This window comes from Herpailurus yagouaroundi, unplaced genomic scaffold, assembly GCF_014898765.1.
Source record: "Herpailurus yagouaroundi ecotype Mexico unplaced genomic scaffold, PumYag 159, whole genome shotgun sequence".
NCBI classification, from domain to species: Eukaryota; Metazoa; Chordata; class Mammalia; order Carnivora; family Felidae; genus Herpailurus; species Herpailurus yagouaroundi.
The window spans coordinates 10456371-10593027 of NW_024412400.1; the positions used below are offsets into that span (position 1 = coordinate 10456371).

General features: G+C 43.4%; 2 protein-coding genes and 6 long non-coding RNA genes across 17 annotated transcripts in view; 4 read left to right on the forward strand and 4 right to left on the reverse strand.

The window, feature by feature from the left end:
* Positions 1-443, forward strand: part of LOC121033539 (uncharacterized) — a 16387-nt gene extending 15944 nt beyond the window's left edge. The window contains exon 3 of the long non-coding RNA XR_005791969.1: positions 89-443. This is a non-coding gene — a long non-coding RNA (uncharacterized LOC121033539). The remainder of the gene's footprint in view (positions 1-88) is intronic.
* POMGNT2 (protein O-linked mannose N-acetylglucosaminyltransferase 2 (beta 1,4-)) overlaps positions 1-38050 on the reverse strand; it is a 48305-nt gene extending 10255 nt beyond the window's left edge. For 2 of the 5 annotated variants that reach the window (XM_040479970.1, XM_040479968.1), the window contains exons 1-7: positions 37777-37994; positions 34299-34455; positions 31911-31990; positions 27459-27580; positions 13125-13553; positions 11142-11210; positions 8960-9033 (exon numbers count right to left, since the gene is read on the reverse strand). The gene's annotated coding sequence lies outside the window, so the exon portion shown is untranslated. Of the gene's footprint in view, positions 1-8959; positions 9034-11141; positions 11211-13124; positions 13554-22625; positions 22842-27458; positions 27581-31910; positions 31991-34298; positions 34456-37776 lie in introns of those variants that run through there. The other 3 variants (XM_040479971.1, XM_040479969.1, XR_005791965.1) reach the window with 3 other exon arrangements.
* On the forward strand, positions 18612-22630 carry LOC121033540 (uncharacterized). Its single transcript, XR_005791972.1, has 3 exons — positions 18612-19445; positions 21857-22043; positions 22314-22630. It is a non-coding gene; the product is annotated as an uncharacterized LOC121033540 (long non-coding RNA).
* A 6507-nt stretch (positions 38051-44557) lies between the features above and the next one.
* LOC121033543 (uncharacterized) lies at positions 44558-54815 on the reverse strand. 3 transcript variants are annotated; one of them, XR_005791978.1, is made up of 3 exons: positions 54707-54815; positions 51542-51628; positions 44558-44602 (listed from the first exon to the last, which is right to left on the reverse strand). It is a non-coding gene; the product is annotated as an uncharacterized LOC121033543 (long non-coding RNA). The 3 variants fall into 3 exon arrangements; XR_005791977.1 differs by lacking the exon at positions 44558-44602 and adding an exon at positions 49786-49895; XR_005791976.1 differs by lacking the exons at positions 44558-44602; positions 54707-54815 and adding exons at positions 49786-49895; positions 53950-54183.
* Positions 48165-52557, forward strand: LOC121033544 (uncharacterized). Its single transcript, XR_005791979.1, has 2 exons — positions 48165-48281; positions 52228-52557. It is a non-coding gene; the product is annotated as an uncharacterized LOC121033544 (long non-coding RNA).
* Positions 48468-49756, forward strand: LOC121033542 (uncharacterized). Its single transcript, XR_005791975.1, has 2 exons — positions 48468-49331; positions 49559-49756. It is a non-coding gene; the product is annotated as an uncharacterized LOC121033542 (long non-coding RNA).
* Positions 54816-59336: 4521 nt separating the features above from the next.
* Positions 59337-120705, reverse strand: LOC121033546 (uncharacterized). 4 transcript variants are annotated; one of them, XR_005791982.1, is made up of 8 exons: positions 119960-120705; positions 85858-85928; positions 83360-83526; positions 79122-79223; positions 76222-76283; positions 74380-74499; positions 63572-63658; positions 59337-60019 (listed from the first exon to the last, which is right to left on the reverse strand). It is a non-coding gene; the product is annotated as an uncharacterized LOC121033546 (long non-coding RNA). The 4 variants fall into 4 exon arrangements; XR_005791983.1 differs by lacking the exon at positions 119960-120705 and having other exon boundaries at positions 74380-74495; positions 85858-86309; XR_005791980.1 differs by lacking the exon at positions 119960-120705 and having other exon boundaries at positions 85858-86306.
* Positions 98805-99062, reverse strand: LOC121033545 (NADH dehydrogenase [ubiquinone] 1 beta subcomplex subunit 1-like). The gene has a single exon (XM_040479975.1). The coding sequence runs from the start codon at positions 99027-99029 to the stop codon at positions 98853-98855; it is 177 nt and encodes a 58-aa protein (XP_040335909.1). The 5' UTR covers positions 99030-99062; the 3' UTR covers positions 98805-98852.
* Positions 120706-136657: the final 15952 nt, after the last annotated feature.

The window sequence follows — 136657 nt, forward strand, 5'->3', positions numbered from 1 at the left end:
CAATCCCATTGGGCCTTCTTGGTCTGTAAGGAAGAAGGCAAAGTCACAGCTATCCTGAGAGCCCACAAACTTCATGTCCTTCATGCAGGTCTTCAAGGCTTTTGTGGAACAAAGGCAGAGAACTTCTGGTCCAGCCCCAGAGTGACGGAGAGGACACAAGCCGCTGCCTTCTTAGCTGGGTTTTGCCTGTGCTCCGGTCAGCCCTTTTAATCTCCAGGAGAGGATCTCTGCAAGCCCAGAACCCTACGGCCAAGAAATCTGCTTAAACGTCAATGTTTCCCTGTCTTTTCAAACTTAAGTACCCGCCGATAAAGAAGAGAAACTCTTTAATGCTCCATACTCAACTGTAAAGTCCAGTATCCCCTTCTTCCAAGAATCCCCTATTCGTAATGATTCTCTTTACAATGTCTACCCCCAAGATTGAAGGATTTCATCAACGTTTACCTCCTGAAGTTGGTATTTTATATCTGCATCTGCATATGTAGAATCATACTGCTGCATATACTTTTTCAAAAACATGTGCCCCCTCCTGGAAATTCCCTACCCAGCCCTACCAGCTAGGAACTACTTTGCTATTAGGCTGAATCACATTAAGTTGCTGGTACTTGACCAATTCTGACCAGCGTCCCTGGTTCTTCTGTGGGAACCAACTATCCTAACCACATGGACAGTGTCCATACCACTGGACGGACAGTTCCGAGGCTGCTCAGAAGAGAAAACCTGTGTCCTCACATGCCCATAGCAGGAGTTCTGACATCTCTCTAGGGGGTAAGAAGAGAAAAAAAGGACACAGAAAGAGCCAGGGGGAGGGAGAGTTAATTCATCCATCATGTCAGGAGAGGGAAAGAACTGAGAAGGAAGGGACAAAAAAGGGCTTAAGAAGGCAATGCAGAGGCCGATGAGCAGGGTGTCTCACTGGGGAGCTGGAGAGGTGGCCCTGAGGGCCTCAGCTCAGATCTGGGTGAGGGAACTGAAGAGGGACTCAGGCTGGCACAACAGGAGGGATGTGAGCAGAACAGCTGGGGGTGCGGGTGGGGTGGCAGGAGTGCACTCACACGCAGGCAGCTCCTAGTTCTGACCAGCGAGAGAGCCTGGGAGCAGTGACGGCACAGCTGGCACTCAGGTGGCACTCAGGTATTGATTCCTAGTATCATCCTCTACTAAGGAACCAGGGCTCTGTGAAAAATAACTGCGTCCAGGGCTGGGGCAGGGAAAGTACAAGATGAGCTTGGAATATCTCGTAGTGCCAGAATGTAAGGAAGTTCTCAAAAAATGATGAGGACATATCAAAAAGGCACAAGGAGGCCCCAGCAGCTAGATCTGGGACAATGTAACAAAAAGCAATAGGTATTGGGGCGCCTGGGTGGCTCAGTCGGTTAAGCGTCCAACTACGGCTCAGGTCATGATCTCTCAGTCTGTGAGTCCGAGCCCCGCATCGGGATCTGTGCTGACGGCTCAGAGCCTGGAGCCTGCTTCGGATTCTGTGTCGCCCTCTCTCTCTGCCCCTCCCCCACTCATGCTCTGTCTCTCTCTCTCTACATATATCAAAAATAAACATTTAAAAAAAATTTTTTTGAAGCAATAGGAATGGATTAGAGCCCATAGAACACAATAAGTATGCAAGAGTCAATACTGATACGAATACACAATTGAGTAAATAAATAAGGACAAAGGAACAGATCTTTCTTACAGTAGAATTCCAATTAGTCAATGCAGAAGCAGTGACGGAAACAGAAAATCACCATTTGGCCAACATCACAATAATAATGGTTCCAGGCAAGATCCACTGCCGGACTGCTAAAATTAGTTCATGGAAATATGACGAGAACTAGGATATTTGCATAGTCTCAAACTGTCTCCCTGTGAGATACATATCTATTACGAAGGCAAAAATAGAACTTTTACGGCACAGGAGCCTGGCAGACAGCCCCTGAAACAAGTAATCGACGTTACCATCACCAGTAATAACTTACTGACCTCATGTACCCCTTGACAATGATGCACTGAGGAGGGCACCTCACTTCTGTCATCTTCTTACCCAAACACACGACCTCGATCTATAGTTCTAAATAGGGAAATTTGGTCTAGCTCCACTGTTAGCTCTGAATATAGTATAGAGAAGTTAATAGAGAAAACATTAAACCCAAATTGAAGGACATTCTACAAAATACCTGACCAGGATTCGTCAAGAGGGAAGGTCACAAAAGACCAGGAATGACTGAGAAGCTGTCCCAGATTGAAGGAGACTAAGGAGACACGCCAATTTTTTAAATTGTTTTAAAATTATTATTTTTAAATTTAAATCCAAGTTAACATATCGTATAATGATGATTTCAGGAATAGAATTTAGTGACTCATCACTTACATATAACACCCAGTGCTCATCGACAGGACAATTAAACACAAGGTAGGATCTTGCACCAGAAAAAGGACATTAGTGGGAAAACTGGCAGAATTTGAATAAGGTCTGTAGTTTAGGTAATGGTGCTATGTTAATTTCCTGGTTTTGATCATTGCACTGTGGTTATGTAAGATTTAACATCAGAGGAAGCTGAGTGAAGCATTTTCTGTAACTTTTCTGTAAGTCTAAAATTACTTAAAAAGTCATAAAAAGTTAGAAAACTTAAGAAACAAGAGAACATTAGTGTTTATAGGTAAAATGACATGTATGTGGTTTGTTCTGAAATACTCCAGCAAAAAAAGCACGGAGGCAGATGGACCAAGACGGTAGCAAATTGATAATTGTGAAAGATGGTGATGACGGCCTTTCTGTGGTCCTCTTTTGTGTCTGACGTTTTCCGTAATAAAAAGTCAAAAAGTTAACAATAAAGAATCAAATAAATCCCTGCTGCAAATGACAGAATTCTAAGGAGTGGATAAGTAATAAGCGAATATTTAGAAAATGTAAGATAAACAGAGCCCTCCCTGGAGAGATGGGAGGCAGATGCACGGGGCAGGTGCTGATGCGGGTTTTGTTCTGATCACAGACGGGAACTTGTCCAACAGCAGCTAAGGCTGCAGTGGACACACCCCGGGAACGTCAGGGAGCAAGAGCTGCAGGGACACGAGGAAAGACCAACCTCTAACCTGCACGGGCACCTCTCTAGGTGGGTGTGTGCCACCTGCCCCTCTGCTAGGCCTCCCTGTGGCGAAACGCGAGCTTGGTAGCAGGCAGGTGGGGAGTGAGGTGGGGCCACAAGAGGAAGGAGGCCGGGGCTCTCCTCTGGACCAGTGTGAGCAGTAGCCAATCCCAAGGAGGCCCTAAGCTCAGAACTGGGATCAAGCTTATGGGAACTGGAAACATGGGGTTCAGGACGTGGTGAGGCAACCAGGCAGAGGCCAGCCTTTGAGCCTGGGGAGGAGAGAGGACTATGTCTAGGTAGATGTTAAGTGACCACCCCCTTCCCTGCCAGGCCAGAAGGATGCTGACAGAAGACAAGACAAATACAGACTGGACCACGGGGACCTTCAGGCTCGCAAGTTGCCTTCCAAGGAGGAAAATGGGAAGGAAGGTTTGCTGGGGATGGGCAGAGCATTTCGGTAGAAGTCGTGCGGTAGTTAAAGCACGGGGCCCAGAGGCCAGACTGCGTGGGTTTCTAACTTGACCATGTTCAGGCCAGGCAGCCTGCACCAACATCTGATGACAAGAGTTGCATAAATACCCCACTCCTGTGGAACTGTTGAATCACTATATTGTATACCTGAAACTAATACAACACGGTATGTTAACTATACTGGAATTAAAATACGAATGAAAGAAAAGAAAAGAAAAGAAAAGAGAAGAGAAGAGAAGAGAAGAGAAAAAGAAGAAAGAAAGAAAGAAAGAAAGAAAGAAAGAAAGAAAGAAAGAGAAAGAAAGAAAGAAAGAAAGAAAGAAAGAAAGAAAGAAAGAAAGAAAGAAAGAAAACCCCATCCTCCCCAGGTAGGAGAGTTCGGAGGCACTTTCTACACCGGCACTAGAGTTCCCTGACAGATTAGGCGGTTGCCCACACCATAATCGCCTGAGGCATGCCCCTTTTCCCTTCCCGGTCTCAGTTCTTCACGCCCTTATTCATGTTTATTGGGATGCAGTTCAAATAATCTACTTCTCCTTGAATCTTTGTCTCAGGATCCGCTTCTGGGGTAACATTAACTAACCCAGTTATTACTGTATTTTGCCACTGTGAAGACAGATGACAAGCCACCCTTGCATTTTCACCTGCTGTGAAGTAGCCAAAGTGCAGTAGGAAAAAACCAACAAGTACTTGGCCAGTCAACAGTTATTGTAAAGTATCTTTCAGTCTGTTTCCCACACTCCCTCTGTGTCCCCTTTCCCCGGATCCCCCAAATGCACTGCAGCGGCCCGCATAAGCCAGGAGAACTCAAGGATCGGGCAAAATGCTCAGAAGAGTTTTCAAAAGATAACAGTGGAGGCACAGACCACGTTAATCAGACCCCTAGCACTAAACAACATAAAAGAGGCCTTTCTCCAACACCATTTCAAAATGTTTCTGGATGAAAAAACTCCAGGAGGAAATTCAAAATGGTGGAGAATAACTGGGCCAAGTTTGCTTACCAGAAAACGGAGCCGGTGATGTCCCCTTTCTCCAGGCCAATTTTCAGTGCTCCTGGAGAGGGCACTAGTCTCAGTGACAATAAGGCAGTGGTAGGGAGACCGGGACGGTGAGGGAGAACTCAGGTCACCCTCCTTGGCACTGGGGACTAAGAAAGACACTCAGCCAAGCTGCTGCCTTCTGCGGGACTGCGGCTCGCCAGACGGGCTGACAGGGCGTACTGTGTCCAGTCGTGATGTCTGACCCACTGTTTAGTGCCACTCTGTGCGCCAAGAGCCTACTCAGAATGAGGGTGATCAGGGATGAGAACTCCTTCAGACTGAAGGCCTCCATGCCCGACTCTGTCACCTGGCTCTGCTGAAATGGGTGGAGGGGCCAGAATCCCAGCATCACAAGGTACTTGCAGTGACAGGACGCTCCCTCACACGCCGAAGAAGTCCATCCTCCTTTGTACTTACTCTCCTGAGACCTCACAGCTCAAAGACAGAGCTGGAATTCACCCCTCCTTCACCTGCTGTCTCTAATCCTCTCTCTCCGAGTGAACCCGCTTCTGAGCAGGGGGCAGCCTCCACCCTCGTCTGCAGTCAGATGTGGAAAGCACCACACGCCTATTGGTTCCCGCTGTCCCAGTGCCGTACGGCGTCCCTTACGTGCATGCACGACCCCACTGATTCTTTCCTTACCACCATGCGGCATGATGGTTCACTCTGTCCCCATTTTTTCTTTCCAGAAACAGTCTCAGTGGCCGGGCCACTGGTCAGGACCTGTCCACAGGTCAGGACTTGACCCCACACATTTCCACCTGGACTACCTCTCAGAGATGAGAGCTGCCCCAGAGGGGTCTTGTCATGAGGCTCCTTGGACAAGGAAGAGGAAAGACGGTAGCCCTCAGAGGCACAGGTCACCCAGGATGATATATTTTGTCTCCTCCTAGTGCCCCCTGAAAAATGTCCTGTCCATCTAGGATCTGTGGGTGGGTATGAAGGTCCGGTGATCTGTGAAGGGCCAGGGAAACCACCCCCGTCTGAGCAGAGCCTCCAATGGGATGGGATCTGGGGAGGCCGGAGGGTCTCTGACATGGGCCATTCCACACAGAGAATAAGAAAAGAAAAATAAACCCTTTTCCTGCTTGGGCAAGGCTAAGACAGATGTCCTAACAGAGGCCTCCAGCCTGGCCCTTGCTCCAAGCCTGCCTTGCCTTCAGGGGTTCCCAGAGCCTCTACGTACAACATCCCATTTGGTGCTCCCCTCAACCCTATGAAGTATCATTATTCCCAATTCTCTGGTGAGGAACCTGAGGTCAATGAGGTTCAACGACTTGCCCAAGGCCATGCAAGTGTGAAGTCTAGATATTAACCTAGCGTCCTCTGACTCTAAAGACTGTGCTCAAAACCATCAAGACACAGAAGACCTGGTTTTAATTGAAGTAGGGCAGGGGATGAAGAAGAAAAAGAAACACGGCATTCAAAGGACTCAAATCAGGGAGGGGCGAGCCCAATTAAAGGCCCACACATCCCACCCTGCTCAAAGGCCACACTCCAGCCTGGGCTGGCTGGGTGGGGCTGGTGGCTAAAGGACTCTGTCAGAGAGTACTCGCCCTCTCTGCTCTGCCTCCCTGGGATGCCGCTTCTCCCCTTGGGCAGCTTCCTCTCACGGTCATGACATGGCCACCACCCTCAAATGAAGCAACACGCTTCCCTGGTTTATATCCAGCTACAGACAGAAAGTTCTCCCTCCCCATGGAATAACTTGTCCACTCAGCCAGCTGATATGGTTAACTCCCACCCAGCCACCTCCTGGACCAATGACGGCTGAGGAGCTGAGAGCCCTCGGTGCTGCAGCAGGGAGGAGGCCAGGGGAGCGAATGCTGGTGGGTGGGTGACGAGATGTGTTGCAACTCTTAAAGGAGACAGGCTTCACAGGGCACCCAACGACCTTGGTCCTCGTTTGCTTGTTCTTCCTTTAGAAAGAGGAGAAAATACAACTTGGAAAAACCACCTCTCCCCACTACTCATCTCACCCACACCCTAAGTGAAGATAATGCGGCTTCTCCATCACTTCGGGACCACATGCCAGATGCCCTACAGTGCACTTCCTGTCCCAAAACACACTAACTACTGAGGATCTAACCTGCACTTAAAACCGATCCCCAGATTACTGCCAACCATCAAACATAAACCCACTCTGACCTCAAAACGTATGATCAAGTCCACGCAAAACAAAAATCCGCTGCCCGTGCAAAATGGGCACCACGTCTCTTTACTTTGCAGAATTTAAAAAGTAACCCAACTTTAGCAAATTTCTCTTTAAACCCATCTTCCTACAAGAGGAGATCTATAATATTTCCGCCCCAGATTCTCCAAGGCCTGTCTGCCGACTGAGGGGAAACAACTCTTCCACACGAGGCACGGAGTTGCCGGAAAAGGAGGGCCGAGTCCCTGCTGTTTTCCCCAGTGAAGTCCTGTCAGAGGCAGATTAAGAGCCGTCCTGGCTGGGGGAAAGAAGCCAAACAAAAGGACCGACCCGAACCTTGATTCTACTCCTCAAAAGAATGACCACGGTGGCACCTTCTCTGCTTGTGGGGCTGGAAGGCTGATTACAAACCTGTGTTCTTTGGAAATAAACTCATTCCATGGAAAACGCAGTCCTGATTGGACTCTTAAGGTGTTGCACCAACGGCTTGGATCAGGTTTTCAGCCTGCCTGCTCCGGGCATGAAGGCCTCAAGGAAGGGAGGGGTCTGTTAACTTGTATGGACCAGACCACACTAGTCTCAAGTTACCTGTCAATCACTTTGTCCCAGACAAAGCCTGTTCTGGTGCCGTGGACCCCAGAGGTGAGGGGCAGGAGCAGAAAGCAGGGAAGGATACACATGCTCACACAGCACAAGGCTTTGGGGCTTGCAGCACACGGAAAGAGCCCTCGCCCACAGCTTCCATCTTCCAGCAAGGAGGCAAGCTGGGGACACACCCCCGAAGGGAACGCCTCCTGAAAACATCTGCCCAGGCCTGGATCTCTGGCCCGTGGTGGAGAGCTGTGCCCTGGAGTCATTCCTGACAAAGGGTCTTAGAATGACCCTTCACTCTCTTAAAAATAGGCTTTAGGGGCACCTGGCTGGCTGTCAGTTAAGTGTCCGACTTCGGCTTAGGTCATGATCTCACAGTTCGTGGGTTTGAGCCCCGCGTCGAGCTCTGTGCTGATAACTCAGAGCCTGGAGCCTGCTTCGGATTCTGTGTCTTCCTCTCTCTCTGTCCCTTCTTCCCTCCCTCATTCTCTCTCTCAAAAATAAATAAACATTAAAAAAAATTTTTTTTTTTTTAAATTTGGGGGCACCCGGATGGCTCTGTTGGTTGAGTGTCTGACTCTTGATTTTGGCTCAGGTCATGATCTCACGGTTGTTATGACTGAGCCCCAAGTCAGGATTGGAGCCTGTTTAGGATTCTCTCTCTCTCTCTTCCTCTGTCCCTCCCCGGCTCTCATGCCTGTGCGCTCTCTCTCTCTCTCAAAAAAAAAAAAAAAAAAAAAAAAAAAGGCTTTGGTTAGATATAGACAGGCATGACTTATTCAATGACCAATATGGCACAGTCACCAACCAAGCAAAATGGACGCCCACCATGGCACCTCCCTGGTACAGGTGCCACAGCAAGCCCTTCTTAGCTTCTGGCTGACTCTACCTAAGTATCGGGAAGGTGGGTGGGAGATGACCTATGTTTATCTATATCAGTCCTTATGAATATCTATTCATGAACCTGAGCCCAAAGACTTAAGACGACATGAAGAGAATGGGAGAGTGAGGCTTTGCCTCAACCCAAAAGAGAGTAAAGAATGTGCAAGAGATACAAAAATGGAAAAAACAAAAACAAAAACACCTCTATCCCCAAGGTTCTCTCTGTGGCAGAGGGGACAAGAGGCTGTTAAAACCTGACGTGATGCAGCTGTCACAGAGGAAGGGAATGTGTGCTTTGGAACACTACTGGAGGGGGCACCTTCACTGCCCGGGGAGAGGAGGGACCATCACCACAGGATGCTGTCCTCCTGTCCCAGGAATGTCAGGGAAGCGTTCTGTACACACCACAGGCTTTCCCGGTTCAGTGGGACCGACCCAACTCCTCATGTGATCACCCCCTGGGTCATCCTGATAGCGGTCAACTAGCCTTGCTTAAAAATCCCTGCCGCTCACCAGTCTTGCCCAAAGGGCTCCCGAGAGGAAGAGCACCGTCAGGTGGGTAACAAAAGAATCTGCTTAGGAAGCTGGAAAACGCTGGCAGATCTCCCACATCACGTAAGTGCATCCAATCTGGGCTAAGTGCAGGCATCGGGACACACAAGACTGCAGTGGAGATTTAAATCCCCCTCCCTAGTGGTGGTGGCCATGAATTCTTCACAGGCCACACAGCTCATACTTACCTTCCTTTAGATCCTAGGTGTGAGCTGGTTTTATGATCTTGGCAGATTAACGCCTCAAGCCTCAACTTCCTCAACTGTAAAATGGGAATAATAACCTCCTTAGGGTGCTGGGAGAACTAAACAAGCTAATGCACATAAAGTACCTACATAGGCCTCAAAACACATTAGCTGTCAGAACTGTAATTCATTAGGGTTCCTCAAATTAACAATGAATGAAACACAGGTACTAAACCAGCCATACAACCCCAAACCACTCCTAAAGGGACTGAACCCCCAATGGCTTTGGTGACACATTCACAGTCCCTCCCAGGCTCCCCCCGTCTTCCTAATGACTTGTTTCCCTTCTCCTGTGAAGAGGGCCCCCGAGCAGCCAGGTCTCAGCATGAAATTAACAATTTCAACCATCACCACCTCCAACATCGTATGTCGGCAGCGTACTAGAAACTGCTGTACATTTCCTCATTTCATCCTCAAACCAACAATAAGGGGCTAGCATAGCACTATTAACATGTTCCCCATCTGCAGATCAGGACACAGAGGCTAGGAAAAGCTAAGTAAATGTGTCCCAAGCGCCTCAGCTTGTACGGAGTGAAGTCCATACAAGGAGGATTTGAACGTGGAGCCTGTCAACATGACGTATGTTAATAACAGCCCAGGTACCATCTGGCCCTCATCTTCTTGGCCTTCCAGGGCATGGATTTCCAGGGGATGCAACTGTCATCACACTTAACTCTTCTCTCCCTTTTCTACCTCGGGCACCAGATTTGGGGACCCAACTGGTATGGGGCACAAAGCACTTAGCGATTCAGCCAGGAAAAGTGCGACAGAGCACAGTGAGGAAGCAAGCGTCTGCGAGCCAAGGACAGGGGCCTCAGGAGAAACCAAGGCTGCCAACACCTCGCTCTTGGATTTCTAGCCTCCAGAAGCATGAGAAATAAATTTCTGTTGTTCATCACCCAGTCGGTGGCACTTCGTTATGGGGGCCCAAGCTGATACACATAGGTACCACCAGGCCACTTTCCCGACACGACTTCATCAGCTTGACCTTTAAACTGGGCATTAGGGGGGCGCCTGGGTGGCGCAGTCGGTTAAGCGTCCGACTTCAGCCAGGTCACGATCTCGCGGTCCGTGAGTTCGAGCCCCGCGTCAGGCCCTGGGCTGATGGCTCAGAGCCTGGAGCCTGTTTCTGATTCTGTGTCTCCCTCTCTCTCTGCCCCTCCCCTGTTCATGCTCTGTCTCTCTCTGTCCCAAAAATAAATAAACGTTGAAAAAAAAAAATTTTTAAAACGGCGGTTGTTCTCAGTCCAGAGCTCCTCTCCTCGCGACCCAGGGCTCTCGGGTGGCCCTCCTCCCCAAAGCAGAGATCAGGCCCAGAGAAGAGGTTGAGCTCTGGAACTCTTCCCAGCCCCTAAACAGGATCACTTCTTCTCCTCATCAAGCTCTCGAGGCCTCACCCTGACTGCACCCTTCCCCAGCCGTGTGGTCCGGGGATGAGAGCCACTAGGGGCCACGGGGCTGCCTCTTCCTCATCCCCCAGGCTCACCCAGTGGATGCCTCCTCCAGCCTCATCCAACATCACATGTGGAGAGAATGCACAAGCAGCCAGGCTGCGGGGCCCCACCACCTCTCCACGTGGTCGGAGAAGACCCCTGCTGTGACCCTGGAGGCTGCCCTGGGTCACAACGGGGCTTCAAGAACCGCAAGAACCACGGGCAGCAGAGCAGAAGTAAATGGCACTGGTTCTGGAGCTGAGATGCCAGAGTGAGCTCCTGTCCTGTCATTTAGCAGCTGCATGATGCTAGACCAATTCTTCCGTTTTTTTTTTTTAACAGACAAAAAGTTGTGCATAATTAACATATATCAGTTGATATTTAGAGATGGTATGTACTTGTGAAACCATCACCATAATCTATGCCATAAACCCATACATCACCTCCAAAAGTTTCCTCCCACCCTCTTGTGACAGACACACTTAATATAAGATCTACCTCCCTGGCTAATTTTAAAGTATATTGTTAACTATAGGCATTAAGCTGTACAGTAGAGCTCTAGGACTTGGTCATCTTGTATACCTGAAACTTGATACTCTTTGACTAATGCCTCCCCGTAACCCCTCATCCCAACCCCTGGCAACCATCATTCCACTCTCTGCTTCTGTGAGTCTATTGTAGATTCAACCTACATGTGGTATCATGTAGTATTTGTCCTTCTGCGTCTGCCTGGGCCAATTCTTAAGCCTTCGTGTCCTGGTCTGAAAAACAGACACAATTACACCTACTTCACAAAGTGGTTTTGCGAATTCAAAGAGACAACAGAGGCAAAACACAATGCCTGACAATTATTTTTATAGTATTATTATTATCGCAATAATGCTTTACCTCCCATTCAGTGGCTCTGACATATGCCTGAAACAGTGCTAAGTGCTTTAGAGGAACAATCTCATTTATTCCCTCCTACAAATATAAAATAGGTGCTATCGATTTCATCCCACGTTTGAAGAAGGATGCTCAGAGTTGTTAAGTGAACTGCCCAGTGGCACACAGCTATTAAGTGGTGGGGCTGGGATTCAAACCCAAGTCTAACTCCAAAGTCTATGATGACATTTGTTGCTTACGCCTTTCATGTTCATTATTTTATCCAATTTAAAAAACCCGTCAGGTGTTAGGCAGGTCCTGGGGGAGAGTATCCACTGACAACCAACCCGAGAGTGATGCGGACCCTTGGGGAATGGCGCATCTGGTAATTTAATTTTCCAGTTAGCTCAATATTCACTAGAAGCCTCTCTTCGTTGCTAAATATTTTCTAAAGCCAGGCCCAGAGCGAGAACTTACCAATCAGAAGGAAAGTTCAAAACCTGGTGTAGTTGCTCTAGCACTCTGACACATCGAGCCCACCAGGACGCTCACATGGCCACGGTGTCATGTGGGGGAACTCAGTAACCAGCACCCCATCCGCCCCTTGGCTGAGGATCTCCACTCTCTGCTTCTCCCCGCCCTCCTGAGGCCCAAGGCTCAGGAATTGATGTGCTGGCCATCCCTGGGGAAAATGGGACCTGTATTCTTTTCTGGCTCTGCCACTAACTGGGACTCCCGATTCCTCATCTGTAATGGGAAAGGATGAACTGGGTTCCAATCTCACCTCTACCATGTTTTATCTTAGCAACCACAAGTGCTAAGATTTGCTGCACATTCACTGTGTACCAATCCTGACTGAAGACTTGCACGGCATCATCTCATTTAACCTTCCCCAGCAACACTGTGATGAAGGTACTTTTATCTCCACTTTGCAGAGAAACAGAGGCTCAGAGAGGATAAATGACTTGCTCAAGGGCACACAGTTAGTAAATGAGAGCCAGGATTTGAATGCCCAGCGCATGTAACAGTAAACATTTGGTGAGTGAACATTTGGTGCTCCAAGCCTCTAAGTCCTATCAAACTCACACCATAACCTTTCCCATTCCAGGCCTTGCTTCCTCCAAGAGTAGGCTCTGAGAGTTGGTTGGCATAAAGTAAGCAGACCCTAGCCTCCCAATACCAAGTGCAGGGCTCTGGCCTAAGGACCCCTAGATCTCGGCAGGTTTTCATCAGTGCCCAGGAGACAGGGTCCTACACACATGGAATGGGTCAGAAATTCACTGGGTCCCTCCAGAAGCTACCCAGGTACTGTGAAGCAGGCCGTGGTGGGCTCTTATCACCAGGCACACAAAAGATACCCTACCAAGCTCCAAAGAGCCCGGGGATCAGCTGCAGGCCTGCCCAGGTACTGCCTTCCAAAGGAGCCCAGGAGGCCCAGGTCCCCTCCGCGCACCTCGCTGGCTCCCCGCCAACCGCGCCTCACCGTCGCGCAAGCAAAGGGGCGTGAGGACCCGCTGCCAGCGCCAGCTGCGAGCTAAGGGCTTCAACCGGCGCGCCTGGGGGCGACGCCCCGGCCCGGGCGGCGTCTGGACCCCAAGGGTCCATCGCCCCTCACCTCCGCCCCCATCGCGCGCCTCCTTCAGTGCGCATCACACTCACTACTCGGTTCTGCAAACTTCTCCGGGCTTCCCTTCACCCCAGGGCCCGACGCTCTCGTCGATCCCTCCCGAGGGAAGTCCGGGGCCGATCCCTCAACTCCAAGCCCAGCCGGATCGCGAAGCCCTCGCCAGCCCCCAGAGCGCGCGGCTCACCTGCAGCCCGCAGGCGGGGCTCCGTGGCGTTGAAGCGTCCCGGTGGGCCCTCCGCGTAGTCGGCTTTGGCTGAATCAGCCGCCGCTGCCGCCTCCTGACCCCGCCCCGAGCCCGGGACGACCAGGCATGGAGGGCAGGTCCCGCGGCACCCACCCCACCGCCGCCGCCGCCGCCGGGGCTCGCGGGTGCCGGCCTTGCGCCTGCTTGGCTGGCGAGCCCGGCGCGGCAGCCAGTGCACGTGCGCAGGCTCGCGAGCTCAGCTGCTCGGACCCTAGGCCAGAACCTCCCCTTGGTTAACGGAATTCTGGGAATTGTAGTTTGCCTCCGAGAACAGCCCAAGCCTTCAATCCGCGGAACCCTGGAAGTTGTAGTTTCTCCCCGGAGAGGCGCAGTTTTACTTCGTGTTAGATTTGTACGATTATGGAAGTCCTGGTAATAAATGTAAATGCAAGTTAAACCAACAATTAGATGTCACTTATAAAATGAAAGTAATCAAAACTTTCGCATATTTTAAAATATATCTATTACTACAAGTACAAATAAATACAAAAGCACTATTCCTCTGGGGCGCCACTCCAATTCCCCACGTCCATTCCTTTGGACCTTCCTCAAGGTCAAACATTCCCAACTCATGGCTGCTGCATCCGGCATTTACTGCCCACTCTCGAAATATACATACGCCCTATTTCTTGATTTATTAATTTTAGATCTCTTGGCTTTTTACTAGGATAGATGAGAATTTCATTCATTTAAATATGTGCACCAACGATGACACCTTCACTGAGTTATGAGACATTTCTTTTTTTCTTTCTCCACATTTTTATTTAAATTCCAGTTAGTTAACATACAGTGCAATATTAGTCTCAAGAGCAGAATTCAGTGATTCATCACCTGCATACAACACCCCGTGCTCATCACAAATGTACTTTTTGATACCCATCACCTATTTAACCCATTCCTCCATCCACCTCCCCCCTGGTAACTATCAGTTTGCTCTTTATAGTTAAGTCTGTTTCTTGGTTTGCCTCTCTTTCTCCCCCATGTTCAATTGTTTTGTTTCTTAAATTCCGCGTATGAATGACATCATATATTTGTCTTTCTCCAACTGACCTATTTCACTTAGCAGAATACTTTCTAATTCCATTCACATCACTGCAAATGGCACGATTTCATTTTTTGCTATGGCTGAGTAATATTCCATTGTGTATATATATCATATCTTCTTTATCCATTCATCAGTTGATGGACATTTGGGCTCTTTCCATAATTTTCCTATTGTTCAAAATGCTGCTATAAATAAACATCAGGGTGCATGTATGCCTTCGAATCAGTATTTTTGTATACTTTGGGTAAATACCTAATAGTGCATTTGCTGGATCCTGGTAGTTCTATTTTTTAACTTTTTGAGGAACCTCCACACTGTCTTCCAGAATAGCTGCACCAGTTTGCATTCCCACCAATAACGTAAGAGGGTTCCCCTTTCTCTGCATCCTCGCCAACATCTGTTGTTTCCTGTGTTGTTAATGTTAGCCATTCTGATAGGTATGAGGTGATATCTCAATGTGGTTTTGACTTGTATTTTGCTGAGGATGCGTGATGTTGAGCATCTTTTCATGTGTCTGTTAGCCATCTGGATGTCTTCTTTGGAAAAATGTCTATTCATGTCTCCTGCCCATTTTTTAACTGGATTATTTGTTTTTTGGATATTGCATTTTATAAGTTCTTTATATATTTTGGATACTAGCCCTTTATCAGATAAGTCATTTGAAAATATCTTTTCCCTTTGCATAGGTTGCCTTTTAGGTTTGTTGATTGTTTCCTTCACTGTGCAGAAGCTTTTTTTTATCTCGATGAAATTCCAATAATTTATTTTTGCTTTTGTTTCCCTTGCCTAAGAAGACATGTCTAGTAAGAAGTTGCTACGCCCAATGTCAAAGAGCTTACCATCTGTGTTCTCCTCTAGGATTTTGATGGTTTCCTATCTCACAGTTAGGCCTTTCATCCATTTTGAATTTATTTTTGTGTATGTTGTAAGAAAGCAGTCCAGTTTGCGGCACCTGGGTGGCTCAGTCGGTTGAACATCAGACTTCGGCTCAGGTCATGATCTTGCAGTTCCTGAGTTTGAGACCCTCCCTGGGCTCTGTGTGGACATCTCAGAGCCTGGAGCCTGCTTCAGATTCTGTCTCTCCCTTTCTCTCTGCCCCTCCCCCACTCACGCTCTGTGTCTCTCTTTCTCAAAAAAAATGAATAAACATTTAAAGAAAAATTTTTTTAATGAAAGTGGTCCAGTTTCATTCTTTTACATGTTGCGGTCCAGTTTTCCCAACACCATTTGTTGAAAAGACTGTCTTTTTACCATTGGCTATCCTTTCCTGCTTTGTCAAAGATTAATTCTTTTTACGTTTATTTCTTTATTTTAAGACAGAGAGAGAGAGCACGTGAATGGGAGAGGCAGAGAGAGAGGGAGAGAGAAAGAATCCCAAGCAGGCCCTGCACTGCCAGTGCAGAGCCTGATGCGGGGCTTGAACTCACGAACCGTAAGATCATGACCTGAGCCAAAACCAAGAGTCAGACACTTAACTGAGCCACCCAGGCACCCCAAAGATGAACTGACCATAGAGTTGTGGGTTCATTTCTGGGTTTTCTATTCTGTTCCATTGATCTATGTGTCTGTTTTTGTGTCAGTATCATACTGTCTTGATCACTACAGCTTTGCAATACAGCTTGAAGTCTGGAATTGTGATACTTCCAGCTCTGCTTTTCATTTTCAAGATTGCTTTGCCTATTTGGGGTCTTTTGTGGTTCCATACAAATTTTAGGGTTCTAGCTCTATGAAAAATGCAGGCAGTATTTTGATAGGGATTGCATTAACTGTGTAGATTGCTTTGGGTAGTATCGACATTTTAACAATATTTGTTCTTCTATTCCATGAGCGTGGAATGCTTTTCCATTTCTTTGCATCATCATCAATTTCTTTCATCAGTGATTTATAGTTTATGAGACAGCATTTCTATCAAACTGGTTAAACCCTGTCATTTATAATTATTTTAAGTGATAATGCTTAAGTGCTGACGCAGTAAAAGTTAATAGATTTATGCAGGGCAATTTGACACTAGAGTCAAAATCCTTTAAAAACATGCGGACTTTTGGGGCGCCTGGGTGGCGCAGTCGGTTAAGCGTCCGACTTCAGCCAGGTCACGATCTCGCGGTCCGGGAGTTCGAGCCCCGCGTCGGGCTCTGGGCTGATGGCTCAGAGCCTGGAGCCTGTTTCCGATTCTGTGTCTCCCTCTCTCTCTGCCCCTCCCCTGTTCATGCTCTGTCTCTCTCTCTGTCCCAGAAATAAATAAATGTTAAAAAAAAAAAATTAAAAAAAAAAAACAAACAAAAACATGCGGACTTTCAACCAAGAAATTCTCATGATTGTGGATGAGTACAAAAGCTAAAAACAGTGTTGTTTGTAATAGTAATAAACGGCTGGGCTGGCTATATTAATTTCAGATAAAGTAGCATCAAGAACAAGGAAAATTACTAGGAATAAAAAGGGATACTATGTAATGACAAAAGAATCAACTCACCAACAAGACATGATAACCCTAAATGTGAATGCACCTAGCAACAGATCCTTAGAGTAAATGAATCAAATACTGATGGAACTAAAAGTAGAAACAGACAAGTCTGCAATGATAGGTGGAGACCTCAGCATCCCTCTCTCAACAACTGACAGAATAAGACAGAAAGTCAGCAAGGATATAGAAAAAAGCTCAACCCCACCATAACCAGAAGGAAACTAATGGACGTTTACATAACACTCCACTAAACAACAACAAAACACACATTCTTTTTAAGCACCCACAGCATATATGTTAAAATAAACGGTATCCCAGGCCATAAATTTAAAAATTAGCAAAACACATAAACAAATATTTTACTGAAAACATATACATATAGCAAATAACCATATGAAAAGACGTTCAACATCACTAGCCATTAGGGAAGTGCAACTTAATGAGATATCACTACACTCCTATGAGAAGAACAGCTAAATTAAAACATAGTGGCAATACCATGGTGAGCATACAAAGAACTGGGTCTCAGTTCCACACTGCTGGTGGAAATAATTTGGTAGTTTCTCAAAAACTAAACATGCGCTTGCCATATGACTCAGTTGCACTCCTGGGCATTTATTCCAGAGAAATGAAAACTCGCGTCCACACAAACCCTTGTATCAACTGTTCGCAGATGTTTTGTTTGTAATACCCCAAAACTTGAAAGATAGATAAATGGTTAAACTCAATAGGTAAGTGGTTAAACAAGATAAATGAATGAATAGTGTATCCATATCATAGAATACTCTTCAGCAATAAAAAAGGAATGATACATTCAACAACTTGTGTGGATATCAAAGGCATTCTGAGAAATGAAAAAAGTCACAAAAGATTCTATGCTCTAATTCCAGTCATATAACATTCTTGAAATGACAAAACTATGGCGATGGAGAACAGATTAGCGACTATCAGGAGTTAGGGATGGGGTAGAGGGGAAAGTGGCCTATGACTGTACAGGGACAACAAGAGGAAGGTCTTTAAGAGGATAGAATAGTTCTGTATCTCTTTGTGGTGGTGGTTACGCGAACCTACATGTGTTAAAATGACACAGAACTGAAAAAAAAATTAAAAAAAAAAAAAGACAGAACTACGTACAACTTTATACCAATGTCAAATACCGGGTTTTGCTATTGTACTATAATCATACAAGATGTACCAGAAGGGGAAACTGGATGGAGACGTTCCATGGAAAGAAACTCTCTGTACTATCTTCGCAACTACTTGTGAATCTATAATTATTTCAAACTAAAAATGTTCAAAAGAAGAAACAAAAGCATGGAAATTGCTTAATTCCTCAGCCATACAGGATGGCTTAAATAAAGCCATGAACCACCTAAAAAGTCGTTAAAAGGATGTTGTAAAATAATATTTACTTAATGCTGTGAAAGATATTTCACACTGTATCATATTTAATGAAAAAAGTACCAAAGCATTCAATATAATCTCTTTTTTAAAAGAGTGTATTTGTGCATAGAAAAGATACCAGCACAGAGAATGGTAAGATTACAGGTGATTTTTATTTTCACCATAAGTATCGTCAGTATCCGTCACCATACAATGTTGTTACTATATTCTCTATGCTACACGTTTCATCCCCATGACTTACTTTATAACTGGAAGTTTGAACCTCTTAATCCCCTTTATTTTGCCTGCCCCCCCTCCTCTCTGGCCACACCAGTTTGTTCTCTGTATTTAAGAGTCTATTGTGAAACAATCCTAAAATTTATATGGAACCACAAAAGACCCCTAATAGCCAAAGTAATGCTGAAACAGAAAAATTAAAGTAGACTTACAGTATCCTGGGGGATGGGGCTAAGGTTGCCTTTTGCCCTTAGCAAAGTGTCATCATCCGGGCAGCTGAGCTCCTAAAGGAATGTCACTCTGCCTGTCTCAAGGACTTGTCAATGGGCTGCAGACAGTACAGAAATTTAATTTTTCATTTGCCTTTGTTTCCCACATCAAAACTGCTTGACGAGGTGGTGTTCTGGTTTGCAGTCAGTTGCTCTTTTTCTTTCAGAACCTTCTGGATCTCGGCGTGGCCAAGTTCCTTCTGTTTCTGAGCCTCCTCCATCGCCTGCTACACGATCCCCTCAAACCTGACCATGATCTTCCCCATCTCCAGGTGTTTCACGTGGAGCGCCTCAAACCTGCTCCCCAGCAACAGGTTCTCCCTTAGTGTGGCTTCCACGGCCGCGTCCAGATCATTCTGCCTGTACTGCGGCACGTCCACGATGGGCCGCATGGGGAGCAGCAGGAACCTACGGTGTGGCGAGAACACACCGAGGCAGACCCAGCAGGGGGAAGCCCCGGGAGCTCCCAGAAAGTCAAGTACCACGAACTTCCGCTCAAGTGGGCCGCTGGTGGAGGGCGCATGCGCGCCCTGTGCCCTGCCGGCCTCCGTCACCTCGTTCGTGTCCGAGGGCTGTCAAATTTGAGGTATAAGGGCCAACTCCTTAAACAAGGAAGGCCCATACTGACAGAACCCGCCTTGCCCCGTGCCTGGAACCTCTGCTGGGTCTCGGAAGCGCTCCTTCTCGGGTCTGAGGGGGGCTCTGCCCCCGCTGAGGAGGGTGCATACCGCCCGCCTTCCGCCTGCGGTGGGGCCTCCAACCGCCTGCGGCACCTGCGGTGAATTTCCGCCTGCCGCCTCCAGGGCCTATGCAGCCACCGGCACGGGCGTGACATCCCCCAGGTTGGAGGCACCTGTCCGCGTCACGTGAGTACCCTGCGGCCACGACCCCACCGGCCTGCCCCGGTGCACCCTGGGGGCCCGGCCTCTCTGCCACCTCCTATCTCCTGGGGATATACTTCTTCCCTGCAATGAACATGTCTTGTTTTGCGATTTTTAATTTAAGTTGTTTTAATGTGTTTTCTACAAGAGAGCTAGCGATGGTCAGCTGATGGAGAGAAGCACCAAGTGGCCCGAGAGCAACCCGTTTACTAGACAGGGGAAGGGGGCGGGGGTTCTGGTCAAAGCAGAGTCTTACGGTTAGGATCCCAAAGGACATGGCCTATGGGTCCCCTAGGAACCGGTGTTCAGACAGTGATGTCCCATTTTATGAGCCCAACATGGTTTTAAAAACTATTCTGGCTATGGAGCGTTAGGTAGTGTTTTATTTGCTGATACGAAGCTTTAATAGACTGGAAAAAAGTACTTTCCTTTGCAGTAAACTCTCAAGGTGAACCGGGTAGCTGGCTTTTTGAGGTCCGGCCCAATACTTCCAATAAATCAAGCATTTATGCAGCACTAAGCTGGGTTTGCCCCCAAGGCTGAAACCTCTCCCGTTTTCTGGGGGTCACATTCCCTTTCTTTTGCTCTAGATGACTCCCAGATCCATATCTGTAGCCCTGAGTTCCAGACCCACATTCCAGGCATAGCTCTACCTGGCTGGAGCTTGTCTTAAAATCTATGTGATGTAGCCGTTGTCAGATGTAAATGAATGATCCCTAAGGTGATTCCAGCCTCCCGCCTTCAAGCCACCTCAGTTGATATCCTAGACATCATAAAGCAGAGATAAGCTGTTCCTTCTGTGTCTCGTTTAAATTTTTTTAAGTATGTTTTTTTATTTAAAAAAATTTTTAAGTATTTTTTTTGCTAATTGCTAAATACGTATACATAAGAGTGTATAAAATGTATACATGAAATTCTAAGAAAAACAACAAAGTAAACATTGAGTATCTACTATTCAGGTTACAAAACAAACACTTTTGTCAGTACTTGGAGGCTCCTAGTGCTTTTTGCCTGAAAATATCCTTTTCCCTCTCCCCAGACGTAACCTCCATATTTACTTTTATCAATGTTCTCTTGCTTTGTTTTATAGTTTCACAACCTATATATGCATCTCTAATGACATACTGTTGATTTTTGAACTGCATGTAATGGAACCATAGTCTTGTGTATTTTGTTTTTACTTGCTTCTGTCACTCAACAATATTTTGTGAGATTCCCTCATGTTGCTAAGGGTCTATTTTCATTTCTTTTTTTTTTTTCAACATTTATTTATTTTTGGGACAGAGAGAGACAGAGCATGAACGGGGGAGGGGCAGAGAGAGAGGGAGACACAGAATCGGAAACAGGCTCCAGGCTCCGAGCCATCAGCCCAGAGCCCGACGCGGGGCTCGAACTCACAGACCGCAAGATCGTGACCTGGCTGAAGTCGGACGCTCAACCGACTGCGCCACCCAGGCGCCCCTCTATTTTCATTTCTGTAGGGTATTCGTTTGTATGACTGTATCACAATTTATTCACTCCACCGTAATGGGTCCGTTAGTCATCTCCCGCTTTCACATATTATAACTTCTTTTTCCCCTTCCCCTCAGGATCCACATGTGAGTGAAAACACATGGTATCTGTCTTTCTCTTCCTGACTTATTTCACTTAGCATAATACCCTCATTTAAATTTTTGACCTACGGAAACCACAATAAGTAAGAAATGATTTTTGTTATTTTTAAGCCACTAAGTTCTAGAATGTGGTTATATAGTAGCATTAGATAATTAATAACTTTTTTAAAATTTTTTTAATGTTTATTTATTTTTGAGACAGAGGGAGACAGAGCGTGAGTGGGGGAGGGGCAGAGAGAGAGGGAGACACAGAATCGGAAACAGGCTCCAGGCTCTGAGCGGTCAGCACAGAGCCTGATGCAGGGCTCGAACCCACGAACTGTGAGATCATGACCTGAGCCGAAGTTGGACGCTCAACCAACTGAGCCACCCAGGCGCCCCAATTAATACCTTTTTATAATAGTTATCTACTGCTGCCTAACCCCCCCCAAATTTAGTGGTTTAAAACAACAGTAATTGTGTATTGTATCTCACAGTTTCTTTGGGTCCAGAATTTGGAAGTGACTTAGCTGTTTGGTTCTGCCTCGGGGTCTCATAAAGTTGCTGAAAGCTGACTGAGACAGGAGGATCTGCCTCCCAGGGGGCTAGCTCACATGGCTGGAAAGTTAGTTTCTCTACCTGTGGGCTTCTCTATGTAACCTCTTGAGCAGCCTCATGGTGGAGGAGTGGTTACTTCCCCCAGAGCAAGTGATCTGAGAGACCAATGCAGAAGAATGCCTTTTGTGACCTGGCTGCAGAAGCCTCTCACACTGTGTCTTCTGAAGTAGTCTGTTGTTCACGTAGGTCAGAACTGAATCCGTGCGGGAGGGGACCGTGCAAGGGTGTGAATACGAACAGACAAGGCTCTTGGAAAATCTTCTTGGAGGCCGGCTACCCACCGCAATAATGATGTGTCATCTATTCAGTACCTATTATGTGCTTGGCTTTAGATGGGAATGATCTCACTTCATCCTCACTACAGCCTTATACGGTAGGTTATGTTTGTCTCTAGTTTATAGATGAGAAAATTGAGGCTAAGGGTCCTTAAATATCTTGCCCAAGGCCATGTAGGTAGCAAATGGAGGAGGGAGATGAGACCTAGCTTGAGGTGACTCCATCCCAGCCTCTCCATTCTCTCCCAGGCCACTTTCACCCCGTCTGCTCCCTCTCCTTCCTCACCATCAAGTTGTACAAATTCCTGCAATGTTTATCCCCTCTCCCCCTACCTTCTTCTAACCTTGCTTCTACTGTCCTCATTCAGGGTGGTCCTCCAGAAACCTGTTATAATTCTACTCCGTTTGAAAGCTATGCGTCTGTTAGGATCTTTAAAAGGAGTCTTTACACTCAAAGCAAATGGAGAAAAAGGAAACCAGATCATCTCAATGGAATCTGTGGCCAGACCAGAAAATGAGGCAGGACCCGGGAGAACTGAATTGAGAGAAGAGGCAGAGAACAAAAGTCCTTCCAGCCAACCATTAATCCAGGGCTGCTTTCTCTGGATAGGCCAATAGAAAGAGGTTTTGAAGGGCTTTACAAATATGCTTTCTAAAGTTTAATAATTACTTAAAAAAAATTTAATTTCTGTAAGATTTATTATATGTTTTTAATTCTAGGTTATATATGCCCATCTCACTGTTGGCATGATGGGCAATTTTGCTAGCATTCGAGCTTACCAAGTCCGCTCGCCTCCCATGGTGAGCACTCCCAGCCAGCTTGAGCAGGAGGTGTAAATAGGGCTTTCCGAAGGCTCCCTGCTATACATTGGCTTGTATAGATAATTAAGTGCTACCTAGGGAAGAGCATAATTATAAAAGACACATTCATTTCCTGAAACTAAAGCTTAAATAATCGCATTGCCTTTAACAAACTTTAAGTTGTGGAGGAAGAGTGTAAAATGTGCATCATTCAAAATCACCCCATTCCTTATCTCCTCTTCCCCAACACAGTTCTTTCTTTTTTTTAATTTTTTAAAAATATTTATTTTTTTACTATTTTACATTTTTATCATTTACTATTTTACACTTTTTTTAATTTTATTTTTTATTTTTTAAAATTTACATCCAAATTAGCATATAGTGCAACAGTGATTCTGGGAGTAGGTTTCTTAGTGCCCCTGACCCATTTAGCCCATCCCCCCTCCCACAACCCCTCCAGTAACCCTCAGTTTGTCCTCCATATTTAAGAGTCTCTTAGGTTTTGTCCCCTCCCTGTTTTTACATTATTTTTGCTTCCCTTCCCTTGTGTTCATCTGTTTTGTCTCTGAAAGTCCTCATATGAGTGAAGTCATAGGATTTTTGTCTTTCTCTGACTGACTAATTTCACTTAGCATAATACCCTCCAGTTCCATCCACGTAGTTGCAAATGGCAAGATTTCATTCTTTTTGATTGCCATAATGGAGTAATACGTTGTATATATATACCACATTTTCTTTATCCATTCATCCATCGATGGACACTTGGGCTCTTTCCATACTTTGTCTATTATTGATAGTGCTGCTATAAACATGGGGGTGCATGTGCCCCTTCGAAACAGCACACACGTATCCCTTGGATAAATACCTAGTAGTGCAATTGCTGGGTCATAGGGTACTTCTATTTTTAGTTTTTTGAGGAACCTCCATACTCTTTTCCCTCTTCCCCAACACTCTTCTATTCCATTTGCTCCTGCCAGTGACTGTTATTTGACTTGTCCTGCCTGCGCAGGTTTGTGGAAGAAGATTTTATTCTAAATGTGAGAAGAAAGCAAGACACATCCTTTTTGCCTTAGTGGCAAATGCTCAAGTTATATTGAAAAAAATAGCCCATTTAGTCTACATAAATGGGAAATACATGACTGAGGATGCCATTAACTGGCCTCCCCACACCCTACAGGGCTGTCCTGAGTCAGTTTCCTGTCTCTCTCTGGTGGTTCACTTGCTCAAACAGATGCAGCCACCCCTTGAATACAGCCGCTTCTGAATCCCTCAACTCAGTAAGTTACTCTCTCCAGCCTCGCATCTTGAATTTCTTGGAGGATAATTTCACTGGAAACTTTGATGGTCAAAAATAGAATACATTGGCTAAGTAAAATAAGCCAGAGAAAGACAAATACTGTATGAGCTTACATATATGTGGAATCTTAAAAAAAAAAAAAAAATCTTAAATAAAGAGAACGGATTGGTGGTTGCCAGAGGCTGGAAGTAGGGAGTGGGCAAAATGGGTGAAGGGAGTCAAAAGGTGCAAACTTCCAGTTATAAAATAAATAAGTCACGGGGATGTAACGTACAGCATGACAGCTACAGTTAATAATACTGTACCACATATTGGAAGTTGCTAAGAGAGCAGATCTTAAAATTTCTCATCACAGGGAAAAAATTCTGTAGCTATACATAGTGATGGGCATTAAGTAGAGTTATTGTGGTGATTATTTCACAATATATACAAATATCAAATCATGTTAGTATCACTGGTACATGAAACACATACAAATCATGTTGTACCCATGAAATGCTGTATGTCAGTTATACCTCAGTGAAAAATAATTGCTAAAAAACATAGGGTACATCATAACACCTAATGCTTGTGAGGATATGAGGGAAAAGGCGCGTCATACACCATAGGTGAGAATGTGAACCAGTGTGAATCAAGAACTGTGTGGAGCTGTTGGCGTCAGAGGGCTGCCTGAGGCAGCTTAGATCAGTTAGGACTTTGTGTGCTTGTGTCTGAGAAATAGCCCAGAGCCCTCTAAGAGGGCTTTCAAGGACCCAGACTTAGCTGGCCTTCTTGCTTCCCCCTATCTTTAGTGCATGGCTTTCATCCTCAAGATCACAAGAAGGCTGCCACAGCTCTTGCCACACAACAGAGACCCATGTAGGAAGTGGAGGAAAAGGAAATTACAAAACTTCTGCTTGCATCTTATTGGCCATCTCTATCTGCAAGGCAGTTGCAGAAATGAAGCTTTTTTATTATTAAGGGAGGAAGGGCATCCTGAATATTGGGTACATTACTGTCACCCTCTGCCATGAAGTGCAGCCTTTTTGAAGGACAATTCAGATATAGCTATCAAAATTTAAACTGTTTTTTTTTTTTTAAGTAGGCTTCACACCCAGCATGGAGCCCAAACCAGGGCTCGAACTCACAACCATGAGATCAAGACCTGAGCACAAGATCTTACAACCATGAGATCAAGATGAAAAGTCAGATGCTTAACTAACTGAGCCACTCAGGTGCCCCTCAAAGTTTAACAATTTAAATGCAATTTACCTCTTGACTCAGAAATCCCCCTGCTAGGAATTAACCCTGGAGATGTGTTCTCACATCCGTGCATATGCTTACACACTACAAGCTGTTACTTGCAGCAGGAGAGAATTCATGGAAATGCAGTGTCTGAGTGCAGTGTCTCAGTCAATGTCAGACTGTGACCCATCAGATTCCCAAGGAGTTAGGTGGGTGTGGGTGGGGTCTTTAAAGGCAGAGAACAAAAGTAGGGAGAAAAGCATAGGGAGAGAAGGTGTTTCCCTGCAATGCCCCAAAATAACCACTCAATAGAGTGAGAGGTAGACAGATCATCTCTGAGACCAAAGAGGGTTGCTTCAGTCTCTAAATAACTATGTTCCTTTTGTACTTTCCCGGGTAGAGGTTGCAGGGGAGGCAAGGCTCAGCATATGGCTGTTAACACCCAAGACTTTGAAAGACAGCCGAATCCACTCTTCATCTTCAGAGGAAAAAGCTGAGGCCCAGAGAGGTGTAGGGGCAGCGGTGATGGAAGTTTCCTGGGTCTGCCTGTTGGGAATTGGGAATTGTCTGCTTTATGATAGATTCTCAGACACTTTGAGGTCCCTTAGTGTCATGCTCCTGACTCCAAAGGGCAGCCGGTGGCACTAAATTGGCATTTCGTGAATGGGGGCTGCCCAGCCCTCCAGAAACTTGGGCTGAGTCTTGAAGGGCCCCTGCCCTACTATAAAGTCACAGAACTAATAGCTCAAAGCAAAGGGCTTCCCTGGTGGCTCCATTTACCGAAGACTCCTTCTAAGGGAAAACCTGAAGAGACCCCTGGAAAGGATTGTTGGAGATCTGTATGGGAACGGCTCCATCTATAAGGAGGAATACAGCCTGAGTTATCATCTAACTACAGCTTTGTATCTTCTCTAAATTAATAAGGCATTTGGATAAGAGGGGTTCAAAGTGTGATATTATAGATAGAGTGGGAAGGAAGGACAGAAGGACAGGAATGGTCATTTTTATAGCCCCGCCTGTTCGAATAGCCACTTTAGGATGGAGACTTTCATTGGAGAGTCATCCTGGTGAAGATTACGTTTATACTGTGCTATGCATTAGTGGCAGGGAACATACATACTGAAAATGATTGGCGCCTCCCTCGCCCTCCTCTCCCCCCGTGAAAACACGGAAGGCCTCAGCAGGTAGGGGGAGGGAACCATCACCTGGGACATCTTTCCACCTTTCCTTTCTATCTGACTCTCAAACAGAACCCACTCTGACTTCTCTCCCCACCTTTCCTGGATCCTGGCTCTGGGGTCTTTTTCAGCTGAGGGTGGAAGCAGGGATGCTTTGGAAATCTTTTTGGCATGTGTTATGGTGAGGAATTTCAACAACTTGAAAGAAGCAGAGCCGAGTGAAATTCCAACACAGATGGTTCTGTCAGACTGGAATCTGGGGGCCTTTCCGCTGGCAGTCTCGGGACAACACTATGAGGTTGTTCTGGGTCCACTCCATCTATGCAAAAGAACTTGCTGCCCTCTCCACTTCCCTAGCACGTTCGTACCACAGACACTGTCCAAATACTGTATCTGTGCCAGGCACTGTGCTGAGCACGGGGGATAAAAATGAGGCAGGACTGAGTAGGTATGGCCAGCAAGTCCCGGCTTGTCCCTGGCAGAGTCACGACCTGGAAAGTTCTGCCGAGAAAGGCTGGGAACATTTAGAAAGACTCCAACAGAATGCAGGAACAATGCCTTGAACAGAATATGGGCGAAATAGGTCAGGGATTAGGGAAGGCACTTGTGATGAGCACCAGGTGATGTATGGAATTGTCGAATCACTGTTCTGTACACCTGACACTAATATAACACTGTATGTTAACTAACTGAAATTAAAATAAAAACCTTAAAAAAGAAAGATTCTTAGTTGCAGACTATGAAATCCCTCTGGTTGGCTTAGGCAGAATGGGATTTATTAAGGGATATTAGGTGACTCACAGATTCACCGGGATGATGAAGGAGCAGACTCTGAACTGGGATCCTAGGAACAATGCCCACACCGCGGTGTCTGAGAACTGAACTGCCAGGGGGACTGCTGCCTCCCCGCCTCCAGGATCATGCTGCCCCGCCGTGACACAGAAGCTACCACTGCCCCTGCCAGCCACAGAGAACAACTCCTCTGCCACCATTGCCCCATGCAGGGGTGCTACCTGATGGAGTTCTCTTCCTTCTTGCAAGTTCTATAGGGTGTGCCTGCTTGATGGAGCCCAGGTCCCACGTGGATCCCTAGCTGCAAAGAGTGTGGGATATGGAGTTTGTAGTTCTCCATCTCCTGCGGACAACATAGGAGGAAGGGGTTAGAGTGATACTGAATGAGATGTTGGCGAGATGTCTTTGGTACCTGCCACCCCCTCCCCCAAGCACCTCTCGTAGTTGTTTTTCAAAAGACAGTCCCTTTCGTGAGAGGAATTCTACTGCCAGATTTTTAAGACCGTTTTTCCTATCCTATTACATGGCAGTATGAAAATGAAGCAGAATAAGGCTGTGAAGCTATTAGCACAATATGTGTCATGGAGTGAGTGTTTAATACATGTTAACTACTAACCAGTAAGACGGCACCTTCCAGCTGACCCCTCAAGATTAGGGAGAAGTTGCAACTCAAGGCACTTAAGGAGAGCAGGCAAAAAGGCGGGACGGGCGTAGGATCCACTAATGAAAGTGTTGATCTTTACATTTATTTTCCCCCCGTGGTCCACCCCACTCCTCCCAGAGTGTCTCCACTTAGTACAGCTATACCTGTTGAAACCTCTGAACAAGCCAGCCCTTCACAGGACTCCAGGGTTGTCTGTCATCCCTGACTTGGTTTCTGCTGTGTATCTCCATGAGCCTTCACCGATGTTTAGTCTCTTGGCCAGAGGTGGCGTGGCTGGAGAATGCCCCACATCCAGGTGGCCCTCTGAGAGTCAGCGAGATGGGTGATGCCCCTGCCTTGCACGATGCCTGGATGAGCTTGGAAGATACTAGTGGATGCCTAGTTGTCTAGTTGCCCAATGGGACTCTGTTTTTTTCTAACAGCCTGAACAGTCTGCTGTGTACCACATGGGAAGTCTAGCAAGAGAATAAGCTGATGGTTGGGGCATTAGTTTGCAGAGGCCCGGCTGTGGGCCCGTTGACTTTCCCCCAGATGCTGTGTAGAACAGCAGTGCCCACTGCTAGAAATCTCCCCACTCAAGTCAAGGGGAAGCTCTGGGCTTCCACTTCACACAGGAGACACTGCTTTTCAATAGCTTCCTTGCATCAGCAGACACTGTGCAGTATATCATTGCAGGTATTTATCAGTATCTTGGGAGATCTTCAACATATATTTTCAGACTACATAACCTCAGAGAAGGCATTTGGGCCAAATTACATCATCAAAGACAAGACTGAAAGCCTGCTGGCTTTGCTTCCTTTATTTTGGAAAAGCTCTTCTTGTCTGATTGAATCTACCTGGTTCATAGCCAAGCTGGATGGAGGCCATCATCTGACAGACATTCTAGATGATTCTAGAGGAAAGAGACATTCCCTGTTTGTCCTGCTCTCATCATATTGTCATCACCCCTTCCCTAATTCACAGGAAAAATTGCCAGCCCTTGGCCTGACTTTGAGGGGTGTGGGAGGAAGCTATGCTCTGGAACTGGCTGTGGCCTATATTTGGTTCTTTGATCCTGACTTGTGAAAGAGATATTTTGTAAAAGCAGAAATAGTAATAAGGCTGATTTGGGTTATGTGACCTAAAGAGCAGATGATCTCACTGGCACATTAAGATTCACCAGTTCAGAAGAGGAAGATTATTCCTGAAGATGAGGGAGAAGTTTCTTTTTCAAATTATTTTTATTTAATTTCTAGTTAACATACAGTGCAATATTGGTTTCTGGAGTAGAATGCAGTGATTCATCACTTACATACAACACACAGTGCTCATCACAACAAGTGCCCTCCTAATACCCATCCCCCATCGAGCCCATCCCCCACCCACCTCCCTCCATCAACCCTCAGTTTGTTCTTTATCATTAAAACTCTTATTCTCGGGGCGCCTGGGTGGCGCAGTCGGTTGAGCGTCCGACTTCAGCCAGGTCACGATCTTGCAGTCCGGGAGATCGAGCCCCGCGTCAGGCTCTGGGCTGATGGCTCAGAGCCTGGAGCCTGTTTCCGATTCTGTGTCTCCCTCTCTCTCTGCCCCTCCCCCGTTCATGCTCTGTCTCTCTCTGTCCCAAAAATAAAATAAAACGTTGAAAAAAAAATTAAAAAAAAAAAACCTCTTATTCTCTCTCTCTCTCTCTTTCTCTCTCTTTCTCTCTCTCTTTCTGAGGGAGGAGATTCTTAAACCAAAAATAGCTTGTTAGAGCAGAAAAGTCATTCCTTCCCCAGGGCAGGGAAGGACGTCCAATACAGGCTGCTCATTTTCCACATCTGCCCTATGAAGGTTGCACGTAGAGCTTCCTCCACATTCCTTCCCTGATTCCAGGCCTCCAAAGCCTGATTAACACACTAGATGGCGCATAAACACTGTTCAGATTATCCACACCTACAGGGACCTCTCACCCATCTGTGACTTCCATTTATTATATCGTTCTCTTAAGTTGGGTTTCCCCAAAACAAGAATGTGAGGGCAAACAGATTATTTCAGAGGTGGTCCCAGGAAGGTCCCACCAAGGAGTGGAAAAGTAAAACAGGGAAGGGAAGGAAGCCAATATAGGGTGAACTGGGAAATAGTGGCTCAGTCCCACTGGAGAACTCTGGGGACTATATAGAACACTCAGCAGAGTTATCTTCCACAAGTTGGGGAGGAAGGGAGGATTTCACCCTCCAGCTCTTACCCATTTTGGCAGGAGCTGTTTCTAAGAGTCTCATCTTCTGCCCCACACATGTGGGCAAGCTCTCAGATGGAGAATCTCAGGTACTTTCCCTAGGAAGCCTTCATTGTACAAAGGAATTAGGGAAGGCTAGGGGGATGTGGTTAGGCATCACAGCATCTGCTGTATTTTCCCTCCTTTATCCACCATCAGTTCATCACTCTGTGTGGAGCCCTGTGCCAGATACTGTAACTTCAATGGAGAATAACACTATTTGTGAGCTTCTGGAGCTTAAAATCTAGCAGCGAAGTCCAATGTTAATTAAAGAAGCATGCCAGTATATAATAAAAATCATTGAACAGGTGAGGTGAAGAAAAAGAACTGAGAGCTCTGGGAGATGATGGCAGGAAAACATACTCTAGTTTGCGGATCATGGAGGGCTTTCTTTGAGGTAGATGTGAAAGTTACCTAAGTAGGGGTGGGGAAGATATGGGAAGAGGATTTCAGGCAGAAGAAATAGCGTGTGCAAATGCCCTGGGACACCAGGGACCTTAGTCATGCAGTTGGAGATCAGAGAGCAAGAGGGTGATTTGGGGCTAAATAGGATTAAAGAGGTAAGCATGAAGCAGTGTGCAGTTCTGTGTAAGCTGTGCTCAAGGTTTTGGTTTCTAAGAGCAATGGAAGCCATTGAAGATTGTTATGCTAGGAAGTGATATAATTAAACGTTTTAAAAGATTTTTTTTTTTTTAAGAAGAAAAGATAGCTGTTAGGCAGAGAATGGGTCAGAGTGGGAAAGAGTAGAAGAAGGGTTGATGGTGGCACTTCTGCTCCAGCCAAAACAGAGTAACAGGAACCTGGTTGATTCTCCAGCCTGAAATATAGTCACCCAGAGCATACGGAATAAGGGTTTTTAAGACATTGAACATAAGTCAGTAAAGCATAGTGATCCCTGAGAGAGAGTCAACAAACGCCACAGAGTTGACAATGATCCCAGCTTACTGCAGAGAGAAGAGTTTCTAGCCCATGGTGCAAGGAGAGGGAAATCGGGCAGAGAGCGGAGTCAAGAAGACAGGGCCAGGAGTCTTGGGAAGCCAGAGCATCTAGAGTTCCAAGGACAGAGTACTAGAAAGGAAGGATCTCAAACACACAGAGAGAGGGTTCTAGAGCTCTGCATAGGGGCCCCCTGGAGTTTTCAGTTGAGTATTGATTCGTGTATGAGGAATCTCTCAAAGACCAAAGGAAGAACCTCCTGAGAGGATTGAGGGGAGAGTGCCCAGAGTTCACACAGGGCTGAGAGATCTAAAACCTCTGTCTGAATAATTAATAAGACAAACGGACAGAAAATCAGTAAAGGTACAGAAGACTTGAATAACCCTACCAACCTGACCTAATTGATATATATCGAATATACTACCCAACTTTAGTAGCATATTCACTTTCCCAGGTGCACATGGAACATTTACCAAGACAGACAATGCTCTGGTCCATAACACAAGACTCAGTAAAGTTAAGAGGATTCGACTTAAAAGTGGGTTCTCTGACCACACTGGAATTAAACCAGAAATCAGTGATGGAAACATACCTAGAAAGTCCCCAAATTTTTGGAAACTAACATACTTCCAAATAACTCCAAGGATCACAAAGGAAAAACATACCAAATTTCGTAGATGCCACTACCATAGTACTCAGAGGGAAATTTATAGCACTAAAGGCCTAGATTTTAAAAAAAGAAAGGCTTCCAACTGATGACTTCGGATGCAGTTGGTGGAGGGGTGGGCGGTCAACAGTACCTTGGACACGGGTCCCCGGGAAACCCAGTCTGCTTACGCTGGAGCTCTACTGTGACAAGTGGTGCCTGTGACACCATCTCCTGTCCACACGGCTTATACTCCTTGGGATGTGCAAGTCTGGAAATAAAAGTTTCTTTGAGAAACTTTTCATATTTACTGAAGCAATAACATGTTCACTGCAGGCAAACTGAAAACCACTATAAGCTACAACAACGCAACTTAAATTACCCTTAATTTCACCAGCCAGAGGGCGCCAGTGTTGGCCTTTTGCTGTATCACTTTCCAAACTGCTTTCCCGGTGTGGGTACACCAGCGTGCAAAGTGAAGTCACGCTGTACACACTGTTTTGTAACCGCCTTTTCACTCGCCAACAGTGTCACGAGTGTCTTGGTAAGAAGAGTCTTCGGGAAATGACAGCAATTCTCACAGGAATCACTGAGGTTGCTGGCTCATGAGCCTTGGCCCAAACCATTTTCCTCTAAGTGCCTTAGAGATGAATGCAGTTTTAAATTGAAATGTTCTATTTTTAATAAGCCCGTGATTTTCTTTGTTTCCATGGGTACATGTTTTTACTTAATGTATTGGATTCCACTGGGGTGACTCTAATATGCCAGTAAAGGGAGCCCATTGGTCATTCTCAGGTCATAGAGAAATTGTTTATTTTATAGAGGTTAAAGAAACTTTAGCAGTGATGTAGTCTAACCCCCTTATTTTATGGGTCAGAAAATTGAGGTTCAAGCTAGATGGAATTGGATTTGGCTAATAAGGCCTGGAAAATGACACATCTTAAGACCCCAGACATGGTTAGCACATTTTTCAAATGCTTTCGTCTTGTGGGAATGGTATAACCACAAAGATCTGAGGGCGTTGTGACATTGTGACAAGATAAGCACCCCTGATGTGAACATCCAATTAAAGGACACCCCAGCTGTCACCTTCCCTTTGCAGGAAGCCATACAACCCCAGTGGAAACTCTGGTCATGGGAGCTGATGACAGAATGGGATCCCTGAGGTCTGGGGCAGCAGGGGTCAGCTCTTAAAGAGCCTTAAAAACCAAACAAAGAGGGGCACCTGGGTAGCTCAGTCAGTGAAGTGTCCAACTCTTGATTTCGGCTCAGGTCATGATCTCATGGCTTATGAAATCGAGCCCCATGTCCGTCTCTATGCTCACAGCATGGAGCCTGCTTGGGATTCTCTCTTTCCGTCTCTTTCTGCCCCTCCCCCACCAAAATAAATAAACATTCAAAAAAATAATAAACAAGGGGTGCCTGGGTGGTTCAGTCAGTTAAGCATCTAACTTCAGCTCAGGCCATGATCTCACATTTCGTGAGTTCGAGCCCCACGTCAGGTTCCGCACTGACGGCACAGAGCCTGCTTCAGAGCCTCTGTCTCCCTCTCTCTCTGCCCCTTTCCTGCTCTCTCTCTTTCTCCCTCTAAAAATAATAAATAAACATTTAAAACAAAGAGTTTCAGGCTTCATTCCTCTAGCAGGAATCACCTGGGATCTTCTTAGTATGCAGATTTTGAATCAGCGGCTCTGTGAACAGAGCCCAAGAACCTACATTTCTAATAAACTCCCACATGATACGATGCTGGTGGTCTGAGGGGCACACTTTGAGTTGCAGTCTTAGGTCCCTGCAGTCACCAGCCACATGTGGCTACTGAGCATGTGAAACGTGTCTAGTGAGTCTGAGGAGCCAGATTTTTTATTTTATTTAATTTTACTTCACTTAAATTTAAGACCTAAACATACCCAATTTGTTATTGAAAAACTTTTAAGTGTGTTTGGATTCACTTGAGCATGTGACTCAACAATCTCAACTGTAAATTTTATGACATCTCAATACAGATCAATTATGTCCGATAAGCATGTAGCATCTGAATTTGAAGTGCTTGAAGTACAAAGTACACACCAGAATTCAAAGATTTAGCATGAAAAAGAATGTAAAATGTCTCATTAAAAAAATTTTTTTTAACACTTATTTATTTTTGAGACAGAGAGAGACAGAGCATGAACAGGGGAGGGGCAGAGAGAGAGGGAGACACAGAATCCGAAGCAGGCTCCAGGCTCTGAGCTGTCAGCACAGAGCCCGACGCGGGGCTCAAACTCACGGACCATGAGATCGTGACCTGAGCCGAAGTCGGACGCTTAACCGACTGAGCCACGCAGGCGCCCCATGTCTCATTAATACTTATATTAGTTACATGTTGAAATGGTATGTTGGATACATTGTGTTTAGATATAAATTACTAAAATTAAGTTCACCTGTTGCTTTTAACCTTTTATTTTTCGTTTTTTTTTCCTTTCACCCCTTTAAAATGCAGCTGCTAGAAAATGTAAAATTACATGTATGGCTCCCATTGGTGGCTTACGTTCTATTTCTGTTGGGCAGCACTGCCAATGAAGGGAGATGTTATTTCTTACCTTTCTTCTAAGGAGAATTCCTGGGAGTAGCCCTTGGTTTCTCCATTTGGAGAGTTGTAAGCACATGGTGATTCTCCCCGATTCCTCATCCCTCATTCATGGGCAGATGAAGGCATCATGGGGAAATGGTGTGATGTGTCCTGGGACACTACTCTGGCTGATGGAGGGAAACATTTATTTGAAGAGGCCCATGGCTCCACCTTTCCTTGACCTGCATCTGTCCACAGGCTACACCTTGCTAGGAAATTTCATCAATTCTCCTTGTGTTTCTCGCCAAGACAAGAAGACAAATGGATGCATCTTTAAGACATGCACCTCGGGGAACTCAGAGCCCAGGCTGTCACAGCCCACTTTCAGGTTCACCTGTAACCATGGCAACTCTATTGACGCAAGTTGCCACGGAACATAATTTAATCTGGATCCGATTTTTTTTAAAAAAAGAAAGAATGGAAAAACACTCAGCTTTGTCTCAGGAGACTTATCTGGAGATGGAATCTCTGGTGATATGCTCTTAACTACCATATTCATTTAATTACTTGGTGATTTCCTTGGGGAGGTATTTCTATCAGGAGTAACTTCCTAAGAAGACGGGGGAGTGTTTGCCTGGAAAAGGTTGGTGTTAAGGAATCTAATGGCTCACATGACCTTGAGCTGTTCTTAGGTGGGAAGATTTTCACCATGTCCCCACAAGTCCATCTCATTTCCACTATGTTAGTTCAAATGGGGGAAATATCAGACTCCTCATTTCAGAGCTGGAAGGTGCTTGGATGGGAAAGTAAGATGAGGGAGGTAAAGAAGAGATCGGAACCTACAAGGGGTTTAGGTCTTGGGTGTATACAACCAAAATTAGGGTGGGGGGCAGACAAAACTAGGAGGGCATGAGAAGGAGACAAAATCAAAGAAATAATGGAAAAACCCTATAATCTTACATTTAAAAAAATTTTTTTAGAGGGAGCACATGCATGTGCACTTATGTGAGTGGGGGAGGGGCAGAGAGAGAACAGGAGAGAGAGGATCTTAAGCAGGGTCCATTCTCATCGGGGAGCCCAGTGACGTGGGGCTTGATGCAGGGTTCCAAGCCGTGACCCTGGGATCATGAGTTAAGCCAAAATCAAGAGTCCTACGTGCAACCAACTGAGCCACCCAGGCAGCCCTGTAATCTTACATTTAAATAGGAAATGTCAGTAACTCATTATTTCTTTTGTTTCTTTCTAAAAAGCAGTTTTTTCAAGCTCTATTTGCTGAAAAGGTCTAGTAGCAGTGGCTTTCATGTCTGAATTTTAGTCTCTAAATGCCATTTCCCACTCAAAGGTATCAGGGCTTCTTGACAAATGGCTGATTCCATACCGAGGCAGAAAGGGTACCAGATGACCCTGAGGCTGGTAGATTTGCTAGAAAAGGAGGAAGATATCAAATGTTAATGGAATCTCATCAAACACACCCAGAGGTCAACTTTGAGGGTCTCCCGCTGGCTAAAAATGGAACAGTTAGATACAAAATAGTAATGCAATGGGCTGCAACTGGAATTGACAGAATTGAAAGTCAAAGATAAACTGAGAGGGTCCCACCACAGCACCTGGGACTTGCTGCCTGGGCATTCTCTGATTGCTAGACTGTGTGTGGGCCTGTGTTGGGGGCAGGCCAGAAGTTCCAGGGAGTCCGTGACCCCAGGCAAACTTCAACTACTAAGGAGAAGGAGTTAGTGCATAAATATCTGAGCTTCCCAGACTCTTGATGGGACACTTCTGAGGTGGGTCCCCAGCAAGACAGACCTCCGTTGTGCACAGCACCAGTACCCCCTGCAAATCTGATCATCATCGTATTCTCTGTAGGCTTTCCTCCTTTCTTGGACTCTCTTGCAATGCTTTTTTTAGGATCGCCTTCCAAATAAACTATTTATACCCAGATCCTAGTCTCGGGGTCTGTTTGGGAGAATCCAACATGACACAGATTCTCTGACAAATTGTGACTCAGTGAAGTAGGAGCATAACCACTCTCTAGGTATCAGTCCCGAGATATGTACAAATGTCAGGGAAGATGTCCAGGTGGCGGTTTGCTTGCAAGACTTAATATAAATACGACGTTGCTACCTTTTCTTTCATTGCCATTCCTGGTTTCCTGTGTGCTTTGGTCATTTCTCAACCAGAGGAATGGATTGTTAATCTACACTGTAAGTAGAAGCTTATTAGACTCAAAAACTAAAATTAAATATGCTTTATCAAAGTCTAGGAGCAGGGGGAATAAGAGAGGAATTTCCTCCCCTGAGGAAAATTCCTGTTCATACAGGTGTCAAAATAGCTGTCTAAAGAGGGACCAGGCCACAAAAACAATCTGAGCAAGGCCAGGGTCAAATAGGCATCAAATGAGCAAATCAGCCAGTCAATATTGCCTCCAACTGCTACGTTGCTTTATGACCCACCTCAAACATAGTGACATAAAAAATGTTCATTTTCCTATGACCATGGATCAGTATGTCAGAAAACCAGAAACAACAAACCAAAAACAGCTTCTCTCTTCATGATATCTAGCACCTGAGATGGGAAGTCTTGAAAACTGAGGGTAACAAGAAGTCCGGGTTTAGAAAACAGTTGAACTGGGTACTTCGAGTCTGATGATTGATGTCGGCTATTAATCGGCCCTGAACCAGGGCTTACAGAAATGACATGTACATGGGCATGGACTTCCTCACACCATAATGGCTGTGATCAATATAAAGCAACTCAAGGGGGGCCTGGGTGGCTCAGTTAAGTGTGGGACTTCAGCTCAGGTCGTGTCTCCTGGTTCGTGAGTTCAAGCCCCTTGTCGGACTCTGTGCTGACAGCTCAGAGCCTGGAGCCTGCTTCAGATTCTGTCTCCCTCACTCTCTACCCCTCCCCTACTTGTCTCTCTTCTCTATCAAAAGTAAACATTAATTAATAAACAAACAAATAAATAAAATAAAGCAACTCAAAATATCAGGAAGGAGGTATATTGCCAGGTATGAACTTCACTCGACCTCACATATGCCTTTTGCATTAACGTCACAAGTTAACCCAGAATCAAAGAACTCTAAAGAAAAGGAATGCACTTATTGCCAAGGATGAGCTTGAAATATGAGGACACCAAAGCCATGACACAACCTACCAAAGTTTGGAGAGGATAACTAACCAGAAAACAACCAGGAAATTAAACAACCTACTAATTACAAATACTAACCACCCAAACACCCTTTCACCCTGCAGTCGACAGATGGAGGAGTATGGAATGCCTTGCCAAGATAAAAATGGGTGGATGGCAGGAGGCTTGGGTGGATGGCAGGACAAGCCTCCGTCCAGAGACGACACCTGGCCCCTGGGCGACTGGTCAGCGTGGGACCCGGTCAGACAGCCTAGGAGGATGGGGTGTGCCCGCGGCCCATCTGAAGCTGCCACCCCCGCAAGACTTGGGGGCAGGGAGGCTGCCACGTCTCTGAGGGCGATGAGGCCGGTTGTGGGCCCACCCGAGCTCCGATGGCCCGGACGTTCCCCGCTGGCCCGAGCAGGCTGATGGGGTGAGTGCTGCCTACCGACGGGCCCGTGGGCACGGTTCAGGGGAGCCAGAGACCTGGCACAGGGCAGGAATGCGGGCAGAGCCGGTCACGGGAGCGGGCTGTTGCTGGAACCAGTCACGTGCCTGAGTCCAAGCGCGACAGTTCAGCGGGGCACACGTCGTCCCCGTCCCCAACGCCTCCCGCCCCCAACTCGCGCCCAGGGCGGAGCCGGGAGAGCCCGGGCTCCCTTCCCGCTGGGGGCTGGGGGCTGGGGGCCGGGGGCTGCGGGCTGGGGGCGGGGGAAGGCGCGGAAGGGGCCCTGGAATAGCACACACCTGGGACCCAGCGGTCGGACAAGCCAAATGGAAATTGTCCATGTCATCGTGCCGCCTCGGCCGCGCAAAGCGTTGGCCGCCGTGGGCTCCCTGCACCCCGAGTCCAAGCGAGCTGGTTGGAGCCGTGCGCCCCCTGCCGCGCCACACGCCTCCTGACTGGCCCCTTGTTCGGAGGCCTGGCGCGCCCCCTGCCGCCCGAGGCGGGCGCGCCAGGTGTGGCCGGGGCACTGCACTGGCGCTCGGAGGCAGGTCACGGGGGCCAGGGAGCCCTGGACCCGGAACAGGGCCGCCGTAGGGCGAGGCCACGGTGCCAGGAGCCAGGCCTCCGCGGGGAAGCGGGATTCTGCCCGGTTCCAAACCGTGTTTGACCCCAGGGCGCCTGTATTGCCCCTGAAGGCCAGGCTGGAGGAAAGACGACTACCTTGGGAGAGCGGGGGGCCTGGGTGAGTGGCCTGGGCTTCCCGCAGCAGAGGAGCCCCCGGGGGGGCCTTGGTTGCTCTGGGCGCCAGGGCCCCTATGGGGGAGGGAGCCAGTTCCCATGGAGGCCGACCGGGGCCCGCTGAGAGCTGTGGCCATGGCGGTGGCAAGAACTTGAGGGGCAGCTTTTGTCTGGCAAGAGGCTATGCAGGTGCTCTGGGAGCTGCCCCGGGGGTCCAGGTGCCCGAAGGGGGCTGCCGCGGTGCGGTGCGTGCAGCACTTGCTCAGGCCAGGCAGGTTCAGGGGAGCCCGGGACCTGGACCCTGGCGGGTGTGTGGAGAAGCCCTGGGGTGGCATCTGCCCTGGGTGGGTGGCCAAAGACACCTGCCGGCTTCCAAGGGCTGAGGGGCACAGCCGCCCTTCCCTCAGCAGCTAGGCAGAGGGGCACTAGTGTGGATTGCCTTGCCAGGATAGCCTGGATGCCTGGTGGGACTAGCCTCCGATAGGAGACAACATCTGGGACCCTTGGCCAGTCCTCAGGGTGTGATTCAGTCATAGTGACCGACTAGGCAGATGGGGCGTCCCCATGGTAGACTTCATGCTTCCACCCCGGCCATTTTTTGGCCTAGACAGTGATCGGAAGATGGCATCTTGGAGGTATGCTTTGTAGCCCTCGTTTTCCAAAATTTCTTACCAAAGTGGTATGAAAAGTTTAGTCTTTTCAGTCTTCAGTGAACATGTGGTCAGGTTGGCTTCTAGAGAACAGTGTCTGCGTTCTCTCAAGAAAGTGTGAGGTGTATCCAGTTTTAATCTGTGACTCCTGCAACACCAACACCAGCTCATGAGATAAGACTTTTCCAGCACTAATAATCACGGTTAAGAGATTATTTTTCTTTTGGTCTAGGATCTTTTATGACAAATCCCTAAGAGCTGGCTCGGCTGGATAGAGTGTGTTGCTTGCAACTACATGTACTTGACCCGTAGTCCGTGTACTTTCCTGGCCACCAGGGTGCACTCGAGCCAGTGTATTCTCCAGATGGTAGACCCCAGAGAGAATATTTTATTGTTTGCAAGGCCAAGCTCACAGGACATGTAAATAGATAAAAGGAAAAACCTCACATAAAGGACATGTGGTAAAATGCTATATGGAGTCCAGCCTGATGTGAACTGTGAACTTACCAGTTTGTGAGGCGAGCTCCATAAACAGGTCAGTAGGGCCTATGCCTGCGTTCTTCCCATGTGGTTAATTCCTTTTCATGAGAAATGACACTGAAGACAATGGCAAAGAAAATGTGACCATCTCTAGGTAGAACAGGATCAGTCAAGCCAAGAGTACTCTATGGAATTTACTAGTGTCGCTAAGCCCAAGGAACTGGTTCCACAGTTATTTTCTTTTACTAGTATAAATTTAGTGTGAAAACACCTCTCACCATTCTTGCTTCTATTAGACCTACAGGTAGAGAGCTGGGAGTAGACAGGGTGCTAACAGGGTGGGGATTATTACCTTCTGCCAGCTTTTGTCTGAGATTGTAAGACTTCTCAGGTGTAGCAGCATCCAGCCAGTAAAGTTTGTCCTATTGTCTATTCCAACTGCTGGGGAGGAAAAATTTACCTCTACTTATCAAGGTTCCCTTAGCTGGTTTGAGAATTTAAGTGATATGAAACAGATTAATAGAAGACAAAACCACAAAATTTAACTATGTGTGAATGGAGGCTGAATGCTAAATTTGAGAACAAAAGGCAAGCAGCTTTTTCACTTATTATTATTATTTTTTACTAAAAAAATGTTTTTATGTTTATTTTTGAGAAAGAAAGAGAAGGAGGGGTGGGTGGAGGGGCAGAGACAGAGGGAGACCCAGAATCTGAAGCAGGCTCCAGGCTCTGAGCTGTCAGCACAGAGCCCAACGTGGGGCTCGAACTCACCGACTGGGAGATCATGACCTGAGCCAAAATCAGACACCCAATCGCCCAATTGACTAAACCACCCAGGTGCCCCAGCTTTTCCACTTTTTAGACAAAGGAACAATCTGTGAGGAATTAACATGACAAAGAAAATGAATGTTTGGGAGCTTCAGTTAGTAAGGAAATCTAACAGAATTTGGGCTGGGGAGGTAAATTAGTAAAAGTAACAAGATGGGTTTCTATAGCTTTCTTGGCTCTGAATTCTGTTATCTCTGGTGACAAGGATGACTCCTTACTTCTTGGTACAGGGAGGGTGCATTTCACATGGGAGATTTATTTCCTGCTTTCTGGAAACAAAGAAGGCAGGTCAGGGAGTTGTCTTGCCTGGGCTGTTTCTTAAGTACTTTTAATTCCAAACAATCAACTTGCCAATGTGGTCCATTTACAGTCACCTATCCTTGGCCCCTCCATGTTCATTTGTGGAGATTTGGGCTTGGGAGTAGGCAGATACCTTTGGACCTACAGTAGTCCCACCCATGACCCAGCCTGTCCTGACACTTGCCCTGTTCCAGGTCTCTGGCTACCCTAACCTGTGGATGCACCCATGTACAGACTGCAATTTTTCAGCCAGCCCTTGGCTACGAGGACCCTGCAGGTCTGTGAAACTCAGGCCATTCCCAACCACCATTAATATCTCCAGGGGGTAGAAAGCCCACCCTGAATATCTTTCTGAGGGGTCAGCTTTCAACTGGCCACAGTCAGTCTCCATTTAGACTGGCTGCCTGCTGGGGTCCCAGACTTACCAGTAATTAAAGCTCCCAGGTGTCTCTTGTTGGAATATACCCTGGTCAGTCGGCCTGCCCAGCCCAGTCCCAGGCAACAAAATGCAGATTCCCCCAGCTTTGCCTTCAGAGGGAATAAACACATTTGTGTAGGTTAAGTGTTGGAATTAGGCAAATGCTATGGACCCCCATCATTCTGCTTCTGAGACCTAGCTTTTCCCAACTCTTGCTTATTTCATTTCCTGGCTACCCTAAACTGTGCTGCCGAGGCATGTCCAGTTCAAAACACTTGAGCCAGCCTGAGGTAACCGGGGACGACCACAGGTTTAGTGTGGAGGGGACAACTCTGAACTGGAGCTCACCAACCGTGAGATCATGACCTGAGGCGAAATCAAGAGTCAGATGCTCAACTGACCTAGCCACCCAGGCAGCCAATTCTTGAAAAGGGAGGGCACTTTTATCATAGGATTTTAAGAAAAAGGAAAATCTCTCAGAGCCCCAGCAATAATGCACTATCCACCATTTGCAGCCAATGAAAAACTGTCGTGATCTAAGCTTCTTCAGTGAACTTGTGTTCAAGCAATCCTCCCCAGTTTCCTCCTAAAACCTAATCAAACCCAGGGTGCCTGGGTGGCTCAGTCGGTTAATCGTCTAACTCTTGATTTCAGCTCAGGTCATGATCTCATGGTTCGTGAGGCGGAGCCGCACATCAGGCTTTGTGCTGACAGCTCAGAGCCTGGAGCCTGCCTACGATTCTGTCTCCTCTCTCTGCCCCTGCCCCCTCACACTCTGTCTCTCTCTCTCAAAAATAAAATAAACATTAAAAATAATATAACAACGGGGCGCCTGGGTGGCTCAGTCGGTTAAGTGGCCGACCTCGGCTCAGGTCGTGATCTTGCGGTCCTTGAGTTCGAGCCCCACGTCGGGCTCTGTGCTGACAGCTCAGAGCGTGGAGCCTGCTTCGGATTCTGTGTCTCCCTCTCTCTGACCCTCCCCTGTTCATGCTGTGTTTCTCCCTGTCTCAAAAATAAATAAATGTTAAAAAAAAAATTAAAAAAAAATAATATAAAAACCTAATGAAATCTGACCTTCCCTTTGTCTCTTCAGACTTGCCTATGGCTTGCCATAATTTGCCTGTCCCAAATTACAGTGCCTCTGTTATTCCCAAATAAATTCATTTTGCTAGTAAAATAATTGCCTGTTGTATCTTTAAGGTTTATATTAAATGATGTCAGAGAAGTGGATCCAGAGAAGATCCCCAGCAACTCAAAGGCCTGTGAGCAAACAGGAGTAGGTACCCACAGAGCCCACTAGGCTAGCTCACTACTTTCTAGTCGACCTTGGAATTGGTATTGCCAAAATTAAGTTGTCAGGACCTCTATTTAATGGTCTTAAAGAAAATTAAGTGTTTATATAAGTCAAATATAGTCCCAAAAATATAGCAGTGAACCTAAATGTTTTTTTCAGTTCATAGGATCTGGATCTCTGATAAACACTAATTTAAACTTGTTGGTTTAAGAAAAATAGGCCTGTCTTTAGAGTTCAACATTAATATAATGCAGAGAAACAGCTTTTTCTACCTGGGTTACTAATCAAATAAATCCATACTATCTTTATAATACAAAATTTGTCAACAAGGGAAGTAAGATGATGGTTAGCTGTTTAGTGCCTAATCCCGAGTATATTTGCTGAAAGCAAATAATGTTAATAAATGTTAATAAGACCAAATTTTATACTAAGTTAAACTAAATGATGGATATTTATTGAATACCCAAACCATTTCCAAATAACATAAACATTAAATGCTAAACATAAGTGCCTATACTCTTGGCTTTTTAATTTTCACAGAGACACAAAAAATATTTGGATCTATCAATAAACATGTTTAACCTTGAAAAGACTGAAATACATTTACAAGTTTGCTAATCCTACTGCAGGGTGCTAACTTATGATGGCATAGGATTGCCTGCTTCCTAGTTTTCACTGAAAAACCCCCAAGATTACAAATACTGTAAAATACTGGAAGAAGAGCTGAGAACACATAATGAACAACGACAAAAAGAACACAGAATAATTAGCATAAATTATAAACTCTGCACAAACTGCACATTTACTGCTGAATTCAGGCAATGCAGCAGGCGTCCCTTGGAAGGTGAGAAACCACGTGCTCCCATGAGACCTTTCTCCTCCTCTGGAAGGGTCGACTACTACTTCCTGTTTTTCAAACAGAGCATTGATGAATTATGATTAACAGCTATGTAGAAAATACCTGTATTATGTATATCCACATAAATAATAGATAATATACTTTCGGTTTTACCTACTTTATATTGTAGATTACAGTAAAACCTTGATTTGCAAGCATAATTCATTCCAGAAACATGCTTGTAATCTAAAGTACTTGTATATCAAAGCAAATTTCCCCATAAAAAATAATCAAAACTCAGATGACTCCTTCCACAACCCAAAAATATTCATATAAAAATGATTACTATACTGTAATATAATACAAAATAATAAAGAAAATAAAAAATATAAAGAAAAATAAATTAACCTGCACTTGCCTTTGAAAACCTTCGTGGCTGGTGTGAGGGAGACGAGAGAGGAGGGTTGTTGTGCAGGACTTTCACTGTCACTAAGAGAATCGCTGCTCTCTGTTGGCTCAGTGCAATCCTTTTCTTTTCTTGATTTCAGCTCTTTTCTTGATGCAGCTTTAATAAGGAACCTATCCAACGCGCCTGCTTTTGCCTCCTTTGGAGGAGTTCGCGGAAATGTGACATTGGCGTTAAACAGATTCATCGCTCGCACTGCAACAGCCTTATGCGGTGGTGCCTTTCTACAAAATTCTGCACTGTTCCCCACATTTTACACATCTCCCTAATCTCCTCTGAAGTGAGGGGTTCCTCCATCTTTTTTTCCTCTCCCTCTGCAGACGAAATGCAGACATAGACTTACAAAATCCCGCAATTTCGGCCATGCGCATACCTCGTTCGTACTTCTCCATGATTTCCTTCTTAACTTGCACCATAATCATCTCCTTCTTACTGCCTTTCTTTTCAACCTTTTTCTGCATGGGGGCCATTGTATACGCTCACACGGATGTTGACTACAGTACAGCATTAATAAACTATTGTCATATACTGTATTTAATGTAAGTGGCAAGAAAGCAGCAGAGGAAAGGGTCTGTGGAAAAGCAGACCCTAAGGAAAGCAAAGGACTGTCCACAGGTGCTTCGAAGTGACAAAAATACACTAGTGCCAGTGGTGGGCACCTTCCAATGTTCTGAAAAATTACTGATTTCTGCCAAACACTGTGGCCTGAGACCGAGGATCCAAGCATGGGAGATGATCACCCGCAATCCTGCAGAGAGAAAGAGAGAGTGAGAGAGAGAGAGAAGATCCATTGGCTCAGTTGTGATCATGTGACATTCAGCATCACATACTACTCGTATGGCAAGACATCGCTCGTTTATCAAATTAAAATTTATTAGAAATGTTTGCTTGTCTTGCAGAACACTCACAGAACAAGTTACTCGCAACCCAAGGTTTTAATGTATCTCTAAATTAAAAATAATTTCATAAAATGCAGAACAGTATATTCATGGCATATACTGAATATAGGAAATACACATCAGTTTATTAAACTTCTATTTCAGTTATTTAGATGGTTTTCTTTTTTTTTATTTTTTTTTTAATGTTTATTTATTTTTGAGACAGAGACAGAGCATGAACGGGGGAGGGTCAGAGAGAGAAGGAGACACAGAATCTGAAACAGGCTCCAGGCTCTGAGCCGTCAGCACAGAGCCCGACGCGGGGCTTGAACTCACAGACCGCGAGATCGTGACCTGAGCCAAAGTCGGACGCTTAACCGACTGAGCCACCCAGGCGCCCCTAGATGGTTTTCTATATACAGGTACATGCTGGACCATAAAGTAGACTAATTTCTTACTTTGGAATGATCCAACATGTTAGAAAGCCCCCACTCTTATATCACAGTTGGCTGAGGAACAAAAGTGTCTGAGCGCCAGCTGAAGAGGCCAGAGTGAACACCACCACCCACCTGTCCTGTCCGTCCACAGTGGGAACTCCTCATGACCAGGCTGTCATCGCTCTGGGATAGGCTCAGACTTTATTGCCTGGTCTTTTCAGATTGGCAGCCAGGCAGCAATCTTTGTTTAAAGGACCTTACTTCCCCCCTTTCTTACAGCAGTTTGCAGAGCCGGGAATTCTGTTGATAGCTTCCCGGCTACTTATAGCTCCGTCACCAGTTTAGAAGTGGTTCCATTTTTCAAATCTTTACTCTGCCCACGTGACTTAAGAGAAGCCTCTTCCACAGTAATGTGGGGATCCTGTTGCCCTGGCCTGTCCTATCACTCCCAGTCTAACGGAGCACTGTCAGCATGAGCCCACAGATGCCAATGAATCTCATACTACCATTTCCAAAGAAAAGCCTGTGTGTGTTTTGGTGTTTGTTTTTTAAACTATATAGAAATTTCTATTAACCTCGGGTAATGCATAAGCAATTAAGCTATCCTCTGAGAGTAAATCTGTAACAACCATCGCACATCATATCTAGATAAGCTATGTAAGTTTTTGAAATTTGGAAGCTAATAAAGTTGAAATTGTCAGCAAAAAAAAAAAGTTTTTAAACAAAACCACTGGAAATAATAAGCATGAAAGAAAATGGGCATATATGAAAAGGAAAACAGGATTTTTATTTTTTTATTATTATTTTTTTTTTAGATAAGGAATGGTATGAAGGACATCCTTGTGTGTGTGCATTTTGGGGTGGGAGTGGGGGTAGAAAAAAAAGTAATTTTTTCCTCAAGTAAATACATTGTTCCAGAATGAGAAAAAAGATAGGACAGATCTAAATAGATATAGAAAGTTGTAGGGGCACCTGGGTGGCCCAGTCAGTTGAGCGATTGACTCTTGATTTCAGCTCAGGTCTCTGTCTCCCCTCTGCCCCTCTCCTCTGCTCATGTGCACTCATGCTTGCTTTCTCGGTCTCAAAAAAAAAAAAAAAAAAAAAAAAAGAAGAAAAAGAAAAAAGGTGTAGAAGGTTTGTGTAAAAAGAATCTTGAGAAAGGACTTTTATATCTGGTCAAGCTGGCTACAAGTTAAATTGTTATTATAAGGGTTTTAAAATTAAGCCTTACTACCAATAACATACTTATGTAAAACTAAAAATGATCTCTTATCTGTTAAAAGGACAAAGTTTTCTTGGACTATTGGTCTGCTTTTGATAAAATATTGTGAAAGGTTTTACCTTTTAAAGAAATCTAATTAGAAAGCAAAGATTTTGTGTTTTATCAAAATAATTTCTTGTACTTCATGTTAGTCTTTACCATCAGGTGTTTGATTACTCAAGTAAACTAAGTCTTCTGGATATTAAGAGAGCTAAGTTTTAGCAACAATGATGTAACAACCCATTGTATTTGCCTCTGAAATCTTTAATTGTCACTTTGATCCAATAGGCAAGTAAATATTGTTTCAAAATGGTCTGTGATCCTACCCGGTCAAGTGTCCAAAACCTTTTGATACTTTTTGACAAACTTCCCCAAATCAAATTCTAAAATTAAGTTCTTTTGACCTAAAAGTGACTTGGAGAATATAAAAGGGGAGATGTTACGCTAATTAGCATTATTTGATATGTTATATTACATGGGCAGCAATGTGAAATAAGAATACTAAGCCTCCTTTTTGTGGTATTTGTATATGCATACATTATAAGTGTTCTAGAAATTCTATAAAATCCTGAAATTTCTAATGTCCTGCTACAATGTTATCAATCATAATTCTGGTTCTCTTGAGATGTTTTTCATGGAAATAACCAAATTTCTTTGTCAGTGATCTAACGAACTCTCCTCAGATCTCTAACCGTTGCTATTTGTACGTCTTTTGTCAGCTACAGATGATTGTTTCAAGAGCTTCCTCCTGAAAGCGACTCATGACGAAGACTCTGACAAATGCTCTGGAACACAGGTTTTGATCAACTGAAGATCACAGCACTGCACTGATAAGAATTTCTAAAACTGTCATGGAAAACTGACTGCTTTCATATTCTGCTTTCCAGAGCTAAAGGTCCCCTTTTCTCCTCTCCTTTAAAGCTCTCTATAACGTCGGGTAATTTGGTAAAGTGTACCTTTACAACAAAGGTTGAAACATGGATCTTTTTCTCCCTACCCAATCCCTCCAGATTCTGAAACTCTTCTCCAGTGTTGTCATGTTTCACGACCATGCGTGTATTTGCAGAGACTTAGTAAGAATCTTTTCTCCTTGTAACAGACTCCCACCCCCACCAGGCCCCTGCTCTTTGACCTGCAGTCGATAAAAGGAGATACCCTTCGACACTGGAAAGGCCTAATTGCGTCTACTAAAAGGACAGCACTTTGGTCGTCATCACACTGCTGCTCCCAGGAGATGGGGACCTTAAACATTGCACCTTGCAACCTGGGGACTTCATCTACTGGAAAAGACATCTCCGCAAAGACACTCTTCAACTCCACTGGGAAGACCCATAGCAGCTACTGTCAACCAATGCTTGTGCCACCAAACTTCAGACTCTTGGATTCATGTGTCACATCTAAAGACAGCACCAAACCCTGGCTGGACCTGTACCCCAACTGGTGACCTGAATGTAAAGATTTCTAGGAATTGAAGCCAATGACAGCTGAAGGAGACCGCTTTCCCAAGATGGCCAGGCCAAGCCAGTACACCTTTTTCTCCCCACTGCTTCTTACTTGGTTATTTCCCCCCCACCCCCCTTACTCTTGAAAACGCAATGCTCTTCTCCACATTTCTCTGTCTACTGCAAAAGGCAGAAACCTCTGAATGTTGGATCGGTTGCCAGAAATTCCAATCTGTTTATGATGTCAGAGGCCCCTTGGCCTTACTCGTAATTATTTTCTCTTCAGTCCCCAGGCCCACTGCTGACTTACCTACAAGCCCATGGAGGTGACCTGTCGGGTTAGGTTGTTACGGCCAGGTGTTCCCATGCTGGTTTCAGCCTGTCCCCAGTTGTAACCGTGCCAGCTCAGGTAAACACCTCAGCCTCTGTCAGCCCCCCTTCCCTCACTCCCCGCATCTTTTCCTTACCTAAATACAATCTGTTTCCCTGCACCCAGGGGGAAAAAACCAGGTCTAGACTCCCCTGTGAGGTTTTTAGAAAAAAAAAATCCCTTTAGGAGGGAATAATCTCTCACAGAATGTTACCTCAAACTTTCTGAGCCATAACTTGAAAGGGTCAGTCAGGACATTCGGCTAGTGAATCTATCAATAACCAGACCTGAGCTGGCGTCCCCGAGGCTCCACCTGGTTCCATTTGTGTTTGTTCTGGACAGCACTTCTCAGGGGCATATGAATGTTGGCAGCTGGCCACTTGGAGGTCAATGCTCACTGGAACATTTCACTGTCCCTGTTAATATGCATACCAAATCAGAAGCCTCCCCTCCTGTCCACTCCATTGAGCCTCCATGGCCGCTATAGGGGAACTTCCAGGACACATATATGACTCTGGTTTTCCTCCCTGGGCAGAGACTTTCTCCCATACATTGGAGGAAATGCCAACCAATGCAAGATCGGGAATCTTTCCCCAACATTAGGAGAGCTAGCTGGCCCCACAACCAAAGCACTAACAGCCCAACAATGATCACTGGACTCTTTGGCTACAGTAATTTTGGATAATGGCACAGCCCTTGATTATCTACTGGCTGAACAAGGAGGAGTCTGGACAAGAGTGAATACCGCCTGCTACACGTGGATAAATTCCTCTGGGGAAATAAATACCTACCTGCATAAAATCAGAGAATAAGCACTTTGGCTGCAAAGAATTCTGCCTAATGACCTATGAGCCTTAGACCTATTTAACTATCGATTTCATCTTTTTGAAACTAACAAATTTCTGGAACAGGAAAAAGAAAGAAAACTCCAACTGGCCTAGACAAATTCGAGCTCAACCACCAGGGGGACGCCTGCACAGCTGAGCCATAAAGTGCTGGACAGTTACCTCAACTTCATTATAACGTTAGAATCTCTGCCCTGGGGCAGGAACATAAGCTTCGTTAACATAACCTATGGTGCATATATAGGTATGTTTTCTTTTTTTTTCAACATTTATTTATTTTTGGGACAGAGAGAGACAGAGCATGAACGGGCGAGGGGCAGAGAGAAAGGGAGACACAGAACCAGAAACAGGCTCCAGGCTCTGAGCCATCAGCCCAGAGCCCGACGTGGGGCTCGAACTCACAGACCGCGAGATCGTGACCTGGCTGAAGTCGGACGCTTAACCGACTGCGCCACCCAGGCGCCCCTATAGGTATGTTTTCTAAGTGCACATGCACAAACCTATGTTCGCCTTTTATATGCAGTGATGAAACTCCCCCTCTGAATATTCATCTCAAACCCCCAAGTTAAAAGAATTGGTTCAACCCTTCTCGGAGAGTCATGGCTTTGGAAGTTATTCCCCTTGATCTCCTTAGTTGCTGCAAATAAAGTTTCCTTTGTGTGACAGCTCCATCTGGTGTAGTCCATATCTGCAACTTACCAAGAAGCAAATGTACATCATTAATTCGGTCACAGGATGGGACACTAGTCCTTCCGAGGAATTCAAAATCTCCCCACTCTCTTTAGGACAAGATCCAAAAGAGCTAACTCTGGAAAAGAGCATGCTAGTGTATGTGGATGACATCTTAACAGCCAGCCCCACTCACATTCCTGACAAAAATACTGTGTTTATGTTAAAGTTCCCAGCCAGAAAGGGATAGAAGGTATCAAAAGAAAAGGCCCACATTTCTAAGCTGTAAACGACCTGGGGTTTATTATTTCCAAGGGACAAGGAGGCCTTCCCCAAGAAAGAAAAGTGGCAATATGCTAGCTAGCCCCACCAAAAACCCTCCAACAACTGCATGGGTTTTGGGGAATGGCTGGGTTTTGCTGTATCTGGATTCCTAATTTGGGGCTAACTGCAAAATCCCTTGGTGATAAACTCCAGGAAGCTGAGACAGATCTGAGTGGGATAAATCATGTGATCAAGCCTTCGATACAGTGAAAGCCATACTTACGAAAGCCCCGGCCGTAGCATTACCAGACTATGACAAGCTGTTTGAATTTGAATGTGCATGAAAGACAAGGAATAGCTACAGGGGTGTTAACCCAAAGCTGGGCCCTCAAAAAGAATGATAGTTTATTTCTCTGAACAGATGGACACAGTGGCAAGGGGTTGGCCTCCCTGCCTGAGAGCCATAACAGCCACATGCCTCCTGATGAAAGGTGAAAAAGCTAACCATGGCTCAGCCTATGACAGTTTGGACCCCATATCAGATCTCAGGTTTACTGGTAACCAAGGGGCATCCGTGGCTGTCCCAACACAGAATACTGCAATATCAAGCCATGCTGACAGATACCCCTCAGATGCAGCCGAAGCCGGGTCATACTTTGACACCAGCCCACCCCACTTCCTGACCTTGATCAACCAGCCACCCATAGTTGCCCAGAAGTAACTGATCAAGTTTACTCTAGTTGCATAGATCTCCAAAGTGAACACCTGTCCAGTGCAGAAGTCTGGTTTACAGATGGCAATAATTTTATAGAGAACAGGCAAAGAAAGACAGGTTATGCAATGGTGTCCCTGAACACCTTCGTAGAGGCAAAGAGCCTGCTCCGAGGCACCTCGGCCCAAAAGGCAGGATTGCACTAACCAGAGCCTTGGAGTTGGGTGAAGACCGAACACTAACTATCTACACTGATTCTACCTATGCCTTCTCCACAATCTGGGCCCATGGAGCCATATGGAAAGGAAGGATTATTGCATAGTGGAAAGAAAGAAATCAAACACAGCAAAGAAATCCACACCCCACTAGAAGCAGTGCCCAAGCCAAAAAAAGGTGGCAGGAGTTCACTTTAGGGGCCACAGGAAAGGAAATTGAGAGGGAATAAAGGGAAATAAATCAGTTGATGCAGGCACTACCCACTCTGTGCCTTTATATAAATTCACTCCCATACGTTCTTGCAGGGAGATAAAGAGCTATCAGCAGTCCCTAATAATCAGAGGACGGATGGTAAATAACAAATCTGGATACCTAAGCAAACTGCTTACGGGTTTCTGCAGAGTGCAAGTGACTCAATTTGTTATGGCAAAGAAGCTTTACGCTCATGGTTGGCAAAGGTTATAAACACTCCAGGGATAAAAGAGACTACTGAGAAAATAGCAACCAGTGCATCTACTGCAGGACAAACCAGGCCCCTCTAGTCAGGGCAGCTCAGATTTGTGGGACACTACCTGGGGAAGACTGGCAAATACCTTTTGCTGTCATGTCCCTGGTCCCTGGGGTTTCAAATACGTCTTGGTATTTGTAGATACCTTCACTGGATGGGTTGAAACTTTTCCCTGCAAGACAGAGAGGACAAATAAATCACCACGGCCTTTTGAAAAGAGAATTTCCTGACTTGCGTTACCCAGGTTGGGGTTCTAAACTCACTTCTAAGGCAGCAAAAGATCTGCACATTCAATGAAGTTTACATTCCACCTAGAGACTTCAGTCCTCTAGAAACACAGAACGGGCTAACAGAACCCTCAAAAAAAGACCCTGGCAAAGTTATGCCAAGAAACAGGAAAAATGGTTAAAATCATTACCGATAGCTCTCAACCAGGATAAGAGCCACCCGAAAGGGTAAAGTAAAACATAGCCTGTTCGAGATGACTTACGGGAGGCCCTTTCCTGAGAGCTCCGTCTCTTCCTCACCATCAGACCCCCAGGTTTCTCTGGCCATGAAACATGTAACTAATCCCCAATGCATGGTGGAGGCGCTCAACGCGTAGGGAAACTTTTGCCTCCCTCTACCTACTAAAATTAACCTCTCTCCTAGCAACCTGGGGATTGGTGTACCTCAACACTTGGAGGAGTGGGTCACCACAGGACCAACGACACCCAGTATGGACAGGGCTCCGCTTGGTACTAACAACCACACTTTCTTCTCTAAAACTAGAAGAGGTCGTGCCTTGGATGCACCACTCCAGAGCAAAAATGGCACCCGCACCAGCGGCTCAGGAGGAGACGCCACCAGCACCAGATGACAAATACAAACACACCTGGGCGCCATTCGCTGACCTGGCACTTCTGTCCCAGCGGCACCCATGGAACGAATAGGGGTCCTCACGTCTGTCCTGGAACCATTTTACTCTGCACTAGCTCTGCTGTTCTATTTCTTTAGTCCTATTGTCCATTCAAAAGCCCCTCGAGTGGATGAAATCATTTCCTCTGCTGTTATTCACCATAAACACTCCAGCTCATTGTTCATACGTAGGAAAACAGCTGATAGAGATAGTTTTCTAGTCTTCTTTCCTCTGCCCCCACTAACAACACCATCGCAGCCTAACTTTTTTTGTGGTATTACTGAAGACATACAAAAACTATGGAATTTTACTAATTATTGGGATTTTCCAGAGCAGTCTGAGATGAGGCTTAGGGCTTATACTTCCCTCATAGGAACACCTGCTCCTCTGGATGAGTCCTTCAGGAGTGAAGCTCATAAATGAAATCCAGAGTCCCAAACCTACTAACAGATGTCCAAATTGCACCTTCAATCCCGTTAAGAACACAACAAAGGAACCCGATAAATCTGGTTTAGGGCCGTTCACAAGGTATACCAATATTGCTCCTCAAACACATTAATCCCTAACATTAACTGCGAATCAGATAACAGGGACACAGACTTTCAGTCCCCATTTGGCCTGATGGTGTCCGGGTTTCCTCCAGCCCTCAAGGCCTTCCAGGGTGTCTCTCATCCCAGGGAACCCAACATCATCGTCTGCGGCCCCATCCTGCCAGGGGCAGTCCAGAGTTCAGATTTCTCCACCTCTGCCCTGGGCGGGGCGTGCCCATTGGTGTCGAGTGGCACTCTGCATCGCACGGGTGCCCTGTATGCCCAACGACCCCCTGTGACCCGGTCTTTCCAGACCCTTGCCTTGTTCCAGGTCCCCGCCCCCCCCGAACCCTGGGGCTGGCACATAGTCAGTAGGCATCCCTTCAGCCTGCCGAGGACAGCCAGTCCCCTCCGGCCGTCGGAGCTCTGGTGGGTCCAAAATCCCCAGCATGTCCCGGCCATGGAAGACGAAGCCCACGTCGGGGAAACTTTTCCTGAGAAGGCAGCTTGAACTTGGCGACCGGCAGTCCTCACTTGGACTGACTGCAGAATAGGTTCCCAGGCTGACTGGTCAGCCAGGCTCTTTCTGGAGGCTACCCAGGCAGCCCTCCGAGAAGGTAGGGCCGTGGGCAGTCCACACTAACTCCAGCTCTACCTAGAGGGGGAAGGGCGGCTGTGCCCCTCAGCCCTTGGAAGCCGGCAGGTGTCTTTGGCCACCCACCCAGGGCAGATGCCACCCCAGGGCTTCTCCACACACCCGCCAGGGTCCAGGTCCCGGGCTCCCCTGAACCTGCCTGGCCTGAGCAAGTGCTGCACGCACCGCACCGCACCGCGGCAGCCCCCTTCGGGCACCTGGACCCCCGGGGCAGCTCCCAGAGCACCTGCATAGCCTCTTGCCAGACAAAAGCTGCCCCTCAAGTTCTTGCCACCGCCATGGCCACAGCTCTCAGCGGGCCCCGGTCGGCCTCCATGGGAACTGGCTCCCTCCCCCATAGGGGCCCTGGCGCCCAGAGCAACCAAGGCCCCCCGGGGGCTCCTCTGCTGCGGGAAGCCCAGGCCACTCACCCAGGCCCCCCGCTCTCCCAAGGTAGTCGTCTTTCCTCCAGCCTGGCCTTCAGGGGCAATACAGGCGCCCTGGGGTCAAACACGGTTTGGAACCGGGCAGAATCCCGCTTCCCCGCGGAGGCCTGGCTCCTGGCACCCTGGCCTCGCCCTACGGCGGCCCTGTTCCGGGTCCAGGGCTCCCTGGCCCCCGTGACCTGCCTCCGAGCGCCAGTGCAGTGCCCCGGCCACACCTGGCGCGCCCGCCTCGGGCGGCAGGGGGCGCGCCAGGCCTCCGAACAAGGGGCCAGTCAGGAGGCGTGTGGCGCGGCAGGGGGCGCACGGCTCCAACCAGCTCGCTTGGACTCGGGGTGCAGGGAGCCCACGGCGGCCAACGCTTTGCGCGGCCGAGGCGGCACGATGACATGGACAATTTCCATTTGGCTTGTCCGACCGCTGGGTCCCAGGTGTGTGCTATTCCAGGGCCCCTTCCGCGCCTTCCCCCGCCCCCAGCCCGCAGCCCCCGGCCCCCAGCCCCCAGCCCCCAGCGGGAAGGGAGCCCGGGCTCTCCCGGCTCCGCTCTGGGCGCGAGTTGGGGGCGGGAGGCGTTGGGGACGGGGACGACGTGTGCCCCGCTGAACTGTCGCGCTTGGACTCAGGCACGTGACTGGTTCCAGCAACAGCCCGCTCCCGTGACCGGCTCTGCCCGCATTCCTGCCCTGTGCCAGGTCTCTGGCTCCCCTGAACCGTGCCCGCGGGCCCGTCGGTAGGCAGCACTCACCCCATCAGCCTGCTCGGGCCAGCGGGGAACGTCCGGGCCATCGGAGCTCGGGTGGGCCCACAACCGGCCTCATCGCCCTCAGAGACGTGGCAGCCTCCCTGCCCCCAAGTCTTGCGGGGGTGGCAGCTTCAGATGGGCCGCGGGCACACCCCATCCTCCTAGGCTGTCTGACCGGGTCCCACGCTGACCAGTCGCCCAGGGGCCAGGTGTCGGCTCTGGACGGAGGCCAGCCAAGCGGCCCTTCAGGCAGGTCCTGCCAAAGGCAACCCACGCACTCACCCTCCTCCAGCTCTGTGTGTAGGGGGGAGGCGCATGCGTAATGGAGGACGGGGAAGTAGGCAAATGCCCTGAGGCCCGGACAGCCCCCCAAATGGGCCAAGGCCTCTCCACACCCTTGTCCTGACCCAGGTCTCGCTCGCAATGCCCTTTAAGCAGGCCGCTTGCGCAGTAAAGGCCCCAGGACCCCACCAGGGCAACCTGGGTCCTGCAGGCCCAGGGAGCTGGGGCGAGCCCCAAAACACCTACATGGCCTCCCAGCGAAGAAACCTCAACTCTGAAGTTCCTTCTGCCCCGGGCAGCCTTCAACCGGCCACACTCAGGCTCCACTCGGGCTAGCTACGTGATAGGGCCTGGCTTCTCAGCAACCAAGGCTCCAGGTGTCTCCCATTGCTGGAAGTCCTGGCCAGTGGTCCAGGCCCTCTCCCCAGCAAGGCGACCCACTTTCCTCCGGCCTTGCCTTCAGGGGCGAATGTGGGCTTTGCTGTCAAAGGAGGCATGGCACCAGGCAGACACCGGGTATCCAGATAGCCGTCTCCTGTGCCCCTGCCTCTGCCTCCATCAGCCCTGTTGCAGGTCCCGGGGCTCACGCGACCCAGGCGGCCAGCGGCGCGTGCGCAGTCCACTCACCTGCCCTTGGGACCCGCCTTGGGCTACCCCGGGGGAGGTGGGGGAGTCCCAGGCCCAGGAAGCTCCTGGACTGACCCACCACCTGTTCCGCGTGGTCTCAGGGTGCAGGGAGCTCAAGCCAGCAAGTGTCTGCCTCATGCGGTCCCGGGCTCCCCCCAGCCATCAAGGCTCCCCGTGTCTCAGGGAAGGCCAACCCAGACACCCCGTGGAACTTGCAGGACCCCAAACGCCTAAATGGCCTCGAGGCATCCAGAGCCCACACACCTCAGGGCTTATATCCCAGACCTTTGGGGACTTTCAGTCCCCATTTGGACTAGCTGCTCGATTGCCTCCAGGTTTCCTCCAGCCCTCAAGGCCCTCCGGGGAGTCTCTCATCCCTGGGAACCCCAATATCATTGTGTGCGGCCCCACCCTGCCAGGGGCAGTCCAGAGTTCAGATTTCTCCACCTCTGCCCTGGGCGGGGCGTGCCCATTGGTGTCGAGTGGCACTCTGAATCACACGGGTGGCCTGTACGCCCAACGACCCCTGTGACCCGGTCTTTCCAGACCCTTGCCTTGTTCCAGGTCCCCGGCCCCCCTGAACCCTGGGGCTGGCACATAGTCATCAGTAGGCATCCCTTCAGCCTGCCGAGGACAGCCAGTCCCCTCCGGCCATCGGAGCTCGGGTGGGTCCAGAACCCCCAGCATGTCCCGGCCATGGAAGACGAAGCCCACGTCGGGGAAACTTTTCCTGGGACGGCAGCTTGAACTTGGCGACCGGCAGTCTTCATTTAGACTGACTGCAGAATAGGTTCCCAGGCTGACTGGTCAGCCAGGCTCCCAGGTGTCTCTTACTGGAGGCCACCCCAGCCGCCCCCCACGCAGGTCCTGCCAAAGCCAGTCCACACTCCTCCACCTTTACCTGCATAGGGGAATTCGTGCATGGTTTGTTGTGTCGCACTTACCTTTATTTTGCTGTGGGATATTGGTTCACTTGATGGAGAAAGGTGTAGAGGTTGAACTGACCAGATTTAGTTTTCCAGAAGATGTGGGTTATGATCTCTCCGTTTGACCGCTTTTTCTTCCCAAATGGCTTCATTCCTATACCGTCTGTTCCTCCACTGTCTCCAAATGGACCACATCTACTTCATGTTTCTTTGCTATCAGCAAGGTATCCCCAGCAGAGAGGCGCTATTGCTCAGTAATTTCAGCAGTCAGAAATGAGGGAGCCTTGTGTTTTTCTAGATTTGACTATATACTGACATACATATTTGAGTATGTACTGACATATTAATAAACAAACAAACACTGGGGGCCCCTGGGAGGCTCAGTCGGTTAAGACTCCGACTTCAGCTCAGGTTAAGAGTTTGACTTCGGGGCGCCTGGGTGGCGCAGTCGGTTAAGCGTCCGACTTCAGCTCAGGGCACGATCTCACGGTCCGTGAGTTCGAGCCCCGCGTCGGGCTCTGGGCTGATGGCTCAGGGCCTGGAGCCTGCTTCCAATTCTGTGTCTCCTTCTCTCTCTGCCCCTCCCCCCTTCATGCTCTGTCTCTCTCTGTCTCAAAAATAAATAAAAACGATAAAAAAAATTTTTTTTAAAAAGAGTTCGACTTCAGCTCTACGCATGGGACTTGATGCTGTGGATGCAGATCACTTCAGATCCTCTGGCCCCCTCTCTCTTTGCCCCTCCCCCACGCACACTCTCTCTCAAAAATAAACATTTAAAAAAATAATTTAAATTTTAAAAAATGTGTCTCTACCGGCTACATTTCTGACACTAAACGTGTGAGTGTTTTTCCCCTACGCCAACAAATTTTCCAAGTCTCCAGACTCCAACATGGTGTTTTAGAATTTAATTCTATCCTATCACTTACTACCCAGAGTGTTAGACTCTCTTCAAATATTGGTCACAAGTAATGGGTTCCCAGGCTATTCACCTTCCGTCTGACTTGGTTACAAAGTCAGGGGTTTGCACAATCGCAACCCCTCAGGTTAGGTAATTTGCTGCAATGGGTCACAAAACAAGGAAACATTTTGTATGTTTACCAGCTTATTGTAAGAGATATTACAAAGTATATAGGTGAACAGCCAGAAGAAGACATACAAAGGATGAGATCTGGAAGGGTCCTGAGTGCAGGAACTTCTGTCCTCATGGAGTTTGGGATATACCACCCTCCTCCCAGGTGAATGTATTTGCAATCCAGAAGCTCTCCAAACCCCATAGTTCAGGGATTTTTATGGAGGCCTCATCACTGAGGCCTGATTAACTCAGTCTCCAGCCCCTCTACCCTCCAGAGAAGATAGGAGGGGGTGGGGCTGAAAGTTCCAAGCTTCCAATCATGGCTTGGTCTTTCTGGTGACCAGCTCCCATCCTAAAGCTACCTAGGAGCCCACCAAGAGTTGCCCCATTAAAACAAAAGGCTCTCCTACCAGGAAATGCCAGGATATTTAGGAGCTCTGTAAAAGACACTCCAGTCACCCCCATCACTCAGAAAATTACAGGAGTTTTAAGAGAGCTCTGTGTCAGGACCCGAAGGCAGAGACCAAATGTTTTTGTGTGTGTCACACATATGTATATTTTTGTACATGTATATTTGAGGCCCTCCCTCCACATAGATATGATGTTGCATACTCTATACACTTCTTTCCTTCTCTTTTTTGTGTGGAATCATATGTTTTAGATATCATTTCATAGCGCCTACAGAAATCTTTCTCATTCCTTTTTATAGCCACATAGCACTCCATCATATAGATGTATCCTGCCTTCTCTTATAGACATTGGGTGGTTTCTCATCTTTTGTGTGCAGTGAGTGGCTTCATGCCTATGTCTGCTCATATTTTTGCCAGAGTGTTCTGAGAAAGAGTCGCATAAGTTGGATTACTGGGGCACAAAATAAACTCCTGTGTAATTTTACTGAACAAATTTCCCTCCATAGGGACTTTACCAGTTTGCATTTCCATGAGCAAGATCTGAGTGCCTGTTTCAGCACAGCCTTGCCAAGAGTGTGTTGTCAAACCTTTGAATTTTGTTAATATGGGAGATGAGAAATTGTATGTCAGGATCAGTTTAATAATCTATTATTACAAATGAGATTGAGCCTCTTTTCATATGATTAGAAGACACCTGCATTTCCTTTTCTTGTCAACCATCTTCCCAAAGTTCTAGTGCATTTTTCTGAGGTTGTTGGTATTTCTATTCTGTATTTCCTAGGTCTGCACATTCAAAGGGTCTAGAAACAAATGAGCACCCCCTAGACCCAGAGCGTGGCTTTCAAAGACCATTTCCCACTGGGAAATAAAGGCTCTTTGAAGGAAATGGCTGCTTCCAACTCTGGGATAAAAAATACAAGGTATAAAATAAGCCTGGAACATCTTGTCAGATGAGCTAGTAAGGAAGTTATCAAAGAGATTGATGTCAAATGTGTTCAGGAGCCAAAGTAAAGAGGAGGCACGGGTCAAACAGAAGACAATCTGAGCCTCTAAAAATTCAACGGATCAAAACACATAAAATAAATTAAATGCCCAAGTCCACAGTGGCACTCAAAATATTATTTTGAGTGATTGTTGCGAAGCGTTAGGAAACAAATTCATTTGGAAACCTTGAAAATAAAAGTAAAGAATCAGCTATGTATGTTGTCTTTCCAGTACCTCTACTTGGGGAAGTGAGGTATATGAGAGGAAGTGTTCTGTATAGAGGTATTCCAGCCAATACATCAAGAAGAAATGACAAATTTAGAATATCACTGATTTTCAGAGCCTAATGGAATAATGAATCTATTATTCATTAACAGCAGCTGATGACAAGAGGGGCAACCAGTCATTACGAGCCTGCTTAGTTGAAAAAGACAATACGATTCATGAAGTAGTCTGGCCAAACAAACAAATAAACAAAACCAAACACAAAGCAAATTGAACCTCTAGACCCAACTATAGGAGTTGGCAAAGGAAAATGTTAAATACACCATGAAGAATGCAATCAGCCAGGTCTAGCCAGCACTAATACACTTTCTGCAATGACAGATATATTTGCAATGTCCAGTACAGCAGCTGTTAGTCAACATTTTGCGCAGACCAATCTGTAAACCAAGAGTGAGTTTTTTCTTGCTCCAAAGCTGCTCCTAGGAAACTCTCCATGAGGCAATGGGTGTGGACTGACGCAGGGGCAGCAATGTAGCAGGAGCAGGTGTCGAAGGAGGAGCAGGTGTCAACCAGGTGTGAGCCACCTGCTTACACATCTTGTTTATGCCTTCTCGACCCGCTTCAGTCTGACCTCACATAGACCACCACCCTCTGACCATGGACTGATGCTGCATGTGACTGACCTCATGCCTTGGCTGATCAGAGAGCATCCAGTTCGTAGGCTTACTTGATTTCCCATAGTCAAACATTCAGCTTCTATCAGGGCTTAGTAGCAAACCAGAAACCTTTCCTGGAAAGAAGAACAATTAAAAGCATAAGAGGGAATGGCTTTGCTCCAAAACCGTAACCATCCATGCTATGATGTTCCTACTGTGGCCACCCTGGAGGCTCTGTCTGGTACTTTTACTTAGCAAAGAATATTCAAGTGTTATAACAGAAGGACCAAGTGGCAGGATGGCTTATACCACAGCCTGGGTTTGCTGCATAGTGTTTTATTGCTGGGAGAGCCCACTCAAAACTGACTTCTTTACAGCCAGTGGGTTGGAGTAGCACACTCAGATATGGTATAGTTTTGCCTTCAAAATCCAAAGAAGCTAAAACTATAAAACTCTTAAGAGAAACCGTAGACACACATCTTCTGGGCCGTGGTTTAGGCAATGATTTCTTAGATATGACGCTTAAAGCACAGCAGCAAAAGGAGGGGGGGGGGGAATGATAAATGTGACTTCATCAAAACTAAAAACTGTTGTACATGGAAAGACACTATCAAGAAAACGAAAAGACCACGCACAGAATGGGAGAAAATATTTGCAATCATTTATCTGGGAAAGGTCTAGTATTCAGAATATAAAAAGAACTATTACAATTCAACAATAAAAGAAAAATAAAAAGACAATTTAAAAGTGGACAGAGGAGGGGAGCCTGAATGGCTCAGTCGAGTTGAGCGTCTGACTTCAGGTCACAATCTCGCAGTTTGTGGGTTCGGGCCCTGCGTCAGGCTCTGTGCTGACAGCTCAGAGCCTGGAGCCTGCTTCAGATTCTGTGTCTCCCTCTCTCTCTGCCCCTCCTGCACTCGGGCTCTGTCTCTCAAAAATGAATAAACATTAAAAAATTTTTAAATGGGCAGAGGATATGAACAGAAACTTCTCCAAAGATATCCAAGTCTCCAATAAGCACATGAGTCATTAGAGAGGGGCGAATCAAAACCATAAAGAGATACCACTTCTCACCCACTAGGATGGCTGTGATAAAAAGACAGACAAGGCAAATGTTGGTGAGAATGTGGGGAAACTGGAATGTAATTTGGGGAGGAAATGTAAAACGGTGTAGCCACTTTCAAAAGCAGCCTGGCGGTTCCTCAAAACCTGAGTTACCATAGGACCTAACAGTTGCATTCCTAGATATATACTCAACAGAACTGAAAACCTATGTTCCGGCAAATACTTATACATAAATGTTCATAGCAGCATTATTCATAACGGCCAAAAAATGGAAACAACATAAACGTCTGTCAAGTGATGAGCGGATGAACCAAATGTGGCTTCTCCACACAACATAACATCATTTGATCATAAAAAGGAAGAAAGTCCTGATAATTGTGACGCCACAGATGAGCCTTGGGCACAGGCGAAGTGAAAGAAGCCAGGCATAAAAGACCACATATTGTAGAATTCTGTTCATAAATGTCCAGAATAGCAAATCCACAGATACAGAAAGTAGATCAGTGGTTGCCAGGCACTGGCAGGGAGGGAGGGAGGGGAGATGGGGAGTGATTGCCAAGGGGCTTGGGAGTTTCTTTCTGGGGTGATGATGATGTTCTGAAATCAGAGAGTGGTGATGGTTGCACCCTCTGTGAATGCAGTAAAAATCACTCGGTTGTAGTTCATACGTCTTTAGTCTGAAAACAGTTCTTCAGTCTTTGTCTTTCATGACAGTGACGCTTTTCGAGAATACGGGCCAGTTATTTTGTAAAATGTCCCTCAGTCTGAGTTAATCTGAAGTTTCTTCAGGATTAGATTCAGATTATGCATTTGGGAGGAAATGGTGTCTCTGTCTCAGGGAGGCACCTGATGTGTTTTCCCGATGTTGGTTTGTCCCGATGTCGGTTTGTCCCGATACTGGTGACATTAACTTGGGTCACTTGATACAGTTGGTGTGTGCCACGCTTTGCCATGGTCACTTTGCTCTTCTCCACTTTAACGTTTATTTATTTTTGAGACAGAGAGAGACAGAGCATGAATGGGGGAGGGGCAGAGAGAGAGGGAGACACAGAATCGGAAACAGGCTCCAGGCTCTGAGCCATCGACGCGGGGCTCGAACTCACGGACCGCGAGATCGTGACCTGGCTGAAGTCGGACGCTTAACCGACTGCGCCACCCAGGCGCCCCTCTTCTCCACTTTATAATCACTATATAATTTGTGAGGAGAACTCTGATACTATGTAAATAACCTATTCTTCATCAAACTTTCACTCACTAGTTTTAGCATCCATTCACGGTCTTTAAAATGATTTGTTTCTACTCAGACTAGAGGCTGTTTAAATATACTATTGTCTGATTCCTAACACCAATTCCTCTCCAAAAAGACTTTCTCGGAAAGTCCTGATTCTCTAACTATATAGATCTCCTGATCACAAGAGAAGCATCCAGGCTGAGAAAAAGTTTGACACAGAGAATTAAAAAGCAGCAGGATGCTTCCTCTTTTCAGATCTCTTTTGTTTTCAAATGTGAGCTCTGTGTCTAGACGTGGAAATAAACACACGATTGTTCAGCGTAATTATATCTATTGTTTGTGGGGCTGAATCAGGCTGGTGGGGGAGGACTGACTAATGAAGGTTAACACTATTTCTTCCTTCCCACTCTGGTGCAGATTAGAGCAAATACAGCTTTGGAAACATAAAATTATGTGTTCGATGTCTTTATTAAAGCCATCATTTGACTTCCTACTATTATGGTCTTGGCGATAGTTGGGTGCAGATTTATGGTGAGGCTAGTGCCTCAGGAGGCATTCTGGAAAATAAAATGTTACAGGAGCTAGCGATGGGGCTCCTCTGATCTCTCAGCAGCTTCCTAGCCACCTTAACGACTGTTCTCCTAGCCTCAGTTTCCTCATCTGAAAAATGGGAGTGTGGGTAATAACAAGACCCTGCTGATTGTTTAGCCGATTAAATGAGATAACACATGTGAAGCACTTAGTACGGGGTTGGCATCTCGTAAGCACTCTGTCATGTTTGGTCTTATTATCATTATTATTGAGCAGTCTTAACTGGGAGGGAGGGGGATGCTTGCTGGGACAATGTTTTTAGGAGGAAGATGTTGCCAGGCTGAGTGCTTAAGCCTAAAATCTTAATACCACTGCCCACTATTTATATCCATATAGCTTCATTCCTCTGGGCTTTGGGGGCCTTCATAGCTCCACATGTTGCCAATTAAAAGGCAAAAGCCTGAGGATACATTCACCCTCCTGCCCTGCCTTAGACAGCAGGGCCCTGGGAAGGACAGAGGCACAGGCAGCAGAACGTCAGTTCTAGAAACAGTGGCACCAAAATGCCTGGGTTGAAGTCTCACCTCCCTTGGGGTGCCTGGGTGGCTCAGTCGGTTGAACGTCAGGTCTTGAGATTTCAGCTCAGGTCATTCTCCCTTGGTTGGTGAGTCAGGAGCCCCACATCGGGCTTTCTGCTGTCAGTGCAGAGTCCTCTTGGTATCCCCTGTCCCTCTCTCTCTCTCTCTGTCTCTGTCTCTCTCTCTGCCCCTCCCTCTCTCTCTCTCTCTCTCAAAAATGAATAAGCATTTATAAATAATAATAATAATAATAATAAAAGAAAAAATGAAATAAATCTCACCTCCCAGGAGCCAGTGGTGTCAGTTTCATTATTTATATTACTCTGGTGCTTCAGCTTCGCCCTTTGTTGTTGTTGTTATTGTTGTTGCTGTTGAAAGCAATATTAATTACAGCATTTTTATATGTTGCCCTGGGGGAATTTTTGAAAGACAACAGCTTCTAGCTTTGTTAAATCCTCCAGAGCTAGAAGTGGACTCGTTTTTCCTCCCATCCAAGGATGGCAGCCGGACTTGACTCCATGTGCACGCATGAAACGGGACTCTTACAAAGGTAGGTGGTGTTAGTATATATAAAATAGATCTGGGTTCACCTGGACCAAGAGGGAGAAATCCCAAGTGGCCTTGATAATAATGGCCAGTATTTTTTCTATCCCTTATTAAGTGCCAGACATGGGTTAAATACTTTACAGAATTAACTCGTGACTCTCCACTAAAAGCCTTCTGACGCAGGTTGTATTCTAATCTTTGTTTTACAGATGAGATGTCTCAGGCACAGAGAGGCCACAGCTGGTAAGAGGTGGAGTGGATTCAAACTCAGGCAAGTTCGCCCTTTTCATCAACAGGTTGGCTTTTAATATCCAGAAATACAAGGAGGGTAGACCCCCAACATCACTAGTTAGAGCATCATAGATGGTGTTAAAAAAAAAAAAAAAAAAAAGAGAGACAACAGGCCCCATATGGCGTCACTTGTGCTAAGCCCATGTCACCAAACTGAGACCTATTACCCAAATTAGTTACAGTTTCAGCCTCTTCCAGGAGTAGAATCTTAAATCGGACAATCTGGAATTACCTGGTCGGCACTAGAGAGGCAATCAGCCTGATGCACCCCCAAGGGGCCCCCAAGGGAAGGTGACCTTGCAGCAAACAATCCACTCTTCACTAGTAACTTCCTCATCTCACCCCCTTCTGCCTATGAAAGTTTTTCATTTCGTTCAGCTCCTTGGAGCTCCTGTTCTCTAGATGGGATGCCTCCTGATGCATGAATCACTGAATAAAGTCCATTAGATCTTTAAAATGTACTCAGTGGAGGGGCACCTGGGCAGTTCAGTCTGTTAAGCATCTGACTTCTGCTCAGGTCATGATCTCACAGCTTGTGGGTTTGAGCCCCGCAACAGGCTCTGTGCTGACAGCTCAGAGCCTGGAGCCTGCTTCAGACTCTGTCTCCCTCTCTCTCTGCCCCTCCCCCACTCGAGCTCGTGTGTGTGTGTGTGTGTGTGTGTGTGTGTGTGTGTGCGCGCGCGCGCGCGCGCCCGCGCCCGCTCTCGCGCGCGCTCTCTCTCTCTCTCTCTCTCTCTCATTCTGTCTCAAAAATAAACATTAAAAAAAATTTTTTTTAATTTACTCGAAATTTCATTGTTTGGCAACAGTCAGCAGGCACTTCTGTCTTGGTTTATGGAAGCAGGAACTTCCTACAGGGTCTTGGCATCCTGGGAATTCACTGGCTGCTTATGGAGCTTGAGGAAGCTGTAGCCTCTGTGCAGGCATCACCCATCGCTGCTCTTTCTGTGAAGGCGTGTGCAAGCAGCGGGAGAACAAGCTCCTGGTGTTTTTTTTTTTTTTTTTTTTTTTTTTAAGTTCACAGCTCTGAGTACATTCTCACAGATGAAAACAAATTCACCACAATTTGCTAAATCTGACGACCATAGGCAGTGGCCGTCCAGCTCTTCCGCCCCATGTCCTCTCTTTTCTTCCAGCAGTTGCTGCAGAAACCTGCTGTCAGTTAAGTGTAACCTGACACTACCACCGGGTCCCTCTCGCTTTCTGTCCCAGGGCAGGTGCCTGGTCCTCCGCCATTTCACCTGCACACTCCCACAGTGTGCACACTCAGACCGTCTCTAGTTACCCGGCAACACAAATCAGATGATAATCAACACTCTCATCCACGTTCCCATATGGGCCAGTAGGAAGATTCCTTTGGGACACATAACCAGGGATAAATGTTGTGGTACAGGGTATGCATATTCTTAGTTTCACTAAGAAATGCCTGATCGCTCTCCAGAATTTCTGTATCAGTCCTGCCAGCGGGGCCTGTAAGATCCTATGCCCCAATTCCCACCAACACTTGGCATTATGCATCTTTCTAATTTTTGCCTAAAAGGTGTAGAGTGAAATCTCAGTGCTGTTTTACTTTATATTTCTCTAATTCCTACTGAATTTGAGCATCCCAGCATATGTCTGTTAGCCTGCTTGGTTTTGTCTCCTAGAAAGTGTTTATTTTCCTGCTGGGGTTCCTCTTTTTCTTGTTGGTTTGAAAGAGTCTGTTGTACATTCTAGATATTATTCAACTATCAGTGTTAGACACTACAACTATATTCTCCCATTTTATTTTTCTGTTAATTTTTTCCATACTGTTCTTCATTGAACATAAATAATCAGTTTTTTAAGCTTATTTATTTAAAATGTTTATCTATTTACTTTTGAGAGAGAGAGAGTACACAAGTGGTGGGTGGCAGGTAGAGACAGAGGGAGAGAGAGAATCCCAGAAGGCTTTGTTCCATCAGTGCAGAGTGGGGCTCAAACTCACAAACTATGAGATCATGATCTGAGCTAAAATCAAGAGTCGGACGCTTAACTGACTGAGCCACCCAGATGCCCCTATTTTTTTTTTTTTAAGAGGGAGAGAGACAGAGAGAGAGAGCCTGCATGAGCAGGGGAGGAGCAGAGAGAGAGAGAGAGAGACAAAGAATCTCAAGTAGGTTCTGAGCTGTCAGCACAGAGCCTGACTTGGGGCTTGGACTCACAAATGGTGAGATTATGACCTGAGCTGAAATCAAGAGTCAGATGCCCAACTGACTGAGCCACCCAGGCGCCCCTAGTTTCATCCATTTTTTTTTTCCTATGGCTTGTACTTCCAAGTTTCACTGAAGTCTTTCATGATACAGACTGTTTCCTATATTTATTTTAACTTTATATATCATTTTCATGTTTAGGTCTTTAATCCATCTGGAGCTCACATGTGTATGTGGCATTGATGTGGCAGGCCAGGTCCTAGGACCCAGAGGGGATCCTACAGAACCAGCCAAGAGGGTCCCTGAGGATGGAAATCAAATGCGAGCCAGCAGGAAGTGAGAGTTTATTGATGAAACAGAGAGAATAGATACAGACGGAACATCTGAGAGACTCAGAAAGCAAATGCAGGAGAGTCTCATCTTTGCTTGGGGGTCTAGAGTTTTCACTGAAGATGGTGGTCTGGTGTACGTGTCCTCTCTGGCATCCAGGAACTGGTCGAACAAGGACCAGTGCTCAGGTGTCCTCCATAAGTCACTTATGCCTAGAGCCCGGGGGTCTTGGTGTTCAAGGTGTTTGGAGTCAGAGGTCTCGGACAACGTTCATGAGGACTCCACCCAGTCCTGTTATCTATTGCTCTGGAAGGCTCCAAAGAAATCATTAACTCCTTGACCTTTACAAGGAGGACATACATGAAGACATATGGAAGGCAGGTCCTAGCAGGAATAGAGGCAGGAAAAGGAGCAAAGAAAAAAAGCTTTTTTTTTTCTTCATGGAGTTCCTTCACTTTCCCTTTCTCAGTATTATGTAGGGATCCAGTCTTTTTTTCTCAAGTTTATTTATTCATCTTTAGATTGAGAGAGAAAGCGCGCTAACACAAGCAGAGGGAGGGAGAGAGAGAGAAACCCAAGCAGGCTCTGCACTGTCTGCACAGAGCCTGATGTGGGGCTGGAACGCACGAACCCTGAGGTTACTGACCTGAGCTGAAATCAAGAGTAGTCCGCTTAACTGACTGAGCCACCCAGGTGCCCCTGCAGGGATCCGGTTTTATTTCTCTCCAAAATGCAAGCCAGTTTTTCTAAGACCACTCTTTCTCCACTGCTGCGTGGTGCCTAAAGATGCCATGTTTGTTATGACTTGGCCGAGTCTTCTTGAGACTATGGATAAGCCAGAAGAAAGCCCAACTGAGATTGGAGAGAGGGAGAAATGCTACAGTTTGAGCTCCAGATATTTTTAAAGCCAGAAACCTCCTATTTTTGTTTTTGCTGAAATGATGCTCTAATATAGTTGCTATCTGGAAGTTAATTTCATATATTGCTAAGATTCAAATGATAATAATTCCAGTCAACATAATTTATTCTCACTTGTATCAATTAGTTGAATCTGTGGTTCATTTAGTTGGGATTCTTTTGTTCTCTTTGAACCTGGGGTAGAAGAATATTATACAGTCAAAAATGTGTTTTCATTCTGACATAATTGGAAAAGATTTTGAGAAACTGACAGTGAAAAAGTCCACAGGGAAAACAGAGTGGGGAAAAATCTTTGGGCTAGGCAAAGATTTCCTACATACAAACCGCAAAGCTTAATCCATAACAAGAAATAGGTAAGTGAGAGTACCTCAAAATTAAAACTTTTCTCTCTTTGAAAGACACTATTGAGAGAAAGAAAACACAAGCAATAGCCTATAAGAAAATATTTGCAAAACACTTATTTGATAAAGGGCTTGTAGCCAATACATAAAGAACTTTCAAAACTTAATAATAAGAAAACACTCAGGGCGCCTGGGTGGCTCAGTCGGTTAAGCGTCGGACTTCAGCTCAGGTCATGATCTCACCACTTGTGAGTTTGAGCCCTGTGTCAGGCTCTGTGCTGACAGATCGGAGCCTGGAGCCTGCTTCAGATCCTGTGTTTCCCCCTCTCTCTGCCACTCCCCTGCTTGTGTTCTGTCTCTCTGTCTCAAAAATAAATAAACATTAAAAAAAATTTTTTTAAAAGGAACAGAAACCCATTCTCTCACAGTTCTGGAAGCCAGAAGTCTGAAATCAAGGTACAGGCACATTGGTTCCTTCTCAGGGCTGTGAGGGAGAATCTGTCCCCTGTCTTTCTCTTAGTTGCTGGGCATGGCCTGCAATCCTTAGCTTTCCTTGACTTGCAGATGCATTATTCCAATCTCTGCCTTTGTCTTCACATGGCCATCTTCTCCCTGTGTTCTCCATCTCTGCATCTTTCCTACTCTTCTTACACCCTAATCAAGTATGGCCTCATCTTAACTTTGCAGATTATATCTACAAAGACTTTATTTCCAGATAGGGTCACATTCACAGGAACGTGAATGGGGTTAGTATTTCACATATCTTTTTGGAGGACACAATTCAATCCATAATATATGTGAGCTAGAATATTCATAGATGTATTATTTGTAAAAGTGTAGAACTAAAAACTATTCAACTGTTCATCAATAGTCAAACAAGTAAATAAATCATGGTATATTCATGCAATGGAATATCATAAAGTAATGAAAATCCACAGCCTACAACTACAGACAACAAAATGGGTGAATTTCACAAGAATGATGCTGAGGAAAATAAATGAAAGACAAACAGTATATACTGTATGATTATATTTGTATAAAACACAAAACCAGGCAAAACTATTCAGTGAGAATGGGTACACATGGGGGAGTTAGTGACTGGAAGGGAATGTGAGGAAGGTTTTCTGGGGTGCTGGAAATCTTGGTTCTTGATCTGGTTGTTGGTTATGTGGGTGAGTTTAGTTTGTGAAAATTCACTGTACTCTACACTTATAATACATGCCCTCCTATGTCTGTTATACTTTGGATTAAAAGATTTTTAAGTCATGGTTATAACATGAGGTTTCTCTAATATATCTAGATTTAATTTCTACACTAAGACTGTTGTGTTTTTTTTTTTTTTTCCCAAAGAAGCCATCAGGATTGTTAATAAGTCTACCAGGAATCAAGTGACAAATATTTATTGGCATTAACTATGCTTACTTTGTTGACTTTGAAGATTACTAAGAATTCAAAGGGGGAAGTAAAACTTTTACAATTACTATTTATTTTTTGATCAGATAATTCAGACACATGGTACCCAATTCAAATGGTCAAAAGGGCATTAAATAACTTTAAAAGTATCCTGGGTTCTTTAGCAATAACAACCATTCTGGTTGAGGTGAAGTCTAGGAAACTACAAGTACTACAATGGGCATAAACTTGGCTCACAAGAAAATAACTTTTTCTCACAAGAATTCTTAAGAGTCCTTTAGAGATTAAGAAAGGCCCAGGCTACCATTTTTTTGAGGAGATATACACATATATATTTTTTTAAATGCCCAAACAGGGTAACAAATATTGTACGATATATTTTATAATGTATTTTATGTTTTTGCACTTAACCAATTTAATAATTCTAACACAAAATAATCCCAAACAATGTAATGGTGCAATTCACTATAGATAATGTAACAAGTCCTAACGTAGGTTTTTCCAATGATGAAGGTACTATTCTGGGCACATTAGAGACACATTAGAGAACAGAACAGACAAAAATCTCTGCCCTCATAGAGCTTGCCTTCTAGGTGGGAGGAGATAGACAATAAACAATAAATATAATAAACAGCTAATTCCACGGTATGGTAGAGGTGAAAAGTTTCCATGAGCAAAAACGTAGAGTGAGATAAAAATATTGGGGGGAGGGTGGGGTGGAACTATAATTTTAATGGGGTGGGCAGGTTAGGCCTCCTTGGGAAGGTGACAGTTAGCTGAAATCTTGAAGAAGAAAAGGACTAAGCCATACGGATATCTGGGGGGAAATCACTTCAGGTAGAGGGCACAGATGTTGCAAAGGCCCTAACATGTAACCACACTGGCATGTTTTAAGAATAGCAAAGACAAATGTCTAGAGAGACATGTGTGCAAGGGAGACTATTAGGAGATGAAGTAAAGAAGTACAGGGGGGCCCAGATGATACAAAGCCTCTTGGGCACCATTAGCTTTCATTCAGAGAAATGGGAAGTCATTGGAGGAATTGGACTTTAACATGACTTTAACATGATCCCTCTGGCTGCCATGATGAGAACTGACCTTAAGAGGCAAGAATGAAAGTAGTGAGACCAGAAAAGAGCCTAATTAAATAATCCATGTGAGAGTTTATGGGGGTTTAGGTCAGGATGATAGCATAAGTGGTAAGAAATGGTTGTACTTGAACATACTCTGAATGCAGAGCCAGCAGGATTTGATGACAGAATGGAGAGGGGTGGAGGCTGTATGAGAGAAAGACAAGGGTCATGGAAGATGCCAAACCAAAGACTAAGAGGTGAAAGATGGAAGGCTGGGTAGGTTTGGAATAGAAGGTAAGGAGCTAAGTTTGAATTTGATAAGACTGAAATGTATATCAGTCTTAAATACAGATGTCCTGTGGGTGGTTGGGCACAAAGTTCTGGAGCTCAGGGAAGAGGTCTCAGCTAGAGATACTTGGGGAGTTATTAGCATGCAGTGGTATTGAAAGCTATGAGAGTGGATGAGATTGCCATGAGAGAGTGAGTGTAGAAAAGAGGAGCAGGTCGGGGCGCCTGGGTGGCACAGTCGGTTAAGCGTCCGACTTCAGCCAGGTCACGATCTCGCGGTCCGTGAGTTTGAGCCCCGCGTCAGGCTCTGGGCTGATGGCTCAGAGCCTGGAGCCTGTTTCTGATTCTGTGTCTCCCTCTCTCTCTGCCCCTCCCCCGTTCATGCTCTATCTCTCTCTGTCCCAAAAATAAATAAACGTTGAAAAAAAAAAAAAAAAAAGAAAGAAAAGAGGAGCAGGTCAAGGTCCAAGCCCTGGAGGCCTCTATTATTTACAAGCTAAAAGGACCGGGGAGAGAACCCCTGGACACAAGAGGCAAATCTGGGCACTGTGGAGTCACAGAAGCCAAGTGAAACAAGTGTTTCCAGGAGGTAGGAGCAAGTCCTATTTTGCCAATAGTTCAAGAAAGATAGAGTCCAATAACCATTGGACTGACAATGTGGAGGTCATTGTTGACCTTGACAAAGGCAATTTCTGGACAGTGATTGGAACAAGAATTTATCTAAAGAGGGTTTAAGAGAGAATGAGGGGAAAGGAACTGATACCATGCCCTTCTGTAAAGTGGAGCAGTGAGTTGGGACAACAGTGAAGGGGAAGAGTCCCTGAGAGGGATTTTCAAGATGGGAGAAATAACAGCACATCCATTGGGGCACCTGGGCTCTATCCCTCCCTGCCCTGAAGGCATTGTATGAACTTATATTACAGTAAAGATGAAATACTTAGGGAAACTCCACAAATTTTAGATATCCTTGATATTCTAAGTCAGAATCCAGGAAATATTATGTATTTCAAATTTCAAGTTTGTTCGGATAGCCAGATTGGGTTTGTGGTTTTTTGTGGGTTTTTTTTTTTGTTTGTTTTTTTGTTTTTTTTTTTTTTTGGCAAAAAGCCTATAAAACTGTAACCATGAGTCCTTGCTTCAAAATTAGGACCAGTTCTGCATTTTTCTGAGGATTTATGGGGAAAGACTAATTTTAGTTTAAAGTAATTATTTTAAAAGCATACCTTCTTGGGACACCTGGGGTTAAGCATCCGACTTTGGCTCAGGCCATAATCTCTTTGTCCGTGAGTTCCAGCCCCACGTCGGGCTCTGTGCTGACAGCTCAGAACCTGAAGCCTGCTTCTTCAGATTCTATGTCTCCCTCTCTCTCTCTGCCCCTTCTCCGCTCACTCTCTGTCTCTCAAAAATAAATAAACATTTAAAAAAATGTGAAAGCATACCTTCTTGATTAAGGCTGGCAGGGCTGTAGTCCCAACTCCCACATGAATTAGCTGTGTCATTTTGTCAGTTACACAATCTCTCTGGGCTTCAGTTTCCCCATTGACAAAAAAGTTAGTAATCATACTTCATGCATAGGATTACAATGAGGATTAAATAAAATAATACTTTAAAACAGAACAGTGCCTGGATGTGGCCAATAATAAAAGTTCTTCACTCCTCGTAATCCTGTATTCCCAATGAGCAGTGAGTAAATCACGTTTTGGTGTATTTTAATTACACTGGAGAAGCCATTTAGTAAGATAAAATTTTGGCATACAAATAAATGACTTCTTAGTTGATCTGCTTAATTTTTAAAAACTGTGCTTTTCCGGAGCTCCTGGGTGGCTCAGTTGGTTAAGCAGCGGACTTCGGCTCAGGTCATGATCTTGCGGTCCGTGAGCTGGAGCCCCGCGTCGGGGTCTGTGCTGACAGCTCGGAGCCTGGAGCCTGTTTCAGATTCTGTGTCTCCCTCCCCTGTTCATGCTCTGTCTCTCCCTGTCTCAAAAATAAATTAACGTTAAAAAATAATAATAATAATAAAATTAAAAAAAAATAAAAACTGCTTTTCCACAAAGGCCTTCTTGGGGACTATGACAGTCCCTGTCAGTAGGTGGCACCTGAGTGGCTCCAGGACAGCGGAACAAGGAGGCTTCCAGAGCATCTGACCCAGCAGCAAGCGGTGCACTAGCTGTCACATGGATTCACACGGAAGGTTAATGTGTCCTCTCAGGAATTCACAGAATGTTTCAAAATGTGTTTGCCAATATTCAAAAATCAGATTTCTTATAAAAAACTGATTCCTGGCCTCTGAGTAAATTGGAAGATCTGGAAAGTCCAGGCCTGTGGTGGTGTCTCCTTCAGGCTGGGCGGTTATCTGCCAGTCGGGTGCAGACCGCCCCCCCCCCCCAGCCCACCTGCTTCTCTCCTCTGTCTCCCCTTAGTTCCTCCAGGCATGTGAGTTTGTAGCCTCTGACTAGTCCAATCCTTCCCTTTTCAGATGTGGAGGCTGAAGTCCTAGGGAGAAGTCGAGGGTTGGTACTGGAATCCCTACTCTCAGGCCAGGATGCTTTTTTTTATACCTTGTGTTGTTTCTTTTACATTTGGTTGTGTTTGGAGAAGGACTGGAGCTAAAACATGTAAGCCATACTGGGAGAACTGAAATTTGGAGACTTGGGGGCACTGCTGAGATGATTAAAATGAGGTGTGGGAACAAGTAGAGGTCATTGGATTCTTTTTCTTTTCTTTGTGAAAGATGACCTCATTGTATTTGGGGGGAAAAATATATGTTCAGTGCAAAAGATTCAAACAATACAGACAAATACACAGAAGAGGAAAAAGATTCCCCCAAATTCCACTTTCATTTATAACTTCCATTTACATTTTGGTAGATATCCTTCCAGCCCTCTCCCTGTGTATTTATAGATCTACTTAACATAGGCACTGGATGGGCCAAGGAAGGCCTGGGAGTGTGGGGCTTTCGCATTCATCAGTGGAGCTTTAATCCTTCATCAGTTTCCCTTCAACCAATTCTATGATGCGGCCAACTGGGGGTTTCTTTAATCATAATAAAGTGCCATGCAAATGCAGCGTTAGCCTGTTTGTTCACCCCAACTCCCTTCCAATCAGACTGTTATTCAGCTCACTCACATAGGTAGAAATTCTATATGAAAATTCTGGAGCTGCCACAGTTCAAAATTTGTTTGAAATTTTCCTAAAGGAGAACATCCAAGTTGTTCTGTAAACTGTTTTTTCCACTAATAGTATTCCTAGAATATCTGTCCCTAGTTTATAAATACAGATTTTAAAAAATACATATCTCACCTTCCAGAACATCCTTAGCAACCTCAAGATAAGCTAATTGGTCTCTCTCTCTCTCTTTCTCTCTTTAAGTAGGCTTCACACCCAGCAACAAGCCCAATGACACAGGGCTTGAACTCATGACCCTGAGATCAAGACCTGAGCAGAGGTGAAGAGTTGGACACTTAACTAACTGAGCCACCCAGGTGACCCTTAGCTAGTTGTTCTCTTAAACAGACTTTGCTCCATCTGATTGGTGACTGGAAAGATGGGGCCCACCTAACTGGCACCTAGAGTGCAAATTGTCAAGTCTGTATGATTGCTCATGGTAGGCGTGAATAGGAACAGTTAGTTTCTCAATGATTCTATTGGTCAGGTTTTGCTGCAAAAATGTTCTATAACAAACAAGCCCCAACCATCAGTGATTTACAATGACAGATACTTTTTTTCTCTCACTGGTCTGTGTGCTGCACGTGGGTTGGCCAGGCTTGCGTTGGTCTTAGATTCTGGTCTGCTCCACTTGATTCCCTTCCAGGAGCCCGGCTGATGGCGCAATGGCTACCTGGCAGAAATGCACAAGGTTAAGCCAAATTTCATAAATTCACATACAGCCTCTGGTGAGACATGGCATATGTTACATCCACACACACTCTATAGACCGAGTCCAAAGTGAGTGACATAGAGAACTGTACTTTATCTATAGTATACCATGGCAAAGGTGGAAAAGGAACAAAGAATTGTAAACAAAAAAATACCACCTGTCACAGGAACTAACCATGATGGAATGAAATTTAGATTAAGACATACCTTGAACCTTACTTTTTTTTTAATGTTTATTTATTTTTGAGAGAGAGTGTAAGCGGAGTAGGTGCAGAGAGGTGGGGGACAAAGGATCCAAGCAGGCTGACAGCAGAGAGCCCAATGTGGGGCTCAAACTCGCTGACCATGAGATCATGACCTGAGCTGAAGTCGGACCCTCAACCAACTGAGCCACCTAGACGCCCCTACTCTTGAGTCTTATAAGTGCAGTTTGAACCCACACTGCTTGAGAATCACAACAGTTTTGTCTAGTATGTTCCTTAATCAAAGACCTTTTGTCATTGGAGATCCATAATGAGAGTCGTCTCTGATCATACTCACTCTGCCTTTATGTTTTACATGCTCTATGCTCTTCTATCTATGCTTCTAATGCTCTTTAGAGTTATGCACTCGGGTCTTTAACAAAGAAAAAGATTAAACTGCCCTATCAGTTTCTGAATGTAGAGAGAAGTATTTTCTCCTTTGTCTTTCCCTGTCAAAGTTGTACCAATCAGCAAAAAATACATTTTCCTATGAATAAAAACAAAGAGAACTGTTGCCAGGCAACAAATAACAGCATTATTTTTATATTTGTTTTGGAAGGTATAGCATCTTGCTCCACTGTTTCCATGGAGAATCCCAATTGTCAAGATTAATTAAATGCTGGGAAATTGAAATGTATGCAAACAGGCCAGCTTAGTAAGCAATCACCTATGCTCCAGGGTAGGAGAAATATTTAGATAAAACCTCTTCCCACAAATGAAGTGTTATCCCCTGGCATCAAATGACTCAAGTTAATGCTTTCATGTGTGTCGACTGCTTTTCTAAAGGTACTGCAAAAATATTTCATTAAAATCACAAATTACATGTGTACCATTTCCAGGATAAATCACCACTGGATGTTTAGAATGCGTATGAACTGCATCAGAATAGTACAGGAAAGAGATAACCAATGGTTGTAAACAAGGTGCCTCTATTTTGTTAGCATGTCGGCAATGTGCCAACGTGGAAAGGTCTTCCCAGTAAATCGATAAGACAGGATATCCAAGATCATTCAGAAGAAGTGAAGGAAATGAAGGGAGGGCAGAGTTCAGAGAGTAGTCCTATCAGATATTAAAACATGAAAAATAAAGAGAGAAACGTGTGGTTCTGATGAAAGAACAGACAGCCAAGTGGAATGGGATAGGTAGGGATACTGATTTAAAAAAAGACAAACAAAAACATACAATCAGGGCGCCTGGGTGGCTCAATCTGTTAAGCGTCTCGACTTTGGCTCAGGTCATGATCTCACCTTTTGTGAGTTCCAGCCTCACACTGGGCTCTGCTATCAGCGTGGAGCCTGCTTTGGATCCTCTGTCTCCCTCTCTCTGTGTCCCTCCCCTCCCTCCCAACTCAAAAATAAACAAACGTTTACAAAAAAGACATACAATTAATTGTGTAATAGAAGATATACAAATAACCAATAAGTACATGCAAAGATGCTCACCATCACTGGCCATCAGGAAATCAAAACCACAATGAGATACCACTCCACACCCACTAGGAAGTCTGTAATAAAAAAGAAAATAATGGGGCGCCTAGGTGGCACAGTCGGTTAAGCGTCCGACTTCAGCCAGGTCACAATCTCGCGGTCCGTGAGTTTGAGCCCCGCGTCAGGCTCTGGGCTGATGGCTCAGAGCCTGGAGCCTGTTTCTGATTCTGTGTCTCCCTCTCTCTCTGCCCCTCCCCCGTTCATGCTCTGTCTCTCTCTGTCCCAAAAATAAATAAAAAACGTTGAAAAAAAATTAAAAAAAAAAAGAAAATAATGAGTATCGGCAAGGATGTGGAGAAATCATTAACACTGTTGGTGGGAATGTAAACAGTGCAGCCTGTTTAGAAAACAGTTTGGTAGTTCTTCAAAAGATAAAATATAACTGCTTGATCCAGCAATTCCACTCCTGGGTATATCCTCAAAAGAAATGAGAACATACGTCCACACAAAAACTTGTACGCAAATGTTCGTAGCAGCATTATTCATAATAATGCAAAAGTAAAAACAACCCAAATATCAACTAATGAATAGATAAATAAAATGCACCATATCTACACAATGGAGTATTCTTTGGTGATAAAAAGAAATAAAGTAAATAAAGGACTAATACATGCTACTTCCTGGATGAACCTTGAAAACATTATGCTGTTTAAAGAAGCCAGTTACCAAAAGCCACTTATTATGTGACTCTTATATGAAATGTCCAGAATACAAAAATTTATAGAAATAGAAAGTAGATTAGTGGTTGCCTAAGGCTGGGGTGGTTGAGAAATAAAGGGGGGGGGGGGTGGCTGCTAAAGGATACAGGGTTTGCTTTGTGGGTAAGGAAAATGGTCTAAAATTGTGGTAATGGTTGCACAACTCTGTGAATGTACTAAAAACCAATCAGTTGTAAACTTGAAGCATGTGATTTGTATGGTAAGTGAATTATATGTCCATAAAGGTATTGCAAAATAGTAATTGGGAAAAGGAAGGATATTGCTTTGGAAAATGGGTTAGCAACTTGAAAATAAAATTAGCTTAGACTTTAATCAGTATTAAACTTAAAATCATTTCCAAGCAAGCCAGAGTTAAACAATGGAGTGCCTGGGTGGCTCAGTTGGTTGAGTGTCCAACTCTTTACTTCAGCTTAGGTCATGATCCTAGTGTCGTGGGGTCGAGGCCCATGTTGGGCTCCATGCTGAGTGTGAAGTCTGCTTGAGATTCTCTCTCTCTCTCTCTCTCTCTCTCTCTCTCTCTCTCTTTCTCTAAAAAATTAATTGATTAGTTAATTAAAAAAATAAAATTAAGGGGCGCCTGGGTGGCTCAGTCAGTTGAGCGTCTGACTTCGGCTCAGGTCATGATCTCACAGTTTGTGATTTCAAGCCCCATGTTGGGCTCTATGCTGTCCGCACAGAGCCTGGAGCCTGCTGTGGATTCTGTGTCTCCCTCTCTCTGTCTCTTCCCCTCCCCCACTCATGCTCTGTCTCTCTCACTCTCAAAAATAAATAAATATTTTAAAAAATTAAAAATATATAAAATTTAAAAATTTTAAGACAAAAAGGTAGAAGAGGAAAACTGGATATCCACAAGCAAAAGAATGAAGTGTGGTCCTTACCTTAATTAAGTCAAAATGGATGAAAGATCTAAATGTAAGAGCTAAAACTATGAAACTCTTAGAAAAACATATAGTGGAAAGGCTTCATGACAACTGGATATAACACCAAAAGCACAAGCAACAAAAGGAAAAAATAGATAAGTTGGACTTCATCAAAAGTAAAATATTCATGCATCAAAGGACACTGTCAGCAGAGTGAAAAGGCAACCCATTGAATGGGAGAAAATATTTGCAAATCATATCTGAGAGAGGATTAATACCCAGAATATATAATGAACCCCTAAAACTGAACAACATGAAATCCTGATTTAAAAATGGGCAAAGGAGGGGCGCCTGGGTGGCGCAGTCGGTTAAGCGTCCGACTTCAGCCAGGTCACGATCTCGCGGTCCGTGAGTTCGAGCCCCGCGTCGGGCTCTGGGCTGATGGCTCAGAGCCTGGAGCCTGTTTCCGGTTCTGTGTCTCCCTCTCTCTCTGCCCCTCCCCCGTTCATGCTCTGTCTCTCTCTCTGTCGCAAAAATAAATAAAAACGTTGAAAAAAAAATTAAAAAAAAAAAAAATAAATAAAAATAAAAATGGGCAAAGGGGGCACCTGGGTGGCTTAGTTGGCTAAGCATCTGAGTCTTGATATCAGCTCAGGTCATGAACTCACAGTTCCTGAGTTTGAGCCCCATATCGGGGCCTGCGCTGACAGCACAGAGCCTGCTTGGGATTCTCTCTTTCCCTCTCTCTGCCTCTCTCCCAACCATGCACATGCATGTGTGCTCTCTCTCTCCCTCAAAATAAATAAATAAACTTAAAAAAATGGGCAAAGGACTCAAATAGACATTTCTCTAAAGAAGGTATATGACCAGTAAGCACATGAAAAAACGCTCAATAGCACTAATCATTAGGAAAATGCAAATCAAAACTACAATGTCATACACTTCATAGCCATTAGGATGGCAATTATCCAAAAATTTAAAAAACAGAAAATAACAAGTGGTGAAGATGTAGAGAAATTGTAACCCTTGCGCATTGCTGGTGAGAATGTAAAGTGGTACAGCTGCTGTGGAAAACAGGATGGTGGTTCCTCAAAAAGTTAACCATAGCATTATCATATGATTTAACAATTTCACTCTGCATATAGCCAAAAGAATTGAATAAATATTTGTACACCCATGTTCATGGCAGCATTATTCACAATAGCCAAAAAGTAAAAACAACCCAAATGTGCACTGATTAATGAATGGATAAACAAAAAATATAGTACATACATACCATGGAATATTATTCTGCCTTAAGAAGGAAGGAAATTCTGACACCTCCTACAGCAGGGATATAGGACCTTATGCTAAGTAAAATAGCCAAACACAAAAGAACCTGAAAAAAAATTTTAAATCCTAAATCCTGCTGCTGTGCTATTGCAATATTATTACAATCATGGGTTGTTTTTTCTTCTACAGTCAAATTCTCCTCCCTGGCAAGCTGCAGACTTTTTTATTGGAGTTAAGCAATGTTTAGAAGGTGAGGTCAGACAATTACCTGTTTCAAAATTGGAAAGAGTTATGTTGAATGAAACACAAGATCCAATATACCTACTAGAAATATATGTGAACTGAAAAAACAAAAAGGAATCCAACAAGCTGTGGGTGAAGTTTCCTGTCCCTGAGAAATGAAAAGGATCGGTGGCCGCATACCAGCCTGGCAGCTGGCTATGAACCACCAGTGCTTTTGGAAGGAAGTTGCATGAATAGAACCTCCAGCAGTAAGTTCTTCTCACGGCTAGGGAGCCACAGGAAAAGGGAATCTTCTCTGGATCCTTCTTATGGGAGTCCGTAAGGGCCCATCACTGGCAGCAGGCAACACGAAACATGTTGATCATTCAAGAAGAATGACTCTGGACAGAAGATATGCGGCACAATAGCTCCGAGCAAAAAGTGAAACCTTGAATGTTCCCCAGGATCCACTGATGAAGTAAAAGGAAAGGCTCAGCACTTGACTAAGGTGGGACCAGAAGGAACCAGCCATCGATCTCCTCTAAAATATTCCCTGCCACGTGTGATGGACCAGATTCTGCTCTAAAGAAAAAGAAAAACTGGAGACAGGATCCTAGGTGGTCTCAAATATATGTACCACAGGCTCACTGGAGACTTTAATGGAAGACCCAGAGGGACTCAAATGCCTTTTTTAGACAATCTGCAATTCTTCCACCTGCTGGATACTTCTTGGGCCAACAAATACTCAGGGCTAAGTGTTTTGGTAGTGATTTAGCTGTTGACACCACTTTTTTTTTTTTTTAATGTTTATTTATTTTGGAGACAGAGGGAGACAGAGTGCAAGTGGGGGAGGGGCAGAGAGAGAGGGAGACACAGAATACAAACAGGCTCCAGGCCCCGAGCTCTCAGCACAGATCCTGACACGGGGCTCGGACCCACGAACTGTGAGATCATGACCTGAGCCAAAGTCGGATGCTTAACCGACTGAGCCACCCAGGCGCCCCTACACCACTTTCTGAGGATCAGTTTAACAATCTATTTTCCTAAAATTGAGATGGGGTTCAGTGAGGGAAAGGGAATTTTGAAGGGCACAGAAAAGAAGGCAGGGCAAGAGGAGGTCAGGAAATGAGAGGGAGGATAGAAAGAAAGATGTTCAGAGGGGGACATTTGAAAATAGGACCAGGAAGGAAGTTGGGAAGAAAAGGCAAGATGGGATATGGAAACGGTGGGGAAAAAAGATTTTTGTTCAAATGGACCTGCCTTACGACCCTCACACAGCAAGAATATTATTCAAACCTTGACTTGTGTCTATCACATTAGACTTAATGTGGATAGACTTAATGTGGATAGACTTAATGGAGCCTGGATCCCATAGTGTCTAAAGTTGTATCAGATCTACAGAAAATAGATTTCTGTGTCTTTTAGCTAGACAAATATTTCAGTCCATAAATGTATTGTTTTCACTTATATGATACGAAAACAAAAACAAAAATCTTGTTTGACCTCATTTTTTTCCTCATAAAATAAATGTGATTTTCCAAAGGTCCAGGCATCCATGATGGTCTAGAAACTGTCACAAACCTGGATGATAGCAGAAACTGGCTTTGAAGCAAAAGGGATACATCTACACCAAACAGCTTAAACAATCTGGAAAAAGTACAAAGTTGGAGAATTCAAACTTCCTGATTTAAAAACATATTACAATGCTACAGTAATCAAAATAGTGTGGTATTGGCATAAGGATAGACAACAGACCATGAATAAACCTAAATATTTGTGGCCAAATGATTTTCAACAAAGGTGTCAAGACCATTCAATGGGGGAAAGGATAGCCTCTGCAGACTGGATATCCACAAGCAAAAGAATGAATATGGATCCCTATCTCACACCATATATAAAAATTGACTCCAGGGGCGCCTGGATGGCTCAGTCAGTTAAGCATCTGACTTCGGCTCAGGTCATGATCTCTCAGTTCATGAGTTCAATCCCCACATTGGGCTCTGTGCTGACAGCTCAGAGCCTAGAGCCTGATTTGGATTCTGTGTGTGTCTCTCTCTCTGTCCTTCCCCTACTTGCTCTCTCTCTCTCAAAAATAAATAAACATTAAAAAAATTTGTTTTTAAATCTTTAAAAAAAATTAACTACAAATGGATCTATGATCTAAATGCAAGAGCTAAAACCACAAACCCTTAAAAGAGAAAAAGGGATAAATCTTTGGGACCCTGGGATTTGGCAATGGATTCTTAAATATCACACCAAAAGCACCAGCGACAACAACAAATTAGATAATTTGGACTTCACCAAAATCAAAAACTTCTGTGCCTCAAAGAATGTTATCAAGAAATAAAAAGACAACCTAGAGAATGGGAGGAAATATTGTGTGACAAGAGGCTAGTATCCAGAATATATGAAGAACTCTTATGATCCAAAATTAGAAAGACAACCCAATCTTAAAATGAGCAAAGGACCTAGACATTTCTCCAAAGAATATGTACAAACAATCAACAAACACACAAAATGATGTTCAACATTATTAGCCATTAGGGAAATGCAAATCAAAACCACAATGAAGTACCACTTCGTACCCACTAGGATAGCTGTTAACAAAACAACAACAGCAAACAAACAAAAAATAAACAGAAAATAACAAGTGTTGGCAAGGATATAGAGAAGTTGGAACTTTGTACTTGTACTTTGTGGTAGGAATGCAAAATAGCTCAGACCCAGTGGAAAACTGTCCATTCCTCAAAAAAGTTAAATACAGAAATTTTACTCCTAGGTATAGACCCAAAAGAATTGAAAACAGGCACTAAAACAGGTACATGAAACATGTACCCACTCATAACAGCACTATTCATGATAGCCAATAAGTGGAAACAGCCCAAATGCCCATCAACAGATGAACAGATAAACAAATTTTAGTGTATACATACAATGAAATATCACTCAGCCATAAAAAGAAATGGAGTGCCGATACGTGCTACAACATGGGTGGATGACCACCAACACACTATATACTAAGTGAAAGAAGCCAGACACAAATGGTCATATATTATATGATTCTATTTTTTTTGAAATATCAAGAATAGATAAATTCACAGAGACAGAATGCAGGTTGGTGGTTTCCAGGAACTGGGGATAGGGCAGGGGGGAGAGGAGACCGGGGAGAGGAGACCAGGGAGAGTACCTGGTGGACAAAGGGTTTTACTTTAGAGCGAAGGAAATTTATTACCAGTAGACAGAGGTAGTGGTTGTGCAATATCATGAATGGACTAAATGCCACTGAATTTTTCACTTTAAAATAGTTAATTTTATATAATGGAAATTTTACCTCAATATATATTTTTAAAAAGGGAAATATCCATTACAAATCACATATTGCATATTTTACCCTGAAACGTTAGAGCCAGTATCTGACTACAACCTATTAGCCTGAATTGTCAAAACTCTTTGATTTCATAAACTTGATTGTCTTTTCTCCTCATGCCACTTCAGTTCTTCCTAGGTCTCTGTGAGAGATTAGAATCACTATGGACACAATCCAGGGAAAGTGGGAGGGGAAAGACTTCTTGGTAAGGGCATTACTGACTGCTGGCCACATTATCAGTAAAATCTCTGTGATTCTATAAGTTTAATGACAAACTGAACCCCAGAATGAAGTTTCATAAGTACAACTTCATAAATATGACATCTTGTATAAATGTAAAATTGTATGAGTATAATGGCATTCTATATTACCTAAGACATTCTGTCAGGATGTCCATAAATTACTTTAACATGCTGTGACCTAAGGTGTGATGTATCAGGTTGAACCATGAAAAACGGCAGATGTTCACATTTTTGCCCTACAAATTTGGCCATTTCATATGGTTAGACCTAACAACTACATGCATTAGCATTGATCTACAACCTGTGGAACCTTAGCCTTAGTTACACTTAAGGAAGGCATTGAACCATTTGATCAGAAAGTCCACACTTAGTGAGTTTAGTTTTAGACACATTGGGTTGGAAGTACTGTACCTGCAGAATATCCAAGGGGAGTTATTCAGGAGGCCATTGGGTATAAGGCGCTGGAGCTTCAGAGAAAGACTTAGGCTGGAGACTAAGTTCTAGAAAAATCAGCACAGATTTGGTAACTGGAGCTGTGGGATTAGACGAGCTTTTTCAGAGAAAGCCTTCACATGGCCCTGTTGAAAAAGGCAAAGAAAAAAAAATCCAATTGTCTCTAGATACACAATTCACCGATCTGGCAAGGTAGTAAACTTAGCGAGTGACTCATATTTTCTTTGAAATGTTCTTACGTTTTTAATTTCCAATAAATCTAATTGCCTAAGCTACCAAATTGTCCATGTGATAAATTACATATATGTCATTCTGAGAAGGGCACCCAAGTGTTAACAGTAGCTGTGGCATAGATTCATAGGAGCCCCCTACAATCTTTCTTTTCTTCTTCTTCCTTAGTAATAGGTACTTTGATATTTAACTTGGCACATTGGTGTCCAAATTACTAATTCAACCCCAACAGAACTATATCATTAGAGGTCTATTCAGATTTTCCATTTCTTCTAGAACTAGTTTCAATAGTTTGTGTCTTTCTAGGAATTTTTCCATTTCATCTTGGTTATCTAATTTGTTCAATACAATAGTCCATAGAATTTCCAATACTTTTTATTTATGTTAGGTCTGTAGTAATGTCCTCTCTTTTATTCCTGATTTTAGTAATCTGAGTCTTCTTTTCTTAGTCTAGCTGAAGAATTGTTGATTTTGTCTGTCTTTTCAAAAAACCAACTTTTAGTTTGGGTGATTTTATGTGTTATTTTTCTATTCTGTATTATACTTATTTCTGCTTTAATCCTTATTATTTCCCTCCCTGCTTGCTTTGGGTTTAATTTGCTCTTCTTTTTCTAGTTTCATAAGGTAGAAGGATAGAAAATAGATTTGATACTTTTCTGTTTTAAAAATGTAGGCTATAAGTTTAAAAATGTAGGCTATAAAAACTTACAGCTATAAGTTTCCAACTATGAGCACTGCTTTATCTGAATCATATGTTTTAGAATATTGTGCTTTCATTTACATTCATCTCAAAGTCTTTTCTAATTTCACTAGAAATTAGTGAAAGAGTCAATTTCTTTGACTCTTTATTCATGTTAATTTCCACATATTTGTGAATTCCACAAAAGTTCTTCTGTTGAATTTAATTTCATTCCATTGCAGTTGGAGAAGATACATTGTAAGAGGTCAATCCTTTAAAATTTTTTGAGATGTGTTTTATGGCCTACCATATGTTCTAATCCTGGGGAATGGTCCATGTGCACTGGAGAAAAATTTGTATCCTGTTGTTGTTGGATGGAGTGTTCTATAGTTGTCTATTAGGCCTAGTTGGTTTATAGTGTTGCTTAAGTCTTTTACTTTTCTTTTCAACCTTAAGTCTTCTATTTTCTTATTGATCTTCTGTCTAGTTGTTTTATCCATTATTGAAAGTAAGGTGTTGAAGTCTCCAACTATTACTGTTGACTATTATTGTCTATTTTTCCCCTTCAATTCTGCCAGTTTTTGGTTCATTTACTTTTTGAATATGTTGTAAGGTGAATATATATTTATAATCACTAGGTCTTCTTAGGGACTGACTCTTTGATCATTAGAAAATAGTCTTCCTCATTTCTAGTAACAATTTTTATCTTAAAGTCAATTTTTTCTGATATTAGTATAGCCTTTGCAGCTCTCTTTTGGTTACTCCTTGCATGGTATATCTTTTTCCCATCCTTTTGCTTTCAACCCATTTGAGTCTTTGAATCTAAAGTGTCTCTTGTAGATATAATCCAACATAGTTAGATCCTTTTTTTAAAATCCATTCTGCCAATCTCTGCCTTTGATTGGAGTATTTAAATCATTTACATTTAATTTTATTAAAATTACTAGTAACAAAGAAGTTATATCTGCCATTCTGCTATTTGTTTCCTATTTGTCATGTATTTTTTGTTTATTCCTCCATTATTACCTGATCTTGCATTAAATATTTTTTACTGTACCATTTTTATTCCCTTGTAGTTTTTTTTAGTGTGTGTGTGTGTGTATATATATATATATATATATATATATATATGTGTATATATATATATATTTAGTCATTTTATCAGTGGTTGCCTTGAAGACTAAAAGTAACATCTAAACATAATAATCTAGTTTGTACTAATAGCAACTTAATTTCAATAGTATACAGAAACGTTTCTCCTATATAAGTTCATTCTCTCCCACCTCCCCTGTGCTATTATTGACATACAAATACCTTGTTTTACATTATATGCCCAATGACCTGTATTTATAAGCATTGCTTTATGCAGTTGTCTTTTAAATTAGATGGCAGAAGAAAAGGGCTTCAAACAAAAGTTACATTTATACAGTCTTTTATATTTACCTATGTGTTGTTACCTTTGCCAGTGGGATCTTTGTTTCTTCATGTGGGAAGAGGGAGATGTAAATAGGGTAAAATAAAATGCCCCAGAGTTCATTGTTCTTACCTTGATTCAGCAACTTTTCTTGGATAAATGCTTCTTGGATTATTCCAAGTCTTTGATTTATATCCAGCATTCTGAAAAACATCTTGACAATTTTTGCCTGTGTTCTCATTACTTTTATGGAGAAATGGATTCTTAGAGATCTTTATTTTGCCATTCCCACTGATGTCACTCTAGTGCCTAGCTAAAAGTTCTGTATTCCCTATCTTTCCTTGTAACTATTGTGACTGTGTGACTAAGTTTTGGCCAATGAGTTATAAAAAGTAATGTGCGTGCTTCTGAGGAAACCAACTCGAAAGACAGCTGTCATGTGCCCTTTGCTCCCTTCTTGTTCCCTTCCTCCAATCTGCTACCTGGAATATGAAATAAAGCTGGAGCCCTGGCAGCTATCTTGGACCATGAGAATGAGGGCCACACCCTAAGAATGGTGAAGTGGACAGCTATAAATAGCTGTGGCATGATGATTTTAGAGCCACCAGATACAGGCCACCAGCCTGTTTCCAGATATATTAGATAAATATGTAACTTAGATAACTTTGTTTCAGTTACTATTATTATTTTTTTTTTAATTTTTTTTCAACGTTTTTTATTTATTTTTGGGACAGAGAGAGACAGAGCATGAACGGGGGAGGGGCAGAGAGAGAGGGAGACACAGAATCGGAAACAGGTTCCAGGCTCCGAGCCATCAGCCCAGAGCCATCAGCCCAGAGCCTGACGCGGGGCTCGAACTCACGGACCGCGAGATCGTGACCTGGCTGAAGTCGGACGCTTAACCGACTGCGCCACCCAGGCGCCCCTCAGTTACTATTATTTTTAATATTCTTACCCCTGATACTTGCAGCTGAAGTTAATTCTGACCCCTAGAGTACTTATCATTGGATTGTAGGAATATTATCTGCTTTTACTTTTTTAAAATATGTTTTATATTCTCTGGTTTTTCCTTAGTAGCATTTATTATTTTATGTGAGAAAAAAGCTATTTACATGTAAATAAATATACAGTGATACTAATGTATATGCTAAAACATATGTATATGAATTTAATGTATAAAATATATATATATAATATATAAAAATATATATGTCACATTTGTGTGTGTATATCTATGTATATACATATGAACATACACATACATACATGTCCATCTTTTTATGTTTTGGAGGGTTGAAAATTGTCTTCGTTTACATGGTCATATATGAGATTGATGCATTTCCAAAGCAACTGGAATGCAATCACAACTAGTCAATCAAGTAAACCAAGAATTCTATCCCAACACTCTGGTTCAGTTGTTGGGGAGAGATGAGGATGAGTTAGAGCGGTGGGGATGAGATTACAGTTTGTGGGAGGGTGAATGGAGACTGGGGAAAGACTAGTGAAAGAAGGAGCACTGACACACATCAGCAAAACAAGATCTGAAACACACCCTCCTGTTTTTTGGAGGGAGACAACCTCAGGACCTAAAGACTAATGTTATTGCAATGTTCATATAACCTTTGCCTAGTGTTTTTCCCCGTCTTCTCTGACTACTACATAATTAAAACCAGGTAAGCCAGTTCTCCACCCAGAACCATCACAGTGGAGGCAGCCTGGAGTCACCTTGAAACAGAAACAGACACATGATTTAAGCTACATGATTGCCACACTTACCTGCTGGGTAAAATATAAGAGTAAATGGTTTAGATGGGATTAGAAACAAAAGACCAGAATAAGTACTTCTTTTTTTTTTTTTTTTTTTTTTTAATTTTTTTTTTTCAACGTTTATTTCTTTTTGGGACAGAGAGAGACAGAGCATGAACAGGGGAGGGGCAGAGAGAGAGAGGGAGACACAGAATCGGAAACAGGCTCCAGGCTTTGAGCCATCAGCCCAGAGCCCGACGCGGGGCTCGAACTCACGGACCGTGAGATCGTGACCTGGTTGAAGTTGGACGCTTAACCAACTGCGCCACCCAGGCGCCCCAGTACTTCTTTAATCTGTTTTGAAAAATAAGAATTTAAGCCTCTCTCTGAAACTTTCTATCTAGCAATAGAATGACTGAGTCTTTTATGTTCTCTTTTCCTAGTATTGTTTTTAATCAGCCAAATACACATAAATTTTAAAAATAATATTAAAAAGTTCAAAATCATCCCTCCTTGCCCTCAGTCCTACTCTCTAGAGCCAACTGCTTTCAATACTTTTGTTTATTCTTTGATTGGTTGCCTATTTCTAAACAATATGTTTATTACATTAATATTTGATTTATCATATTTAAATGTTTTTAACATTTATTCATTTTTGAGACAGAGAGAGAGAGAGAGAGAGAGAGAGCATGAGCCAGGGAGGGGCATAGAGAGAGGGAGACACAGAATCCAAAGCAGGCTCCGGCCTCTGAGATGTCAGCACAGAGCCCCACACAGGGCTCGAACTCACAAACCGTGAGATCATGACCTGAGCTGAAGTCGGCCACTTAACTGACTGACTGAGCCACCCAGGCACCCCATGATTGATCATATTTAGACACTGTCTATTGCTTTATGAATAAAGGAGTTTCAAGTTAGAAAAATAAAACCCTCATCAGATTATTTAGTATAGAAAATGTGATATGGCTATAAAGGGGTTGGAATTGTCATCCTCAATTCTTGGGGGGGGGGGGTGACTTTGCCCTCCCCCGCCAAGGAACATTTGGAATGTTCTGATGATGTCTGGAGATATGCTGTTGTCACAAGTAGGTAGAGGTTACTGGTATCTAATGGATAGAGTCTATGGATGCTGCTAATCATGGATGTTGCAGGACAGCCCCTGCAACAAAGAATCATCCAGCCCAAAATATCAATAGTGTTAAGGTTGAGAAGCAACTGTAGATTAGAAGACCTGTAAAGAGCCAGGGGGAGGGGGACAACACTAAGATTAGCAACTGCAGAAAGTCACTACCACTGCCAGAGCCAGTGGGTCAGTGGGAGAAGGCAGTGCTAACTAAAGCCATCACAGGAAGTAACAAACCAGGTAGGATGGCCTGGCAGTATCAGGGAATGTTCAGAGGAAAATAAGGACATAGAAGAGAAGCAGCTACTACCAGAGATGTTGCCCAAAGCAGAAAGAATGGGAAAGAAAAATATCCTGGCTTCTCCTTGGGAGCCCTCCAATCTCCTGGCACTTCCATGGGTTGAACTTAGCCGGAAGCCAGTCATTAAGGTCTGGGAAGCATAGCTCACAGGAATAGCCTTTGCAATAGAAGCCCAAAAGAGTGAATTAGAGAGCAAATAAGCATATTCCCAGCACACCTTTCTATCATGGAAGATGGTGATCAAGCTCTGATGGTCACTTCCTCGCTACCCTCCTCCTCTGTCTCTCTCCATATATATATATGGAGAGTATGTAAGTATGTACTCCATATAATACTTACATATACTTATATATATACACATATATATGTACATACACATATATATATATATATGAGCATATGCTTATATACTCTCTCACTTCCCTCAATACCGTCCTCTCTCTATAGATAGATAGATAGATAGAGATATATAGATATATAGAGAGAGAGAGAAAGAGAGAGAGAGGAAGAGAGAGAAAGAAAGCACACGAGGGAGAGGGAGAGAGGGAGAGAAGGGCAGTTTGTTGTCACAAACTGGGTGGAGATACATCTATATCCCTAACAATTTTTATTTAAGTTTATATTATATTTAGATCAAGAATGTAGAAATATTGTTTACACATTATTGTTAATCATAAGGTAGTGAATAATGTTTATTCATGTTATAAATCTTATTAATCAGTTATGCTTTCATTTTTTACAGCTTTTTGTTTTTCTTAGGATATCTAGAGTTAAAATAGCCTCTTTTTTGTTTGCTTAGTTTTCTATGCATGTATCATGAATTAGTCACAAACTCCCCCTTAGGTCTATAAGGCTCCCTTAATATTTTGTTTGGTACCTTTCCTCAAATGCATTAGAGAGTCTATCCATTTCTCTTTTTCTTTTCAGTGATCTCCTTCCTGTGATCCTCTTTCCCTTAGGTATATCCTTTGAATATATCCCTCAGTTTCCATATATTTTCCTTTTAGAGAAACTTTACCTCTTCTTACTCTGTCTGTTGGTATCTGTTAATTATATTACTGTCCCTAATGAGACAGTCACACGATAAATAATCACTCTCTTTCATCTGACCTGTCCCTATCCCAGAATTAGTGGTAGTCGCAGGATGCTTGTGCCAGTCTACAGATGGGAAACCCTGGACTTAGTAAATCAAGTCCAAGTGTCTTGCCCGTATTACTGTGGTAGTAGTAGACACTGCTGGTGCCCTGCCCTGAACCCCTGTATTGTGCTGCTGCCCCAACCTCAGCTACTGTAAGTGTTGCTGCTAATGGCTCAAACATATGCCTTTCCCTGGAGAAGAGAACTGTTCTTGGCCAATGGGAGCCACCTTATGAGGAGACTCCCGGGAGGCTATATCTTCCCTCCAGGCGTCATGCAGCCAATGATTAACTGATACGGGGATACAAAAGCCGAGCCCCCTCGCCTCAAAGAGGACAACTCTGGTATCATTCACACTCCAAAACTCCCCATGAGATCAGGCGTGAGTCAGACTTCAGCTGAAACCTCATCTTTGTTTAGCCACTTCCCCCACTCTATTTGCTTCCCTTACCTTCTTCCAAGTTTCCCCTGAAAGCACAACTTCAATGGGTGTCTTGAATAAGAACCCTGCCTCAGTCTCTCCTTCTGGAAACCCAATCTAAGACAGTGGTGAACGTCAGACACTTTTGGGCTTCCTAGCATGAACTCTCCCTTCCTGATAGCACCAGAGCTCCCTTTTGGGAGATGATCTCCCCGCCCCCCACCCCACTGTGAACAGTCTTGACAGGAATGAATCTAGGTACATGCTCTGTCATTGTGGAAGCTGTGGGGGCTTGTGGATGTTCCTTCCATTAGACCCTCCCTCTCACTGCTTTGGTACAGCAGGCCCAGGCATCTGATCTAAATTCAGCCAATTTGATGTTCTCTCCTGGGATTATGAATCTTGAGTGAGTAATACAAAGATAGAATGGCTCTTTGAGGTTCATTTATTCCATTACAGACTTCTGCGAGCCTGTTTCTCCTTCACAGTCTTTCTGTGCCTTTTAGCTTCCAAAACCTTCATTCCTGCCCATTTTCAACCTATTTGGTTAGCCTTTCGTGAGTACTCCAAATCATTCCAGTAATTTCCATTTTGTGTAAAGACTGTCACCCAGGTTCTTTTGCTTATCACCAAAAGAATCGTAAGTAACATGATTATCTAAGGTCTTTTGCCTAAGTGCAAGGTGAAAACAGATCTGGGACAGGACCACTAATTCAGAAGAGGGTAGACACACAGGGCTTTTGAGCTTGGTGAATAACAGCCTACCTGGACAGCTCTCCTGCCTTCAGTGCAGACGCAGGAGTAAACAGAGCATTTCTCAACTGGGTAAAATTATACTTTGATCCCATGTGAGATGCTGAATGACTCTCTTTGAGAAAGTTACTGTCTGGCTTTCAGCATCCAAATATACATACACCTCAATCTGAAACCTCCCCTCAGTTGACACTTTTCCTTTTCTCATATGTTGATGCCTTTCTTTCTTTTTTCTTTTTTTAATGTTTGTTTATTTTTGAGAGAGAGTGAGCCAGTGGGGGAGGGGCAGGGGGGACACAGAGGATCTGAAGCGAGCTTCATGCTGACAGCAGTGAGCCCGATGCAGGGCCTTAACTCAAGAACCGTGAGATCATGACCTGAGCTGAAGTAGGAAGCTCAACCAACTGAGCCACCCAGGCACCTCTCCATTTCTTTTTTTTTTTTTCAATGTTTTTATTTACTTTTGAGAGAAGGAGATGGAGAGAGAGAGAAACAGAGAGTAAGCGGGTGTGGGGCAGGGAGAGAGGGAGACACAGAATCCAAAGCAGGCTCCAGGCTCTGAGCTGACAGCATAGAGTCCGAAGCGGGGCTCCAACTCACCAACTGTGAGATCATGACCTGAAGTCAGACGTTTAACTGACTGAGCCACCCAGGTGCCCCTGTCCTCCATTTCTTTTCTTATATGTTCATACAACAATCCTGAAAATAGAACAATTCAAAGGCATGAAGACAGCTGTATTCCCTAATAAAAATATCTTCTGGAAGAAAAGAGTTTTTCTCATGAGTGGAATTTTCCCCCTAAATTGTTCAGTTTTGGGATTATAGGGAAGGAAATGAGCTCGACAGAAAAACCAAAATAGACACACATGATTCCAGAAGAATATAAAGACACCCCTCTGGTCTGAGTTACCAGGCAACTGCCTCTCGAAGGATGCTGTCATTTTGATCTCATAGAATAATTGGGTACTTGAATTTCTAATTCAAGAAATCTTGGGGTAATAAATTTATCTTTAATGATTTTTTAAAAGTATAAGCAGAAACCTCTCTCTTTCTTGGCACACATGTTTCACTGATTTTGTTTTTTGTTTTTTTTTCCTCTACAGTTTCTTTGTTGTGTGTCTTCAAAGCAAACATTTTCATCTGTTTGGGATGTTTTTGTTGGATCCTGGTGAGAGCAGGGCTGAATGGAAGACCACTCAAGATACTGATTTCTAGCTGCTTCAGATTCTGATCTTATGGTCAGTAACATGTTTTATCCACAGGAAGCAAAGAAAAAATTGCACATAAACATCACCTAAAACAACAGTCATGGGAAACTCAGCTCTATGCCTAGAAACAGTGTCCCTGCACATAGGTAAACAAATGGTTATTGGATAAAGAGCTAGACAAAGAAACAGGCACATAGAAGAGTGTTTTCATTAATATTTGGGAAAAAATAATCCTTCCAGGAACACAGCTGTCTGTTCAGGTAGTTGTGTATAAAATCTCAGAATAGAGTTTTAGGGAAAAATGCATACTAATTTTCCATTTTCTTTTTGACTGTACTGTAATATCTTACTTTTTACTCATTTTTTCATGACTAAAATCCTAATTTGTGCAAGGGTTTCTGCTAGACATGAGTCTACTCCAGTGGAAGAGTCTACAGTCCCAGCCTTCAAGGTGCCTTCTAGAGATGGAAAGAGACATGTCAACAACTCTTGATCTCAATGATATAGGAGTGAAAATAGTAGGACCTACTGTCTGTGCCATTACAGTGGCCTGCTACCTAAGGCCTTTCAAAGTTATGAAATATATTATTTCTAGTGTGAGCCTGTTGTACTTTCTCAAGGTTCTCGGCTACAAACAGTAGAAAGTAACTTAACAGAAAAGGAACATAGGAGAAGATATCAGGGGAATCATGTCGGCATGGCCAGGCGTGGGAAAGGTGTGGCCTCAGGGGCTCCAGGGGGCTGGGCATCAGGAACCCAGGTAGAGATCTCATCCGGAAGAGTGTATTCAGTAAGCCACTGCTGCCTGCAAGGAATGACCTCCAAACCATCTCCACCTCCAGGTGTCACTCACTCCAAATTCTAAACTGGGAGAGAGTACCTGGGTGATCCAGAATGTTCAGGCCCTCTGCCTGTGTTGGGGCCAATCAAGGGGACCTGGGTCCTTTGGGAAGCTGCCACTATTTTCACCAAGACCACGCATGTGGGGGATTTCCTCAAAGAGTCATCAGTGAATAGGAAATTAAGATTCAATTCTAGAAACAAAGAAAGAAAGCCAAGTGTCTACTACATGTATTATTTACCATTGAATCTCAAAATCTAGGTATAGTCTAGACGCAACAAAGATAAGTCTTAGTTATTAGGGGAGAAAGTATCTATGGAAGAGTGGAGGTAAAATCATCTACCTCAAACCTTTTATTTTATAGTTAAGGAAACTTATGCCTTAGGTGACTCACTTTCTACTGTTACCCAGCTAGTTCTCCTGGGTCTCACTCAGGTCTTCAGACTTGGACTGGAACTACACCACTGGCTTTTCTGGGTCTCCAGCTTGCAGACAGCACATCACGGTACTTTTCAGCCTCCAAAATCATGGGAACCAATTCCTTATAATAAATTTCTAACTTCAGATATATATATATATCCTATTGATTCTGTGTCTCTAGAGAACCCTGACTAATACAGCATGCTTGCTTGGCTTCCTCTCCTTCCCCATCCTGCTTCATTCACTTTCTAAGTGGCTTTTCCTAGAAACATTTCCTTAATAAATCACTTCCACATGAATATGCATCTCAGAGCCTATTCTGGGGCACCTAACCTTCTAGGACAATTCTCCAAATCTCCCCCTCTTCAAGGCTACTCTGGCCCCTCCCATAGGATGCCCCACATCTTCCCATGATCTAGTAACTACAGGGTTAATGCTTGATCTAGCAGGGGTCCTCATGGAACCTGTTCCTGGGCTATGACCAGAATTTGCTCTGCATAGTCATAGCCTGGGCCATGGCAGTTGTTAAATATTTTGAACACCAACCCTAGGCCTATTTAAGTGTAAAGGCTATATAGTAGAAAAACTAACTAGAAGGTCTGTTCCATTCATAAAATCTCCCAGTTTTCAGGAAGACTTAATACATAGGGGAGGTCCTCCTAGCCATGTTTGAGCCACATGAGCCTGTCATTCTGGCCACGATTGATTGGACCAGGGATAGACACCTCACCCAAACTGGGCCAACCAGGTTCTCTCCCCAGAAACTTGATACTTGACTTGAGGGACAGAGGGCTGGTATTTGTTGGGGCTGAGTCATTGTAATGGCATCATCACCCTAAGGGGAAGGTTCATGAACACCTGGGCTTGCCCTATCCAGGGCCTGAATGTTGAACTCTCCCATTAGTAGCTTTCCAATAAATTACCATTTTTGCTTACATTTTCTAGAATAGCTTTCTGTCTCCTGTAACCAGAAAACTCTTAACTAATATCCTATAATAACATCTGGAATGAGCACTACTTACTTGTCTTGTTTGCAGCCTCCAGCATTTAGCACGAAGCCAGCATGGATTAGGCACTAACCTAAGAAATATTTGCTGCCTCAGTAAACAGCTCTCTGTTTATTTATCGTGTTATTGTTTCTGTAGGAAGGAGAAGAGCACTTTATATATATGTAAATATACAGGCTTGAAAATGGGAAAATTTCATCAACATCACTCGAGTAAGTGTGATCTCTGGTGGAAAAACAAATTTAAATGCTTCCTGCTTGTGTTCATACTTTTTCTGCATCAGAGTTTCCTTCAACTAATTAGCCTATCTCACGACCTAGCTTTGTTTCCTAAATGTGACATAGTTAATATACTAATTGGTGTTAAAAAGCTTTAAGGTTAAAAATCTTTTTTAAAAGATTTTTTTTTTAATGTTTATTTATTTTTGAGAGAGAGACGCAAAGAAAGAGGGAGAGAGACAATCCCAAGCAGGCTCTGTGCTGTCAGTGCAAAGTCCGACATGGGGCCTGAACCCACAAACCACAAGATCATGACCTGAGCTGAAGTTGGACACTCAACCAACTAAGCCACCCAGGCGCCCTTAAGGTTAAAAATCTTAACCTGAATTTAGGAGGTCTCTGAAATCACTCTCAGGTTGGTGAATGTGTACTCAACTGTTGCTGAAGTAAACCATTCGGGCACCATCTCTGACTTTCTGAAGTCACTATTCAAACTTACTCCGTTTCTTTTCTTTCTTTGTTAACTCTATATTCTACACCTCCCACTACTCATTTTTGATCTCCTCAGTTAGAAATTGTAGCAACTGCAGGTTAACAATTTTCCCTAGGGACACCTGGGTGGCTCAGTCGGTCAAGTATCTGACTTCGGCTCGGGTCATGGTCTCACAGTTTGTGAGTTTGAGCCCTGCATTGGGCTCTGTGTTGACAGCTCAGAGCCTGGAACCTGCTTCGGATTCTGTGTCTCATTCTCTCTCTGCCCCTCCCCCATGTGTGCTCTGTCTCTCTCTCTGTCTCTCAAAAATAAATAAAAATGTTAAAAAAAAATTTAAAAAAATAATTTTCCCTAAATGATGAGAAAATGACTGTGCTCAAGATACCGTCTTTTATACTCTGCTAAAATGAACTAGTCCTGTCCCTCTCTTTCTCTGCCTGTCCCCTTCTCACACTCCATCTCTCTCTCTCTCTCTCTCAAAAATCAACAAACATTTTAAAAAATTTAAAAATAAATAGAAAATAAATAAAATGAACTAGGTCTTTAAGGAAGGGGAAGTAAATTTGGGAATATAAGTTAACAGGTTAACCATACATGCTGTTGAGAGAGAAAACCAGAAATTTCATCTCCACAAATCAGGTTGATGTCATCATCGTTGCCAGAGAATCAGGCCAGCAAGAGGGTGTTCTCTGGTGCAAAACTGGTTTTGTTTGTAGTGGCTTCTGCTGAATCATCAGTAACAGTCAGACAACATGTGCGTGTCAACAGCAACAGTCAAAACAGGCAGAAACACACAGAGGGAAAAAGTTGAGTTCTATCTCCTGCTTGTCAGCAGACCCAGTCTATAGTTATTTTGAAGTAATTTAAAACTTCAAGCAAAAAGAATAAGCCTTTAAAGGATTTGTAGGTATTGCTACTTAATCAGGAAGTCTGGGCAAGCCAGAGGCTTAGGAATAGAGCATATGGACCCAAAGAAAATGCTTTTGTGTGTACAGGACAAGAAAATGGACTTGAACCCATAGGAACTAGGAAATGTTTTCCCTTTCTGCTATTTGAGAAAGACCTGTGACAAAGGTGTCACATGAACTTAAGAATAGAAAAGTTTATGAAAGACACCTTAATATCTGAGGGTGTGACGGCTAATAAGAAAGAGGCCTTCTCATCATGATTCCAAAGCATTACCTCATTCTGCCCTAGGGTGATTCCGCTGTACCCATCAAAGCGGAGAAACTGTCTGAACATGGGGAGCACACCCACTAACACTCCTGTTTATTAACTCTGGGCACACGAAAACAAAGCCAAGTCCTCACCCTGAATATAGAAAAGCTGAAGACAACAGGCTCTTACTCACAATCTCTCGGTTTCATCCTTGCAACAGTGAGAAACAGCACCATTTACGGAGGGCCTAAATGTGCCAGACATTCTGCTAGGCCATCATACATACTGTGTCACAAAATCTCTGGGACCACTCAGAAGGCAGATATTACCTCCACTCCCTGTTTTACAAAAGAGGAAACTGGGTTTTGAGGTAACTGACTTGCCCGTGACCACAGCAGGTGGAAAGCAAAGATTACCACAGAGCTTTGTCTGTTCCAAAAGCCCAGGATCTTTGCTACAAGGAAATACCTGGAAAAACCAGGAATTGGCTGCCCCTCCAGGCTGCCCGAAGATTTCCATAGCCAGTCCCTCCCTTCCTCGTTACTTAGTAGCATTTCCTTGCTAAGTGTGGTCCCCAGATCAGCATATCAGCCTCAGTATCTTCTGGAAGCATCCTAGATATGCAGAAACTCGGGTGCCACTCCAGACCTACTAAGGCCGAATCCACCCTCTAAAGTTGGAGGACTGATCGCCTTCCTCGCTGGCACTTTAATAACAGACTAATGATTCTGTGGCCGAGAGGAACCCTGAGAAACAGTTTCTGTGCCCTTCATCAAACCTTTGACTTTTAAAGTGTGTTCCTTCTACTGAAAAGGAGTGGGGGGGATGTCACTTCTACTGACCCCTTGCCAGAACAGAAATCTCCGTGAAACAAGCAGGGAAAAGAAGCAAGGGAAGCATTTCAACAGATTCTGCCGGTAAGGCTGTGGGCAGCTGCATTCGGCACCTGGGTAATACAAGGTAATGCTAAATATTAACACCTAAGAAGATTAGTGGAGCTTGTAGGAGGAGAGTCTCACTGGGTTAAAGGTCATTTGCTCACAAATCCCAGTTCAAGGGAACCTCAAACAGTACTTGTAGCGGGGGCCTCACAGTTAAAGTGACCTCCTGTGGGGTATGAGTTCTGCACGGTGGTAACCAGTTATGGGAACTAGGCCTAAAGGCTCTTGTCTTGTATAGGGGAGAGTGGATGACCATGCCCTTTGGAGAGAACAAGGGATTACTAGGCAGAGGAAATTAGTAAAAGAGAGTAAATATGAAATAGAGTGAAGAGGCCAGTAAATGAAAAGTAACTCAAGATGGAAGAGAGAGAAGAAACTCTTCACTCTCAGAACCATACAATAATATCTATTTTTTCACTGAGATTTATTTTATTTTATTTTATTTTATTTTATTTTATTTTGAGATTTAAATAACATTGGCTCCAACTTCTGGATTCTTGGAGAACTAAAGCCCTCCCAAAGGTGTCTTCAGATTACCAGGAGCTCATTTTCTCATGGGTCCATCAGGTTTGCAGTTTGCACATCCTGTTTTCAAAAAATAATGAATGGGTTGGGGCGCCTGGGTGGCGCAGTCGGTTAAGCGTCTGACTTCAGCCAGGTCACGATCTCGAGGTCCGTGAGTTTGAGCCCCGCGTCAGGCTCTGGGCTGATGGCTCGGAGCCTGGAGCCTGGAGCCTGTTTCCGATTCTGTGTCTCCCTCTCTCTCTGCCCCTCCCCCGTTCATGCTCTGTCTCTCTCTGTCCCAAAAATAAATAAACGTTGAAAAAAAAATAATGAATGGGTTTTTATTTCTCTCCTAATTTTTATTTTATTTTTTTTAATGTTTAATTTTACTCTTTATTCTTGGAAGAGAGAGAGAGCACAAGCGAGGGAAGGGCAGAGAGAGAGAGAGAGACACAGAATCCAAAGCAGGCTTCAGGCTCGGAGCCGTCAGCACAGAGCCCGACGCAGGGCTCAAACGCACGAACCGTGAGATCGTGACCTGAGCCAAAGTCAGATAATTAACCGACTGAGCCACCCAAGCGCCCCTCTCTCCTAATTTTTTTTTTTCAACGTTTATTTATTTTTGGGACAGAGAGAGACAGAGCATGAACGGGGGAGGGGCAGAGAGAGAGGGAGACACAGAATCGGAAACAGGCTCCAGGCTCTGAGCCATCAGCCCAGAGCCCGACGCGGGGCTCGAACTCACGGACCGTGAGATCGTGACCTGGCTGAAGTCGGACGCTTAACCGACTGCGCCACCCAGGCGCCCCTCTCCTAATTTTTAAAATGTGAACATTCTATAATTCAGTCATAGCCTTTACTTCCAGGTGACTTCTTCACTGGGTCTCAATTCCCTCTTAAACAACAAACTCTTATTCCAGAAGGCAGTTAGCTTTTCTTCATTCTTTCTGTCTAGATAACATCCAAGGACAAATCCCATTGGCACAAGTGTATGTACCCAGTGGTCACAAGCAATGTGAGTGACGTTCGTCATGAGTGCTGCAGCCTTGGTGCCAAAAACGACCCCACGACCAGTCTGCCCATCTTTCTACTGCTCAAGTCCCTTCTATGAAACACCATGTAGTGACTGCATCTAGCACAATACTTAATTATGTTATTCGGTGCACAAAGTGATTCTGCCTGGGTGGAATTATATGCTAATTCTTTTATAGATGCAGAAAGATATGATGGCTCTAAGAGGTTAAGAAATTAGGCCAAGGACCATAGCAATATTTTTCTAGATATGTCTCCTCAGGCAAGGGATACAAAAACAAAATAAACTGGCATTAACAAATGCCAACAGACACATGAAAAGCCGCTCAATATCACTCATCATCAAAGAAATACAAATCAAAACCACATGAGGTATCACCTTACACCTGTCAGAGAAGCTAGGATCAAAAAGACAAGAAATAACAAGGGTTGGTAAGGAATGGAGAGAAAGAAATCCTCATGCACTGTGGTAGGAATATAATTTGGTGCAGTCACTGTGGAAGACAGTATGGAGGTTCCTCAAAAAATTAAAAAACAGAAATACCGTATGATCCGCTAATTCCATTACTGAGTCTTTTACCCAAAGAAAACAAAAGCACTAATTCAAAAAGATGTATACACCCCTATGTTTACTGAGGCATTATTTACAATCGCCAAGACATGGAAGCAGCCCAAGTGTCCACCCACAGATGAATGAATGGGTAAAGGAGATGTGGTACACACACACACACACACACACACACACACAGGAATATTAAAAAGAATGAAATCTTGCCATTTGTGACAACATGGATGGACCTAAGTGAAATAAGTCAGAGAAAGACAAATACCATACGATTTCACTTATATATAAAATCTGAAAGACAAAGCAAATGAACAAACAAAGCAGAAACAGACCCATAAATAGAGAAAACAACAGAGCGGAGCGGAGACAGGTGGGAAGATGGGCAAAAAGGGGTGAGGGGAATGGGAGGTACAGGCTTCCAGTTATAAAATGAACAAGTCAAGGGGTGCCTGGGTGGCTCCGTTGGTTGAGTGTCCAACTTCGCCTCAGGTCATGATCTCACGGTTCATGAGTTAGAACCCTGTGTCAGGCTCTGTGCTGACAGCTTAGAGCCTGGAGCCTGCTTCAGATTGTGTGTCTCCCTCTCTCTCTCTGCTCCTCCCTGCTCGCACTCTGTCTCTCTTTCTCAAAACAAATAAACATTAAAAAAATTTTTTTTAAAGATTAAGTCAAGAGGATGAAATAGGGAATATAGTATATTGTACGTATTGTGTATATTGTGTATTGTATAGTATATTGTATAGTGTATATTGTATAGAATATTGTAACATCCTATACTGTGGTATATTCTATATTGTGTAATATTCTATATTATGGTATAGTGTGGTATGGTAGCTACACTTGTGTGAGCATAGTATTACATAGAGTTCTCAAACCACTATACTGGATACCTGAAACTACTGTACTAATGTGTTTTAACTATACTTCAAAAAAATAAGTATATAATAAACAAAATGTTATGTGGCTAATTTTGAGAATTGTGCTTGCTCATATTAAGCTCCTTTGGAAGACCTGCTTATAGATTCAACTGCCTATAGATCAAATATTGATCTGTTTCCTGGATTCTGAAGATGCATGGTACAGGCCTGCAATGTTTGGGTTTACAATAGTTAACCTAAAAGCTTTTCTAAAGGTAGCCTTAGAAATTATTGAGTGGTAAATATCAAGAGCCCTTTAACCATGGAAACGTTTTCATACCTACTATCGTGTGTGAGTGTGTTTGTGTGTACATCATTTGATATTTGTTACAATGCCTCTATATTTCAAAATCCAAGAGAGGGGCTAATGCTAAAAAAAAGTATAGTGGTAAAATAGAAAAAAATGCATAATGATGATGTTGGTTTTATTTCTGTATGTATATTAATGTGATGAGTCCTAGGAGAGGGGAGGAGGGGAAACTTGTCTTCTATGTCAACTTGAAGCAACTGGACTTGGTTTATTTTATAATTTATAATATTAAGGAGTAATGCTCATTTGCCTTTACACTTAATGTTTACATTTAATAAATGTTTTCCACTTCAAAATAAAAAAAAAAGAAAGAAAGAGGGGGCACCTGGGTGGCTTAGTCAGTTAAGCCTCTGACTTCGGCTCAGGTCATGATCTTGCACTTTGTGAGTTCGAGCCCCATGTCGGGCTCTGGGCTGACAGCTCAGAGCCTGGAGCCTGCTTCAAATTCTGTGTCTCCTTCTCTCTCTGCCCCTCTGCCTCTTGTTCTCTCTCTCTCTCTCTCTCTCTCTCAAAAATAAATAAACCTTAAAAAAAATTTTTTTTAAAAGAAAGAAAGAAAGAAAGAAAGAGAAAGAAAGAAAGAAAGAAAGAAAGAAAGAAAGAAAGAAAGAAAGAAAGAAAAAGAAAGAAAGAAAGAAATCAGGCCAAGGAAATACAGTTAGCAAGTCAAGGAGCCAGGATTTGAATTCCATCTGACTCAGTGGTAATCTGTTACATTGGTGGCCCCCGTGACCCATGCCTCCTGGTAGAGGCATCTGGACCCACGGAGAAATGTGGACTGGGCCTGTGGCTTGCTTTAGGCAACAGAATGCAGGTAGAGTTTTAGGCCCAAGTTCCTGGGAGCCCAGAGCTGCCTTGCAAGAAGGATGGCTACGCCTCTGGTGAGACCATGTGGGGAGGGAAAAGCTCTGAGACCACATGGATAAGCCAGGCCCCCAGCGGCCGAGTTAAGCTGAAGCCCCAGGCATACGATCACAAATAAACCATTCCCATCGACGCCCACCTGCCTTGCCGGGGATCCCAGCTGAGGCACCAGACATGATGGACATTACGCCTCGGCAGACGTCATGTGCAGCAGAGATGACAGAGCTTTGCCCTGTCCAAATTCCTGACCAGCAGAATTGTGCAAAATGATAAAAATGGTTATTTTAAGTCGCTAAGTTTTTGATTAGCTTGTTATGTAGCAATAGCTAATCAAGACACAACTCTGTCCTGTGGTTGAGGAGACAGAGACAGAGATGAACTCATGAAGTCCTTGAACAACACAGAAAAATGGGCAGGGAAAGAGCAGGTAAAATGCAGTTGTCTGGGCTGGAGAGGAAAAAAAGACAAAGGGTATAATTATGCAGACCTCTAAGTAAGGGAAACAAGAGGTAACAGAATCTTTAGGTCACATACCTTTGCCAGGCAGCATTTCTGCCCACAGCAATTCTCACAATAGTTAATGCAAGGAAAATAAAAAGGCAAGATTCAGAACTGTCTATTTGCAACAAGAAGGTAATAGACCAAAATGTTCACAGCAGCTTTGTCTGGGTGATGATACCACAAAAAAAGCCTTGATGAGTTAGTTTTTTGCTCTCTTCCAGTTCTTCAATATTGTCTACAATGATAGTTCTTATTTTTTTCAAACTTTTCATGTCAGAGATTAAAAAAAAGTACATGGGTTTAAAAAAATCTCCCCAACAAGTGCCTCAGAAAAGCACTAACCATCCATCCCCCATTTCCTCTCCCTATCTTGTACCCCAAAGGCAACCCCTTTAACTATTTCTATTTTTAGTACTTTGAGTGGTTAGGTCCACATCCTTAAATAATGTGCCTATACTTCTGTTACTTGGTTTATTAACCTGAGGCATCCATTGGTTCCCTGCTGCAAAAGTCTTACTATTTCATTCAACAAGTATTTAAACACCTACTATGTGCTGGCACCATTCAAGTACCAGTGACAAGGAAGAGAATAATAAAGAGAGGGTTCCTGTCCTTTTATGGCACATATTCTAGTAAAGGGAGATGGCTGATCAAAAGCAAAGAAATAATATCCAGTAATAAAAAGTACTATGGAGAAAACCACATAAGGCAGAATGGTTGAGTATATTTTCCAAAAACTGGCCACAAGAATGTTTTCCATCCCACATGCTCATCTAGACTTAACACTCACTTATCAAGAAGTAGTATATATTTTCCTTACCTTCAAATTTGGCTGGATTAGTGACTTGCTTGTAATCAGTAGAAAATAGAAAAAGCAGTGCTGTGTGATTTCCAAGTCTAGGTCATAAAAAGTGATAAAGTTTCCTCAGTTTGCTGGAATACTCTTGAAACTTTCAGCTGCCATAGAAAGAATCCAGCTACCCTGAAAGTGACATGCTGTGAGGAAGCTCAAACCAGCACACAAAACAAAACCACATGGAGAGACCCTGAAACTATAAGAAGAGAGAGATGCTCAGCCAGCTCCCAAGTGTTCCAGCCCCTCGCCTATCCCCCTTCACCTTTATCTGACAGCTGAGTCTTGAATGGTGAAAGAACCAGCCTTGCAAAGGTCAGGAGGCAAAACAGTACATGTAGAGGAACAGCAAGTAAAAAAAGACCTGAGTTAAGAATGAAAGTCACTGCGGGCGCCTGGCTGGCTCAGTCAGTGGCACATGCAACTCCTGATCTTGCGGTCATGAGTTCAAGCCCCTCCTGATCTTGCAGTCATGAGTTCAAGCCCCATGTTGGGCATAGAGCTTACTTTAAAAAAAATAAAATAAAAATAAAGAGAGCTATTGGTTAGAATCAAAAAGACAAGAAATAACAAGTGTTGGTAAAGATGAGAAAAAGAATCCTCACGCAATACTGGAGAGAATGCAAACTGGGGCAGCCACTGTAGAAAACAGTATGGCATTTCCTCAAAAAATTAAAAATAGAATTAACATATGATCCAGTAATTCCACTCCTGGGTATTTACCCAAAGAAAACAAAAATACTAATTCGATAGGTACATGCACCCCTATGTTTACAGCTGCATTATCTACAATAGCCAAACTATGAAAAGAGCCTAAGTGTCCATCCACTGATGAATGGATAAAGAAGATGTGGTGTGTGTGTGTGTGTGTGTGTGTGTGTGTGTGTGTGTGTGTGTGTATTCCATTAATAGTAGTGGAATAGTATTCAGCCATAAAAAAGGAATGAAATCTTGCCATTTGCAATGACACGGATGGAGCTAGAGAGTATAATGCTAAGTGAAATAAATCAGTCAGAAAAAGACAAATGCCAGATGATTTCACTCATATGTGGAACTTAAGAAACAAAACAAACAAACAAAGAAAAAAGAGACCAAAAGAAACCGCTATTAACTACAGAGAAAAAACTGATGGTTGCCAGAGGGGAAGGTAGGGTGGAGGGGATTGCTTAAATAGGTGAAGGGCGGGGAGGGGGGTGCTGCGTGGCTCAGTCAGTTAAGCGTCCGACTTTGGCTCAGGTCATGATCTTCCAGCTCATGAGTTCAAGCCCCAAATCGGGCTCTCTGCTGTCAGCATGGAGCCCACTTTGGATCCTCTGTCTCCCTCTCTCTCTCTGCCCCTCTCCTGCTCATTCCCTCTCTCTCTCTCTCTCTCTCTGTCTCTCTGTCTCTCAAAAATAAAATAAGCATTAAAAAATAATAAAATAAATAGGTCAAGGGGATTAAGAGTAAATTTACTGTGATGAGCATTGAGTAATGTATATAATTATTGAATTATTATATTGTACACTTGAAACTAATATAACACTATTTGAAGTATACTTCAAAAAAAAAAAAAAAAAAGGAATGAGATCCACACCAAAAGACAAATAGAAGAATTTTCACGGCAACTTTTTCCCAATGGCCAAACTAGAAACTAAACAGGATATACTCTGGTATAATCATACAATGGAATACCACACTGCAATAAAAAGAATAAACTGATGCATGTAGCAACATAAATGAATCTCATATTGAATAGAGGACAAACACAAGAGTACATACTCTATGTTTTCATGTATTTGAGGTTCAAGGATAGGAAAAACAGATGAATGGTGACAGAAATCAGAAGAGAGGCTATTTCTGGGGAGTAGATTGGAAAGAAGCATGAGGGAACTTCCTGGGGGTGCTGGCAATGTTCTCTATATCAATCTGGGTAATGACTGCAACACACATATAAAAATTCACCAACTGTTCACTTAAGATTAGTGCACTTCATACACACCACTGTACTTTATATTTCAATTTAAAAAAATTCAACTTCTTATGCTAGAAGAACAGAAACAGGTAGTGTTCATTTAGTTCAGCTTTTCTACCTCTTCCTCATCACTGGTTTCCTTTGCAACTTTAAATAATATACTTAAATCTCTGGTTTCTGTTCCATCAACTTCTGCCAATGGCTCTTGCTTCTACCAAGTAAAATGAACATATTAGGGCTACTATGCTTACTCTCCCCTCTTCTTCAGTGCCTCTTTCTCATCCCACTTGTTTTCAGCTGTCCTTTACATTCCTTAGAGCAATAAGAGTTATGTTCTGTCTGTAACCACAATGAAGTCTTCTGGGTTTTAAGTTATTCCTAAATGTTGAAATCCAAGAAACAAAGTTTACATTATTGTGATGATGTACATATCATTCCTGGTTGAGTCAAGTGGGATGGACAGAAAGACATGTCCTTGACAACAGGGCCAATGCCATGCCCTCTTTATAATTTGAAAAAGAGTATTCTTAGCATCTAAGTCAAATCAATTCTCTTTTATTTCTGTATCAGTTAGCTACTGCTGCATAATAAATCACCCTTAAACTTAATCCTTTAAAAACAAAAATGATCTATTATTTCTTATGAGACTATAGATCAGCTGAGTGGTTCTGCTCATCTGACTGGGCTTGGATGATGTCTCATGGACTCACTCCCATGGTTGTGTTTGGCTGCTGGATTAGGCTAGGACAGATTGGTCTAGAATTGTCTTGGCTTTGATGACTTAGTGTTTCTCATATCCTTCTAACAGGTGAACCCGTGTTTGTACTCATGGTGGTGGCAGGGCTTCAAGAGAGAGAGCTGAAACATGAAAGTACCTTTTCACGTTTCCTTCTTGGATCATTTGCTACTGTGCTCTTAGCTAAATCAAGGCCTATGACCCAGAGCTGGGGTGTTGGTAGGGAGGCTACAGAAAGTATGGATACAGGACAGCCCTTAACTGGGCCATTAATGCAAGTCACTAAGTCTGCTACGCTTATATTATCAATGCCTCAAAATTATACCACGTTTTCCTTTGCTTCACTAGTATATTTATTTTCTAGTGTTTCTAATTGGTTCTTTTTTTGCTATTGAAAGAAGAAACATATGTTTTCTTCACTACATGACTATTATTATTGACCTTCTTATTCCTTTTTTCTATTGTTTGAAAATTTTTCCATGCTTCCTAAAAACATTCTTGTGAAAGCCCACTGAGTTTTTGATCTAATGTGAATTGATTGTGTTTAGGTTGGTTGAGCAGTTGATATGCTAGTTTCTTTTTACAGCATGCCTGGGGGATTCCACTGTGTCATATATATCACATCTTCTTTCTGCAGAAAGGATACATGAGGGGTGAAATTTCTAAGCCCTTTCATGTCAGATAATAAGTTTGATGACTTAATCTTGTTCCTTTATTGATGACCTGCTATTTCTTAACCTCCATGATGTTCTAAGTTTCACTTTAGTACCTCTAGACTTGCTTCTTTTTAAAACACGTAGCAAGAAGTCAGAAGTCTCTTTCAAACCAAGGACTTATATCTTTGTAGAAAACGTTGTCCATATTTCTTTAACAAATTCCTTCCAGTGGTTTCCAAATTCTCTCTCTTCACTGACCTCCTATTATTTAGAGGTTAAACCTCATAGAGTAGTTTTCTATGTTTATTATCTCTCCTATTTTCCATTTCTTTGATTTTGTTCCATTTCCTAGGTGATTTCCTTTTTTCCCCTACGTTCTCTATTGATTTTTTTATAACTGCCATTATGCTTCCAAAGATTTTTCTTGTGCTCCTGACTGTTCCCACCTCCCCCCCCCCACACACACACACAGGTTCTTGTTTTATAAATGTAATAGCTTCTCAAATCTCTTTGAAGTCATTTAAGGTTTTTTGTTTATTTGATCATGCTTCTTTCTGTTCTCTGATTTATCTCCATTTCCTCTGGGATTATTGTTCTTTTGACTTCGTCTTTCTTTTCCATTATTCAAATTTTTAAAATATTTTTTATAGTCATTTGTTAACTGTACATACCTAAGAATAAGGGATGGGTTTTTTAAGATAGTTGATACCGATTTCCTCTGCTAGTGTATGTTTTTGTCTCTTTCTTTTGACCTCTCCCTCAGCTGAGAGTTCTGTTTAAGTGGCCAGGGCTTATTTCTTAGCAGACTTTGCTTTAGAATGAACAATAAGGGAGAAGGTTTGAGGTTATAAGATCCAAAGATCCCAGAATGGGGAAGGCTTCATTCCTAGAGCCCTCTAGATAGTAAACTTTCTTTAGAGAGTCTGTGGTCGATTGTTAACAGGATGGTTCCCAATGAATCACATCTCCCTCTGTCCCTGCCCCTTTAACAATGGCTTTGCAGCATCCTCATCAAAAGTTGAAGTCTATTTCTCATCTCTTAAATCTGGTCTGGCCTGTGACTTGCTTTGGCTAATGGGATGCAACAGAAGTAACATTATGCAAGTTCTGGAGCCTTGGTCTCAAGAGGCCTTGCAGCTTCCACCTTCCTGGTGTTAGAATGTTCCCACCATAATGTGAGAAGGCCTGAGCTGGATAACTGAGTGATGAGACACCATGTGGAGAGTCACTCAGATGACAGCCATAACTAAGGCCCTGGCCACCTTAGACTCTCCAGACCTAACAGAGCTGCCAAATGACTACAGCTGCATACATGACTCTAGGCAAGAGCCTGGCCAACCCATAAAATTGTGAGAAATATTTTTTTTTTTTAATTTTCAGCCACTAAAATCTGTAGTGGTTTGTTATGCAGCCATGATGGCTGATACAGAGCTTTTAAAATTTTGTTTTTGTTTTTGTCTGGATTGCCTGTGTTCTACATGTGTGAGGTAGATGCTAAGTGAATATTTAATTGGTTCAGTTATTCTGAAAACATAAATTCAACTAACATGTGTTCTATCCTTCTCATTCTAGCCCTCACACCAAACATCTTATAAGCCTTGGTAAGTCAGAGATTGCTGGCCACCTGACCCAACAGCCATTCTTTCCTCCCTACTTAGTAACACAACTCTGATTTTAGCAATGCATCCAGCTAAGACAGTATATTTCTAAACCTTGCAGCCAGGGGCTGCCACATGAAAAAGGATCTAAGTGGAAGAGTTCTGTAGGATTTCCAGTCTACTTAAATGGAATTAACCTGCTAGGCAGGGTCTCTTTTTGCTCTTCTATTCTTCCTTCTTTGTGTTGCCTGGAATGTGGAAGTAATGGCTGGAGCTGGAGCTGCCACTTTGGACTATGAGATGACTTTGAGGATGAAAGTTATGCACAAAGGGTAGTAGGGCTGAAGAGGAGACTGAATCTCTGATGACACAGTGGAGGTGCCCTTTCAGCTATGCACTGCCTACCTCCACAGATTTCTTTTACATGAGAGAAGAATCAGCTTCTCTCTTGTTTAAGGTACTGCTAATTACTTATGCCCCCCTCCACACACACACACACCATGCTTTATGTACTGAACCTAATCCTAACTATAATAATTTGGTTTCTGCCTGTCAGCCTGAGATCTTCCTCCACTGCATCCATCAGCCATGTGTATCTGGGGCTGCTTCTTTCTATTTTTAGAAGGTCCATTGGGCTTTAAAGTATCTTCCATGTATCACCTTAATAGGTTCAATCTTTCCTCTATCTTTCTGAAATAATAATTTTCAAAAAGTCATAATAATGGTTTTAACATCCTTGTCTGATAATTCTAACATCTGTATCAGTTTGTATCTACTCCACTAACTGAGGTTTCCCTTTTTGGGATTTCCTACAATTAATTCTGAAAGGGCCCTATTATGTCTTAGGTTGGGCTCCCCTAGAAACAGACACTGATATAAGGACTTGAGTTGGGGTGATGCCAGAACCAGGAGGGGAGTAGGGAAGTAAGGCGGGGAGGGGAAGTAAACCAGTACAGGGTGTGATAAGAGCAGGTTATTGCCATGGGCTTTTGGGACCCACTCGCACTGGTGAGATGGTATAGAACAAAAAGGTCCTCTCCAGGGGCAAGGGAACAGGGATGTTTAATTTTTTTAATGTTTATTTATTTTTGACAGAGAGAGACAGAGCATGAGCAGAAGATGGGCAGAGAGAGAGGCAGACACAGAATCCGAAGCAGGCCCCAGGCTCTGAGCTGTCAGCACAGAGCCTGACACGGGGCTCGAACTCACAGACTGTGAGATCATGACCTGAGCCTAAGTCGGACACTCAACCGACTAAGCCACCCAGGCGCCCCTAATTTTTTTTTTAATGTTTATTTATTTTTGAGAGAGAGACAGAATGTGGTGGGGGAGGGGCCAAAAGACAGGGAGACACAGAATCTAAAGCAGGCTCCAGGCTCCGAGCTGACAGCACAAAGCCTGATGTGGGGCTCAAACCCACGAACTGCAAGATCATTACCTGAGCTGAAGTTGGATGCTTAACCGATTGAGCCACCCAGGCACCCGGGGAACAGGGTTATTTAAACACTGACTCCCATTGGTCATTGGTTGAGGGTTGCTGGCCCATCTATCCAGATGGGCCTGAGCAAGGCTCCTTTAGCCTGTGAAAGCCCTCGGGCAAAACTTCTCAGGTGCTTGCAGTAGGAAGTGGTTGACATATCTGGGAATGGTGCGTGCTGAGGGAATATGAGCAGGACTCTGACAATGTCTGCAAAATACATTATACCTGGAACCCCAGTCTCCATTCAAAAAACAGGGGAAGAACTACCTGCCCTCTCGAAAGTGCTTTGCCTTTCCTAGTGTGTTTCATTGACTTGCTCTGATTCAATGGACTGTGTTCCTTCTGGTTTATTTTTATTCCTAGGCACTTCACCAAAGCTTGTGGCTCTTCCAAATGTAGGAAGAGATATTTTATCCTATTATGTGTAGTCAGCTGATGGGGAAGGAGGTGCTCTTTCAAGCTCCAAAGCAGCAGAAGAACATAGCCTCCCTCCTGGCTGGGCAACCAGCCGTCTAGCCATTCCATTTTCTGTGTCATGATGTAATTTAATTTCTAAAAACAACCCAAGTCTGGGGCCTGATGACCTGGCCAAATCGGGCAAATCTTTGCAACTCAGTTTCCTTATCTGAAAAACAACAAAAAGGGCGTGGGAGGAGGTTATCTTGAGGGTTCCTGCAAGTTTAGGGACTCTGATCTGTATGTTGGCAGGCCTGGCCTACACCACCACAGCTAAAGACAGTCATCTTCGTATGTCACAGATTTCCACCACGGACTGCTGGTAGGAGGCTTCCCCTTAACCCTGTCCCCAGACTTCTGGTCTCATTCCCTTTTAACTCTGTAATCCCACACCTGAGAGTACATTCCAATGAAATACCCAGAGGTCACGTGGTCAGCAAGGACGGGCTTACCACAAAGTCATAGAAGAATGGCCAAATGGTTTATGGCATATCCAGGTGATGGAATATAATTCAGGTAACAGAAACATTTTGAAGAACTGTCAGTGACATACAGAATCACACAGCACATGATACACTATATGAAAAACAGACACCAAATCATATATGTAGAAGGATCCCACTGGTTCCAATATATGGTTATATTATAAAAGATAGGGATTGTATTTATATAGGTGTATCTATTTTGTTTACATATTTGTAAAAGATTGGAACATGGACTTACAGTTGATCTCTTTACATTTTCCTGTATTTTCTAAGTTTTTTACAACTACCAGAAGTATGTATTACTTTTATGAACAAAAAGAAAAGAAAAGCGTTTTCTCTTTTCAGAAGAATTAGAACATACTTTAGCCTTCTTATTTGTCTGCAAGAGCTCTAATATGGGCAGTGGCACTCTGCTGGGCGTCTTTAACTCACTGGACTTAATTGTCATGATCATCGTGGGTAGTTAACATTGCTACCTGCATTGTCTACATACAGATAATGGAGTCTGATACCCTGTTCTTTCCTGTGTCTTGCAAATGCTGCTGTCTCAGTTTTCAGCTGAGTGTCAACGGCGTCATCTTCTGCCCAGACTTGTGCTGACTCTACAGGGAGAGAGTGACCTCATTTATTCTGGGTACAGTTATAGAAGGGGGTTGGGAATTGCAAATGGTGAAGGCTTCAATTCCAATTTGCTTACGCGCCACGGCCTACAGCTACAGCTACATTTTCTGCTACTTTTCCTTAAAGGCAAACAGATTCTGCAAGGCAAAAATGTGTCTTTCAAAAGACCACGCTGCATATTTTAAATATGAAACACACAGCTCATTTATGGATCTGACTTTGACTTTTGTAGCAGTGGCTGTCAGTACCCCACCCCTATGTTCTTTGCCTCCCTGGAGGACTGCCCATGTCTCCCTGTTGGAGGACATCCTCTGACCTTGGAAGTGGGTGTTGTTGGTCCACTCTTGGACAGGCCAGAAGTGTAAGAGTGCTAATTCCCTGGAACAACCCTGAGACACTGAGGGATAAGAATTGGTGTATAAATATCCCAACTCCCCCTCAGTGGGACAGTTTGGAGGCACATCCCACCCAGCACACTCTCAGAGAGGCCTGGGTGGATTAAGCCCTAATTGCTGACAACAGAAATCTGCTGTTTAATATCTGCCTTATTGGCTCTCCACCCTTCCCTCTTCCCTTATCCATTTCCTCACTATGATCCTGAATAAACTACTTGCATCAAAATCCTTGCCTTGGGGTCTGCTTTTGGGAGAATCCAAACTAAGGAAAACTCACATTTTGTGTACCTGACAATGCTCCGGGCCATTTGGAAAAAAAAGACATCCTCTTTTTTGGTGGAATTAAGGATATTATGTCCATCTACTGCAGGAAGGTGCCCTAAATTCCTACAGTTTGAAAGTCTCTAAGTTGGCTATGTTTAGCACCAGTTAAAACCCTAGATGCCAGTAAGCAGTGAACTGTTTCCTGTTACTACAAAGGCAGAAGAACTCATTCTGGACACTGACTGCAAAAGAAAAGACAGAACCCACTTCGTTTCCCTACAGCACTGAAGACATTTCTCCCGAGGCCAGCAAGAGCTTTTAAATTACTGCACCCTAAAAATAACATTCTCACTCCTGCATGGGTTATAAAAACTGAAATGGCAGGTTACTTCCATCCACCTCCAGAGCAGCTGCTCAGGAGTTCTGAGTGTTGGGACAGATTATGCAATGACATGGTGCTGTCTCCAACTGGGCAAAACAAATCACTCCTCTGTGATGGACTTTCAAGGTAATGCAACAGGATGTTTGAGGATCTATGCAAGGAGGGAAGGGAAGGGGTGAAGAGGGATGAGAGGATTAGAAATTCTGGATCACAGTAAGGGCCTGCATACCTCCCTGCTCGCTTTGGTGAGCCTCTTGCACTTTCCACTGTCACCATGCTCCACAAGGCCCTGATCCTCTCTGCCTGGTTCTTCCTAGCTGGGAGTTTCCCCACACTACATCTGGAATTGACCGCTGCCCTAGTCTTGACCACTGACCTGGAGTTCACCACTGACCTAGAGTCAACCACTGACGGTATTTGGAGGACACACAGGCTTTTGAGTTGTCTACTGATAAGGAGTCAAACACTATCAGCTTTGTGGAAGAAGCCAGAAGCCACAGTTGATTCCAATTCAATTCATACTATGAGTTTTTTGAGTGACAATTATGCCCCAGATGTCACTGCTATTTATCATGACTGTGGAGCACCAGACCAGAGCAGCACCTGCATGGGAAGTCCTTTTCAGAACTTGTTTAAAATGAAACACATCACCATTAGCTGTGACCATCATTCTGCTATCCATCACTTTCTAAAAAGATTCTGAACTTCTGAACAAGTCTGCCATTACACTATAGGACTGTGTAATTATAGGTTGCATAGGTGTAGAAAACTAGTGGACATAGGATGTACTCAACTAAGGAGAAATAGCAGGGTGGAGGGGATTGTACACAGATGGGGAAGGGGCACTTCTTAACCATGCCCTATTTAATATAGGCTTGATAAATGTTCATTTGAATTGAAAAAGAAAGTCTGGATACAACTACAGCTTCCTAAGGCACTGAGCATATGTTGACCCAGGACTGAGCAGATTTACGTCTGTCACCCCATTGTAACTATTAACAGCATCCCCTTTCACTCTGAAAACTACCCGGGTCTGGAATAAATTATATGGACACTCAACCTAAGAATGACAGCTCAAAGAGGCAACTGACTTATTTGATACCATCTATATATGTATTTCTGGGGTAACTTCTGCTCATTGCCCAAATCTGTGAGCACATCCAGAAATTGCTCATCCTTCTTATCCCTGGTACTTTACAAATGATGGATAAATAAAGACATTGGTTGAAGGAATGAATGGATGGGAGGAGGCCCTACTTGCTGCTGGTAATTGTGGCCTGGAATCACTGCGTTAAAATGGGAAGAGACCTTCACACTCCTCTCACTTTGTAGGTGAGGAAGCTCAGTCAGAACTATAAAGTAGCTTGCTGACTTGAAATCTCAAGATTATTACTATTCAAAGTGTGGTCAGCACACTAGTGGCAACAGAAGTACATGATAGCTTATAGACACGCAGAATCTCAGGTCCCACCCAAAGCTCATATCAACTTCTGTGAAGGACTGGAGCTTTTCCCCCACTGTCAAGCTAATAAATGAGTCTGTTACTCTCATGGATACTGACAGAGGACGCAAGACTCCTAAGCTAGAGACAAAGGATTTTATTACTCATAGTAGAGCAAGCAGCATGAGCAACCAATGCTGCTGGTTTGCACTGGGTCCACCTGCCCCTTCAAGTTCCACAGGGAAGAGGTCCAGGACACTGACTGTGACACTAATTGCATCACAGCTGAGGAACACTTAGCTTAGGGAGCTCACTGCTTTCAGAGTGAGCAGTAAGCAAGCATGTTTTTTACTTTTGGGCGGGGGGTGGGGGGGGTGGGGATGGTGCAGAGGGATTTTACCTCATCCCTCAAAGTTACTCACAGCAAAAACAACCCTAAGAAATGGCCCAGGTAACAAGGAGTCAAGGGCCTTGCATTCTTAGCATAGCCAGCAAGAACATGCAGGGTCACTCGGGGCCCCGGCACTTTACTTCTCCCAACAACCTACTGAATCAAACACTGCATTTTAACCAGATCCCTTGGTGATTTGTTTGTATATTAAAGTTTGAAAAGGTTGCTTGCCCAAAGCATCTGGAGTTTACTAATCAAGCCACTCTTGTAAGTGATGTCAGCCTAAGACTTATCACCACTGTTAGAATCCATGGCTCTTCCTCTCTGGCCTATTGGTTACTCATTCCTCAGTCATGTCTGCCTTCATCATACATTTGCATCAGGACATATCTTGAAGTATAACAGTATTTGGAAGGTGGAGGGGGAAAGAGTAAAAAAATGGCAAAGCAAAAGTGGACCTCAAAGAGAAGTCCCAAATAAGGAACTATTTTTCTCATATATCAGGAAGTCCAAAGGCAGGTAGTTCAAGCCTAATATGACAAATCCACAATGTCATTAAGAACCCATATCTCTTGCATCTCTCTGCCCTTCCATCCTTGGCATTTGACTTCCATACTCTTGACGGCAAAATGGCTATTGCATCTCCAGGCAGCACATCAGTGTTCAAGAAGGGCAAAATCCACATGCCAAATGAGTCTCCCCCTTTCTATCATTAAAATAATAATTATGGACTTCAAGCTGTACTACAAAGCTGTAATCATCAAGACAGTATGGTACTGGCATAAAAACAGACACTCACATCAATGGAACAAAATAGAGAACCCAGAAATGGACCCACAAATGTATGGCCAACTAATCTTTGACAGAGCAAGAAAGAATATCCAATGGAATAAAGACAGTCTCTTCAGCAAGTGGTGCTCGGAAAACTGGACAGCGACATATAGAAGAATGAACCTGGGCCACTTTCTTACACCATATACAAAAATAAACTCAAGATGGACGAAAGGCCTAAATGTAAGACAGGAAGCCATCAAAATCCTCGAGGAGAAAGCAGGCAAAAACCTCTTTGATCTTGGCCTCGGCAACTTCTTACTCAACACGTCTCCAGAGGCAAGGGAAACAAAAGCAAAAATGAACTACTGGGACCTCATCAAAATAAAAAGCTTCTGCACAGCAAAGGAAACAATCAGCAAAACTAAAAGGCAACCGACAGAATAGGAGAAGATATTTGCAAATGACATATCAGATAAAGGGCTAGTATCCAAAATCTATATAGAACCTATCAAAAACTCAACACACAAAAAACAAATAATCCAGTGAAGAAATGGGCAAAAGACATGAATGGACACTTCTTCAAAGACATCCAGATGGCCAACCGACACATGAAAAAATGCTCAACATCACTCATCATCAGGGAAATACAAATCAAAACCACAATGAGATACCACCTCACACCTGTCAGAATGGCTAACATTAACAACTCAGGCAACAACAGATGTTGGCGAGGATGCGGAGAAAGAGGATCTCTTTTGCATTGCTGGTGGGAATGCAAACTGGTGCAGCCACTCTGGAAAACAGTATGGAGGTTCCTCAAAAAATTGAAAAGAGAACTACCCTACGACCCTGCAATTGCACTACTAGGTATTTATCCAAGGGATACAGGTGTGCTGTTTTGAAGGGACACATGCACCCCAATGTTTATAGCAGCACTATCAACAATAGCCAAAGTATGGAAACAGCCCAAATGTCCATCGACGGATGAATGGATAAAGAAGATGTGGTGTATATATACAATGGAGTATGACTCGACAATCAAAAAGAATGAAATCTTGCCATTTGTAACTACGTGGATGGAACTAGAGGGTTATCATGCTAAGTGAAATTTGTCAGAGAAAGACAAAAATCATATGACTTCACTCATATGAGGACTTTAAGAGACAAAACAGATGAACATAAGGGAAGGGAAACAAAAATAATATAAAACTAGGGAGGGGGACAAAACATAAGAGACTCTTAAATATGGAGAACAGAGGGTTACAGGAGGGATTGGGGGGGGGGGATGGGCTAAATGGGTAAGGGGCACTAAGGAATCTACTCCTGAAATCATTGTTGCACTATATGCTAACTAATTTGGATGTAAATTTAAAAAATAAAAATAACTAAAAATAAACATTTAAGATAAAGAGTAAATTTTTTTTACAATTCTGTCTTTTCTTCGCACACAAAAAATGTTGCCAGGAGTTTAAAATACAGGACTATCCCTAGTGTCTCCCATTTTCTGGGAGCATTGGCTTAACTAGTAATTTCTGTTACATTGGCTTAACTAGTAATAATGGGCAGTTGAGGGAAATATGGGGTCCCACATACAACAGAAAGAACTACCCTACGTGATCCGGAGAAGCCTGTTGGGCTAAGTAGGAGAAAGGAAGAGCAAGAGATGTTTGATGTTGTAGGTTTGGTCTCTCCAGTGGGTGGTGAAAGGTGGATATCCATTTTGATGGCCCTGACCCTATCCAAGGAACTTCCATAAACACTTCCCATGGCAGTGCAAAATTAAATTCCTGCTTCGGTCTAGCCATGGTCTGTCCTCTCAGGCAGGCAATAAATGATAAGCTGAGTTGTGAGTCAAGACTATGACACCTTCCCCCAACAGCTCTCACCCCTCCATCTTCCTCAGCTCTTTCCTACAGGGAATTTCAGTCTGTCTGCTTGCAGGGCAGATGCTCTAAACGGAAAGTGGCTGTAGTAGGTTTAGTTAAAGCAAACTGTGCATTCAGCTTTAGCCGGTTCCTACTCACTCCAAATCCAGACACCAAAGTCACCCCCAGCCCACAGATCCCTGTGTGATAAGCTGGTTGCATCAGGTGTTGTCCTCCAATTGTTAGAGAAAAATGCCAATAATTTTAGGAGCGATGCTTTAGAAAGGCTTTTCTACTCCAAGTGTGGTCTATAGACCAGCATCATCTGGGAGCTTATTAGAAGTGCAGAATTTCCACCCTGACCTCTGATATTTTCAATAAGAAACTGCATTTTAGCAGGATCTCTGGTGACCCAAGTTCACAGTGAAATCTGAGAAGCCCAGCCTTAAATGTTAGCACATTGAGGCACCTGGGTGGCTCAGCTGGTTGTGTCCAACTTCAACTCAGGTCATGATCTTGCAGTTCTCGAGTTTGAGCCCCGCATCAGACTCTGAGCTGTCAGCACACAGCCTGAAGCCTGGTTTGGATTCTGTGTGTGAGTCTCTCTCTCTCTGCCCCTCCCAGCTTGCTCGCTCTCTCTCTCCCTCAAAATAAACAAACATTAAAAAAAAATTTTTTTTTAAGTGTTAGCACCTTAAATGACAAATCATAAATCTAGCTCTCTCTGCTCATTCAGCCACCTTATGATTATAATTTGGCTACTGCAATGGAAATGCCTATCCCAACATCCTTTTCCTTGTATCTTTAATAACAGAACCCCCTGGGGCGCCTGGGTGGCGCAGTCGGTTAAGCGTCCGACTTCAGCCAGGTCACGATCTCGCGGTCCGTGGGTTCAAGCCCCACGTCAGGCTCTGGGCTGATGGCTCAGAGCCTGGAGCCTGTTTCCGATTCTGTGTCTCCCTCTCTCTCTGCCCCTCTCCTGTTCATGCTCTGTCTCTCTCTGTCCCAAAAATAAATAAAAAGTTGAAAAAAAAATTAAAAAAAAAATAAATAACAGAACCCCAATTTTATTTGGGGAAGCAGTGTGCCTTCCCAAAAGACCACAGTTTCCAACTGCCCTTGCAGCTGGAGGAGGCCATGAGACCAGATTTTCAATGACATGTAAGTGGAAATGTTGATGGGCCTAATGAAAAGCCCCAAAACAGGTGGCATATCATTCTTTCTTCTTTCCTCCTAACTGCTGCTGACACATGAACATCATGACTGGCCTTCATCAGTCATCTTGGAACATGAAGTGGCCTGGAGCATGGAAGTCACAGCCTGAGGATGGCAGAATAAAAAGGTAAAAGCTTATATCCAGATGATACACTGAAATTACTATATCAGCCTGGAGTTGAATATGTACAGACTTCTTCTATGGAAAAGAGAACTCTGTCTGGGTTAAGCCACTGTACTTTGGGATTTTGTGTTATAGGTTGCTGTTCTCGTTTAAGTGTCTAGAACTTACTGACCAAAAACCGAAAAAAAAAAAAAAAAGCAAACATTCAGCCCCTCAACGGTTAAATCTCTTCTTGTAAATTAATAAAAGGAGATTCTGCTTTCTACACCAGTCTCTCTGAACTCTGACAATGTGACTTGGTCCCTGAGAAATGATCTGGTGACTGTGTGTTGGCACAGGGGAGTAAGGGTGACGGTTGAGGAGGACTACCAGGTGGCCAGCGGATCCCTCTCCAGACAGCACCCCTCTCTCTTGCCTTTCATTTTCTTCTAACATTACTATGTACTTTTGGTGAGAAAAAAGAGAAAGAAAAGGCCTAAATAATTCCAGATGGAAAAATCCACTATTCAATAACCTCTAAGAATCAATGTATATATAAACTGTTTTCTAGGTTATGAAGAGTTAACTGGTTTTTGTGTATATGTCAATGTTCTACACAGAACTATTGTTCTAATCTTTTTTTAAAAGAGAGAGAGAGAGTGAGTGGGGGAGAGGGGCAGAGGGAGAAAGAGGAAAGAGAGAGAATATTAAGCAGTCTCCACGCTCAGTGTGGAGCGTGACATGTGGCTTGATCCCATGACCCTGGGATCATGACCTGAGCCGAAATGGAGAGTCAGACGCTCAACTGACTAAGCCACCCAATTTTGATATCTTAAATTCCAAACTACAGTGATATTTGTTTTATGCTTTATACCTTACAAAGCCTTTTCACATACTCAGTCTTATTTAATCTTCAATAGCTTTGTAAGAAGGTATTTGATCCACCCATTTATATACAAGGAAACTAAGATTCAGAGAGGTTAAGTAATGTGCCCAAGACACACAGCTAGGAAGTAGCAGTTATTTCATCAGGCTCCTTGCCACAGTGCCACACTCCCCTAATCCTATGCAGGGATTCACTTAATGGGGCCAGAGGATATGTGGAGGGGATATACTGGGCAAGTGGCAGATAGCGTCCTCTTTAATCATGCCATATAGACTTTGCATATTTATATACACTGTATCCTACATACACTGGCTGCAAGCTGGCTTAGTTTTTCCTTTCGGAAGAAAGGAGCTGGAAGGAGCATGAGATTACCTGCTGTTATACAACTCGTCCCTCAGATGAAGATCCAGAGAAATGAAATAATTTATCTAAGATCTTAGGGTTAGATACAGGTCTTAGACTATATCCCCAAACTCCTTACCTCCAGGAAAGTGAATTCTCCTCCAGAAATATCCCCATGATTCTCAGTAAATTCTGAGGAGATCATGTTACCACAGCAATGTTTTGACCAAAATAAAGAAGTATCCTTGGTTTAGTATATCAAGATGCAACTCTGGTTGCTAGCTAAATCTGGCCCAGACTTGTACCGTTTAACACCAAAATGAATCACTGGCTGTTCTGGGACACACGTATTAGTAAGGGAATTAGTCCACTTAGAAGCCACAGCAGCTATGGTCTTAAGTCAGCACATTTGAACTACCTTGAATTTATATTTGAAAAATGTCTAAAATCAATCACCACATAGCTTTAGACATAAATATTACTCTACAGAGCTGTAGACACAAAACCAGTTTCCTAGGGGTGCCTGGGTGGCTCAGTTGGTTAAGTGTCCAACGTTGGCTCAAGTCATGATCTCACAGTTCATGAGTTCGAGCCCAGCATTTGTGCTGACAGCTCGAAGCCTGGAGCCTGCTCGGATTCTCTCTCTTTTTCTGCCCCTCCCCTGCTTGCGCTAGGTCTCAGTCTCTCACTCTCTCAAAAATAAACATTAAAAAAAATAAAAATAAATAAACAGTTTCCTATGTAATCCTGAAACTGCCAACTTCTCTTGCAGTATAGAAACATCCAGCTGTTTCTTCAACTGAGCACCAGAGGAGGAAGCAGACTTATCATAAGACTTCACATTAGATAAAAAAAAAAAAAAAAAAAAAATCCATACCTTTAGATGTCAGAAGCACCTTCAGTGTGTCCAGGTGTCCCCACTACAGGAGGCAGGTTAGGCAGTGACGAATTGGTCAACCAACTGTCTGAAACAGAGCATCCCCATTTGTAGCACTTGCTTATATCCATGGTGCAGATGCACAGCCAATTTCAGGCCACCAACGTGATTGTCACTGAACACAGAGTTGGGAAGAGGTGCACACATTTGCTCCAGCACTCTGAGAGACAAGGACCAAGACTGACTGGGAGATCAGTCACTTCTCTCTCATTCCAGGGCATCTGCTCCCTGTCCAGATCATCAGGCATAGTTGGCTACATTATTTAATATTTTTGTTCTTTTTTGTGCTTTGTTTTTTGGTCCATTCATTTATTCAAGTACATGCAAGTGAAATGTACTTCTGATCTTTCTCTCCCTCAGTTGGGAACAGGCAAAATCCTTTACACTTTCATGCTCAAAGTTGACCACTTGGATGCTATTCACCCAGGTCACTTGGGGACCAAAGGTTCCCTGATGGCCAGGCTGAACTTAAGAAACATAGAAGAACATGCTTGCCATCTCGACCTCAGCCTCTGCCATACTCCCAGATTCCTTATTACCTTTGTCCCTGCAGGTAAACAGAATGAGGAGTCAGGTTCACGCTGGCAGCAATTTTAATATCCCCAACCTGCAAAATGTGTGGATGTTAAAACTTTATTTTCCATCATTTTTACTATGTTAGTGGATATTATTTATGCAAGGCAATATATAAAGAAATATTAGCTGTATCACACTAAAAAGAAAAAACAGAATTATAGATTTTGGATACTAACCCTTTATCCAATATGTCATTTGCAAATACCTTCTCCCATTTTGTCAGTTGCCTTTTAGTTTTGTTGTTTCCTTTGCTGGGCAGAAGCTTTTTATCTTGATGAGGTCCCAATAGTTCATTTTTGCCTCTGTTTCCCTTGCCTCCAGAGACATGTCTAGAAAGAAGCTGTTGCAGCCAATGTCAAAGAGGTTGCTGCCTGTTTTCTCCTATATGACTTTGATGGTTTCCTGTCTTAAATTTAAGTCTTTTACCTATTTGAGTTTTATTTTTGTGTATGGTGTAAGAAAGTGGTCCAGTTTCATTCTTTTGCATGTCGCTGTCCAGTTTTCCCAGCATGATGTGCTGAAAAGACAGTCTTTTTTCATTGAATAATCTTTCCTGCTTTGTCAAAGATTAGTTGGCCATACATTTGTGAGTCCAATTCTGGGTTCTCTATTCTGTTCCATTGATGTGAATGTCTGTTTTTGTGCCAGTACCATACTGTCTTGATGATTACAGCTTTGTAGTATAGCTTGAATTCTGGGATTGTGATGCCTCCTGCTTTGGTTTTCTTTTTCAAGATTGCTTTGGCTATTTGGGTCTTTTCTGGCTCCATACAAATTTTAGAATTATTTGTTCTAGCCCTGTGAAAAATACTGAGGTTATTTTGATAGCAATTGCATCCCCAATGTTTATAGCAGCACTTTCAACAATAGCCAAATTATGGAAAGAGCCCAAATGTCCATCAACTGATGAATGGATAAAGAAAATGTGGTGTATACACACACACACACACACACACACACACACACACGCATACACACACACATACACACACTGGAATATTACTCATCAATCAAAAAGAATGAAAGCTTGCTATTTACAACAACGTGGATGGAACTAGAATGTATTATGCTAAGCGAAATAAGTTAGTTAGAGAAAGACAAATATCATATGATTTCACTCATATGTGGAATTTAAGAAACAAAACGGATGAACACAGGGGAAGGGAAGGAAAAATGAGATAAAAACAGAGAGGGAGGCAAACCATAAGAGACTCTTATATACAGAGAACAAACTGAGGGTTGCTGGAGGCGGAGGGGGGGGTGGTAGGGGATGGGCTAGGTGGGAGATGGGCAATAAGGAGGGAACTGTTGGGATGAGCACTGGGTGTTGTATGTAAGTGATGAATCACTGGGTTCTACTCCTGAAACCAATACTACACTGTATGTTAACTTGAATTTAAATAAGTTAATTTAAAAAAAATAAAAATAATAATTCATAAAAGAAATCAGAATCAGTGTAAAAATATTTTAAATTTTTTATTTTTGGCAAGAATATTCTTGATCTTTTTGATGAGGTTAACATACATATGTATGTATAATGTACATTAAACTTAAATGTACAGCTTAATGAATTTTTACCTAGGTACACACACATAACTACCATCTAGATCAAGAACTAGAACATTCCCAGGATCTTCCTCTTGCTCCTTCCTAATCAATATGCACTCCCTCAACCAACCCCAGACATTTCACTGTTTGTTGGTTTGTTTGTTTTTAAGATATTTCCTAACCATGGACTCATAAAATGGCAGAACTGATCCAAAATGCTTATAGTACTGATGACACAGTGGAAACTCAGTAGCTAAGTGATCCTCTCAAGGTGATTAATTTGCTGTCTGGGCTGATTCTAGAACTTAGAACCCAATTCTAGTCCAGTGGTTCTTAAAGTGCTTCCCCCAAACGGGCAGGACAACATCACATGAAAACTAGTTAGAAATGTAAATTCTTATCTACTCCTCACTCCTACCCACTGAATCAGAAACTCTGAGGAAGGGCTCTGTGATCTGCGTCTGAACATGCATGCTCTCTAGCTGATTCTCATGCTCACTCAGGTTTGAGACACTGGACTACACCAAAGTCTATAAATCAAATATTAATTAGAGTTCACAAAGTTCTCGTTAATTGTGAAATTTTACTTAATATCAGACATAGGCTAATTTTAAGGGATATTTAGGAAGCATGGATACCCATCTATACTAGAAAATCAATAAAAAAAAAAATACCCAGTAGTAGAATGGTGTGGAAAATAATATGAGTTCTGCTATTCATTAGCCATACAACTTGGACAAGACCCTCTACCTCTTTGAGCCCTAGTTGTTTCTAGGTGTAAAATGACTCTAGTATGTCAGCTCCTAGATTGAATCTTGACCGTGCTTATATTTTGTTTGATCTGCCCAGAAATCTGGCTGGTTTGTCTGCTTGTTTGTTTTAAACTAATTGCTACGATAGGAGCAGTTAGTAGTCATCAAATATCTGACTTCTCCTTTTCATTTCCCTGCCTTCTTTGGAATCAAGCAACCCCACCTCATCAATGGCCTGTGAAATGAAATGCTGTATGTTACTTCCTGGCCAAGGTACCTAAGAGCTGGTGTGCACCTTTATCTCTTCCTTCCCCTGCAGTGGGGCCTTGGAAACCATATACTGAGTTGGCAGCATCATAAGATAAAGGGATCCTGGTTCCTTGAGTCACCAGATGGAGGAAAATTCTGGCCACCTGCATGTGATTCTGTATGGTGTGCTTTTTGTATGGGGAATTGGTCACATTATTTTTAAATTTGGGAAATTTTACACATACACAAAATCTGTATTCCTGACTCGTCTTAAGAATGAGAAGAGGGTCAACTGGGTGGCCCAGTTGATTAAGCATCTGACTTCAGCCCAGGTCATGATCTCATGGTTCGTGGGTTGGAGCCCTGCATCAGGCTCTGTGCTGACAGCTGGAGCCTGGAGCCAACTTTGGATTCTGTGTCTCCCTCTCTCTCTCTGCCCCTCCCCTTTTCATGCTCTCTCTCTCTCTCAAAAATGAATGTTAAAAAAAATAAAAAGACGATCTGGCAATGCTGGGCTTGAATTCCTAAATAGCAATAATTGTCTAGAGCTGGGTGATGCCTCCCCATCTTGCACTCATTTTCCCCAATGTCCTCACCATTTCCTCTAGAAGACATTTCCTTTAAGAAGCCCCAACAATACAGCTGAATGTAAGTTGCCACTTGACATCATTGTTGTAGTCATTTTCTTATAATCAAGAGGAAAGTGAAATATCTGTGTATGCATATTCCTAACAAAAATAACAAAAGTGGGGAAATTAAATACAGATCATGAGGGTTATGTGAAATTACAAGCGAGCAGTGTTCTTTGCGGAAGAGGAGAGAACATTTCTAAATGTTTAATGTTCAAAGTGTGGCCATGTCAAAAGAAGGCAATTTAATGTGCTATTCTGAAGTGGCCTATAGGAAGAGCTGGGTGTCGGGCAAAAATGCCTGCTAAAAATTAACTAAAAAATAGGGCTTAAATTTCAACAGAGGTTCTTTTTGAGAATAAAATACTGTACTTCTGTGAATATAGTTACATATGAAATGAGAAAATTATACCCTACTTGCTTCATTCATTTGCCTGCCTAGTCCCTAGAGGCATTTGATTCTGAGGATTGAAGGGGAGAGAACAAATGAAGAATACCTAACATGGTATGCAGAATATACAGCTTGGTGCCTGGCATGTAGCTGACTCCAAAAATGTTAGTTTCCTTTCACTTAGTTTATTTATCTTGATCGCAGAAAAGAATACTGGAATCTATTTCCAACTTTACTCTAAAGTCCAACAGTTCAATGTGTACATACAATCAAGAAGACCAACAAACTGGGCCACTTCCAACAAGGTGAGGAGAATCAGAGGGGAGAGCAAAGCAGGAAGGGAGTGACTTCTTTATCAAGAGAGAAGAGATTTTAATTCCTTGGTCTGAAAAAACAAAGGTTTGACAAGAGACATGATCAAAACGATGAAGTCTTAGATGCAAGGTGTAGAAGGTAAGGCTGTTGTTCAGTATATATTTCCCCCATCTCTTTCCCTCCCCACCTCCATGGGAAAATAGTACTTCCCAATCCCATGGATGTCAGACTTGGCCATATGGCTTGTTTTGGCCAATGGAATGTGCCCTCTGGAAGCTTCTGACCTCCACCAGGAGAAGAGCATGGTCTAGTCTTCAGCCTGGACCACAGAATAAGCCCCATGGAGCAGATACACAATCTGGAACCAATTTACACTGACCTGCAGACCCACAGCAATCAATATGTGATTAGTGTTGTATGCCACTGAATTTGGGAGTACCCTTTTATTCTGCCTTAACTTCAGCAGAAGTTCACCACTATGGAAGGTGTATATGATGAAGGACTTTCCTAATCCCCCAAATGCCAGGACTAGGCATCTAGAAATTGTTCTATCTGAAACTTTAAAAGAGAAATCATTTTTATTTGGTACCTCTTCTTCAAAGCTCCCAATCTTAACTTAGATGCCCCTTCTCTCCATTGCCCCGAACTGTTTCGTTTTAGCCATACACTGTAGGTAGATTTTCCCCATCTAATTATTCCCTCAAAATGATCTGTCCTTTGAGCCATGCCTTCAGTTTTGTTTTCTCTCTAATAAAAATAATGAAGGCTAATAAGGGCTCCTGGGTGGCTCAGTCGGTTAAACGTCCAACTTCAGCTCAGGTCATGATCTCCCACCCTGTGAGTTTGAGCCCCACATCAGGCTCTGTGCTAACAGCTCAGAGCCTGGAGCCTGCTTTGGATTCTGTGTCTCCCTCTCTCTCTGCCCCTCCCTCACTCATGCTCTGTCTCTCAAAAAATAAATAAACATTAAAAAAAATTTTTTTTAAATAATGAAGGCTAATAATAAATAGCACTTTCTATGTGGCAGGCATTGTTCTAAGTGCTTGGCAAAATTTAACTCATTCAATTTTCACAGCCATCCTATGTGGTTAAGTACTACTAATATCTACATTTCATAGATGTATAAACTGAGGCATACAGCAGTTGAGTAATGGTCCCAAATAACATAGAGTTAGTAAGTGGAAGAGTAAGGGTTCAACTCAGGTAGTTTGCCCTTAGAATCCAAACTGTTCCCCCTTGTTTTCTCCTTCTCCCATAGTGATGAGTTATATGGATAAACTAATGTACATTAATTTGTTATCCAATGCTAGTTTGTTATTTCCTCAGCTAATATAAGACCATAATTCATTATATGTGTAGAGAGCCCCGAGGAAATGAATCTAATAATGGAATGTTGCCCTTATGACAAGCCATTAAGGAGATGATTTGAGGGTGATATTTTTTCTCATGATCACAAACACTCTAAATGAAAGCCAAAGAATTAGCAAACTGAAAACTTGAAAGAAGTAATTTTGTTGGGGGGTCAGGGGGAGGAGTGAATCCTGTCTTTTGATGGCTTGTGAGGAACACGAGTTGGGTCAATGAAAACCCAAATGCCGATTAGGAGCTTTCCCATTCTAAAAGGGTGAGGTAAGTTGGATTAAATTCTCCTTGTGGAGGCTGGGCAGTCCTTCTCCAGGATTTCAGGTTCCACCTCCTCATGCCTGTTTGGATCTTGGCTCAGTGGTTGTAAGGCAGCTTCAGCCGTATCATCCCTGCATCATGTCTACATATAAAACACCATTTCTTTAGAAGTTCCCGCAAAAATATCAATGAGACCAAGCACGTGATTGTTTCATTTTTACTAAAAGCATGTTAAGACACAGAGAAAGTGGGGGGTGCCTGGCTGGCTCAGTCGGAAGAGCAGGTGACTCTTGATCTTGGGATTGTGAGTTCAAGCCCCACACTGGGTATAGAGATTACTTAAATAAACTTAAAAAAAAAAAAAAAAAAAGAGGGGTGCCTGGGTGGCTCAGTTGATTGAGCTTCCGACTTTGGCTCAGGTCATGATCTCACAGTTCGTGAGTTCAAGCTCCACATCGTGTTCTGTGCTGACAGCTCAGAGCCTGGAGCTTCAGATTCTGTTTCTCCCTCTCTTTCTGCCCTTCCCCCCACTCATGCTCTGTGTGTGTGTGTGTGTGTGCGTGTCTCTCTCTCTCTCTCTCAAAAATAAACATTAAAAATTAAAAAAAAAAAGGCACAGAGGAAGGGATCATATCACAGACTACACAGCCATCTGTCATCTCATGAGGCCCCAACCAGTTCCGCAGGTCACACTTTTTTCAAAAATACTTACACCCTCTATGGGGGCTTTTGGTAGGCAGTCCCCCAGGTCTGGCTGCTTCTCTCAAATGAAAAAGCCACCAACCCATCTGTTCCTCTAGCTTTCAGCAAGTCTTTCCCCTAGAATTCTGATAAATCCAAAAATCTCTATCTTGTTACAGTAAAAAATATTAAGAAAAACAGTGAGCTAAAATAACCTGATTTCCCACAAGAAAATCTATAAGGTATTGGAATGAATAAAAGAGTACAGCAAAATTGGTAGATATAGGCTCAATACTTAAAGACCAATAGCATGCCCCCGCATATATACATAACCTTATTATTACACTAATAATCATAAATAAATGAATCAACATATATTTACAAAGATGCCATTTAGCCTATTTGCAAAAACTATAGGGCATCTAGTGATAATTGTAACAGAAGATGTTTAATAGAACAACCTAACTATTCCTCTGAGGGATAGTGAGTTAATTAATAAAGTGTGGTTTATTCAGACAGAATTCTATATCGCAATTAAAATGAATGATCCAATGGTGCACCTGGATGGCTCAGTCGGTTAAGCATCAGACTTCAGCTCAGGTCATGATCTTGCGGTTTGTGAGTTTGAGCCCCATGTCGGGCTCTGTACTGACAGCTCAGAGCCTGGAGCCTGCTTTGGGTTCTGTGTCTCCCTTTTTCTTTGTTCCTCCACGCTCGCACTCTGTCTCTCTCTCAAAAATAAACAAACATTAAAAAATTAAAAAATAAATAAAGTGAATGATTCAAAACCCACCTATACGTCTACATGGCTCCATCTTGAAAATATAACAGTGAAAAAAGCGATTTGCAAAATTTACACATTGTATAATTCATGTAAAAATTTAAAACACACAGAACAATTGACTGTATGAATAGATATCTGTATGAGAACTAAGTTCACCTATTTTTAAGACAAAAACCGACGAAGAAAGGATCGGAAAAGTATGGGAGTAGCGTGGGCTTTCTTTAAAAAATTCTAAGAGGATTGTATACCTTATATTTATACCATATGTCAAATATATTCAATGAAAGAAAATTCTAAGAGGTGAAAACTTTCTGTGGTGCTATTACATTACTTTTATATCATGTATATATTGTATTACTAATACATACTGATATGTTACTAGATATATTTTATTTTTTGATATTTATATACTTGAAATATTTTATAATTAGAAATTAAAATGGAAATTTCATATGGGTTCAAGAAAGATTTCAATGAGATAACATTGAAAAGATGTTCATCTTCTTTAATAACTTTACTTTTACTCTTATCATGCGTATTTTTAAATGTCCAAACCAAAAAAGAAAGAAGGTTTGGCCCTTAGCAGAAGTTAGAGAGACTAACCAAATGTTGTAAAATAAGAGATTAAATTCCTTGACTGAAATTTTATCACCATAGCAGATTAGATGTGCAATAACTTGCCTGTATTTTGAGAGGTTTTTAGGTAATCATGAGACAGGGCAAGTTCCTAATACCCCAGCCCCTGAGTTTTCATATCTAGTGGCTGAACTGTGAAGTCCCTTCCAGTTTTAAAGTTTTTGAGACCTTTGTGAGAGCCTTGACCTCAGACCAGCTTATCAGGAGTGCCCTGCTCCTGGCTACAGTGAAAAGCAGCGTCTCTCTCTCTCTCTCTGTCAGCTAGAAAGAATTAAGCAGGGAAGCCTCAGAATACAGAGGACAATGTGGAGCAGAAATCAATACCTACACTTGGCAAACCAATTAGGACCCAGTGGGAGACCTGAGAGGAGGGCTACTGACTGTGAAGGTCAGTCCAGCAGGTAAGACAATGATTGTTCTGCCCCCTTTGACAATAGCAATGGTTAGGGAACAAGTGTATTTACTTTGTTCTTAAGTGTGGGGCTATGTATACCTTACTGCTTGTTGTAAAAATTGTATGGCAATTTAAATATAAATTTAATAGCTGCATTTTTGTTTGAAATGATTATTATAGTGAAACTATGGTTGTTGGTTTTTTTTCAAGAAAAAGAACCATTCCGATTCTGTGTCTCCCTCTCTCTCTCTGCCTCTCCCCCGTTCATGCTCTGTCTCTCTCTGTCCCAAAAATAAATAAACGTTGAAAAAAAAATTAAAAAAAAATAATAAGAAAAAGAACCATTATTTTTTAAAGATATATATTGAAATATTTGTGGATGAAATAATGCCATGTCTTGGATTCCTTTAAAATAATTCAGAGACAGAGGAAGAGGGTGAGAGTCAAACTAAGACTGGCCATGTGCTGATAACTACTGAAGCTTAGAGATGGGTATGTGGGGTCCATTAAACATCTCTATTGTGATACGTTTTTAATTTTCCATACTAAAAAAAGTAAAAGTCACACTAGTAAGATCCAATGTTTCATGAGCTAGCTTCTTTTCTGAGTTACCTACACTTGCAGAAATTCTACTCACTGTGACTTTATTTTTTTATTTTTAAAGATTTTATTTTTGAGCAATCTCTACACCCACCATGGGGCTCAAACTCACAACTCCAAGAAGAGTCGCATGCTGAACCAGCTAGGCGTCCCCACCTCCTGTGAGGTTAGGCCCACTACCTGCCTGGGGCATTTTCCCAATCGGTTCCCACAACATCTGGTATGAATTGACTTGCTTGGCACACAATGACAAACTTTTAAAACAATGTTGAAGTTGATTTCATAATAACAGAATTCTAATAAGTTTTTAAAGAAAATTGGAATTTTCAGCTCTTTCGGGAAGGGAAACGGTCAGTCGCCCATACTGGAGGGACCAAGAAAGCATTTTTCATTTTTTATGAACTGAATTTAGATTTGTGAAGTACCTGCAATATTTTGTACTTAATGAAAATTTATTTAATTAGAAATGCATATTATTATTTCCATGTCAGAGACAAGGAAGCTTGACCTTGCCAAGGTCATACTGCTAACATGTATGCAGCCAGGATTCCAGTCCATAACTGGATAAATCCAAAGCCTATGTTCTTTCCACTGCATACCCTTGGTTTGTGGTCCAGCAGTACAGATACCAACCTGGAAGCTTGTTAGAGATGTAGACTCACAGGCGCCACCCCAGGCTTACTAAACCAGAATCTGCATTTTAACAAGGCTACTGGGGAAGTGGGGAACACTTAAACCATTTGAACACTGAGGAACTCTGTTCTACAGAACACCTTATAAATATGTCTCAAATAAGAGTAAATATTCCTGCTAACACATATAGAGTCCTCACTATATGTCAGATTTTATTTACTTTTTTGACAATTCTATTAGACTTGAGCAAACTAAGGCTTCAACGTTTAAACAACTTCAAGGACACACAGTAAGTGGTAGAGTTGAGATCAGAACTGAAATTGGTCTGTTTCTGGTGCCTGGACTATAACCCATTTCACATTTGCCTCACTCTAAACACAGAATCCAAATATTTTATTTCATCTAAATGATGCGAATTAGGTGTCTATATCACTCAGTTTATCATTAACATTGTTTAATCTACTACTTAGGTTCGATGATATGGACAGAGTCTAAAATGTCAGACTCAGTATGATACTGCTGCTATTTAAAATTTTAAACCATGGGCACCTGGGTGACTCGGTTAACTCTCCGACTTTGGCTCAGGTCATGATCTCACGGCTACATGAGTTCAAGCCCCACATCAGGGGCTCTCAGCACAGAGCCTTCTTTGGATCCTCTCTCTGTCCCTCCCTCGTTCGCACTGTCACTCTCTCAGAAAAATAAACATTTTTTAAAAATTAGAATTTTATTTTTTTAATTTTATTTTTTTAATGTTTATTTTTGAGAGAGCATGAGCGGGGGAGGGGCAGAGAGAGAGGGAGACACAGAATCTAAAGCAGGCTCCATCCTGGCTCTGAGCTGTCAGTACAGAGCACCACACGGGGCTCAAATTCACAAGCTATGAGGTTACGACCTGAGCCAAAGTCGGACGTTTAACTGACTGAGCTACCCAGGCACCCCTCAAAAAATTAAAATTTTAAACCATGAGATCATATGGTTAATACATTTCCTAGTCTAGAGCTAGTATATGAAAAATAATATATGTGCATTTATGTGTGTTTATGTATATAAACACACATTAACACTATAAAATATGCGTATAAACAAAGATACATAAACACACACATATATAGATATGTACCTATTTACATATATCAAGGTGCAAATTCCAGTGGGTTATCTGGCTATTCCTCATTTACCAATGGATGAACTGAAATATAAGATGAGGTTCACCTAAATTTACCGAGGAAAGATCAGAAAGGACATTCTGCTTCTTGATTTCACTTTTACATTACTAGGCAACTCTATGTTTTCCAGTAGTAAAAAGTTAAGGATCACTAGACTCTCCTTAAACAACTCTTTGATCTTATAGAGTGTCAAATAACTGATTATTTTGCTTAAAAGAAACTTCCCACTCGGCAATTCTTTGATCTTCTGCCATCTGCGGAAAAAAGAAACATATATAATGCTTTTGTTGGTACAGACTATAATAGGTTATACTTCTGGGCTTACTTTTAGTAAAAGCACCAAGAAAGTATAATTAGTTCTAGACTAAAGCAGACTAAATTGTTATGAATATGATACCACCTGCAGTTACAAAAGGCAGCATATTTCTTTTTTTTTTTTAATTTTAACGTTTATTTATTTTTGAGACAGAGAGAGACAGAGCATGAACAGGGGAGGGGCAGAGAGAGAGGGAGACACAGAATCCGAAACAGGCTCCAGGCTCCGAGCTGTCAGCACAGAGCCAGATGCGGGGCTCGAACTCACGGACCGTGAGATCATGACCTGAGCCGAAGTCGGATGCTTAACTGACCGAGCCACCCAGGCGCCCCAAGGCGGCATATTTCTAAAAATACCAGGGAGTTTCATATTTTTTCCATTTTGTCTCATGTAGAGCACCAAAGCAGAAAAACTTAATGATCTTTATTGTCTCATGTTTGCAGATCTCAATCTATGAAATCCGTTACTAGATATCTTCTCCTGTAGGAAGTAAGGAGGGTGGCAGAGTGTAACACTGGAAACCTAAGAAGTGACATTAAAATCACTATTTTTTTTTTAAAAAAGGTAATGGAATTGAACTTCAGAGTATTAGAGTATTTAATCACAAGGAAATGCAATCTTCCAAAAATATATGTAATAAATATCCAACTAACTATAATCAGTGAACCTCTCTTCTTCTCAGTGGTAAAGAACAGATTAAAACCACAATGGCAACTAAGCATTCTAAAAATCCTATTATGTATTTTAAAATGTATAAGCAGTGAATTACAACATTTAGATGAAGAGTAAACATTCTTTTAGCCTAGAAGATAAGTCTCTTTGCTTTCCCTGTGCATTGCACTGACTATCCATGAATGTGAATTGATTTACACATTGTTCCCTTTCATTCATCACCATTTTCCAGAAATGGATAGGGATATCATAGCAAGGGGCTGAGTTTGAAATGAAAAGCCAATTTTAACTATCACCTCACCCTGGAATTTAAAACATATTCAGGAGGTATTCTTTTTCAATGATAAATTTCTAAGAAAATGAAAATTTTTTTCTCTATAAAATTTAATCCTAAAGTATGCTTGTACACAAACACATACATTTACACACACAGTATTTATTGTTTAAAGGGATGTGGGTTTCACTTGAGACCTAGAAATAGAGGAGATTCCCTTTCTAGTGTTTTCTATGAAGGAAAAACAAAAATGCCAAGAGTCTATTTCTCCTGTCAGGTATTTGTTTCCCCAACCATTTCTTCATGAAGTTCTGTGAGGGCTGACCTGATAAAATCATAGGTAGGAGGGAGGTTAGGTCTGTAATTCAAGGGACTGGTGACCAAAAAATGAATTAGATACCCATCATTTCATTCATTCTATGCAGGTACGTAGAATGAGATAAACATGACTCAAAGAAAAGCAAAAATAAGCAACACTGGGCATCTGTTTTCCCTCTAATTGGATCCCTGGATCCCCTACTGGGAGAGAGTGTAAGCAAGGGCTCTGCCAGTTCTAATATTACCATTTTGTTAACTAATAAATATATATGTGTGTGTGTGTGTGTGTGTGTACACACACACACACACACACACACACACACACAGAGAGAGAGAGAGAGAGAGAGAGAGAGAGAGAGAGAGAGATGGGGACTATTTAATCCCTGAAGCTCTTTCCAACACTATTTTATTATTTGAGTTGCTGACAGAGTCAAACTTCAAGAGTCCACTCATCTTGCTTCTTTCTTTCTTTTTTTTTTTTTCTTTCCGCTTTTTAGTTGGCATTTCTATCAACTGTGATTACCAAGATTTGGCACAGCGGGTGAAGCCAGTCTTATTTGAAAATCTGTTGAAGGCAGTCTGTGGGAGCTGGTACAGTAGGAAGCAACTCAAGGGGTGACTGCCTTGTCCCAGTTCTCAAACACAGAGGAAGGCATCCCCAACAAAAAGAGGAAGTGGCCTGTATCACCTCACCTCAGCCCCACAGAAGGCTCCTCTCCCAAACTGCTTTTCTGCAGAGCTCTAGCGCCTGCCAAATGACCCTTTTTCTTGAGATAAAGAAATACCCAACTGTAGCCTTTAAGAAGCTGATGGGTGAGTGGGAGATGATGGTCAACAGAGAAAGAAGAGAGACATGTAGCTCCCAGGAGACAGAAAGTTGGAGAAAGGAAGAGCTGTCTCTCTTCTGGGTAGTGTTCCATTTCCCACTTCCAGACCCCAAGGCTCAGCTGAATTAGAAACCAGACTAAAGAAGACATTTGTGGTACACCTTGGGGCATCCCAGTAGGACTAAGCACCTCCTCATATAATAGCAGGGTACTGTTAGTAATGAACTTAAGTCCAGAACCTCCAAGAAAAGGTAAATCTGTATTCACATAATCTGTTAAAGCAAGAGAATACATAATACATTTGAGAAAGCTTTATATCAAAAAATGATTAAAATATTGTAAAAGGGAGGTCCTGCTTTTAAGTATTGCAGTACAGAATTTTTTGTACCCTCTTCACACACACAAACACTACATCATCCTCCTCCTCCTCCTGAAATTTTAGAACCCTGGTGACAAGGAGTAAATCTTCTCATTTATTCATACTTTCAACAAATAACAAGAGAACATTATACCCTCTAAGAAGGTAATAAGTGTTATGGTAAACAGAAAGGGAAGTAAGGTCAGAAGACTCAGAAATGGCAGGGTTCAAGTTGCAGTGTTAAACAGGGAGATCAGGGTAGACCTCATCAAGAAGCTGAGACCTGAGCAGAGACTTGCAGGAGTGGGAGTTAGCCAAGTGGCTGTCTGGGGGAAGATACTGACTTGGTTGCTCCTCACCTCCTTCAAGGCAGAGGAAACAGCTAAAGCAAAATGATAAACAATATGTTTAAGGACAGCAGGGGGACCGATGTGGCTAGATGAGAGAAATCAAGAGAGGGAGTGGAGCAGAAAAGTTGAGAGAGGCAGTAGGGGCCAGGTCCTGTACAACCACATGGGTCATTGTAAGGATGTTGGCTTTTATGAGGAGCTACTAATGGGGTTTTGAGTAGAGAAGTGACATGATCTGGCTTATATTTTTTAAACTTTTTTTTTTAATGTTTATTTTTGAGAGAAAGAGAGACATAGTGTGAGCAGGGGAGGGGCAGAGAGAGAGGGAAACACAGAATCCGAAGCAGGCTCCAGGCTCCGAGCTGTCAGCACAGAGCCCTACGTGGAGCTTGAACCCACAAACTGTGAGATCATGACCTGAGCTGAAGTCAGATGCTTAACTGACTAGCCACACAGGTGGCCCTGATCTAGCTTAAATTTTTAAAGGATCCCTCTAGCTGCCATGTTGAGGAGCTTTTTATAGTAATTTAGGCAAAACATGATAGCTCAGCCCAAGGTGGTATCAGTAGATGAGTGATAAGAAGTTTGATTGTGGGTATATTTGGAAGGTAGAGACTACAGGATTCCTAATGAATTCAATGTGGGGTGTGTGAGAAATAAAGAAGTCAAGAAAGATTGGGCAAAAAGGAATTGCTACCCAGTGGGAAGTCCTTGGGTTGAGGAAATTTTTCCAGGGTAGGTCAGAAATTCAGCTTGGGGGGCACCTGGATGGCTCAGTCAGTTAAGTGTCCAAGTCTTGATTTCAGCTTAGGGCATGATCTCATAGTTTGTGAGATAGAGCCCCAAGTCAGGCTCTGGGCAGAGCCCGCTTAGGATTCTCTCTGTCTGTCTCTCTCTCCCCCTTTCTCTTTGCCCCTCCCCCGCTCTTGCTTTCCCTCTCTTTCTCTCTCTCAAAATAAACTTTAAAGAGGTGCCTTGGTGGCTCAGTCGGTTAAGCTCCCGACTTCAGCTCAGGTCATGATCTCACAGCTCATGGATTCAAGCCCTGAGATCAGAGCCTAGAGCTTGTTTCGAATTCTGTGTCTCCATCTTTCTCTGTCCCTCCCCAAATCACGCTCTGTCTCTGTCTCTCTCTCTCAAAAATAAACTTTAAAAATTTTTTTAAAAATCTTAAAAAAAATTGCTCAGCTTGGAACATGTTGAGTTTGAAATATGCTATTATATATCCAAGTGAAGATGTGGAATAAGCAGTTGGATGTATTAGTCTGGAGTTCCACATGGAGGCTCTGAGCTAGAGAGACAAATTTGGGAGTTTTTATCATACATTTGAGTATTAAAGTACATAAAGAATTAAAGTAAAGTATCATATATTTGAGAATTATCATACATTTGAGACTGGATGAGGTCACCAAAATTAGAGAAGAGGAACAAAGACTGAGCCCTGCAGTCCTTCAACATTAAGTGGTGGAAATGAGGAAATGGTGAAGACTGAGAAGGAGCAGCTAGTGAGGCAGGGAAAGAACAAGAACATGGTGACCTGGAAGCCATGTGAAGACAGATATCCACACAGAGTGACCAACTGTATCATGTGCTGCTGATGGGTTAAGAAAAACAAAGACAGAGATCTGGATTTAGCAAAAAGGAGATATAAGAGCAGTTTTTGTGGAGTCAGAGGGGCAAAAGTCTAATTAAGGTGGGTTATAAGGACAAAGGGGAGGAGGAATTGAAAACACCAAATAGAGACAACTATTTGAAAGAATTTTTCTGTTAAAGAGAAGAAATAAATACAGCAGTAGCTGGTGAAGAAGTAGGGTTAAAAGAGATTTCTTTTTTTTTTTTAAGTTTATATTTTTGAGAGAAAGAGAGGGAGAGGGAGAGGGTGAGAGAGTGGGGAAGGGGCAGAGAGAGAGGGACAGAGAGAATCTGCACTGTTAGCATGGAGCCTGACTCAGTCTCTAACTCACAAACCATGAGATCATGACGTGGGCCCATATCAAGAGTTGGACGCTTAACTGACTGAGCCACCCAGGTGTACCTCTTTTCTTTCTTTTTCTCTCTTTTTCTTTCTTCCTTCCTTCCTTCCTTCCTTCCTTCCTTCCTTCCTTCCTTCCTTTCTTTCTTTCAGAATGGAAGAATGTTAATGAAATGATCCAGTGGAGATCAAAAATGATTATATAGAGAAAGAGGGGACGATTGTTGGATCAATGTCCTAGAGTTGAGAAGAGATGGAATCTAGTATGTAAGTGTTTTAGTGTAAGAATATGAATTTTCTTCCTATGATAATTGGCAGGAAAATTGATATGAAAGTGCAGATAGTGGAAAAATCCCAAATACAAAATCTAACAGCACACCTAAAGGAAATAGAAGCAGAACAGCAAAGGCAGCCTAAACCCAGCAGAAGAAGAGAAATAATAAAGATCAGAGCAGAAATAAACAATATAGAATCTAAAAAAACTGTAGAGCAGATCAACGAAACCAAGAGTTGGTTTTTTGAAAAAATAAACAAAATTGACAAACCTCTAGCCAGGCTTCTCAAAAAGAAA

Excerpts from the sequence above, each read along its gene's own strand:
- LOC121033545 (XM_040479975.1), bottom strand. The coding sequence starts at position 99,029 with ATGACGAACGTCACTCACATTGCTTGTGACCACTGGGTACATACACTT.